The following is a 144,179-nucleotide window of genomic DNA, read 5'->3' as shown; positions in this document are numbered from 1 at the left end:
TGGGCAGGGGACAGAATCGGACCCTGCATGACTACCCTGGGCTCAAAATCAAAACAATACCCCTCCCAAACGCCCCACCCACAGCAGACCTCCCACAACTCGGCCATGCCGCTCCCTATCTAGGAATTGCCCACCCCTCCCCCAACCCTCCCACAACCCTCCCACAACCAAATAACTCCTGAATACTGTGGTGTTCACTCGCGGGCGGAGGTCGCTCAGCGCTAAGTCTACAAAGGGAATTCACCCTGCACCGCGTCAGAACCTCCGAGCGATAATATCTAGTCCTCACACCACCGCCAGGGCACAAGTTAACTCCACATATGTTATCTGGTGTTTTATTGAGCGCTCAGCTACTCAAGCAGAGTGTCCCGGCGCTGTGTACTGCTGGGGAACCCATCCTGGCTTTCCCTGTGAGATGGTCCCTTACTGGGCATCTCCAAGGTGAAGACCAAGCATCCCCAGCGCTGATGGGGCCGTAAGTGGAGATTAAGCAAGCTATTGCCCAGAGTTGCTGAGTGTGATCCATGATTAGAGTAGGCACCGAGGCGAGAATTATCGAGTCCGCTGACCTTGGCCCAAGACCCTGCCGCGTCGGGAATCGAACCCTGGTCCCTGACCGACCTCTGCTTCCGGGTCTGCCGCCTCTAACCAGTGAGCCACACCACTCCACACCAGTGAGCCACACCACTCCACATATAGCAATGCCGGGCCCAAGCCCCGATGCCAGGCACGTTTCTAGTGAACCAGCCACGCTCCGTGCGCTGCAGACACCCACCCAAGGTCCTGCAAGCTAGCACCCTTATCCGCCTCGAACTCACGCAACCTTAGCAGGCCGTCAGTCACTGCCCGTACCTCGGGCTTTCATAATATTGTGCACCCCACAGATCGCCACAAAGATCACATAATCCCCTACAGCCGTCCCACCACCCCTGAAACCCAACAACCCGAGGGGACCACCGCATATATCTCTCATTTACAAACATTAGTCCTGGCGATCAAGTGAGCTCTCCGCCTCGTCCCCCTGCAGCTGCTTCTCTGGGCTGCGCCGCCTCACCTTGCTCCAGTCATTTAGCGCCTTTTGCAGTGTCTTGGGATCGAGAAAAATATGAGTTTTCCCTTGCCTATTAACTCTCAACTTGGCTGGGTAAAGCATCGCATAGTCCAGTCCCATATCCCGCATTTGCTTTTTGGCCGGGATGAACTGCCGCCTAGCCTCCTGGACACGAGCCGTAAAATCCGGGTAGAGTGCAATGGTCGACCCCTCGTAAGACAGCGTCTTTTTGTCTCTGGCCGCGCGCAGGGCCATATCCCTGTCGCGATAGTTCAGTAGTTTCGCTATAATCGGTTGCGGTGGTGCACCCGGAGGGGGCCTCGGCCCCAAGGACCTGTGCGCTCGTTCTACCACAAACATAGTAGAAAATATTCCCTGACCAAGCAGCTCAACTAATAATTTCTCCACGTAGCACTCCATCCGTCCAGTGGGCGTCGTCTCTGGGTCTTGGGGCGCTTCTGCTCAAAGGAGAGCTTCGGCTGCGTCTTATCCGTTTTGCCCATCTTGCGCTGCGCCGCGGCTCCTCTAATCGCAGCTGCCGCTGTATACCAGAGAATTATGCGTCGCAGCAGACCGGTAGCAGTAGACAGATCGACACCTCTGAACGGCCAGGCCCCCTCCTCTGCGACCCAACCCGACACCGATGGCAGACCGCAGAGCGGCACAACACTCACTCCTGCAGGCTGGCGTTCACCTTCTCACTGGCGGGAGCTAAAATGGATTCCACGAGGCCGCAACCCCCAAGCACCTCGTCAGCGCAAACTGTGGCGTGCTCCGTACCGACCCCAGGGTGCTCCGCCTGTACTGTGAATGTCACCGCCTGAGTCCGCCACGCATCAGTACTTGTCTGCACCGGGGGGGGGGGGTTGGGGGGGGATTCCCACCACCCAGCTAGTTAGTGCACCAACGAGGTCACCACGCCACCAAGGCAGCGAGCGCAGCCACTTATCTTGTTGCTGCAATGTGGTCCTTAGCACCCCTCCAGCGTTGCGTTGATATGGCGGGCCCATGCTCGGACCGGCAGCTGCGCCATACGTCGTTCCAGTGCCTCTTCTCCGCTGCTCACAATTACGTCGCAGTAGCCCCAACTGTGCCTCCGCCGCGTCGCCGCCAGCAGGCCACCCTCTTCGAGGCCTTTTTAGCGAGGGCTATGCGGAGGGCCGGGGCTCAGCACACAGTCCAGCCGCACGCACGGCTACGTCACCCAGCCGCTGCAGTCACCAGAGCCCGGGGATTGGCGGCCCGCCTCAGCTCACCGCCCTCTCAGCCGGCAAACAGTGGTCACAGCGTCCATCGGAGTCCCGCTTTTGCGCCTCGTTGCTCGTACTGGCATCAGCTCTCGGGCCGCAGCATTTACATCAGAATCCCAGCGGTAGAGGGGCAGGATAATTGCCGGATAGTTACGCTGCGCAGCGGAGCTCAAGGCTCAGGCAGCCATTCTCTATGCGAGCGAAGCTCCGCCCCCCGGCAAATCAGTCTTGACCCTGTGTCTCATGGTAATAGTCCAGCCCGAACTGCCAAGCCAGGTCATCCCTGGACCGTAAACAAGCATCCTAGGACCGGTTTCGGGGTTTTGGCCAATGGAAAAAGCAGCATTTTACCGTGATTGATATACATTCCAGAGGCCTCCCCAGCCTTCTGAAGTTTCTCTAGCAATCCCAAAACTGAGTTATGTGGCTTTTGCAAGTAGTAATATAACTTATAACAGAGGTCTTCGAACTGAGGGGTGGGCCCCCTGAGGATCAATCCTAATTGATCCCAGGGGCGCCAGGCACTGTCCAAGAGAATGTCAGTGTTTATAGGTTTACTGAAGAATCGTGATTTTATTACAGACAAGGAGGCTAGCATTATGCATTTAACTTTTATTGATCACTCTCTGAGCAGCATCCATTAAAACAATAGAACCCCAACTACATCTCAAATAAACAGAACACTCAAGTCCATATAAGTCATCCAGGATTCCATTTTCTCTTTCTTTTGTTTGTCTTCTTCAAATTAACCTCTTCTTCTTATTTCTCGTAACTTGATCCTTCTACTGATCTGAAAAAAATACCAAACCAGTATATCCTTAATCCCAACATATAATTTCAAAACAAAAACAATACAGTAATTCAACATTTCCCATTTCATATAGTTCTCCATTGAAGCTGAACTCACCTTTTCATACTGACCTGGGTGGGTTAATGCTAGCCTCCATGTCTTTAATAAAATCATGATTCTTTACTCAGTAAGTGTTAGAATCCGGGTTCTCTGGTTGGCACAGGTAGGTACTTGTGACAAGCAGGGAACCTTTCCTCTAGTCAGGGTAAGGGGTTACACTCCTAAAATAACCCCTGCTCACCCGCTAGGTAGCTTGGCGCGAGCAGACAAGGCTTATCTCAGAGCGTTATAGGTTAAGCCTTTGTGAACACATACAGTAACCAAGTGACAACACTACAAATGGACACCACACAGGTTTTATATTAAAAAATAAGGATTCTTTATATAGAGTTACCACAAGACCATTAAATGACAAAAATACACAATACTGTTACTTTAGATGGTAGAAGTTTGCTTAGTTCTCTTAAGTTCTTAAATGCGACACTTTAAGTCAATGTACCTTTTAGATGCGACACACAGGGCAACAAAAGTGTTGCAACGTTGTTGATGCGATGAAGTTTTTGGTGCAAAGAAATAAAGACGTGAAGATCTTCCATATGCGTTACGCTTCTGCGATGTTGCGAGAAGACTCGACGCGTCAGCTACAGCGGCATCACCCTTTACGCGATGCGACGACAGCGGCCTTGGCAGCGGCACTCTTCTCTGACATTTGCGAGACGCTTCCGCTCGATGCGATGTTGCAGTGGTGACACCCCTTTACGCGATGCGACGACAGCAGCTCTGACAGCGGCACACTTCTCCATGGATGCGAGGCGCTTTTCTTGATGCGGTGCAATGTGACAGCTACGATGGCGACACGCTTCTTCCTCGATGCAAAACTCTTCTCTTGATGCAGTGCGAGGAGTCAGCTACAAGGGCTGCGATGGCGACACGCTTCTTCGGCGTTGCGAGACACTTCTTGGATGATGCGAGATGCTTCCGCTCGATGCGATGCTGCAGCGGCGACACCCTTTACGTGATGCGACGACAGCAGTTCCGACGGCGGCACGCTTCTCCTTCCTCAGTCGCGCTTCCAGCTCCTTGCGACACGCAGTCCCTCAGAAGGCCCAACAACAGCAGCAGGCACTTCCAAAGAACTTTGGGGAGCTGAGGGGTGAAGTCTGTTGTTCCTGAGACTTCAGCCGGAGGCAAGCTCTATTCCAAGCCCTTGGAGATCTTTTGAAGCCCAAGTTGAAATAAAGTCTTTGTAGTCTTTCTCCTCTCCTTCAGCAGCAAGGCAACCACTGCAGGCCAATCCCCCAGGTCAGGGACAGGACTCCTCCTTACAGCTTTCCCAGTTCCTTCTCCTCAGGCAGAGGTTCTTCTTGTCAAGCAGGATATAATTTCTTGGGAGCAGGGTCCCAATACTAATACCCCTAATTTCTTTGTTCCTCTGGGGTAGAGGGGTCTTTGCCCAGTCCAAACCAGTTCCTGAGCACTTTGTTGACATGACTGACTTTCTATTCAGGGTGCAGGGCAGAGACATCAGCCGCTCCACAGGAGGTGGAGCCAACATTGTGGTGGCAGAGCACAGCCCTATTCAGAGTCCAGGTGCACTCCTCCCACCCATCTGGATGTCAATCTCTCTATTCAACACCAGTCTACCTAGCCCTGCCCCTCTGGGTTTCCCCATCCCTGTCACTCACACAAACCAGACAGGCAGATACACATCATAGCACAGGCGGGCTGAAATGGTTAGGCAAGCAAATACCAACTTTCTAAAAGTGGTATTTGCAAACACAGACTATTAAAATAACCTTTACTAAAAGATGTATTTTATTATTCTGAGTTCAGGCATACTAAGCTCGAATTTCTACCATGTTCCCTGGGTCTGTTAGGATCATAGGATGTAACAATTCTAACAGCCCATTCTGGACTATGGGAACAGGTAGCCTTGCAATAGTGAAAAACGAAAATGCCTGTAATTCACTATTGGGACATGCCACACACATCAGGACTTGTCCTACCTTATGCTTACAATGCACCCTGCCCTTGGGCCTACCATAGGGGTGACTAAAATGAAGTTAAGGGAAGGATTTAGGGACTGGGAAGTGGGTGCACTTGCCCAGTCAGCATGACAGTACCAGACTGCACGCAGGTTCTGCAATGGCAGACCTTAGACACATTTTCCTAGGCCGCTTCTGTGGGTGGCACAACCAGTGCTGCAAGCCCACCAGCAGCATTTGTATTTACAAGCCCTGGGCACTCCTGGTGCACTTTACTGGGGTCTGACAGTAAACCAAATAAGCCAATCATGGAATCCAACCAACATATACATTTTAAATAGGGAGCACTTGCACTGTGGCACTGGTTGGCAGTGGCACAGTGCTCTGAGCAGCTAACACCAGCAAAACACATGAGGCACAGCGACAAAAAGAGGAAGGGAGACTCACGCCAAGGTGCCAGGTCTAACACGTGTCCCCTCCAGCTGAAAAGTGGGGAGAACTACCCTACCCCAGGGAGTTCCTCATCACTAAGGCGGAAAAATCTGGACAGACCGTCAGCATTGGCGTGATCTGTACCAGGGCGATGTTCCACGGTGAAATCCATACCCTGTAGGGAAGTGGACCACCTCAACAGCTTTGGATTCTCACCCCTCATATGCATCAACCATCTGAGGGGCCTGTGGTCTGTCTGAACCCGGAAGTGAGACCCAAACAGGTAGTGTCTTAGCTTCTTCAGCGCCTAGACCACAGCAAATGCCTCACGCTCAATAGCACTCCATCTCTGTTCCCGTGGCAGTAACCTCCTGCTAAGGAAGGCTACAGGTTGATCTAGGCCCTCTTCATTAATCTGTGATAGAACAGCCCCCACACCATGCTCTGAAGCGTCTGTCTGAACGATAAACTCTTTGGAGAAGTTGGGAGCCAAGAGCACGGGCGCCGTGCACATAGCAGCTTTCAGGGCCTCAAAAGCTTTGACAGGTGTCAGTCCAAATCACTTTCCTGGGCTGCTTCCTAGAAGTCAGCGCTGTCAAGGGGGCAACAATGTTGCCATACCCCTTGACAAACCTCCTGTAGTACCCGGTGAGACCTAGGAAGGCTCTCACCTCGGTCTGGGTTTTGGGCGACTCCCAATTCAGGATGGTTTCTATATTGGGTTGAAGGGGTGCCACCTGGCCGCTCCCAACCTGGTGCCCCAAGTACACCACGGAACCCTGACCGATCTGGCACTTAGTTGCCTTGATCGTGAGGCCTGCCCTCCGCAGCGCCATCAACACTTCCCAGAGGTGGCGCAGGTGTTCATCCCAAGTGGAGCTGAACACTGTGATGTCATCCAGGTAGGCGGCACTGAACGAGTCCAGTCCAACCAACACCTGGTTGACCAACCTCTGGAAGGTGGCAGGGGCATTCTTCATCCCAAAGGGCATAACCCGTAACTGGTAGTGCCCATCTGGGGTAGAAAATTATGACCTCCCTTTGGCCTCCTCGGTCAAGGCGATCTGGCAGTACCCAGACGTTAAATCAAACGTGCTCAGGTAGTTGGCAGCCCCTAACCGATCTATGAGATCATCAGCTCTGGGGATGGGGTGTGCGTCAGTCCTGGTGACTGAATTGAGTCCTCTGTAGTCCACACAGAACCGGAGTTTGGGTGTGGCTCCCGGCGCTGCAGCCTTTGAGACCAAGACCACTGGGCTGGCCCAAGGACTGCTGGAGGACTCAATTACCCCGAGTGCAAACATCTTGGAGACCTCCTCCTTGATGCAGGCCCTCACCCTGTCAGTCGCCCTGTAGGCCTTGTGCCTCACAGGTGTACTATCCCCAGTGTCCACATCATGGGCCCACCAATCAGTGACACCGGGAACCAGGGAAAACAGATCAGAAAATTGTCCCAGCAGCTGGCGACAATCATTCTGTTGCTCAGGGGTCAGGGCGGAAGAGAGGATGACACCATCCACTGACCCATCTTGCTCCTGGGCTGACAGGAGGTCAGGAAGAGGCTCGGTCTCCTCTTCCATCCCAGCATCTGTTGCCAAGAGCATGCCCACTTGGGACCTCTCTAAGTGGGGCTTGAGGCGGTTGACATGAAGGACCCTTAAGGGGTTCCTTGGAGACCGCAAGTCCACCAAATAGGTAACAGGACTCTTGCGCTCCACAACCTCAAAAGGACCGGTCCACTTATCCTGGAGCGCACAAAGCTCCACGGGGGCCAAGACCCACACCTTTTGTCCAGGCTGAAGCTCTACCAGAGTGGCATTCTGGTCGTACCACCGCTTCATCCCCTCCTGGCTGGCTTCCAGATTTGCCTCAGCAAGTTGCCCGAATCGCCTAGTCTGATTTCTGAAGGCCAGCATGTAGCTATATACATTCTGGGGAGGTTTCCTGGGAGATTGCTCCCAGCCTTCCTTGACCAGACTTAGAGGTCCTCTCACTGGGTGGCCATTCAGGAGCTCAAAGGGGCTGAACCCTAGAGACTTCTGTGGCACCTCACGGTACGCAAAGAGAAGGCATGGCAAGAGGACGTCCCACTTACGCCTCATGGGTTCTTCCAGACCCATTATGCCCTTGAGGGTACGGTTGAATCTCTCAACCAACCCGTTTCCTTGGGGGTGGTAAGGTGTGGTGAACTTGTAGGTTACACCACACTCTTGCCAAAGGGATTTCATATACTTGGATATGAAATTGGTACCCCGGTCAGACACCACCTCTAGAGGGAATCCCACTCTGGAGAAAATTCCCATCAGTGCACGTCCCACCACGGGCGCCGTCACTGTCCTCAGAGGGATGGCTTCCGGGTGGCATGGTCCACCAGGGCCAGGATAAACCTGTTGCCCATGGCTGTCCTGGGGTCCAGTGGCCCCACAATGTCAATCCCCACTCGCTGGAATGGGGTACCGACCACAGGGAATGGCTGGAGTGGAGCCTTCTTCTTCCTTCCACTCTTTCCACTTGCCTGGCAAGTCAGACAGGTCCTGCAGTGAGTGTCTGAACTCCTGCGCATTTGAGGCCAATAAAAGTAGGTGACAAGCCTTTCAAAGGTCTTGTGCCATTGGCAGGACATTTGGGGCAGGACATCGTGAGCCAGCCCCAGTAGGAAGGCTCTGAAGTCCTGGGGTACCACCAGCGCAAGGGCTGACCCAGGCTCAGCAACCTTAGGCTCTGTATATAGGAGGTCGTTCTCCCAGTAAATGAAATGTGACCCAGACTGATCACCTGCGGCCTGGTCTGCAGCCTGCTGCCGCATACCCACGAGAGAAGGGCATTCTTTCTGTGCCTTACAAAAGGCCTCCCTGGAGGGCCCTCCTTCCTGCTGCCAATGGGTCAGCTCTGGCAGGTCCCCCAGTTCAGCCATCTGTTCCCCGGTAGGCTCCAGGGCCTCCCCCTCAAGGTCTGCTCCCTCCTGGGCTGTGGGAACTTCAGGGGCCGGTTTCCCGTGCCCCCTGCCTCTTCTCTCTAAGGCCGGTCCCTGGGCCTCCCTCTCGGGCTCCAGGACCTCTTGAGCACCTCTACTTGCTGCCATGGACCGTGTGGTGACACACGCCCAATCCGGCACACCCAACATCTCCAGGTGAGCACTCCGCTCCACCTTAGCCCAAGGTGAGCTCTCCAAGTCGTTCCCTAACAGACAGTCTACAGGCATGGCGGGCCTCACAGCTACCTGAAGAGTACCAGAGACCCCCCCCCCCTCAAAGGGAACCTGAGCCACCTTGCAGTGACTCTGTGTTGTCAGCGGCAACAACTGGATAGAATGCTCCTGGGACAACCTGCTCTTGAGACACCAGGTGACACTTGACAGCTGTCACACTGGCTCATGCATCTCTGAGAGCTTCCACCGTACGGCCATTGATAGTCACCCACTGCCTGTATTTCTTAGTGTTATCAGGCAGCTGGGTTTGGGGGACCATCTCACAGTCTCCTAATGAGACAAGGGACATCTCTGCGGGACCCCACCCACCTTGGACAGCCATCTCCTCCCCCAAGGCTACACTAGCCACCTGCCGGGGTGGAGCACCAGTGGGTGCTGGTTTACCATACAAAGGACACTTTAAATCAGAGGCAAAATGCCCCATGTTACCACACTTGTAACATTTTATGGGCCCCTTTTGAACAGGTGGACCTGTCGGGGCCCAGGTCGGTTTCTGTGGTGGGGGAGGCTGAGAACCTTTCCCTTGGTTCCCTTGGGGATTATTTTGGGGCCTATTTGGGAACTCCCTCTGTTTACCCTTGTCCCCCCCTCTCCTCTGCTGGGGACCCTGCCCACCTTTAGCGGAGTCTCCCACTGGGCCCTTGTGGACCCTGGTACTGACCCAGCAGTCCTCCTCCTCAGCAAGCTTCCTAGGGTTAGTCAGCCTACTATCAATCAGGTGCAGGCGTAGCTCAGGAAAACAATTACTGGACAAGTGCTCCCATGCCATTAAATCAAGAAGCCCTTGAAAATCATTAACCTTACTACCCTTCACCCAACCCTCCAGTGCTCTGCAAAAAAAAAGTTACATACTCAACATACGTACTGTTTGGAATCTTGGTGCAACCCCTGAACCTTTGCCTATACAACTCAGGGGTCAACCCATACCTAGCCATCAAAGCTGCCTTCATATGGGGATAAGAATTATAATCATCTGAAGGCAAGTCTAGCAGTGTGTCCCTGTTAGACCTGTCAGCCCTTTGGGTGGTCCCTCCTCATCATTATTTATTTTGTCCCACTTTTGCCTCAAACCCTGTTTGAATTTTTTCCTTTTTGGGAACCACCAGACTTTTTCGTGTTGCTGCAGATTCAGGGAGCCATTTTAGCTACCCCTGAAACTTCTGTCTGAGGGCCTGGAGCACAAAATGGTGGCCACCTGTGACATCACCAGCATCCACTGGAACCTACCAGCACCTTCCAGAACATTCCAGGAGATTCCAGAACTCTGTGACAGTTGGAGACCGTTTAGAATGTTGGGAGGATAAGAGAGGCAGTTGGCAGTTGGAGCTGGCAGTTGGCACCTGACTGGTGAAGAGAGAGGAGCACAACAGTGAAGGAGGAAGGAGTGAAGCAGCAGGGGTGGAAACTTGTGCCTGGAGTGGGGTCCATAAACCCACCCTTGATACTTGTCCCTACTGATGGATCCCAGCCTATAGCCCTGTGTGGGAAGAAGACAGAAAAACTCATCCTAAGGACCTGGACAGCAGGAACAGGCCTTAGAACCAAGAAAACAGCAAGATTCTGACCTGAGAACTGGTTTCCCTGGAGTCCGGCGTCGAGTAGCCTGAAGACCTGGAGCCCGAGGTGGAGAAGCGGCGCTGACTGAAGTAGCAGACGTCGTACCCGGAGCCGCCTGAGGTCGTGAGAGGGCGCCGACGGGGGTCGAGAGGAATACCAGAGGTCGAGGAGGAAGTGAACCGAGGTCGAGCGAGCGGCGTCATCGGAGGAGTGAAGTCCGCCCTCCGGAGTCGTCGGAGACCGAGGTAGAGGTGAACCGGAGGTCGGGAGTGAGGATCGCACTCCGGAGTCGCCCGGAACCTGTGAGGAGGAGCACCGGAGGTCGGGGGTGAGGATCGCACCCCGGAGTCGCCGGAAGTCGACATCGAGGCCAGGCCGGCCGACGTCATCGGAGCCGAGAGCGCCATCGGACCGGAGCCGCCCGAAGTCGACATCGTGAAGAGACTGCCCGACGCCGTCAAATCGGAGGTAGAGATCGAACCGAGGCCGCCGACATCGGACCGGAACCGCCTTCCGGCGTCGACAAAGAACTGACATTGTGCCGAGGCCGCCGAGACCGAACCGGAACCGCCTCACGGCGTTGACACGACTCCAGCGGCGTCGGAACATCAGAAAAAGGGCAGTAAGTGGAGTAGAGGGCGCCTAAGGCCCTGTGGAGACCTGAGAGACTGCTCTAAGGGGCTAGGGAGGTGCTGAAACCAACCTGACTGTGCCTGGGGTGAACTGGGACTAACCTAGAGAGGTTGTGTGGAGAGAGAAAGCCAGGGCACTGGTATTCCCCCCTTTGATCTACCTCAGCTTAGGCCTCAGCCTTGTCCCCGCCAGGGAGTAGCCCCCCTCAAGCCTTCCACAACCCTACAAGCTGTGCCTGGGCCAAATCAGCCCTTAAGAATTGAAGTGTCATCTGATTACATGAGTGTTGCTGTATACTTTTAATTATTTATTGGGGGTACTGTATTTATTGAATTTTTACCTATTTATTGCTGCACTATATTTATAGGACCACAGGACTTGTTGGTGTACAATATTTATTGGTACAGTATTTATTGCCTCAAAGTATTTAATTGTCTGTATATATTGCACTTGTATTTATGCCCTGTTATTTATGATCACCCCTATTTATTTCATCAAACAGCCAATATTTATTTGACCTGCACTAATTGAAACTTGTATATTGTGATTGACCTATTTATTATTTTTCCAATCAGCAACTAAGAGAAAAAGATAAAGAATATTTTCATAATTTTTACGGTGTAGAGTCGTTTTTGGAACGGATGCACGCATGGTTATTGTATGGGTATATTGTATGCTTAGCACTGTGCCTGTTTCCTGACCACTCGAGCCAAGCTACCACAGTGTGTTCGGGGAGTCCACCACCACCCTGCGGAGTGGGAGTGGGCTGTTTCCAACATAAATTGGTGTTCAGTGGTGGGATAGAGCTGTGCCTACATATACTCAACAATAACTGTGGGTAGTCCATAGGCCTACACCGGGAGTTTTCTCAAAGCGGCCTTCCTAATTGTGGGTTTTTGTTTTTTCCAAATTTACTCTGGTGGTGGGAGGAGGTATTACTAAAGGTACCCCCCTGCATTGTTACTGCACAAAACCTGACCTCTAACCTGAGTGGGCAAGATGGAGTTTGTACTGGAAGATTTAGAAACGTACACTGTGGCCCAACTCAGGGAGTTTTGCCAGCGGGAGGGGGTGTACTGTCCCCCAGGAGCAAAGAAGGGTGCACTCCAAACCAGCTTAAGGGCTTGGGGGGAGGCACGCCGAGAAAGCAAGGCTGAGGAGGAAGACAGGGATGGAGAGCCTAACCCCGAGGGGGCTGAGATGTACCAACCTGAGGTGGGGAACCTGTCAGCAGGGCCCAGGACACTTTCTAGGAAGGGCAGCACTGTCTCTAGCGGGGGCTTATCCAGCGTGGAGTTAGCAGATCGGAGAGAGAAAAGACAGCTCACATGGGATTTAGCAAAGCTGGAGAAGGAGAAGGAGGAACAGAGGTTGGCTCATGAGACGGAGAAAGAGAGGATGGCTCATGAGATAAGACTGAAAGAGATAGAGCTTCAGATCTTAAGAATTGGGGCACCAACTGTTCCTAATGGTGGCAGCAAAGACCAAGAAATCACCAGGGAATCCAAACCTTACCTGCCAAAGGACATAGTAGCTAGCTATGGGGCGGGTGATGACATCGCCAAGTGGCTAGCAGCCTATGAGGTCTCGTTGAGGGCCCATGGGGTTCCAGTGAAGTATTGGGGAGGAGGATTGTATAGGTACATGCCTCCAGCTGGTAGGGATGCTTTATTGGCCCTCGAAGAGGATGAGCAGACCCACTACCCCACCATGAAACTGGCGCTCATCAGAAAGTTTGGACTAACACCTGAAAAGTACAGACAGAAGTTCAGGGGTAGTCACAAGCTGGGCACACAGAATTGGGTGGACTTCCTGGACTATGCAAAGAAGGCACTGGAAGGTTGGATTCAGGGCAGTGAAGTAAGGAACTACGAGGAGCTGTTTGACCTAGTACTGAAGGAACACCTACTCGAGAAATGTTTCCCTGAACTGCGGCAACACCTGGTGGATAGCAAGCTGACCAGTCCCCGGAAGCTTGCTGAGGAGGCGGACATTTGGGCTAGTACCCGGGTGTCCACAAGGGGGACTGGAGGGGATACTCAAAAGGCCGGACAGGGCGCCCCCCAGAAGAAAGAAGGAGGGGAAAAGAAAAAGGAGTTCTCCAAAGGCCCCCAAAATAACTTCCAAGGGAAGGGAACAGGATTCACCTCTAAGGCTAACCCACCCAGAAACCCTAATCCTGGCCAGAGTCAGCAGCCAAGGGTTGTCCATTGCTACGAGTGCGGTGGCGTTGGACACTATAAAGGAGATCCGAAGTGTCAGAAACGATCACCCCCTCCCACTGGAGGAAAGCCCCCCGGAGTAGCTAGTGTAGTGCTCGGGGAGGAGATGCCCTTAACTAAGGGAAGGGAGTGGGCGGGTGTCACTCTAGTGTCCCTGGGAGAACGGGAGATGGTTCCCAAGATCCAGGTGCCCGCAAATACCGCAAAGTATGGGCAGTGGATCACCATCAACGGCCAAAGAGGGGAGGCTCTGAGAGACACAGGAGCCAGTATGACTATGGTGCGTAGCCAACTGGTGTCTCCAGAGCAGGTAATTCCCGATGTACTCCACCCAGCCGCGATGGCTGACGGCAGAACAGGTCACTATCCAGTGGCCGAGGTTCCCTTTGAATGGGGGGGGGGTTGCAGGTTCACTTCGAGTTGCCGTAAGCCCTGCCGTGCCAGTCGATTGTCTGCTGGGCAATGACATGGAGCACAACGCTTGGAAGGAGGTGGAATACCGGACTCACACCGAGATGCTGGGTACACCTGACTGGGCCTGTGTTAGCACAAGGTCCGAGACTACCCGAAGAGGGAGTTCATTCCGGCTGGAGCCTGGAACAAAGGCCCAGCCAGCTGCCAGTCAAGGGAAGAACCGAGGACAGGAGGAGCCTGCCTCGGCGTCTCCACCCCGTAGGACGGATAGGCCACCGGAGGTGGTGGGCCAGGAGTCTGCGGAGGGGGACGTTACCAACCTGGAGGACTTACCCATCCCGGCCGAGTGGCACGTGGAGGGAGGCCCGTCCAGGGAGGAGTTCTGCCAGGGCCAGAGGGAGTGCCCTACCCTTGAGGGGCTGAGGCGACAGGCCGAAGCCCAGGCAGCAGGGAACGTTGAAGGGAACTACAGTGTTTACTGGGAGGATGGCCTCCTCTACAGTGAACCCAAGGCACCCCTACATGGATCGTCACGAGCCTTGGTAGTTCCTCAACGTTATCGAGCCTTCCTTTTGGAGTTGGCTCACGAGATACCATTGGCAGGACACCTGGGGCAAGACAAGACCTTCGCCCGTCTTGTCCCACACTTTTATTGGCCTCAGATGAAAGTGTCGTCCGATACCTACTGCCGGACATGTGTGTCTTGCCAAGCCAGTGGGAAAACAGGGGTGAAGCTGAAAGCTCCCCTGGAACCACTTCCTGTCGTTAGCACCCCCTTTGAAAGGGTGGGCATCGACATTGTGGGTCCATTAGATCCACCAACTACAGCTGGTCACAGGTTTATCCTGGTTCTGGTGGATCATGCCACACGGTACCCAGAGGCAATACCTCTGAGGACCATAACAGCACCTGTTGTGGCTAGGGCCCTGATGGGAATCTTTACCCGAGTGGGTTTTCCCAAGGAAGTTGTGTCCGACAGGGGGACCAACTTCATGTCAGCATATATGCGGGCAATGTGGAAGGAGTGTGGAGTGACATACCGGTTCACCACTCCTTACCACCCCCAGACCAATGGTCTGGTGGAGAGGTTTAACAAAACCTTAAAAGGCATGATCAGAAGTCTGCCTGAAAGCCTGCGGAGGAAATGGGACGTCCTCCTACCCTGTTTACTTTTTTCCTACAGGGAAGTGCCACAGAAGGGAGTGGGCTTCAGCCCCTTCGAGCTTCTGTATGGGCACCCTGTACGTGGACCTCTTAACCTGGTGAGAGACGGATGGGAAAGAACTCCCAGAAAGCTCCCCCAGGATGTGGTGAGCTACATGCTGGCCTTCCGGAGCCAAATGGCTAAGTTGTGGAAGCAAGCTTCTGACAACTTGGAAGCCAGCCAAGCAGTAATGAAGGCGTGGTATGACCACAACGCTCACCCGGTGGAGTTGGAGCCTGGCCAGAAGGTGTGGGTGATCGAACCAGGAGAGCTTAGTGCCCTCCAGGATCGCTGGTCAGGACCCTTTGAGGTGTTGGAGAAGAAGGGTAAGGCTACCTACTTGGTGGACCTGAAGACCCCTCGTCAGCCCCTGCGGGTGCTGCATGCCAACCGCCTCAAACCCCACCACGAGAGGCCCGAAGTCATCTTGATGATGGTGACTGACGGAGGAGAGGACGTGGAAAGCGAGCCTCTCCCTGATCTGTTTGCGTCTCAAGAAAAGGATGGGTCGGTGGAGGGAGTGATTCTCTCCCCATCTCTAACTCCTGAACAGCAGGAGGACTGTCGCCAGGTCCTGGGGCAGTACTCTTCGTTGTTCTCCCTTGTCCCGGGTAGGACTCACCTGTGCGTCCATGACGTGGACACAGGAGACAGCCCACCTGTGAAGTCCAAGATCTACCGGATGTCAGACAAGGTGAAGGCCAGCATTCATAGTGAGGTCACTAAGATGCTGGAGCTAGGAGTGATTGAACCTTCTAGCAGCCCCTGGTCCAGTCCGGTGGTGTTAGTACCAAAAGCTGCACCACCGGGTGCCCAACCAGAACTGAGGTTCTGTGTGGACTACCGGGGACTGAATTCAGTGACAAAAACTGATGCTCATCCGATCCCTAGGGCGGATGAATTGATTGACCGGCTGGGAGCTGCCCAATATCTAAGTACCTTTGACCTTACTTCGGGGTACTGGCAGATCTCTTTGACTGATGGAGCAAGGGAAAGGTCAGCCTTCTCCACGCCCAATGGCCACTACCAGTTCTGTGTGATGCCCTTTGGGCTCAAGAACGCACCTGCCACGTTTCAGCGCCTGGTAAACCAGATCCTCACCGGAATGGAGAGTTTCTCTGCTGCTTATCTGGATGACATAGCCGTCTTCAGTAACAGCTGGGAGGATCACTTGCGTCACCTGCAAGCTGTTCTCCAGGCCCTGAGACAAGCTGGATTGACGATCAAGGCCAGCAAGTGCCAGATCGGGCAAGGGTCGGTAGTGTACCTTGGACACTTGGTGGGTAGGGGAACGGTGCAACCCCTCCAGGCGAAGATCGAGGCCATCATGGCCTGGGAACCCCCCAAGACACAGACTGAGGTCCGAGCATTTTTGGGCCTCACGGGATATTACCGCCGCTTCGTGAAGGGGTACAGTACCATCGTAGCCCCTCTCACGGAGCTCACGTCCAAGAAACAACCTCGACGGGTAGTCTGGACGGAGGCTTGTCAGCAAGCCTTTGAGAGATTGAAGAAAGCCATGTGCGAGGCCCCGGTCTTAAGGGCCCCAGACTTTTCCAAGAAGTTCATTGTCCAGACAGATGCATCAGAACATGGCATTGGGGCAGTGTTATCGCAACTCAACGAAGAGGGTCTGGATCAACCCGTGGTCTTCCTATCCCGGAGACTACTTCCCAGGGAACAGAAGTGGAGTGCAATAGAGCGTGAAGCCTTTGCAGTGGTATGGGCTCTGAAGAAGTTGCGGCCATACCTGTTTGGCTCGCACTTCCTAGTTCAGACCGACCACAGACCCCTTCGTTGGCTGATGCAAATGAAGGGGGAGAATCCCAAGTTGTTGAGGTGGTCTATTTCCCTACAGGGGATGGACTTTCAGGTGGAACATCGGCCTGGAGTGGACCACGCCAATGCAGACGGTCTCTCAAGGTATTTCCGCCTTAGTGATGAGAACTCCCAAGGGGTTGGGTAGCTCTCCCCACTTTCAGCTGGGGGGGACGCGTGTTAGACCTGTCAGCCCTTTGGGTGGTCCCTCCTCATCATTATTTATTTTGTCCCACTTTTGCCTCAAACCCTGTTTGAATTTTTTCCTTTTTGGGAACCACCAGACTTTTTCGTGTTGCTGCAGATTCAGGGAGCCATTTTAGCTACCCCTGAAACTTCTGTCTGAGGGCCTGGAGCACAAAATGGTGGCCACCTGTGACATCACCAGCATCCACTGGAACCTACCAGCACCTTCCAGAACATTCCAGGAGATTCCAGAACTCTGTGACAGTTGGAGACCGTTTAGAATGTTGGGAGGATAAGAGAGGCAGTTGGCAGTTGGAGCTGGCAGTTGGCACCTGACTGGTGAAGAGAGAGGAGCACGACAGTGAAGGAGGAAGGAGTGAAGCAGCAGGGGTGGAAACTTGTGCCTGGAGTGGGGTCCATAAACCCACCCTTGATACTTGTCCCTACTGATGGATCCCAGCCTATAGCCCTGTGTGGGAAGAAGACAGAAAAACTCATCCTAAGGACCTGGACAGCAGGAACAGGCCTTAGAACCAAGAAAACAGCAAGATTCTGACCTGAGAACTGGTTTCCCTGGAGTCCGGCGTCGAGTAGCCTGAAGACCTGGAGCCCGAGGTGGAGAAGCGGCGCTGACTGAAGTAGCAGACGTCGTACCCGGAGCCGCCTGAGGTCGTGAGAGGGCGCCGACGGGGGTCGAGAGGAATACCAGAGGTCGAGGAGGAAGTGAACCGAGGTCGAGCGAGCGGCGTCATCGGAGGAGTGAAGTCCGCCCTCCGGAGTCGTCGGAGACCGAGGTAGAGGTGAACCGGAGGTCGGGAGTGAGGATCGCACTCCGGAGTCGCCCGGAACCTGTGAGGAGGAGCACCGGAGGTCGGGGGTGAGGATCGCACCCCGGAGTCGCCGGAAGTCGACATCGAGGCCAGGCCGGCCGACGTCATCGGAGCCGAGAGCGCCATCGGACCGGAGCCGCCCGAAGTCGACATCGTGAAGAGACTGCCCGACGCCGTCAAATCGGAGGTAGAGATCGAACCGAGGCCGCCGACATCGGACCGGAACCGCCTTCCGGCGTCGACAAAGAACTGACATTGTGCCGAGACCGAACCGGAACCGCCTCACGGCGTCGACACGACTCCAGCGGCGTCGGAACATCAGAAAAAGGGCAGTAAGTGGAGTAGAGGGCGCCTAAGGCCCTGTGGAGACCTGAGAGACTGCTCTAAGGGGCTAGGGAGGTGCTGAAACCAACCTGACTGTGCCTGGGGTGAACTGGGACTAACCTAGAGAGGTTGTGTGGAGAGAGAAAGCCAGGGCACTGGTATTCCCCCCTTTGATCTACCTCAGCTTAGGCCTCAGCCTTGTCCCCGCCAGGGAGTAGCCCCCCTCAAGCCTTCCACAACCCTACAAGCTGTGCCTGGGCCAAATCAGCCCTTAAGAATTGAAGTGTCATCTGATTACATGAGTGTTGCTGTATACTTTTAATTATTTATTGGGGGTACTGTATTTATTGAATTTTTACCTATTTATTGCTGCACTATATTTATAGGACCACAGGACTTGTTGGTGTACAATATTTATTGGTACAGTATTTATTGCCTCAAAGTATTTAATTGTCTGTATATATTGCACTTGTATTTATGCCCTGTTATTTATGATCACCCCTATTTATTTCATCAAACAGCCAATATTTATTTGACCTGCACTAATTGAAACTTGTATATTGTGATTGACCTATTTATTATTTTTCCAATCAGCAACTAAGAGAAAAAGATAAAGAAAGAATATTTTCATAATTTTTACGGTGTAGAGTCGTTTTTGGAACGGATGCACGCATGGTTATTGTATGGGTATATTGTATGCTTAGCACTGTGCCTGTTTCCTGACCACTCGAGCCAAGCTACCACAGTGTGTTCGGGGAGTCCACCACCACCCTGCGGAGTGGGAGTGGGCTGTTTCCAACAGTCCCGCCCCCCCTCACTAAGGAACAGTCCCCACAACCCCGCTCCCCAATCCTTCTCAGGGACCCGGTGGGAAGACATGGCTACTTCATAGGCTTTGAACCACTGCCCTATGTCATCATTTTTTTAAAATTCTTTTACCACATCTTTGGGTATGTACACCCTTGATTCTACTTGCACTGACGGTGTGCTGCCACCAGAGGGAGCAATTTCTAAACTCTGGGCCTTCAGCTCCAACTCCCTCAAAACCTTTTCATGTTCATACTGTAGCTTTTTTTCTTCTAGGGCTAATTTTCTACTTTGCATTTCAAATTCTAACTGCCCACTTAACTTTAGCTTGGTCAGCTTCAATTCATGCATCCTACACTCTTTTCTATCTGCCAGCTCCTCTGGAGATAGACTTTTACTGGAAACACTGCTACCGGCAGGGGAAGGGGTTCTCCTTCTTTTTGGACCCACTGGCCCATCCAGCTGCTCCTCTGCATTATCATTATCAGTGGCATTCCTTGCTTCTACCCAGGCCCTCAGCGCCTTGTAGAACTCTGCCTTGTTTTTACATCCAGTAGTAGAAACCTTGGATTTCTTGCAAAATAACTTTAGCTGTCTTACTGGGTAGCTGTCCAGTTTTTCTTCTTCCCATTCCCATTCAGTATCAACAGAGACTATGGATGCTGCTTTCTCCACCATGGTTAAGCTTGGCAGTACTCAAAAATAGAAAGTCCCAAAAGAAATCTACCAACAAGTATTGGTTGTGTTAAGGTCTGCACTCACTAAGTCGTGTTCACCAATTACTGTACATGAGTCACAAATGCAAGTTCAGAATCCTCACCGCTGACCACCAATGTTAGAATCCGGGTTCTCTGGTTGGCACAGGTAGGTACTTGTGACAAGCAGGGAACCTTTCCTCTAGTCAGGGTAAGGGGTTACACTCCTAAAATAACCCCTGCTCACCGTCTAGGTGGCTTGGCGCGAGCAGACAAGGCTTATCTCAGAGCGTTATAGGTTAAGCCTTTGTGAACACATACAGTAACCAAGTGACAACACTACAAATGGACACCACACAGGTTTTATATTAAAAAATAAGGATTCTTTATATAGAGTTACCACAAGACCATTAAACGACAAAAATACACAATACTGTTACTTTAGATGGTAGATGTTTGCTTAGTTCTCTTAAGTTGTTAAATGCGACACTTTAAGTCAATGTACCTATCAGATGCGACACGCAGGGCAACAAAAGTGTTGCAACGTTGTTGATGCGATGAAGTTTTTGGTGCAAAGAAATAAAGACGTGAAGATCTTCCAGATGCGTTACGCTTCTCCGATGTTGCGAGAAGACTCGACTCGATGCGTCAGCAACAGCGGCGTCACCCTTTACGCGATGCGACGGCAGCGGCCTTGGCAGCGACACTTCTCCGACGTTTGCAAGACGCTCCCGCTCGATGCGATGTTGCAGCGGCGACACCCCTTTGCGTGATGCGACGACAGCAGCTCAGACGGCGGCACGCTTCTCTGTGGATGCGAGGCACTTTTGATGCGGTGCAATGTGACAGCTACGATGGCTGCGATGGCGACACGCTTCTTCCTAGATGCGAGACACTTCTTGGATGATGCGAGACACTTCCGCTCGATGCGATGCTGCAGCGGCGACACCCTTTACGTGATGCAACGACAGCAGTTACGACGGCGGCACGCTTCTCCTTCTTGAGTTGCGCTTCCAGCTCCTTGCGACACGCAGTCCCTCAGAATGCCCAACAGCAGCAGGCACTTCCAAAGAACTTTGGGGAGCTGGGGGGTGAAGTCTGTTGTTCCTGAGACTTCAGCAGGCGGGAAGCTCTATTCCAAGCCCTTGGAGATCTTTTGAAGCACAAGTTGAAATAAAGTCTTTGTAGTCTTTCTCCTCTCCTTCAGCAGCAAGGCAACCACTGCAGGCCAATCCCCCAGGTCAGGGACAGTACTCCTCCTTACAGCTTTCCCAGTTCCTTCTCCTCAGGCAGAGGTTCTTCTAGTCAAGCAGGATCTAATTTCTTGGGAGCAGGGTCCCAATACTTATACCCCTAATTCCTTTGTTCCTCTGGGGTAGAGGTTCCTGAGCACTTTATTGACATGACTCTGACTTTCTATTCAGGGTGCAGGGCAGAGACATCAGCCGCTCCACAGGAGGTGGAGGCAGCATTGTGGTGGCAGAGCACAGCCCTATTCAGAGGCCAGGTGCACTCCTCCCACCCATCTGGATGTCAATCTCTCTATTCACCACCAGGTTACCTAGCCCTGCCCCTATGGGTTTCCCCAGCCCTGTCACTCACACAAACCAGACAGGTAGATACACATAGCACAGGCGGGCTGAAATGGTTAGGCAAGCAAATACCAACTTTCTAAAAGTGGTATTTGCAAACACAGAATATTAAAACAACCTTTACTAAAAGATGTATTTTATTATTCTGAGTTCAGGCATACTAAACTCAAATTTCTACCATGTTCTCTGGGTCTGTTAGGATCATAGGATGTAACAATTCTAACAGCCCATTCTGGTCTATGGGAACAGGTAGCCTTGCAATAGTGAAAAACGAAAATGGCTGTAATTCACTATTAGGACATGCCACACACATCAGGGCTTGTCCTACCTTATGCTTACAATGCACCCTGCCCTTGGGCCTACCATAGGGGTGACTAATATGAAGTTAAGGGAAGGTTTAGGGACTGGGAAGTGGGTGCACTTGCTCAGTCAGCATGACAGTACCAGACTGCACGCAGGTTCTGCAATGGCAGACCTTAGACACATTTTCCTAGACCGATTCTGTGGGTGGCACAACCAGTGCTGCAAGCCCACCAGCAGCATTTGTATTTATAAGCCCTGGGCACTCCTGGTGCACTTTACTGGGGTCTGACAGTAAACCAAATAAGCCAATCATGGAATCCAACCAACATATACATTTTAAATAGGGAGCACTTGCACTGTGGCACTGGTTGGCAGTGGCACAGTGCTCTGAGCAGCTAACACCAGCAAAACACATGAGGCACAGCGACAAAAAGTGGAAGGGAGACTCACGCCAAGGTGCCAGGTCTAACAGTAAGCCTATAAGATTCAACATTTTATGGCAAGACAGGAGGCCAGCATTATGCAGTGGAAGAGGTGTGGCGCCGCGGCCAGGGCGACTGACTCCGGAATCTGGGGATCACGGTCCGACTCTGAGCAATAGCTTGCTTAATCTTCCCGACGGCCCCCAGCGCCTAGAGACCCTTACGGGTGAGTGTTCCCGCTTTACAAATGTGGAATTTATTTATTTATGCATGTTCAAAGTTTCTCGAAGTGCAGCGTGCAACATGATCTATTGGTCTAAAATATAATTTTCTAAAAGTATCAGCATTAGACCAATCTGCTGCTTTCAAAATATCATCTAACTTTCCACCTGACATGAAGGTCTTACTTGCCATAGCACCTCTTACCGAATGTGCTATATATTTAGACATATTTATACCTGCTTCCTTCATAACAGACCTCACCCATTTTGCAATGGTTGCATTCGTAACTGCATGGTAAAGTTTAACATACAAAATCAGCAATTGATCTACTTCATCACTCCTTTTCTCCAATATATGACACTCATGCATCTAACCACATATAACTTTGGCAAATCATCTAAACGTGGATAAAAAAAAAAATAGATGTAGGCATGTTCTTTTTAAAATTTTGAAGAGAACTCCCATAGGTTGATAATACCTGTTTTTTACTTCCAACGCTCCTACATCTGACACCCTATGAAAAGATACCAAACACAACAAAGTCGCTAACTTCCATGACAACACTCATGTACCTAGATTTTTATTACTAGACCAATCCTGAAATAATTTTAAAACTAAATCTCGGTCCTCTCTTCAAGCTTATCCCTTTTATCACCCTTCAAATTAAAGGGCTTCTACCCACAGATACACCATTAATCAAAGAATGACCTGTAGCAACAGCTGGCCGATAACAATTTACCATCCTGTTAGCTAGCCCCTTATCACACAAATCTGCTAAAAAACTAGCTACTTCTATCTCATCAACCTTCACAGGATCTAAATTCCTTGCCATGCACCAATGTAACCAAACTCTCTACGCACCTCTTTATCTTTTCTTACTGCCTGGAGCCCAGGATTCAAAAAGGAACCCTGAAGCTGATTTCGAAAACCCTGTGAATCTTACAGATTCCCTTAGATGCTCCAAACTAGAAGATTGAGCAAACCCGAAAGAACTAATGGATGCTCATTTCCTTCTATACTTCTCAACAATTCCTTCCTACACCTTATTAAATAAGAACTCTCTACCGATAACTCCAAAGCTGTTGGGAACCAAGCCTGCATCTACCAATAAGGCATCACTAAGACCATCTGATATCCCAGCCCCAAGCATTGTAGCACCTCCCGTTGAATCATTGAGAAAGGAGGGAACACATACACTCCAATTCCTGATCAATCTTGCATAAACGCATCCACCACCATAGCTCCTAAATCTGGTCTCCAACTGACATAGTTTGTTAACTGATCGGTCAATCTGGATGTGAATAGGTCCACATCCAGAGGGCCTAGAAGGTCCTAGATTCTCTGGAAAAGACAACTGTCCAATTTCCAATAGCTGAAATTCATCTGATTCTTTGAATACCAACCTGCCACCACATTGTGCAACCCCCATTAAACATTCTGCTCTTAAACAAATCTTGTACTCTAGGCAAAAATCCCACAATTCTCCTTCTAAATCTGCCAGTCTCTTTGATCTGAAGCCTCAAAGCTTGTCGAAGTATGCCACCACTGTCCTATTGTCCTTTTTCAAAAAGACTGAGGTCCCTTGCAACTGTTTGAAGCTGTGCAGGGCAAAGAACCCTGCTTTCATCCCTAGACAATTGATATGATCTTTCCTTCATAAGATTCCAGATGCCACCTACCGCATACTGTACTTTATGCCATAATTGCTGGAAAGTTGTGAATGATGTACGGTATATTAAATCTGAAAATGTCAATAAAAATAGGTTACAAAAAAAAAAAAAAAGATTCCAGATGCCACCTGTCCAACCGGACAAACTGGCATCTGTTTCAAGAAGGAAATCAATCTTATACCAAAAAGCGCACGCCCATTTCATGCCTCCACATTTTCCATCCTCTTTCTCAATTCCTCCTTTGTCTCCATATACTGTTGTGTAGTTCCTATAAACCTATACAGGATCTGCGTGTTTAGACAACATACAGCGTAGGATTGTGCCAGACTTTTTCTGAGCACCCCACTGGGTATGTTAGCCTGTGTACCAGCTAGCTCACAGTGCCACTAGAAAATCCTCTTACCAAGGAGAGAATAATTCTTGGCAACTGTCGAACATGACAACCCTGATCCCTCAGGAATGTGGAAAAAGTGTACTACTTTTCGCTCAGTCACCCGTGCTCACTTAGTCTCAGAGAGATGCACAGAATAAACAGTAGGGACGTTTTCAATATGTATTTATTGAACAGTCATTATTCTAGTGTAAAATATGTGTGCTGAAACAATCATTAGACAGTAACAGATATAGATGATTAGAAGCACTAGGAAAGTAAAAGAGTGGTAGAGTTCTACCATTTTGCTATAATCATGAATACAGGTAAGTACATAAAATACATGATAATAAAATGCGTACTCCTACGATGCTACCCTAACTAGATGTACCTAAGTGTACCTAGCATGTATGTAGGTGTTAAGCCAAGAATCCCTCTAGGATAAAGTAAACCCCATTACCTGAAGTTAGAAACTGTGGGACCCCATCCTGGTTTTGGGTTGGACCTCCCGCAAGGGATGTCAGACCACTGCGAGTTGGAGTATCTGCATGCAGTGTCTTCAGCGTCTCGCATCAGTGTGTCGTCATGGAAGTCCTGAGCTCCTCTGTCTATCTCAGCAAGATGTAATGTTTATAAACCCGAAGGTATTCCCAGGGGTTCTCCCTTGCTGTGCAACTGTCAGACTTAGGATGACGTCGGGAATGAACCTTGTACATAGTTATTATACAGGAGATGGTTGTCCCGCTGAGTTTCTAAGAATCCACGGATCCTCATGCATAATGTGTGAGGCTATTTGTTCAGGGAAAACCCCATGTTCTATGTGCAGTACTGTAACTAGGTAAAGGGTCAGTCCTAGCAGCCCATTATGTATGTTATGTAGGGATGAATATAGGTGAAAGGTTGGGATGTTACCCGAGTCTATTTTGGGGTACCTATATGGAATATAACACCCACTCCTCATACGACTGGACAACATAATCTGATTCTAACGTACTATCTGTCTAGGTACCGGTACGCAAACATATGTAGTAAAACCAAAAGTTCTGCTAAAAAAAATCTATTTTTTTTAAACTCTAAAAAAAAAAGTGCTAAACAGAAAACTTGTCACTCAAGCCATAGCTCTAATATGTCCATATATATAGTTTGAACAACTATAAGCATCGGAAAGCCATGCAGGTCATAAAAAGTGTCAATTTGTTTTTGGAGTCCCAAATTTAGTTCTTATTTTCTAAAAAAACTATTTATTTCCCAGCACCCAATGAGCCTAATGTTTATGTGTCCTGGCTGCTAGAAGCAACATTGCTGGTGCCTGCCTCTGCAGATGAAGGTCCCTGTAACAATCGAGCACAGATTATCTTCCGTACTGCCTGCAGCCGATGCTGGGGCAGCCTGTGCTCCATCCAAGGCCTTGTTGTCTGTGGAGGAGCTGGTATCCATTCCTACAGGAGCAGAAACGTCCTGTAGAGGCTCTAAGAATGCCACCATCAATTTTATACTCTGGGGACACTGCAGAACATGGGGCGTTATCGGGTCCAGTAGTGCATCAACGTCCAGTTGCGCAATGGATGGAAGTGTCAGACAGAGAGCTAACACTCATTCTTCTCCGCAGAACAGGCATCGGAGAACAGGTAAGATGCAGTCCATCCAGACTGGTCTAAATGACAGGAACCAAGATGCTCTTAGTTCCCGTAGGCGAGGTGTGCCCATATGTTGTACCATGCGATCATGGTATTTACGATCCAGGAACACTGTCTCCATCTCCTTGGTGACTGGGACGTCCATTGCGTAGCAGAAAAATTACAATCAGGATACCTGCTTTTAGAAACAAGATCAGCGGAAGTCCTCCAAAAATGCTTCTGAATTCGGAGTGTATAAAGTTTGGCATAATTCCGAGGACCGTCTCAAAGGTACTTAACAGTCCCAAACGTATGTTCTTAAATAGGTGTACTATACCCGTCGTATCAGCCATGTTGAATATACGATTTACCATTTCTGTGAAATGGAAGGGGCAGTTTGTACGTATGAGTGCCTGTATATCTTTGGCGATCATTACCTGTTCTTTATTTGTTGGCCTGTAGAGCATGCCGTGTGACTGAGGGTACTGTCTGGTGCATCTTGGGTCCATCTCACACTATGGTTCTTGCTGGGGAAGGGAAGAGGCGGTTTCTTGGAATTCAGCAACATCTTACCGGGACGCCCGGGGGTTGAGGATATAAAGGCTAATTTTGAGTTGCAGTTGTTTTATTTATTGTTTTTTTTTTCTTTCTGTTGTGGTTGCGGTTTCCATTTTATTTTTTTCCTCGTTTGTGTTATGGATTCTTTATTGGCACCTTATAAGGTATGTGCATATAGTTTCACGACGAGTTGGTACAACTCAATACCAGCATCCACAAATGTTACCCACCACTGAGGTTCTGTCCACTATACTAATCATCGATGTTTAACTCCCCTCATGTGCAAGGCGGTAGGTGATATGTCGGCTTTGGCATCCCATGTGGCCATGCTGAACATGGTGGACTAGGACATAAGAGGTGATCTGTCATCAATTCCTTTACATCGCCATTACATGGTAATTCGCGGGCATGTATTGCAATGGACACTTGGTCAATCGCTGGGTATACCTGTTAAACTTACATCTGGCAATATTTGGCGTAAGCCCTGTACGGTCTGACATACTAGCCAAAAATGCTGTTGTACCATACCATGTACTTATTCATTTGCTTGTTACTGAGTATGCTGTTTCTCTTTATTGACATTTTTTCCATTTTTCAATATTTAAAAAAAAAAAAATGAGTGCCTGTATCTCGGCTAGGACCTTGCAATCTTGAGATCAAATATGTCCCGGGCGAAGGTTAAGGACACTGTTTTCTGTAGAAGCATGGCTTTCATTCTGCTCAGAGTATCAAACCGTATAAGAGAAACATTTAGTGAAGGCCATAACGGTGCCTCCCTGACTGCGCCTCCCTGACTGCATGTGTTGGTGAAAACAATACTTGCATACAGCAAGAAACCCTGGAGCTCACGGTTACCAGATATGCAATGCCCGGAAGTATGCCACAGCAACCTTGATCGCACAGCATCAAGTAACTCCCATTCAAACGTAGCTTTAATACTGGAGTAATCACAGCTGCAGGGGTACCCCTCAAGTGGCAGGATAGGTTTGCTACCGAACCATTGCAGGCCCCGTGCAACATAATATCCTGGCATATGAGAGATCCACTCATAGCGCTCTCGCAGTTTGTACCGCATAGAAACACTTCTCGATCCCCACTCCTGCATCGAAATCTGTATGGTAATTCCCAAGATTCCTTGATGTATTCCGTACCCATTTCTTCTTATCTGCCTGCTTGTTGTTCTAGGCAGTACTGAAACTGGAAAGTTGTGACCGCTAAACTTAAATGGCCATGGATCAACCATTCTGGGGACGGTGATTCTGCCACAGTAAAAGGCAATCTCTAAAGTTTTTCAATAGGCAGCATTGTATATTTCGGTCCTCGCTGTGCCATTTTCATCTGTTTTGCTGTTAGATTTTATGAAGAAAATAGTGACGAACTATTGATAAAACGCCAAGGCACATAACCTGCAAGCAATGATTGCAGCGTCCAGCTCAATAACATGATAGAACGTAATTGTGACTGTCCGTGCTGTAGTATGGACAAATCTTGTTCTAGTACATCGATAGCGTAAGATACAATGTTGCCCAGTGAAGAAATCCTGGATGTTAACATAGTCATACCATTGTCAACTACGGCTAACACCTTTTTCTAAATTGATCCTATCTATTTCTCGCAGTCTCTAAGCTCCTTCTTGTTGGGAGATTTTCAAAATTTCATTATTGACAGCATAATAGAAACGTTTGACGTGGCTTTCTGGGACCTAGTAAAAACATCCCTTAGGTCCACATCGTCCGTTAGTAAGGATAAGTGTTTTACCTGTGTTAGTGTTGCGGTTGTTAGCCAATTGAGGCATAACTTCCCAACATTGTATGATGTCACCACCCCCGGCTGCTCTCTTTGTACTAAGCGTGGGTCTGGCCCATGGGTACTGAACCCTTCGGTGGTACCTCTGTATCTTTCCTGACATTGATTAGTGTCTGTGGGCCAAACCAACCATCCCTTCCAATTGGGGCCTGATCTATTGTATTGTAAGATGTCATCTAATGTAACCCCTTTTAATGGTGGAAAATTGCCCTTGGTCTGTGATGGTGTTGGTATTTGAGGTGTATTTAAATCCTTGTTCTTGGCTATACCAAGGCATGAAGTCTGTTGCACAGTCTCATTTAGAAATATCATCTGCTGAGGAATGAGGCATGCTCTGTTCTGTGGACTTGCCAGTCTCTAGAACCCCAGACTGATTTTAAGTCTATAGTGTCTTTCCATGAGTCGAAACCCTGTTCATAAAATTGGGAAATAAAGGAAGCAGAGTAAATCTGTTTTGTGTTAGTCAACATATTTTTCTGTGCAGGTGTAGGTGAGGTTGGGTCTGAAATACTAAACCCTGAAAAATATGAACATTTTTGTGCAGAAGTTTTCGAACTACTTCCCTGCGGTGTTGGGCAATGTTCCCATTGATGATATGTGAAAACATTTCTAGGGTTACTGGATTTGTGTAAAAAAATGATGACCATAATGTTGATAACAATACATTGTGTTAAAGTCTGATGTGTCTTCTAACATTTCATCGCTAGAAAATGCAGCAGATTGTTCTAATTCAGACAACATATTATACACAGTTTCGAAATCCCAATTATCTGAAAATGGACTGGAGGTGATGATATCATTCAATGATATTTTAAATAAATGTGGTATTTTTAAAAGTTCTGTCGGTCCGAATATATCATAATCAACTTTGTCCCATACTATACCATCGGGTATAGGAACTGCTGTAATGTTCACGGATGACAAGTCTCTTTGTTCACGATGTGAGGAAACATGAGGTTTCAGGAGTAAGTTCACTTTTAATGCTGCAGAGCTTTGGTGAAGGTAAGTTCCATTAGCAAGTAAGCAGAAGACAGCCACTAAGCCTAACCGGAAGAGAAAGAAAAGTATCCTGGTGCTTATCCAAAATTCTATCCAAGGTGACACCAGGTAAGTCTTTTTAAGAAAAATGTAGTCTTTGATTTGTTGTTTATGAGAAATTGGGGCTGGCGTTGTTTCAGGTTCACTTGGATACAATAAAAAGGTATCAAAGTCGATGAAATAGCCAGATGCAGTTCGATCTATTTTAGGTAGCTCAGCAGGTTTTGTTGAACTTGTAGATGGTGCTGGTTGAGGCATATTTATGTAGACATCAGTGTTAGGTCGAATTTAAATTTGTCTTTCTTCTTGATTTTGTATTCCTTATTCAAGGGGAACGAGTTCCATGACATTTTTTGCTGAGTCCATCATTCCGTTTGGGTGGCTCTTCGAAGGTGACAAGCCTTTCTGTTTGAACTTCCTGTATGGTAACGGCGAGAGTAGTACGTCGGCTACCCAGGAGCCCAAGAGGCTATTCAGTATCGGCCACATAGTGTGGTTTTATTAGATCAATGGAGACCAATCTTTTTTTCATTTTTCCGGCAAGAGGCGGCAGAAGTACAGTTCTTGTTCCTTCAACGGCCAGGATAGGTACAGGCTTTCTGTATGGTGGCCCAATATATTTTTGGTCCGTTATTTTCTCTCTGACCAGATCCCCAACCTTAGGGACCCCAACAGGTTTTGCCGTGACTGACTTGACTTCTCCAGTGGCAAACCTTTTCACTTGGATATTGCTTTGTAGTGCCTGTGATTCCTTCAGATCCTGTAAAACAGCCAAACGTTTATGGAGGTCTAAAGGTTTTTCGGCCGCCACTGTGCCTTCACAATCAAGATCAGGTACCCACATTCTCATCCCAAATAGGACCTTATAAGGAGTGACCCCCCTGGACAGCTTCTTGGCATGTTGTTTAAGGCCCTTTGAACCCCATATAAGGGATTGACCCAGCTACCACCCAAACCTAATACTCTAGCTGTTAATGATTGCTTTAAGTCCTGTTTTTTCCTCTCCACAATCAAATTTCCCTTGGGATGGTATGGAGAGGAGTACCGCAGTGCTACACCCAAACATCCCATGGCCTCCTTGTAAGCCCTAGAGCTATACGCGGGGCCACGGTCAGAATGTAATGTGCCAACTGCGTATGTCCCTATAAAGACTTGCAAATCTTTGATAACAGTTCGAGCATCAGCCGAGCGCTGAGGACATACCCATTGGAAACTTGAGCAGGAATCCACTGCAATCATTATGTACTTGTAGGCCCCATCAGATTGTAAGGAGCCGCAGTGGTTCAAATAGACACACGTGAGAGGTCTGTCTGATATTAACAATGGTGTCTGCACTGGACTTGTTATGGTGGAGCCTTTCATCTGTTGACAGATGTCGCACTTCAAGACATAGTCTTTGGTCTGCTTTGTTAACCTTGGCCACCAATAGTGTTTTTTCAATAAAGAAACAGTCGCCGTAACTCCTGCGTGCGCAGAACCCAAACCCTTGTGTGCAGCTAATATTAAGACTAATCTGCGATCCATATTTGGTATTACTCTTTCCCCCACCACAGGAATGGAATTTTGTTTGCATCTATTTTGTAGGAGTACTTGAGTGGAAAACCTTTCAGAAGTGATTTGTTGTCTTTGTGTGAAGCAATGACAGCTACCATTATCTGTCTGTCTATTCTCGTTTTTGAACGAGTGATTGATTGCAGCTATGGACGCAGTTCGTTTTGCCTCTTTCTCGGCTTCATTAGCCAATGAATTCCCTTCAACGTAAAGGCCATCACATTGATGACTCAGAGTGTGTATCACGTGAGCTCTTGGTAGTTTGTTTTTTAACTCAGCTACCTGTTCCCATAGCATTTTGTGCTTAATTGTGCAACCTTTTGAGTCTTTAAACCCATTTTGTCCCCAACAATGAAGATATTCCTTCTATGACTGGACACAGTAAAAAGAATAGCACACTATTAGTTTGGGGAATCCTCTATCCGTATTTATCAGTGCCAGTAAAAGAGCTTTTACTTCTGCTAACTGAGCCGTGCAGTCTTCCAGAGACTGAGTCTTTGTACAGGGTGGATGGAATTTACCATCTCGCATACGACCTTTAACAATCGCACACGTGGCGCTGTTTTGTTGTTTACTTACTATGGCCGGTTGTGCAGATCCGTAAGTGTAAATTATGTAGCCATACTGTTCTAAAGGCTTTATTTAATTCGGGAGAGGACATTTTTGTTCATATTGCAGAAATGCTTGTGTTTTCAGATTTGGATCATATCTGTATTCTACTTCTGATGCAGCGAGAGGATTAGCCCATTGTATCCATCTTGGATGTAATGCTTTAGCGTTAGGAACGCCTGCCTTTGTCGCAGCCTCTAAGGCTGGTACTGGAGTCACGACAATTATTTGTTTCCCCTGAGCCTGTGCTCTCTCACTACAGCAGTCTGTACTGCTGTCAGAATTGTTTCTGTGGCTGCGAAACGCATCTCAGCATTTATGTACAGGTGTGATTTGTAAGCAATGGGTACTGTTCTGCCTTCATTATATATGAGGTATGTGTACCCAGATTGACTCCCAACTATATGAATCACCAGATTGAGGACATTTATGCGTTTCTGTAGGTGTTTAGATGCTAACATGTCAGCCTGGAGTGAACGAAGTGTATCTGTATGTTCTTGTGTCCACTGCCTAACTGAAAAGTCAAGTCTTATGAGGTCGTAGAAAGGTTTAACCCTTTCTGCGTAATCCAAAATGTATGTTCTCCCAAAATTTAGGAATCCCAGTATGGACTGTAAATTTTTCAATGACTTTGGAGCACACTTTTCTAAAAGGTTGGCTGCCAAGCTTTTCCCTTCACTTGAAACCTCAAATCCCAAAATTAGGAGGCTGAGGTGGGCTATTTTGAATTTTTTGTAGTTAAATTTGTAACCCTCTGAGTCGAGTCCCCAAATTATGGTGCTCACCCTAGTCAAGCGTTCCTCCAGGTCATCATCCATCAGATAAATATCATCTACATAGGACAATGCGTATTCATCCAGATTCTGAAGTAACTCAGTTGCCCTGGCGGAAAACAACCCTGGTCTGTTTTTATATCCCTGGGCTAGTCTACAAAATTGATGCTCGGACCTTAGCGCTGAGAATGCTGTCAAGTATCTGCTCTCAGGCGCTATATTCTGGCAGAAAAATCCATTTGAGATATCTAGTGTTTTGTATTTTTTTCGCACAATGTTATTCATTAATGCGGCACTGTAAGACCTGGGGTCTCCAGGCCCTATGGGGCGGTAACGTGACACGAGCGGTCGGGCCACCAGAGGACTGTGTGTAAAGCAACCATACAACACGCACCTCACATGCGACGAGGAACACACACAATAAGTGACGCCACACTGTAGGAGTTATGTAAATACTCAAGTTTATCTAAGTAGATCACGTTAGATGCAGTTCATGAGGTAGCAGTACATTTCATAAGCTGATAATACAATAGCTAGCGATGTACATATCAGTCAGGAGCTATAAAGGCTGTTCGTACCACATATGCAATTCATGAAATAACAGTACTGCCTGGGGCACAACTACCACTCACGTAGCTGTACACGCGCGTTGGGTGCGCTAACCGGTGACGACCTCAGAACGGGGCACCTAGCATGGAGAACTAATCGTAATCTCTGGCACATAGCACTGTAATAGGGAATATAAATAACAGAGCGCTACTCGTAATCAATAGCGTTCAACACTTCAATATGGCACATGAATAATAGCGCGCTACTCGGAATCAATAGCACGTAACACTTCAACCTGGCATATGAATAACAACGCGCTACTCGGAATCAATAGCACGTAACACTTTAAAGCAGGGCCTGTAAAAACAAAGCGCCACTCGTAATCAATGACTCTCAGTACTTTGGAGCGGAGCGTATAACACAAGGCGCCACTCGTACTCAATGACTCTCAGTACTTTGGAGCGGAGCATATAACAAAGCGCCACTCGTAATCAATGCCTCTCAGTACTTTGGAGCGGAGCATATAACCCAAAGCGCCACTCGTAATCAATGACTCTCAGTACTTTGGAGCGGAGCTTCCAGCGGGGAGCGCCACGGGACTTGAGGAGCAAGTCTCTGGGCTCCGGTGCAGTTCGTCGGGCACCGCGCTTCAGTACCGCTCGAGGGGGCACACGGAAAGGATCCCTCGGCGGGGTCTCTTCCGTCACGAAGTCAGGGGGGGCGAAATCCCACGGAGAGGAAACCCGGCTAAGGGTGCGGTGTGGCTCCCAACCCGCAGGGGGCGCACCGGGGGCGATCTCAGCCTCCGGGCTTACCTCGATCTCGGCGTCAGCAGGCGTCCGCTCCCACGATGATGGGGGAACTCGGCCCCGGCCTCGCACACCTCCTCCCGCAGCTGCGACGGCAGCGACGGGGCCCCGGGCTTCTCCGTGGGCCTCGTGACACGGCAGGGCACTTCTCCAGGCCTCCAGGCCACGGCAGTGAGCGCGCTGGCTTCGTCGTCACCGGGGGGGGGCTCAAATTAAGGATGGGGTTCTGTGCTCAGCGGAGCACGCTGCCTGGGGTCCCAGACCAGGGCAGGGAGCTTTGCATCAGGGTTCAGGGGTCAGTCTGGACACGCAGTCTCAGTGCTTGGTGGATAGGTTTTAGAGTTCAGTCTGGACACGCAGTCTCAGTGCTTGGTGAATAGGTTTTAGAGTTCAGTCTGGACACGCAGTCTCAGTATTCAGTCTTGGTTCTCAGTTGTTAGATGAAGTCTTATTGGCGCAGATGTATCTGGCGCCCTTAAGGGGTTCTGTTACAGGGGGATAGGAATGGAGAGGGCGACTAGATCCTTCCTAGTCAGGCTGGGCAGAGAGTCTCTGGGTCCTCCTACTCTGGGTCCTCCTACTGCTGGGCAAGATCAGTGGGTTTCACAGGGTCCCTCACTCACTTAAGAGGCAGCACCTAGATCCTGTCACTCTCAGAGGCATAAGTCCCTGGCTAGGCCCTACCGCCTACACTCCTGGTGGATTCTTCCAGCTCTGCTTCACCCCAATGGCCAACTCACCACAAAAGTTTCCCTCCCTCTCTTAAGTAGCCCTAGGTCAGGTGACCTCTAGCCAAGGCAGCAAAAGAAAAACCACACCTCCCTTCTAGAAGGTTCCAGCACATTCCAGGAGCTTCCCCACTCTACCTATGGGACAAAAAGGCGGGCTGGAGTAGCAACATTGTTGTGGGGTTCCAGCCAGCTCCTGGCAGCTAGGGTGCTACTAGAACAGGCCACTCTGCAGTAGCAGGGGCCTGTGGCAGCCATCTTGGGTGAAGGGAGCACCTGCACCTTAACACTACAAAAACGAAAAAATTCAGGGAAAAAGGGCCAAGTCCAACAGGCACTGTGTGCATTTTGTACTGCAAATGTTTTTGTGCATGAATTTAGATGTCTGCAATCCAAAACTAGATGATATGTATTGTCAGGTTTCATTACTGGAAACAAAGGATTGTTCATTGAGGAGGTGCAGGTTTCAATCACCCCCTGGTATTCAAGTTGATCTAGGATCTCCCTGACCTGTTTTTTAGCTTCTTGCTTTATGGGATACTGTCTCTGTGGAGTCGGAGTAGATTTTAGTGGTATCACATGGTGGGTTGACTCTTCATCCCATCCAAAATGGTTTCGATATAGTGCTGGAGCAAGGGCTACGGCCCACTCCCGTGCATATGTATGTTTTAAATATTGGGGCACGAGTTCGGAAAAAGCTGGCATAATTACCGTTTTTCCCTTTTGGGCAATCCATAATATTAGCAGGCAGCCAATCTTTTTCAGCTAATGAAATGTCTGGCGAGCTATGGTTACTTCAGCTGCGCTCTCTAGCATCGTCCGAGCCCGTTCAGTAGTTGAGTCCTCAGAATTCTGGGAATGTCTGATCTTGAGACCAGCTACTTTCCTCTTTTTGAATTGACATTTAGGTTTTTGTTTGTCTTCTTTCTTAGGTGGGTAGTCAGCAGCGCGTTGCGTGCCTCTGGACTTTGTACGCTCCTCCTGTCGGTGTTCCGACCTTCCTTTTCTTAGTTTTTCGAAGAGCCCTGAAAGGAACGAGAGGAACGTGTATCAGTGTCCTGATACCTGTCAGGTTTTCTAATGTTGTCTCTACTCCTAAGGTTATACCGCCTTTTGGAGGTCTCCTGTTGACGAGACCCACCTCTGGATTGAGATCTATTGTCTTTATTCTTTTGTTGTTTGTTATTGTCCCATTTCTTCTTTGAAGAAACAGGTGCTTGCTTAAAGGTATCCTTTTCAGGACTCCCCATTAGTTGAAGTTGTACTGGCCTAGCTCCCAAACTATCTCTACCTAATTCTGCAGAAGCAGTTTAAATTATTTTAGGTAATTCAGTCTCCTGTTGTAAAGGAGTGAAATCTTTCAGGCATTGGCGTATCGCCATTGATGTTGCTTCCCCTTTAATGTTTGCTAATATTACAGCGGATACCCGGGTGAAGTAATTTAATAACTTCATCCCTAAGTTCAGAGCAGGTTCTGCTCCATACTCGTTCTGTATCTGTCTCAATAAGTCTGGTATTACTGCTAATAGAGAGATACCAGAAGTCCAGGTATATATTGCGACGAAGACAGTACCCCAAGAATTACAATCCTCTATCGGGGGAGCTATCCCGATTGGCAAGCAAACTGTTAGCATAGTGCTTTCGTGTGGACCAGTGTGTGGAAATACTGCCTCTAGCTGTTTTATTATTTTGACCTATCCAGAAAGGCATTTGCTCACGTTTAGTGGGCATTTTACTCAATACTGTGTGTAATGTTTGTGGTGTGATTTTAGTTGTAGAAGTTTGGACTGGTCCTGCTTGTGTAGCCGGTGTTGGCTGAAGTGTGAGTTTTCTCATCACAAACTGTGACACGTTTCTGTAACGTTTTATTAATTCTTTATGCTGTGTAAGTAAGTCTCCTCCTGGCATTGTGTCAATGTCAGGGTGTAGTCTGTAGGCCGCTAGTACTGGCCATGTTGCACCGTCTCTTACGAGTGGGCTGATTCTTACTCTATTTCTTGTATGGGGTAGGGCGCCTTTAAACCAGTATAAATGTTTATGGTAAGTGAGTGGAATTTCAATGTCCTCATATGGACAATATTTGTTTGGTATTTCATCTTCTGTGTAGTAATTTAATGTCTTTGTTAATGCATTTGCCTGTGGTAATGTAACCCATGAATAGAATACCTCTGTTCTAAATGATTCGTGTGCCTCAATCACAAATGTTACCTGCCCACCCCTATATGTTAAACTGTATGCTGCGAATTTAAGGGTGATGGCAGTTCTAACATTTTCTGAAATGTGAATTGCATCTACATCTTCTTCTTCTCCTGAGAGGTTTAATTGAACCACAGGATCTTCCTGTACAGTCATTGTTTTTAGTAAGAAGAGCCTTTCAAGGGAACTTTGATAGGGTTTTAAGCACAATAGGAACAATGTGTCCTTCAAGCTTGATTAACCAACAGCCAATACATAGGATTTTGCCTACTCTGAGTTTTCACCCTCCCATTCCTGATGCCTCTGGGGAAATGTGAGTAGGGGTCTCTGACAAAATTACGACTGAACTACTCAGATTTGACAGTTAAATAAGTAGCCAACCAACGTTGGCAGCACCATTTCGTGTAGTTCCTATAAAACCTATACAGGATCTGCGCATTTACACAACATACACTATAGGATTGGTGCCAGAGTTATTCTGAGCACACCCGCCAGGTATGTTAGCCTGTGTACGAGCTAGCTCACAGTGCCACTGGAAACTCCTCCTACCAAGGAGAGAATAGTTCTTGGCAACTATCAAACATGACAACCCTGATCCCTCAGGACTGTGGAAACAGTTTACTACCTTTTGCTCAGTCACTCGTGCTCACTTAATCTCAAACAGATACACAGAATACACAGTAGGGAGTTTTCAATAAGTATTTATTGAACAGTTTTTATTCTAGTGTAAAATATCTGTGCTGCGAAAATCATTAGACAGTAACAAATATAGATGATTAGAAGCACTAGGAAAGTAAAAGGGTGGTAGAGTTCACGCTTCCTCAATTGTCTCTTTCGTTCCCTTTGCAGTTCCTGTGAAACTATATTATGAATCATCTCTTCCTAAGAAGACTGCACAGTCTCCTTTACAGACATATTGAAAAACACACTTGACCCCCTTTGTCTATAAAAAGGTAAATCATCTTTTCTTTTTCCTTTTATTTATCCTTTTGATATAATTCCCCAAACATTTTCCGAAAATGCGGGATCTACCTCAGAATTACTTTTATAAGACAAATGATTATGGAATAATCATGGAACAACCATCCTCCAACCTCTAAATTGGATTAAGAACACAAGAAACAAATCTAATTAACTATCAAAAGATAATCTACACAAAACGAATGTCAATAACATAAAATACAATTAGCCCTTGAGTAATACGTATCTGCTCTGAAGCAGCAAACAAAAGAGGGAGAACATGGAATCCTTTGATACTTATATGGACTTGAGTGTTCTGTATATTTGTGATGTAGTTGGGGTGCTATTGTTGGAACTTTTAAAGGATACTAATCAGAAAGTGGTGAATAAAAGTTAAATACATATTGCTAGTTTCCTGTCTTGCCATAAAATCATCATGATGACATCAGTGCTTTATTTTTACTGAAAGAAAACAGAGGGTCAGATGACCACTTTGTATTGGTCCATTACTAACGTCTTTTGTCATTCATATGATGGCTGAGAGTAGGCATCAAAGGGAGAGGACCACTGAATGATACTATCACACTTCAGTAAGACCTGGCTGACCAGAACTGTATGTTGGCAATCATGTATTTAATTGCAGTTTTAAAACCGATATTTTCAATGTTTAAAGATTGTCAATGTTACAGAATAATTGAGAAAAATATGTTCATTCTTTTTCATTTTTTTAAAACAAATTTTACACTGGAGGGGCCGCGGCATTAAAAAGTTTGAAGACCACTGCCTTATGAGGACACAATGTGGTGGTTTATGCTCCAATTACTCACAACACATTATAGGTGAGCTGCCAGTGGCACCATGGCCAGAGAAACCAGGAGAGGGGACATGGGATACCCCTGTCTGGTCTCTGTCTCCACATCTCCGTACCGTGGGGTTGGATTACAATAGGGAATCTCAACTAATGAAGTTGGGGCCATACCCCAGCTTGTGCCTAACCTCCTCTATGTACCCCCACTCCAGCACGTTAAATGCCTTTTCTATATCTAAGACAACTAAAATCGCATCTGTATTGGAGGTTTAAACTGCATGCATAAAGTGGGTCAATCATCTAACATTTATGAGAGTGCATAGTACATAGAGTAGGCACCTGGGTACCTAGCCTGCCACTTGCTTGTGGTCTCAAGTTCCTGCTTGTTCGAGCCTAATCCAGTGGCCGTGCCGCTGCCCGGGTTTTTCCGCTCACCGTTCTTCCCGCCAACAGCAGCACTGCCAACGCCAGGACCTACTTAATGCAGGCCGCAGAGCGACCGCACTAGTAGACACCTTGCCTGCAACTTGCCTGTGGCCTCCAGTTCCTTTGCTCCAACCTGATCCAGTGACACTGCCACTGGTGGGGTTTCCTGCCTAGGTTTCCCCACTCACTCACCATTCTTCCCACCAACAGAAACCCCACCCACAGGACCTACATAAAGCAGGCCGCAGCACGGCTGCACAGCAGGTGTGCTGGAAAAGCAACAAGGGCAAGTCCATCCACACTTGGACTGCGTCCTGTACCATGACCCCTGGCCCTCCCCCGCAGATACACCATTGCTGGTTTCTACACCCTCGACCCCAGGCATCACAACAAAGACTGTCACCTTGCTGACCCCTGCACCACAGTAGGACCCTTTCACCTGCACCCACTGCCACTTCATCTGCCACAGCACACACACCAGTCGCACCCCAAACACACCACAGACAGCACCGGAACAAAAATTGCAACTCACATGCGCCCTTCTCAACACATTCTCACTATGCAAACACTACAACCAAAGAGGGGGGTCACTGTTCCATCGGTGTGGGTGCTGCAGAGTCACAATCACATCAAGAAGTTAGTTAGTAGAAACAATAGGGGGTTTAAGAAAGATAGAGCTAGGTCTAGGACCCTCTTTGTGAGGGGGGAAAAGACATTTGTCTCTTGTTGCCCTCACACACCCCGAAGGATGTCATGCTTCATCATCGGGCGGTTGCTCCTCGTCGGACCAGCGCTGCAATGCCCCACGGGTCCCCCGAAGGGTCACTTTGGCAGAGATCTTTTTAAGAGAACAGCCGTAAGATGATTGCGGGTATGTGGAGAGGGTCCTATGTGTACCTCTATGGGTAGTACCTTCGCGCCCAGTCTGGCGGGGCTGAACATGTCACACTTTGAGTCTGCCCACATCTTCACGGACGAAAACCTGTTCCAGGAAAATCTCATCACGTGGAAGAGATACATAGATGTCGTGCTCATCTTATGGAATGGCACCAAAGAAACCTGCGCCAAGTTCCATGACTGGATCAACCGTCTCAACCCCCACCTACACTTCACGATGACATCAGAAAAAGAAATTCCCTTCTTGGACTTACTCATTTCTGTTGAGAATGGCCAAATACATACCAAGACATTTAAGAAGCCCACAGATTGCAATATCCTGTTGAGCTTCAAGAGTTACCATCCCAAGGCACTCCAGGAGAATCTACCATACGGCCAGTTTCTCAGGATCAGGAGAAACTGCAGCGAAGTTCGGGATTGTGACGAACATGCCGAATGCCTTAGCAAGAACTTACACGAAAGAGACTATCCAACGGAGATTGTACGCAAGGCCAGAAAACGCGCCAGGAATAACAACCGCCAGGGCCTTCTAGAAACCAGACCACACCAAACAAACAAAGCCATCACCTGTGTAACAACCTTCACGCCTCTGTCAAACAAGATTAAACAGATCATCAAACGTAATTGGAGAATCCTCAACACAGGCTCTATGGACATTGAGCAACCATGTTTTGCATTCAAACGGTCCGCCAACTTGCGTGACCAACTGGTCCACACCCGACCACAGCATAAGAATAAACCCAATGACAATACACTATGGAATCTACCGCCGGTGTTAGGTCACTATCCATGTGGGTCATGTAACGCCTGCACCACCACAAAGCACACTAAGACACTCCAGAATGGGGATTTCTCGTGGGAACAACGTGTACACACCAATTGCAATACCAAGAACTGTGTATGCATAATCAGGTGCCCATGCCAGTTGAGATATGTTGGCATGACCACAAGACCAATCAAGGTCAGGATGAGTGAACATAGGAGCATGATCCGCAGGGGTCGCGCATCGACGAACATGACAAACCATTTGATTGAAACAGGACACTCTTGTGACAAAATGGAATGGACCATTCTGGAGGCAAACAAGGCATGGAACAATACCACACTCCTGAGACGTGAGCAACGCTGGGTCCACCGCGTACGCACCCACTTACACAGTCTAAATGACAAGATACCGTGGGTGGAGCTGTAATTTTGTCTAAAAACTGAGATAGTGTATAAACATTATGTAACATCTTAACATGTTGGAATGCCGCTGCCCGCGTCCCACGCAGTGGGACATCAGCAGGGCAGCGTTCTAGTGGCCGCCCGTCGCAGCCTCCCCCCCCCCCCCTTGTTCCGCCTCGTGAGCGAGGCCGCGCCCAGGGTGGGGAGCGCCCAATGAGTGTGCCGGTGGGAGGCGGGCCGTCAGGGGGGCGAGGCTAGCCCCCCCCTACTTAGGCGTCCCTCTCTCTCAGTTCCTCCTCTGCTTCCTGCGCGCCGCTCCGGCCTGGACATGCGTATTCCCACCCTTTCCGCTTACCCTGCGTGGCGGAGACAGCGCGTTATTGGAATGTTTTAATGTTTCTCTTTTGCGTTGCAGGCGGAGTTACAGGGCGATCTGGAGGCAGAAGAGTACAGTAAGGGTACCTCTGCGACAGGCGGTACAGTAAGGGTACCCCTGTCCGGCACAGTAAGGGTGCCCGAGCCAAGGTCCAGGAGCCGAAGGGGGTTCTCGGAAGACCGCGACGGCGCCCCGTTAGTCCTTCGGGCGGTTGGGGGGCCTGACCAACCGGGGGTGTGCCACAACACGCTCCGCCCCTGTCAGAAGGGGCGGGAGTAGGAGACAGATCACGTGACCCAGCGGATGATCTGAAAATAAATATGTGCCGCGCTGCCGGGCATCGACCCACCGTGCGTGCTGGCTCACCAGGCGGGCGGAGCAGCGAGGGGCTGCTTGCCCTGGATCGCCCGTAAGATAACCCATTTATCGTCATACTTATGTTGTATGAAATAAACCTGCAGCAGTTCTTCACCCACAATGAAAGTGTCAGTGTAATCCTTGGGTGACGTCTGTGCATGCGTGTTGTGTGGAGCGGATGACGGTGTGGTCACTATAGACTGTCCCTGTCTGTATAGACTGTCACTGCTTAAATAATATATGCCACAGCCATTACCTAAGAAACGTTTTTATTTACACTGTACAGTTCCCAATCTCTGGGACTGCTCATACCCCTTTTCTGTCACATAACTAATAGTACCTGTGTCTTAGTCCTAGTTGTCATTACCTCATACTGAGAACGCCCTCTCTGTTGGAGGGATTCCATCAGTCAAATGCCACCTATAAACAAGTATAACGGCAAGCTTACTCACCATAACCTCTATTAACACATGAGTAGATAGTACACAACATATGGCACACTTTTTGATTATACGCAAGTGAGGAACATGCGCGACGCGCGTTTCACTAATGCTGTAAAAATCTCTGACATCGCGTGTATGCGCTAGCGAATCGCGCGCATGCGCGAATACCATCACTACACTCCGGCACCTGCGCATTGCCGTGTACAATTGCACAGCACCCGGAAGTGGAAACCGCCCGCAGCACTGCACAGAGCAGTATTTCTAGACCTGCTCCTCGCTGGCCTCACAAGATCCGGGCCGGAGCAAGGTGGAGTAGGTGTTGAGAAGCAACTGGTTACCAGTAAACTGTGAGTAATCCTGAGCAGCTTACCTGCACAATGTTATGAGAGGCACTGAGGCATATACCTTTTTAGACTTTGTAAATCATTGCTTATATTGACGAACCTGTGCCCTCTGTCTAATTTTAGCCCGTGAAGGAACGGGGATACCAACGCCGAAGCCCATTGAATAATTATCGATGCCACTTTAGGTGAGGGTTGTGTTTATTTATTTATTTTATTTAATTCGTTTTTATATAGCGCGGACTTTACCCGAAGGTGTCAGAGCGCTTCACAATAGGAGCAGTAATGATACATAAGGAGAAAAATTACAAGTGAGCATGTTACAAAATCAAACGTTAAGTTCCATGAGGCAATAGTGGCATTTGTGCAAGTATCAGGAGCAAATAAAATACAAGAGGGAGCAAACGATACGTTACAAAAGGAAAAAAGTGACGTGTGCAGGTTACAAGAGCATACAAAGTACACAGAGGTCAATAAATGGCAGACACTCAACACACTAAAATAAAAGTTACGTTACATGAGGCAGTGGTGGCCGTTGTGCAAGTATCAAAAGCAAACAAAATACAAGAGGTAGCAAACAATACGTTACAAAGGAAAGGAGACGTCTGCATGTTATACAAGAGTACAAAGTACAAGTAGAGGTATACTACTGCACTAAATGGCAGACACACAAAAACACACTGGGAAGGCACTTCTATAGGCATGGAGAACAGAATTTCCTATAACGGCAGGACTTCCTTCAGAAAATAGAGGGCGTAAATTAAATTTGGAAGTGTCTTTGAAGGAGGAGAGCTTTGAGGTCAGATTTGAAGGCCTGAGAAGAGGTGGTGGTCCGGAGATGAGGCGGAAGTGAGTTCCAGATTCTCACCGCATTGCCTGAAAAGGATTGGGCCATCGATCTTTCCTTCTTGAAAGTGGGAGGTTCAAGCAATACATTTTCTGCATTACGTGAAGGTCTGGAGCCTCCGGAGAGTTTCAGTTTATTCGCCAGGTGGGGAGGAGGAGTGCAAGGCTTTGTGGGTGATCCAGGCAGTCTTGTAGATAGATCTTGCCTCTATGGGAAGCCAACGGAGGGTGGATAAAATGGGTGTGATGTGGTCGCTTCTTTTGGCCCCATAAATGAAACGAGCTGCTGAATGGAGAACGGACTTTAGGGGGGGACATGTGGGTTTTGGGGAGGCCAGTAAGAAGAGAATTGCAGTAGTCCAATCTGGAGAGAACCGGCGATTGGACCAGGGTTTTAAGGTCGTGCTCCGGGAAGAAGCGACGAATCCCCCAAAGAAGTCGCAGTTGGTATCGAGCAGACTTTGCAATGGAATCGATGTGGGAGTGTAGATTGAATTTTTTGTCGAGTATGACACCAAGGGATTTTGCGCTCTCGACAATGATGGGTTTATTGTTCAGTAGATTAGTCTGATCCATCCATGATTGCACTGGGGGAGGAGAAAGTGATGAGGAGAGGAGGAGGAATTCAGTTTTGGAGGGATTCAGGATCAGTTGATGAGTTAACATCCAGTTTTGAATGGAGTCGAGAGTAGAGCTTAGGAAGGAGAGATCGTGAGTGGAGGCCACCTTAAGATAGATTTGAGTGTCCGCATATAGATGATAATGGATCCCGGATTTACTCAGGAGATTTCCCAAAGGTTCTAAATAGAGATTGAATAGTGTAGGTGCAAGTATAGAGCCTTGAGGGACACCTTGGCTGACCGCTAAAGGAGATGAAAGGCTGTTCACTATTTTGATCATTTGGGATCTATCCGAGAGGAAGGAGGCAAACCATTTGAGCACAGTGCCCTCTATGCCCATTCTCTGTTGAAGAGTGTTAAGGAAAGTGTTGTGATTGACTGTGTCAAAGGCTGCAGAAAGGTCAAGAAGAATTAGAAGACAAGACTCCCCTGAATCGAGTATCCGCAGCGCGTCATCAATCACTAGCAGCAGGGTTGTTTCAGTGCTGCAGTTTTGAATGAAGCCGGACTGGAAAGTGTCAAGAAGATCATTGTCCTTGATATGGCGAGAGAGTTGTTTCGCTACACATTTTTCTGTGATTTTCGCAAGAAAGGGTAGGTTAGTGATGGGACGGTAGTTGTTGAGGTCGTTCGCATCAGCGGTGGGTTTTTTAAGCAGAGGGGTGACCTGTCCATTTTTGAAGGAAACGGGAAGGGAGCCTTGACTGAGGGAGAGGTTGACCAGAGTGGTCCAATGGGAAAGAGAATGGCTATAGAAGTCCATGGCAATGGCACTAGGGATGGGGTCAAGAAAGTGGTTAGAGGGCTTTGTATCAAGGATGCATTTAAGGAGGGTGTCAGAGATGGGGTCAAAGTTTTGCCAAATGGTTAAGGATTTGCGCTCCTCTGTAGGGGTAGGATGAATGACCTGATCTACAAGTGATTTCACCTTTTTGTCAAAGAATATAGCGGAATCCGCAGCTTTCTTTGTGGAGTCCTCCAATTTGGAGGTTGGGGGAGAGCTGTTAGGGTTCTTGAGGAGGTCGAATAGTTTTTTGGGTCTATTTTTGGCTGAGTCAAGGAGGGATTTGAAGTGCGACGCTTTTCCAAGGAAAATGTGCTTGTGGTACTTGGATCTTGCTGAACGCAGCGTGGCCAAGTTTTCGGTGGAGGGCGCTTGTCTCCATTGTTTCTCAAGGACTCTTAGGTACTTCCTTTCTTCATAGAGGGATTTGTTGAACCAAGGTGCTGAGGGAGTGGGTCTTTTCTTTTTGCTTTGGAGAGGAGCGACATTATTGATTTCGACTGCAAGGACTGTAAGGCATTGGGAGGTGAGTTCGTTAACATCTAGGTCCGGGTCAAGCCTTGGAAGTGATAGCAAGGCAGACTCACAGAGGGTACTGATGTCAATATTTTTAGTGTCACGGAACCAGGAAGTAGCCCTCTTAGGCTGGCCAAGAGTTATAGAGTGTGATAGGTGAAGAGAGAATGGGATGAGGAAGTGGTCAGACCAGTCTACATGAATAGGGGAAGCGATGGTCAGCAATCCTGCTTTAGAGATAACAAGGTCCAGGGTTGAACCCTTAGAGTGTGTTGTTTCAGTGCAGTGTTGGATAAGATCGTTTGCAGAGAGGAAAGTGGCCAGCGCATTCGCATAGGTGTCTTGAGGCGAGCCCCAGTGGACATTGAAGTCACCCACGAAGATCTGATTGTCACTTTGCGAGTATTGGTCACTGATTCAGTCCGTGAGTTCCTCCATAAACGAAGGGCTGCTACCAGGTGGGTGGTAGATAACATGGAATCTGAGAGGTGAGCGGTGGAGCAATTGAAGCTCAAGAGATAGGCATTCAAAAGTGTGGAAGGAGCTGTTGGGAAGAGCCTTAAGTTGAAGGGAGTTTCTAAAGATGCATGCAACACCTCCCCCAACTTTGTCAAGTCTGTCATTTCTAAGTATAGAATAGCCTGTTGGTACAAGGAGATCAAACATAGAATGAGAGGTATCATTGAACCAGGTCTCTGTGAGGAAGAGCATGTCAATATTGTGCAAGTTGATGGTATCGGAGATTTCAAGTTTGTGTTTTATTGCAGATCTGCAGTTGTGGAGCATACAGTGCAGCTCTGTCAAGACTGTTTTGGTGACGGGGCACTTGGGCTATGAGGGGTGATGGGGATATTGAACTTGTATGAGGGCGCTCGGGAGGGTTTAGGTGGATGAGTGTTTCTGACAGAGGAGATGGTCGGAATATTGAAGATAGCAGGGTTATTGGGAAGTGAAAGTGGAGGAAGGGAGGCGTTCGAATGCTTGTGTGAATTTGCAGACGCCAGGCTATGCTTAGCTATTATGGGTTGTGGGGGCGAGGTGCATCTCGTGGGAGGGTGAGTGTTTTCCAAAGGAATTGAAGTGTATGGAAAAGTCGAGATCTTGGAGCTTAAAAGTGAAATGGTAGCTTCAAGTTGGGAGATGGAGGTGATTAGAGAGCCTAGCTTATTTCCAGGCAAATTGATACGACCATTCCATGATGGGGATTGCCTTAACAGCCAGTCCAGGATGCGTGTGCGCATGTCGTGCATCTCGACCACGCACTACACGACAGCGCGCCGCATCGCCACACTGGATATGGGCGATTCCAACATGCGCTTGGCGACTGGTGACAACTAGGCGCATACAAACCTGGGCACCTCTTTCTAGGCACAACCCGGTATCATGAGGCGCTCCAGAGTACCAAGAGTACCCTCATTTTCACACACGGAAGGGTACCATCTTGTGGGCTCTCGGTTTGGCCCTTACTACCGAGGACTGCCCGAGTGGTAGCCGGTTTCAACCCTATGTCGCCCATGAAAATGCCTGCAGCAGTTGCTCCTATATGCAGGCATTGACCATATCTTACAATCAGAATTAATGTATGTCTTCTCTCTTTTGCATTTATCTTTTACTTCTAGGTCTCCTTTATGAGTAGATCAACTAACTAGTTGGAGCGGAGCTGTAGTATCCACAGCCCGCGCTTGCTCCACTTAAACTGGGGGCTAGTATACCCCTAGCACTAGCACTTGGACTTCTTCACTTCACTATTCACTGGTCCTGATAAAGTGCAAAGGATCGCTATGACGGTTTGAGCGCGAAACATGTCGACCTGACCATTTTAGTTACCAGGGGTTCATTACTACCCATAGATGTAACCTTTTGGTTTTTTAGCATGACAAGGGTACCTACACCATTAAAGACTTCCTTTCCCGGTATCCCTTAGCCATTTTTATCTCACTACTCACATACACCTTCATTGTGCACACAGGACCCTCTCCACATACCCGCATTCATCTTACGGCTGTTCTCTTAAAAAGATCTCCGCCAAAGTGACCATTCGGGGGACCCATGGGGCATTGCAGCGCCGGCCCGACGAGGAGCAACCACCCGATGATGAAGCATGACATCCTTCGGGGTGTGTGAGGGCAACAAGTGACAAGAAGTGTCTTTCCCCCCCTCACAAAGAGGGTCCTAGACATAGCTCTATCTTTCTTAAACTCCCTATTTTTCCTACTAACTCAATTCTCGATGTGATTGTGACTCTGCAGCACCCTGAGCGACGGAACAGTGACCCCCCTCTTTGATTGTACTATTTGACATCGGAGCACGGGCACTGGACCATAATTAGCTCCTGTCCCCCTTCTCCCTTTTGATATACACTATGCAAACACCACCAAGGTTTGCGACCTCACCCCCAACCTCACACCCGACGGCCTCTTCCTCACTGAAACCTGCCTGGACCTTACTTCTGCTCCCAACATCACCACTGCAATCCCCGAAGGATGCAAGATCATCCACTGCGACCGCATCAACAAGCCTGGCAGAAGAATTGCTGTCATGCACAAGGAATCCAAACAGTACACCACCACAAATGAGGACATCACCTCAGCCTTCTGTAACTTCATCACCGACTATATCGCCCTTTTGCCATAGACTTCAACAACTACATGTTCCTCGGTGACCTCCGTTTCAAGACAACCACAATGACAACATTACAGCAGTGCTACAGGCATTTATATAGATTGTGACATCATGTGTTGACCATTGACTCCATGTTGCTTTAACTACATTTTGTGAGTAGGGTTTCATCTTATGTCTGTCTGACCCTGCATTTCAGCTGCAAACGCAGGCAGGCCCCAGGTTACTCACTCACACACAGAAATGTTTGTTTTTCACTTCACCGAGCGTGAGATATAAGCTGCTAGAACAGACAAGTATGGGCTGCGTACAAGGCCCAAGGATGAGAAAGTGACGAAATCTGCCACAGCTCTCATCGAAGCCTGGCCAGCTGCGTCGAGTGCCCCTGACGCAGAGAGTGCAGTCAGCACCTATAGTGCAGATGAAGAGGGGGAACTTCAAGAAGCCTCTTTCTGTGTTAGTAAGAGTAGAAAGATGGAGACCTCTTGGCGTTTTGACAGTAACTTTCCTGTGGAGTGGACGCACTGCCCAGGGCGACTGCCTGGTTTGAGATCTCCCTGCCTGAGACTGTCAATGGGTCCCCAGTCGTGCTGGCAGAGATGTTGCTAAACAAACATCAAGTGAAGTATTCCATGTTGACATACTCATTCTTGTGTACATGCATTTATCTTTCTCTGCCTGTATTCTTGTGTATACACATTTATTATATGCATTTATTTTACATGTTCATTATTGCTATTTAATATATGGGAACTTGCTGCAATAAATATTTCCCTTTACTTGGTAAATGAGTGTTGAGCTCTGTTTATGTTTTACCTTGGTATTCTGAAGGGGTGTAGAGTCCTATTTTTGAAGAGTGTTCACGTTTTATCCTGGTGTGTTGAAGTCTTCCTCAGGTGTTCTGAAGAGAAAGAAAGACCTTTTGGGGTAGTCGGCAGGATTCGAAGTGGAAGGGGCAGAATGTTTGGCGTAAAACTAAAATGAATAAAGCAGGTTTGCAGATATCATATGTAATACCAGGATTGGAATTTGTTCCATATAGTCAGCTTACTCATGAGTGGTCGCATTTTGCTGGGTTGAGTGAGAACTGGAGCGCGTGTATGTCTGATGTGCAGCCCGAAGATGTATTAATTTGCTTGCAAAAAATGGCAATTGAAAAAAAGGAAAGTGTTGTACATTGGGTTGAAAAGGCTGGATCCTAATAAATGCTTATAGGAAAATGCATGAAAAATGTATTCAATTAGGAAAAGTGTGAAGCAATCGAAAAACAGTGGAAGCAAAGAATACTTCTGTAATGCTGTCATGTCAGAATAAATTATTGCAAGATAAGTTGGAAACTTATCAGCTTGTGGCTGAAAGGGCAGCAGTTTGTGTAGCCCAATATAAATGGAAAAAGCGAAAAGGAAGGGTTAACGAAAGGAAGAGGCATTTTGTTATTGCTAAGGCTAATTTAGACTTGAACCCAGGGGAGTGGGATGGTGACATATGGGATTCATCATAATTTTCATCAGATTCTGGGGGAGTGCGTGCAGAATATTAGTCAGAATGAGAGAGGTGGGAGCACATTCAATATACCAGTGAAAGTTACACCCACAAAATCCACAGGGGCTTGTGTTAAACTTTGGAGGATTTCATGCAGCAGGAGATTAGCGATATCATAGACAGATTCCGACAGAGATTATGTGAAACACGGATTGCATGGATGGTGCGCTTGTTTGATTTAGGTGCACAGGGAGGGCATTTAGATCATGGATATATGGAAAAGTTTTGTATAATAAGCAATGATCCTATTGTGCAAGATGAGTTTAGGAATTATTAGGGAACTGCACAGACTAATTTACTGCAGTTAGCGGCAGATGGATGTTTACACAAATACCCAACTGGTTCACATTGGCCACCAACTGAGAAGCCCTGGTGGCCTAACGCTAATGGAGTGAGCAGCTCCATTCGGGGATCCTCAGGGCCGGGCCCAATCACCCCATCATACTGGCCCCTGCGAGAGCCCGACTATTTAGCTGGACACTGTTGGGGGAGAATTTAACTGTGTGGTGGCCTTCTGGCTGCACGCCCCTGAAGGCAAGTCTGGACGGTGGCCTCGTCTCAAGATGGGGGCTAATACGCTGAAATGGCAGAGATTCAGTGGAACCTGTGGTGTGACGGGGCACCTGGGAAGACAGTGCGACCTGCCCCAGAGATCGCTGCCCAACAGGTGGCTGCGATGAACGCTGAGGAGGGCCAGGCCTGCCCTAGCAAATAGTGGTGACTGGAGCAGATAGTGAGGCCCCGTGCCCTGGGGGTGGGGGTGCCGAGATCCAGAAGGAGCCTGATCGAGCCGGACACCGGGTGGCTGTTGCCTTATCCCCGAAGGCTGCGACTTGCTTGGAAAAGAGCCCGAAACTCGCTCCAAGCCCTGAAAAAGGTCCTGGGCGGTGATCGGTAGCACAGGAAAAGGACGAGCGCTGGAAACCGCTGACAGACCTGAGTGGAGAGGCAGCAATGCGGAGCCCTGCACTGGGCCTACAAGAACGTAGGAACGGAAGCTATGATAGTGGGGCTTGGACAGCGAGATCTGTGACGGAGACTCCCGCCATTGAGAAGGAATTGGCGCAGCCCCATCCACTCATACTATAAACAGCAGCCTCACTGAGCAAGGAGACCAGCTTCACATCGGCCCGGCACCTACTGTGGACAGTGACAATTACTACATGAATTCACATGATACCCCACGGGAGAAGGGCCTGTGGCCTTGGGCACACTTGCTGCGAGGTCAGGAGGGGGAGATCCCTGCCAGGAAAGAGGAATCGAATGTTCGCTGTCCCTGGGAGCCACACTGAGCGACTATACCCATCTGCCACACACCGCCTCTAGAGTCCCTTTCTTGCCCTACAGCCATTTTGAAGGGGGGCATTGGGGCCCCTGTTCCCCACTTCCTCCCTGAACTGCAATACTGAAATAGGGCAGCGACTCAACAGTGAACTCATTGCTCCCTCCGCTATCTGCCTACTGGGAGTGCCTACAGAACCCAGGGAATATTGCACCTGCCCATGAAGGGCCACAAATCTGGCACCATGCAGGTGGACATTACGGAGGGTTACAGGATATACTGCAAGCCATTACTGCCTGTAGAGAAGCCTTGGAACGCAAAATTAACGCCATTGGCACTAATCTTAGCTTGCTCAAGGATGATCACAGGAAACTAGCGGAGAAAGTATCCAACAATGAACGAGCGTTGGCAGAGCTCCCCCGGCCATGGTCAAAATCAAGACACGTCTAAGAGTTATGGAAGTCAAAGTACGGATGCTGGAGAAAGGAGCAGAAATGCTGAAAATTGCTAAAAGATGAAATAACATTTGAGCCGTGGGCTTTCTCAAAAACCTTGAAGGCATCAATGCAGTACAGTATGTGGAACAATGGCTGAGAACGATTGTAGCCCTCGAGGGCCTCTCTGCATTTTTTGCCCTAACGCTCCCCACAACCAATAATAGCACCACTCCTTCACTTCAGGGATCGAGATTATATCCTGGCCCAGGCATGTAAGAAAAAAGAACCGAGAGTTGATAATGTAACTGCGCATCTTCCCCGATTTCTCCAGGGAGGTCCAGAGAAGAAGAGCATCCTATCAAGAGGTCAAGCAGAATCTACGACAGCTGGAACTCCAATATTCAATGCTCTCCCCAGCAAGATTGCGGGTAGTAACTCCAGATGGAACGCAGTTTTTTCAATCCCCACAAGAAGCATTGGATTGGCCGGAAGCTCGAAATTAATCAAAATCGGATGCAGAAGGTGGAGAATGGAAACAGCAGCGCCAGAAACGCAGAGGGACACGGGCCCGACGAAGTCTGGCTGCGCCTTCCCAGGCTGAGGCTAAGCTGGGATGCCGAAGAGCGATTGAGGTTGTAGCACAAATAAGTGGGGGTCAGGCAGATCAGGAGACACTGGAGCGGGGATCCCTTCCCCTGGAATCTGAATCAGACCCAGAATCAAATGCCTCTGAGAGCTAAAGCCTAGAGATGCCCAAGGTCACACTGGGCACAGTGGGCGATATCATATAGGGCATCGGGTCTCCCGTCTGAGAATAATGAAGAGCTTTGATTCTACATGCTGACACTCTGCTGGCCCATGAGAACTAAAGAAGTGTCTTGAGCACCCACCCCGAACACTATCCCACACTAATGAATAAACAAGCCGGATGAGTGCCTGGCCGCCGAGGGACTGCGCGGGGCACCCGTCTACACTGCAGAGCACTATGGAAGCTCTTCCACAAACTTTATTGAACATTAACATGGTTTGGGCGAGTAGCATGCTGCTGCTTGTCCTGGGGATGGGGAATTGGGGAAGTTGGTTCTCTATCTTGGGGACGGGAAATAGCAAGACATACAGCAGCATACATGATCCTTTCTGGAACACTGTAAGAAGGGCGAGCGTGCCTATATACCAAGGATGAGGGTGTTGCAGGGATTCTGCTCATGCACAGAACTATGCGCAGGAAACCAGGACCTCAGTGAATTGCGGTGTACCAAAAACTCACCTCAGTACCCAGAACCCCAATCCGACTAGCATCAGTGTCCCATTCGTTATCTGTATTCTCTCGGAGCTCCCAATGTATAGACAACCCAGAACAAGAGTACTCTCAGGAATGGTGGGAATCAGAAACACCTGTTAGTTATTATTCTCATAACAGTCCACAACAAGAGTAATCAGAGACACGGTAAAGTTTAAAATGTTTATTTTATAAACTACGTGTCCTAAGATGCAGTACTTTAGCTAACATAAGCAGACAAATGATTAAAATCAAAACCATCAGCATTGTTACAATACCATAGAAAATGAAGGGAGAAATCATATTACAAATGACAGTGGAATACAACCACCCTCCCTTCACTAGTGAGCTAGTATTATTATTGTACTAATAGAAGGTCTCTAGGTTTGAATGGGGAACCCCATACCGTAAAGATCAGCTTAGGTGAATCACATCACAGGATCAGCTTTGCTCTGCACCCGGAAAAGTTCTTCTCCAGAATGTGTCTAATGCATGCAAACTGCAATATTAAAGGCTCTCGACTTTCAGGTATTTCAGCTGTGTGCGTGTTATGGCTAGAGCGTGGGCCGATCAACCTGAACTCAAAAACATATATTGTTTGGTGGCTCCGACTGTTTCTGCACAGAATGTTCAGACCAAGGTCGCAGTGCACGTCTAGGGATGTGAACAACAGACAGTTCTCATGTGAAGAAAAGGCAAGCAAGCAGTTTTCAAATAATAACATGTACCTGCAGTGTCGTGTGCTAAAGCAGCAGAAGTGGCAAGATGGCGTTTCTAACGTCTAAGGCGCTTATGCAGCAATGTATGTATCTAAAACGCTGCCTTCACTACAAGGGGAACCCTTTCCCAACACCCAGCATATGCATGACTGGTAATCAGGTTTATAAATGCCTGACATGGAATGTTACGGGTATGCATACCATGGTGAAATAATACAAGGTTTTTTCTTATCTACAAAGGAGAGGGGCACATATTGCACTATTGGAAGAAACACATCTCACTGATAGATAAGGTCAGGCATTAAGGCGACGATGGAGGGGTCAGGTGTACTTCACCACATACTCGGCGTATGCTAGGGTAGTGCTTGTGGGGATTCGAGCATGGGTCCCTTTCCAACTTATAGATAGCGTAATAGATAAAGAGGGCAGATATGTAGCAGTGAGAGTTCGACTGGAAGGTAAGGAGATAACTTTGATGAACATATACGCCCCAAATACTGACAAAGCATATCCTTTGGGACATTATCGCGTTGTCTAGCCCCACTACTGACAGAAACTATGTTAATCAGGGAAGGCTTTAAATTGCATTGCCGACACCCTGGTAGATCGCTCACACCCTCCCCTGCGGGACTCCCAGAGGACCCGCACGGCCAACTGGCCACGGCAATAGGGTTTGATAGACTCCTGGAGACGCCTGAATCCACAGGACCCAGATTACTACTTTTTTTTCGAGCCTAAACGAAGTTCATGTCAGGCTAGACCAGTTCCTCTCCTCCTAGGACGTGAACGGCCTGATCGGTACAATTGAATATTTGTCTCGGACCACAACCCAGTGCTCTACAGTTGCGATGGGCTCATCCTAGACCTTCAATACTGACATGGAGACTCAAGCCCGAAGCATTAGAGGACCAGGTCTTCCGCTAAACAATTAGAATCAAAATTTGCAGGCAATGCCGTCATATAGAATGGGACGCCTTCAATCTGTGGCATGGATATATTGTATTGCTGAGTCCAAAGGAAATAGTGAAACTCTACTGACTGACGTAGAAAAGGTAGAGGAATGCCTACAGGACATAGAACTAAGATGACCAGGTCATCCCAAGATCCAGCCGGTACTTTTGGCGGCCAAGGAAGAGTTGGTAACACAAGTGGAGAGATTACAATGTTTTGATTATAAGAACTATATAGACAGAACGCATGCCGAAAGAGATAAGTCGGGATCTTTATTAGCATGGCTGGCTAATCCAGCCAAAAGAGGCTCCCCATCCTAGAACTGGAGAGTGAAGAAGGCAACAAAGTATATACACAAGAAGGGATTAATGAGCTATTCGCAGGCTATTGTTCAGCCTTATACACTAGCGCACCCCCTAGCGAGCCACAAGAAATACGAACATACCTGCAGGCCTCCAGATACCGCGGGTCACGGAGGAAGATGGAGACATACTGGAAGGGGACATAACAAACCCATGAGATAGCTGCCGCTATCAAGCATATGATGCACAATAAGACCGCGGGGAACCAATGGTTTCCCAATAGAGATTTATTCCATATATTCTGCTGAATTCCTCACCTCACGAGGCTGTATGAGACGGCTGGCGATACAGGCTCCCTCCCAGTCACTACACTACAAGAGAGGCTGTTACAGTCCCCATTCTGAAGCCTAATAAAGATGCTCATGACAAGACGGCCTACCGTCTGTGTTGAACATCGATTACAAAATTCTGAGCCGGATCCTTGCCACCCGCCTACTGCCCTTCATGACCACACTGGTACACGAGGACCAGACTGGATTAATTCCAACTCGCAGCACAGCTGGAAATTTCAGACGCCTGCTCACTGTCCGAGGCGAACAGGGAGGACCAGGAGACCGCAGCGATTTTTGCAATCGACATAGAAAAAGCATTTTTTTTTTGTTTTGTTACATTGTATTTTATTGATTTTATAGTAAGGTGGACAAACAAAAGTGAAAGACAATGTATACAATCGGATAGTTTCTTCAAACCTGCAACTCTCCTCCCCCACACCCACTCTCAGGCAGAACAATAGCAGAATTACAGTACAGGTCTGATTACAAGACATCCATTTATGCAAAGTGATACCAAGAACAAATCCAAATAGAGCTTTTACCCCCAAGTAATCCAGAGGCAAGTACAAAATCCAACTCCTGGCCCATCTGGAATCCATAGGTGACCTAAGGGCAGGCCAACCCCTCCCTGCATCGTATGTGGTATAAAAATAAAAAAATAGAAGCAAGAGCCGTTAGAGGGCACAGCCCATAATGCTCATAGTAGGTCTGGGTGGGACACCAGATATTCCGTCAAGGGGCCCCAAAAATCCTTAGGGCGAGAGGATTCAGGCAGTTCCTCCTCATAGGCCAGAAGCTGGTTCCTACAGTACACCAAATCACACAGCCACTTTTTTATAGTAGGCAACGTTTTTGCCCCCCAGCACTGTGCCAACGCCCTTTTTGCAAGAAGAGTGGAAACTGCAACGATACGCCTATTGCAGGGCTTAAGGCGCTGAACATAACCCAACAAGCATACCTCAGGAGTGCAACACACAGTTTCCAGCACCACAACCGACAGAATAGACACCACCGCAGTCCAAAAAGCATACACCCTCGCACAGAGCCAGGCAACATGAAAAAAATCTGCATCCGCAGCACCGCATCGCACAGTTAGCGGTATCTCGGAGACCATATCTATAGAGCTGTAGTGGGGAGTAGTATACCTGATGCAGGAACTTAAAATGGATAATTCGAAGATTACAATTAGCCGTAAGGCGGCCTGTCAGTTGACAGCACGCTTTCCAGACCTCTGGGGTAATAGGAGTGCCCAGCGCCAACGCACACAGGAGGGATGTTCCTCCAAATCTCGTTCATGCAAGGAGGCATTATAGAGTCTTGTGATTAGCTTTTTTCGGCTCTCTCCCGTCAGCAGCACCTGCAGTTCTCGTAGAACAGTGGGCTCAGAAGGATAAGCCGGATACGCCGCACGAACAGCTTGACGAACCTGAACATATGTGAAGTTGAACATAAAACCGCGCTCTGTGCCGTTCTGTGCCTCTTGTAGTGTTTTAAAGTGTCCCCCTGCGTATAAATCACCCACGCGAGTGACGCCAGCTGCAGCCAACGCCCGTAGAGCAGACACCTCCCTTGCAGCAGAGATTTCAGGGTGTGATGCCAGAGGTAGTGATGGCGCATATAGATAGGGTAGCCGCGCCTTCATAGCAAGCATGCGCCAGGCCCATGCCGTGGACTGCGTGGGGTTGATCTCGGACCGTGGACCACCCGACCCCAGCCCCATCCCCACCCCCCCCGAGAGAGTCACCGCCTGCAGTGGAACAGGAGGTACTGCATCTGCCTCAATAGCCACAGGGGGCTGAAACTTCAGCGGAAAATACCAATAGTGCGCGAATTGCACTTAGGCACATAAATAATAGAGGCGAAGATCAGGAGCCTCAAAGCCTCCCCGATCAAAAGGCTGCACTAACATATCGCATCGACACCTGGGCTTCCTACCTCCCCACACAAATGTTAACAGCGTAGATTGATGAGTGTGGAAAAACGTGCTATTCAATTTTATAGGGATGTTGACGAACAAATACAATAACTTGGGCAAAAGCACCATCTCTACAACCTCAATCCTATCTACCAGGGAGAGGGGCAAATGCGCCCATCTCGCAGCCAATTCAGAAATACGGATAACCGTGCGGCCGTAGTTCTCAGTAACAACTATCTCCGGATCCCTGTGGACCCAGACCCCCAGATATTTCACAGGGTCAGATGTCCACAACAAAGGGAAGTCCAGCTCCACTTCTATAGTAAATGCAGTTAGTGGAAACACCACAGATTTGGCCCGGTTTATTCCTAGGCCAGAAAAGCACTCAAACCGTACATACTCCCCGAGTAGCGCAGATAAATGGACCGCTGGTTCACGAACATAAAGGAGCATGTCGTCCGCATACAGGGAGACAATCAAAGGTCATTGCCAGAACCGTAAAGCAGCTGCAGCGTGTTTTTGGCGCAGCTTACAGGCGAGGGGTTCCAGTGCTAAGGCAAAAAGCATAGGCGACAACGGGCACCCCTGCCATGTGCCTCTCCTGATGGGAAATAATGATGACACCCACCCGTTAACCCGCACTCGGGCAACCAGGTCACTATACAGTACTCTCAGCCACTGCAAAAAAAAAAAGGGGGAAAGCCCATTCTACTCAATACTGTAAACCTAAAAGGCCATTGCAAAGAGTCAAAGGCCTTAGCTGCATCCAGCAGCACAGCCACCGCTTGAAAGTCCGACTCAAAGTAATGTAGAGTAGAAAAAAGCGTGAGCAGTTTATGCGCGGTGGAGCGCTCCATGACAAACCCAGACTGATCCGGCAATACCAATAAGGGAACCAGAGGTTGGATTCTGAGAGCTATCATCTTCGCCAAAATCTTTGCATCTATATTTATAATTGAAAGTGGCCGATACGATGCGCACTGATTTGCCGGCTTATGTAGTGTGACCAATAGAGCCTTCCGGAGAGAAGGCGGCAGGGTCCCAGTCTCATAGGCCTCAGCATAAACCGCCAGGAGCCGAGGGGCAAGGTCCGCTGCATATGCCTTATACAATTTGCTGGGTAGTCCATCCGGACCTGCAGCTTTGCAAGTTGGTAGAGCCATAATGGCCTCCTTAACATCATCCTCGTCGAACGGCCGCACTAGATACTCACGATGTCGAACGGACAACCACCCAAGCGCTACATCATCAAGGTATTCATGTATCTCTTCTACCGGCGGAGACTCTCCAGCGGCGTATAGGCGAGTATAGAATTGCAGTACAATATCACAGAGATCAGCGGTCGAATGCCGGGCCTCTACTGCCTCAGTCAGGTGCTCAGTTATGTTTTCCTGGCTGCGCGGTTCAGCCAGCTTCTGCGCCAGCGACCGGCCAGGGCGGCCACCCTCACCATAGTACCGCGCTGTGCTGCGCCGGGAGCGATGTAAAAGCTCCTGGTCAACAGACTCATTATGGTCCGTGACCAGTCCCCGTATGACGGCCAGTTTAGCAGAGGTTGGGTTTGAGTCATAATCCCACTCCAACCTGGAGATGTCGGATTCTAACTTCTTTATCCGACGCCGGATATCCCGCAATACACCGGACTGGACACTTATGCAGGCCCCCCGTACGGTAACTTTAAATGCTTCCCAGAACACTCCCGCGCTTTCTACTGTCCCCTCATTTTCGCTAAAAAAGTGTTTGATGGCGTCCGCTATAGTCTGCTTAAATACTGGATCCTTGAGCTCGGAAGGCTGCAGACGCCAAGCAAAAGGTGGTCTCTGGTACCTAGGGAACTGTAACGCAAGGAGTACCGGGGAGTGGTCTGATAGAGTGCGAGCCTCATGCGATACCGCTGTCGTCCAGGTACAAACCGTCTCGGAGACCAACCAAAAATCAATGCGGGACCACGACCCATGCACGGAGGAGGCGAACGTGCTCTCCCGGCCTGTGGGATGATGCTTACGCCAGACATCCTGTAAATGACCGGTATCCAGAGGCTCCAGCAGTACCTCCGCCGCTCGTTTGGGTCGGGCCATACCACAGAGTTCTATCCATGGTTGCATCTAAACACAGATTAAAATCCCCCCCCCCCCCCCCCCCCCCCTATAACCGATGCCGGAGGGAACGACGATATGCGACGCCACACATAAAACGCAGGGTCATCCACGTTCGGTCCGTAAACATTCACAAGCAACACTCTCTCCAGACAAGCGACCATGCACTATCGCAACTCGACCACCATCATCCGTCTCAGATCCAAGCACAGTGAAGGGTACCCCTTTCTTCACCAGGGTCAGCACACCCCTAGAGTAGGTTGAGAAGGAGGAGAGCCGCACACCCGCCCGACGAGCGCCCACCTTAATTGCCGATTCCCTAGTCAGGTGAGTTTCCTGTAGAAGGGCAACCTGCACTCCCAAACGGTCTAAATGTGCAAATACCGCTCTGATTTTGTAGGCGTATTTAGGCCGCGAACATTCCAAGTAAGGAACTTGAGCCCACTAGTCATCCTGGAGGACCTGAAGTATATGGACACATGGATATAAATCCGACAGATGATATCCAGACTTCGCATGGAAACACTCTTGGAGTCGTTCCGACAAAAAACAAACTACATTCTGCCTTTCCAAAAATGAACCTCCCCACCCCCCACCCACTTCAGCCGCCCCAACATGCCAAAGCCATCCCAATACCCTACCCAAGCCTCCCCCCCACAACCCAACAACTAGAGAGTCCCATTTGGGGTACACCCATTATCAGGGGGCACAGAGTGCTACTAGCCTCCCATATGTGGGAGTGGGAGGTGGCCAAGCTTGTCCAATGCATTAATCTGCATGCATAAATCAACTGTGACAAACAGTCTTAAGCTGAATTCCAAAACTCCTGGATGGCAGGGGTTATAAAGATGAGCAGGCACACCGCCCGTAACTAAATCCCGATGGCCATCAACACATATGGGACTCACGCTCCAACCATTGGTAATAAAGCCACCGGACAAGAAGAGGGGCCTACAGGCAATGGGATCCTATAAACAGCAACGTGGAAGTAGCAAAGGCGCAACAGCGCTCGCACCAAGCCATGTGGTACACAAAGGTGAGCAACATTAGGGATTAGAGCACAAGGACCATCGATAACAGTCTCAGCTGGAAATCGCAGAGAACTAAGACGCCCCAAGCCTGGAGATACATCCCACCCCTACCCCTCTGCCACGGGATCAGTAGTAGAGTCCAGTTCCCCGCGCTTCAGCTGCTTGGCATGGTCCATCGCGGCTCTTGGGTTCGAGAATATCTTGCTGTCCCCATCCGACCAGACGCGGAGTCGGGCCGGGTACAACATCGCGTAAGGGACCCCCTCAGCCTGCAAGAATCTTTTCACAGCGCTGAATTGGTGTCTGGCCGCCTAAACAGCCACCGTAAAGTCATGGAAAATGGACAATGAGTTGCCCTGATGGACGATAGAACCTTTCTCTCTTACCATTCTGAGGATAGTATCCCGATCCCTGTAATTCAAAATTCTGGCGATAATGGGGCGAGGAGGCACACCTGGGACCGGGCGAGCAGCTAAGGAACGATGGGCTCGCTCCACTATAAACATGCTGGATAATTGGCCCGTGCCAAAGATATCTGCGATGAGGCGTTCAATATAAGTCTCCATTTTGCCCACATTTGTGGACTCCGGCAGCCCTGTAATGCGGATATTGTTGCGCCGGGACCGCGCTTCTAAATCCTCGTTCTTTGCCTGAATAAGGGCGAGCACTTTCTCCATGTTGGAGGTTTTGTCTGCTACCGAACTGAGGCTGTCTTCCGTCGCCGATACCCTCGGTTACACCTCATCCACTCGGGCATTCTGTTTCTCTAGTTGAGAGGACATGTGATCTAGACGGGTATTCACTGCCGCCATCGTACATTCTATAGATTGCAGGGAGCGCTGCATAGCCACCAACGTGGATTCCAGCATGGGAGCGCCCTCAGCTAAGGAGTCGGCCTCAGAGTCCGACGCAGCCGTCTGCATGGTCTTGTTGGGCTTGCCCGATTCGAAAGTCAGGCGCGGCTGCGACTAGTCAGTTCTCCCCATGGCCCCGGACCAAGCACCCACTGTGTTGGACACCTGATCCAATGATAGAAGCGCAGGCGGTCTTGCACCGTTACACAAGGACTGAGAGTCAGGTAGCCGGGGGGGGCATCGACGTTGCCTCCAACCCCTACAGAGTCCGCTTGCCGGGGGTGCTCCCTCCCCCAAAGCAAGTTCCCAAGTGGTGATCACGAAGGACCCCACGGGCAGGTAAATGCCTGATCCACACAGGCGAGAAAGAAGGCTGATGCAGAACGCCTGCAGTCTCACAGTTCACATGGGGGCCCCCCGACCGTCAGCAGTAGGTAGGAGGCCTATAAGCCAGGCAACAGTGAACCCCCAATAGTTAATCCGGCAGCGTTGCGCTCCGCGACAGCCCCAGCACGCCAGCCAAGGCCCCACAGTGCAGTAGCTATGCCCCCCGGTGCTCCCCGTGAAATGGCGGCATCGTGAAAGGTAGCGGGGCAGGCAATTGTCGGAGCAATGAGGTGGGGGTGGCAAAGCAGATGCAGCACTGTCCGCAGGTTCGGGGGCCGCTCAATAGTCCAAGGAATCAGTGGGAATAAGGCCAAGGGGATCCTCAGTAGGCCTCAGACGTCACACGGGATCCAGGTCGCAGCGTCGTGCCCCGCGTCAGCTGCTGCAAGCAGGCCAGGGTCCCGGGACGAGGCCCGATCCCACCTCCGCAGCCCGTGCCTCAACCGGGCCCCAGCCCCACTCACCGCAGCCGGCGCCGACGGGCGTCCGGAATCGAGATCCGCCTCGCACCAGCAGGAGTCGCCTGAGGAAGATGATCGCAGCTGCAGGGGCCCGCTCCTCACAGCACAGGCAGCCCCCGGCGCCCGCACCAGCAGTTGAATAGCGGCACCTGGGAGCACAGCAAGGCAGGCAATCGGTTGCGCCGCCGCATCAGAGCAAGCAGATCCGGGCCAGGCACTAGATCCCTCAGCAAAGCGCGGCCTATAACATCATGGCGGCTGCCATTTGCAGCGGCGCGCTGGCGAAGCAGCGCGGGTTCGTTGAGCCTCAGGCAGGGAGCTGTCAGAGCCAAATTCACCGCCGATGGATACCGCAGGCCACCAGGAGTTCACACAGGTAATCGACAGTCATTAGACTTAAGAGATGCAGCAGATAATTGGCGGATTGTAGCTCGGCCGGGCAGAGCCTCACAGCAGTGCGGCCATTTTGCCAGACGCCCTCTAGCGCCCCCATAGAAAAAGCATTTGACAGCTTAGAATGGACCTACTTGTACGAAGTAATGGCGAACATGGGCTGGGGAAAGGTTTATAAAATGGGCTAGACTCCCATACACCGAGCCTACGGCCAGAGTACGCACGGGACGGACCATATCAAGGAAATGTCCGGTAGAACGTGGCACCAGACAAGGGTGCCCCTTTTCCCTCTGTTATTCGCCCTGGCCATGGAGCCCCTTGCATTTGCGGCTAGACCAGGGCGCTCCTATAGAGGACTGAAAGTAGGACAAGCCTGCCATCACATAGCACTCAATGCGGACCATCTGCTGCTGTTTTTAGAAAGGTGAGACGAGGACTTGACGGGGACCCGGATCCTGCTAGAGAGATTCAGTGCCAATTCAGGGCTTAATGAGAGCTGGCAGGGTGAACAGGTAAGCTGGGAAAGACCCTCATCTGCTTAAAGTACAAGGCAGGTGTTGGCGTCAGGAGTAACAAAAAATGGGAGTGGGGGTCCCGTACTCACCAGACATTCCATTAGACATGCTACAGGCACTTCCACACGGGGGCAACTGGTGGGCCCTAGCGGCTTGGATGGAAGTTGGGGTGACAAAGATGGGTGACCTCTATAGAGACAATGAGCTCCTACGATTCGAGGGAGCTCCACACTGAGTTTGGGTTACCCCGGGGACCTTTCTAATTGCATAGGGCACTTACAACAGCAATACCTAAACATTGGAAGATGGGTTCTGCACAGCTCCCATTCAAACAGACCTGCTACTACATAGCCCTATCAGCGGGCACCATTAAAGCGGTTTCCTACTTGTATAGAGCGCTTCATGCGGATGGATTGCGCCCACTGGAGGCGTTACGGCTCCAGTGGGAAGAGGAAATGGGCGCCCAGATCTGGACAAAGGACTGGAATAACCTACTAATGGGGATACCTAAAGTGTCTAGAAACGCATGCATTAAGTTGATAAATTATTATGTCCTTCACAGAGCCTACCTGACCCCCGAATACATAAGCAGATACTTTCAGACAGAAGGGACAGCCTGTCCACGCTGTGGTGATGTATAAGTGCATATTTTGACGATGTTTTGGGCCTGTCCACACCTGCGTGAATACTGGGAGGGAGTGGTACGCACAGTAGGAGTGGTCATTGGCAAGGAGGTCCCTTACTCACCAGCTCATTGTCTGCTAGGGTGGTTCCCCCACACAGCAAAATGTGAAATAACCAGGAACTGGTAATCAACAAGGGGCCCGAAGATGACCACCTGGAAAACAAAACTTCTTAAGTGGGCATGGTTCGAAGGAAGAATCCGGATGAGAGGCTAAGAGAGGGTTGCAAAACATAGAAGCAGCCATGTTCTTGGAGACCCTAATACATGAAGTAACACATCCGGATCTGTAGAATCCGTAAGGAGAGGAAGAAGACTTGTGGAGCATGACCTCACAACATAGGCACGTCGATAGATAGTAACTGAGCTACTCGTGTAGCTCCTATATGATCTGGACCCCATAGACACATACTGACCCAGCACCGCATAGCCCTCCATACTACACGCTCTCTGGTTGATGCATATAGGGTTCCATATCATACATATAAACCTTTCTTTTGCTGCTGAGGACTCACGGGGGGGGGGGAGGTTTGATGTTGTAGCTTTGTTGCTTGTTGATTTATTGAATAGCTTTGACGATACTAGCAGCGGACAATCTTACAGAGCTTATACAAGAAGATCTAACTTGTCCTGCTGAAATGTAATATTACTATAAACGATTAATAAAATGTTTTTTGATTTTAAACTGAGAATCCCTGGTTTACACTAAGGGATGCAATGCAGAGAATGAATGAGGATTACATTTTTATAGGTGTTCCTCGTGATTTGATGAATGGATTGCTAAATAAATCAGTGTGAAATAAGATAAAGGCCCCTATGTACAAGGTTACATACAAAAAACATGAGTTTGAGGGGGAAAGCAGCAACAGAATGCATTTGAATCAGCAAAGGAGGCAATACAACATGTCTTGAATTTGTGGTCAGTACACTAGAGGGGGATGTTGAACTAAATGTGACAGATTAAGTGCAGTATGCTAATTGGAGTTTGTGGCAGAAGCAAAGAACAAACAGAGTGCCTTTATGGTTTTGGGCAAAGAAAATTACCAGATGCTGGAGAGCAGTAGACTCCATTTGAAAAGCAGTTGCTTGCATGCATGTTATTGGGCCCTGGTGAACACTGAGCAGTTGACCCTGGGGCACAATGTGTTTTTGAGACCTGAAATTCCTATAATGCAATGGGTTTTGAGTTCCCCCAAGACTCATAGAATAGGGCCTGCACAGGAACCCAGCATAATCAAGTGGAAGTGGTACATACAAGACTGGGCCGAGTATGTCCCAAAGGTACTGCAGTGTTACATGAGCAGGTCGTGCAGGCCCCAGTGAAAGATACAGAGTTGTTACAGGATGTGCCTGAGATACGGGAGTCCCCTGTGAAGTGGGTTAAGAAGTTGTGGCAAGAGAGCTGGGAAATGTTACCACAAAGCACAATTACTGTTTTTTACGTAGATCTCCACTGCCCCAGACTCTTTAGAATGGTGGTGTAATTCCTTTGCATATGAAATAGCCATACTATTGGAGGCTGTGGTGGCAACTCAGGATTCTGATTTGGTGGGAATGGTGAAGTGGGCACACCAAAAATGTGAACACCTGGGAGATAAAGCCACTAAGAAGTGAGCAGAGAATAGAGGGTTGTAAATCTCCTAGATTTGATCAAAACTGCTATTATGCAATGTCCCATTTGTCAGCATACACAACACAGACCAGTCCCACAGGTGGTGAGAGGTCAGTTGGATAGGGGAAAGTTGCAAGGACAGATAAGGCAGATCGACTACATTGGGCCAATGCCAATTAGTCATGGTTGTCAATATGCATGTACAGTGATGGATACTTCCTCTGGCTACTTGATAGCCTTTCCTTGTAAACGTGCCACTCAGCAGAAATACTTTGAAAACTTTGAACGTACTCATTTTGTTTTATGGTATTTCATTGCAAACTCAAAGTGACAGTGCTTCTCATTTTATGGTTTAAATCTTTCATTATTATTTGTAAAGACAAGTATAACAGTAGCTGCCACCTACATCCACCACTCTGTGAGGTGCAATCGCAGTAAATGGAAAAGAAAGAATATAGAGAAAGAAGAGTAGGAAACACAAAGGAGAGCGGAGATAGGCCTACCAGGTTCAGGTATTTTATTGTGGTCGGGCTGGTACCGAGGGGGCATTTGCTGCGGTCAGGATCAACCATCCCCATTCGACTGCATGAGAGGAGCTTTAGTGAGATGGAGCACTCGAAGGTACCTCGGGCAGGTAAGTTCTGTAAATTCTGTGGACAAAAACTCTACAGTGGTGCCCCATGTTTTATCAAACTTAGGGAGAGAGTGAGTTTGGCCAGCTGTCATCTTTTCCATCCCCAGTGTGTCCCATAGCCTATATAGCCAGTTCAGTCGGGAAGGTATATCCACAGTCCCCCACCTCGCCAACAACGCCTGTTTGGCTGTACCCAAAGCCATGGTGATTGCTCTCCCATGACAAGATCTAAGAGGGTAATCTAGATCTAGAGTAATTAAGGCATTGGGGAGTCCTAGCAAAATGAAGGAGGGAAGTTTAGGTACGTCTGTATGGTGTATGCGATCTATCTCTTGAAGGATTGCATCCCAGTAGCTCTGTATCTTTGGACATGACCATGTGTAAGGGTGCCAACCTGGCCACATAGACGCCAACATTGCCCAGTCTCTCCTGGTCTCCATCTGGCTAGCCTTGCTGGTGTATAATGCCAATAATGTGCAATATTTAAAAACATTTCTTTACCCGCAATACTGCAGGAGGATTCCTGGGCCCTGTAGATGTCTTGCCACTCCTTAGGGAAGAACTCTTACTCCAATTCCATCTACGCTGCGCAGGGGACTTACAATGCTGCTTGGGGGCATTTAGGAAAAAGTAGATATCTGACAGTAGTCCCTTATCAGATGTTCATGTAATGGCCAAATTTGGTCAAGGGATGGCCCGCATGGGGGTGCACCTGTGGCTGAGTCACCCAGTAGCGGAGAGCCAAGGATTGCCAGTAAGCGTTCCGAGTGATCCCGAAGCCTGTGATGAGGCTAGCAAAATCCATCACGCCCTTCTCATCGAAGAGATCTCTGATACGTTTGCAGTTGGCCGCCTACCAATGAAGATAACCATTACCCCTACTTGCAGGATGGAAATCCGGGTTTCCTATAAAGGGGGTCAGGGGAGACATAGGGATTGAGAGGCTGCACGACACCTCTATGCTATCCCACAATCCCATAGTGGTTCTCAGGACCGGGGAAATATAGGCCCCACTGGGTCGGTGCCGCCGGGGTAGCCATAGGACTTTTCAGATGGGCATGCCCGCTATTAAACGGTTGATAAAGCACCAGTGCTTCTCCGACTCCAATTTGTACCACTCGAGCATACATCTAAGTTGTGCCGCTTGTAAGTAGCGAACCAAGTGTGGGACTCCCAGTCCCCCGTCCTCCTGCTTCAGATATGTCAAGTGACGGGCCATTTGCGCCTTTTTACCTCCCCAAACGAAGTTGTTAATAAGGCGTTGCAGCAGTGTAAGCATAGTGGGTGGCGGTCATAGTGGCAGTGTCTGCATCACATATAAGATGCATGGAAGTATGGTCATTTTGATAACTGCCAATCTTCCTAGCCAAGACATAGTATGCCTCCTCCAGTTCAAGAGAACACCCCTGACCTCCGACAAGAGGGGAGCGTAATTCACTGGGGCTATCTTGTCTAGAGTGGGATACAACTGCAGTCCCAGGTACTGGACCCCCTCGGTCGCCCACCTGAACGGGAACCGCGCTGCCAGTGCCTGCTGCTCCGTCTTGGGAAGAGTCAAGCTGAGAGCCTGTGTTTTAGTGATATTGACCTTGAAGCCCGAAGCACGACTGAAGCAATCCTAACTCCTCCAGCAAGGGGGGCAGTGAAGTCAACGGCCGAGTTAAAAACAAGACCACGTCGTCAGAGTAAAGCGAAATTTTATTCTCTCTATCGCCCATTCTGATCCTGATGATAGTCGGAGTTTGGCGTACCCTTTCTGCATATTGCTCCATATATAGAGCGAAGAACAAGGGCGATAAAGGGCAGCCCTGTTGCATACCTCTCCTAATGCGAAACGGCCTAGAGGACATACCGCTGACCCTAATCCTCGGCTGTGGATCCCTATACAAGCAATCCACACATCTCAGAAATCTGTCCCCCGCTCCGAATTTACGCAGGATCCATTGCAGGTACGGCCAGTGAACTCAATCGAACGCCTTCTCAGAGTCGATCGAAAGAAGCACAGCGGGTGTCTGCGTGTGCTGGGATTTATCCAACAAATGGCAGACCAGACAAGTCCCATCACTGCAGTTGCGTTCTGGAATGAACCCTGACTGATTGGGGTCGATCAACCCCTGCAGATGTGGCACCAGCCGGGCAGCCAGTATGCTCAAACATTTTCAGGTCATCATTTATAAACGAAATAGGGCGGCAAGCCGCACAGTTTAGTGGATCCTTGCCCGGTTTAGGGATCACAACGACCTCCGCCATAGTCATAGTCGGGGTCAAATTACCGGTATCACTAAAAGTATTAAATAATCGTACCAGAATCTGAGCCAACTTAGTGGCAATGTCTTATAAAAATCAGTCAAGAATCCGTCCTCTCCAGGGCCCTTCCCTTGCGCAAGATCTCGGATGGCCTTAAGGACCTCGCCTATGCGGACATCTGCATCCAGACTCGTCGCCTCTAGTGGGGGAAAAGATGCCACCGGGACATCACGCACATATGATTCGGCTGCTCCCGTGTCTAAATTGTCAGCGCTATATAGATCAGTGTAAAAGGACTCAAATCTGCCTGTGATATCACTGTCTACACACAAGATTTCTCCCTGGGTGTCTCTAATTTCTATAATACACCGTTTGTAAGGAGTTTTCCGGCTTTATTACTCCCGGCGTAATACCTCTGTTTGGTCCGCAGGAGAGAGTATTCCGCCCGATCGAAGTCAAGGGCTTTCAACTGTTGTCTGGCGGCATTAAGCTGTCTCCTAACTTGTACGGCTCCCGTCCTGCGGTGCACACACTCCTGCTCTTTCTCTTGCGATTCGAGCTGTTCCCGTTTTTCTTTTCTGTTTTTATTGATTCCTGCCGCTATTGCAATAAATCGTCCTCGAACGACCACCTTGAAGGCGTCCCTCAAAAGAGCGACCGAGGATGCTCCGTCCTCGTTAATCTCAAAATATGACTTGATTGTTGCATGTATTTCTTGAAAGTTAGCCTCATAAGTGAGTAGTTTATGGTTGAGTCTCCACCGTCCACGTCCCGGGGAGCCCCCCTGGATGTGCAACTCTAAGCTAATTGGCGAATGGTCTGAGAGGGCAGCGGTTCCTATCGTGAACCCCCCTCCGGCTTTCGTGACTATTGGGGATGTTAAAATCCAATCTATGCGAGCATACGTTTGGTGAGCCGCTGAAAAACATGTGTACTCCCTAGTGTTAGGGTAACTCTGTCTCCACACATCTGTCAAACCCAGGTCCTTCAGCTTTTGCCACATAGCATCATATAGCACCCCGTGTGCCCCTGTCTTTGTACGGAGCGATCTAGCATTGCAGCGGTTACTATATTAAAATCCCCCCCCCCCCCCATGATGAGCTCTTTGTCTGGTGACTCCAGGATAGCATCCAAGGTGTCACTGAGAAATGCCTCCTGGCGTTCGTTTGGGCCATATATGGCTGCAATGGTGTAAATGTGGTTCCCCCATGCCCACCCTCAAGGCCAGAGCTCTGCCTGGTACCTCTACCTGTATGCCCAAATCCTTGCCCGGGAAGTGAGTGGCAAACACCGCTACTCCCGCCTTCTTGTCCCCAGATGATGAGAAGTATTGCCTGTCGAACCATCTGGAGCGGAGGCGTTTCCACTCTGCTCTCAATAAGTGGGTCTCCTGTAGAAGGCAGACATCGCATTTCAACTCTCTCAAGAGAGCCAATAGCGCACGTCTCTTAACCGGGGAGTTAAGTCCCCTGACATTAAAACTTCACTCCAACCTGACGTCTCATGTTCCCCAACTAAAGGCCTACCTCTAACCCTAACGAGAGTAGTGAGAATGGGGCAGAAAAAGGGTTTAGAAAGAAAAAGTAAAGTAGAACAATAATCCCATAAGTCGAGAGCCCTCCAACAAGATCTAGGCACAACAATGTGCATGGGTCCGTGAATCTGATGATCGGTCTTCCTCTCCTGAACATGGGGTGCCAGGCTGAGGCCAATTTCTTTGTGGTTGGGACCCCTCCGGTGGCTAACAAAGCTTCAGCCGAGTCATCTGCAGGACATCGATATTCAGTCGCTTTTAGGGTCTCCAGAGTCCACCCACACCACGCAATTTACGGATCAAAGCCTCTCTCTCCTGCTGCTTTCAGAGTTCCGTGGGTTGTGTGGACTTCCCCCCCTCCCAGTCCTCCCTGTCCTCCCCATCCTCAATGTGTTAGCCGGCTTTGAGGGCATCGCCGTTGACCGCCCTCCGTCTCCTCTTCAACCAGATTGTCGCCAATAATATCACTCGCATCTTTCAGGGATTTCACTATACGCAATTCTTTATTCCACGTAAAGGACAGGCTGAAAGGGTGTCCCCTACGGTAGCGGGTTCTTTTGTCCCTCAAGAGAGAAGTAAGCGGTCACAACGCCCTTCAGAGCTGTAGAGTGAGAGGTGAGAGATCTTGGTACACACCAACCTGACACTTCTCATTTTAAAGGCAAGATTATCTTGCACAGCACTACATAGAGTGGATGTTGAGAAAATTGTCAGATGGGTCATTTAAAGGTTGGTGAGAGAGCTTGCATGATGCATTGTTAATTTTGAACAATAAGCTTTTGACAAATGCAGAAACTCCATTAATGCAAATGGTGACACCAGCTTTGCAGATTCAGTCTCACATGGCCACTAACACTATCTTGTACTGGAGACAACTCCCAGATCCTTGGCTCCATATCGGGCTACAGCAGAGGCTGCAGGTCTTGATTTACATGCTTTGCAGATGCATAGACTGAAATCCAGAGATACAGCTTTAATTGAAATCGTGGAGGGAATTTAGATTCCCCCGGAGCATTTTGGATTGATTGCCCCTCGTTCTGGGCTTGCCTTGCAAGGTATCTAAGGGGAGGGGTAATAGACTTGGATTACCAAGGCGAGAAAAAGTGATATTGTTGAACAGTGGAGACACTGCTTTTGTAGTGCATCCTGGAGATCGAGTTGCTCAGATTGTCATCATGCCAGTTTATGGGGGAATTGTTAGGAAGGGGACTGCCCCAGCCCTTCTTAATGTACGAGGAAAAAGATGGTTTGGCTCCACTGATAAGAACACAGGAGCCATAGCATGGATTTAATCCCCCAATTAGACCCCCCTGCACCCGCTGAAATTATAGCTAAAGAAAACAAAAATCCTAGTTGTAGTGAGACCTGGACAAGAGGAGTGGAAACTTGTACCTGCTGATAAATGCCATTTGTGAGAATGAATAATACTTGTTTGTTCTAGGTCCTTCTAGATCACAGCATGGCATGTTTACGTCCTGGTTGTTCTATGTGCACTCTGTTCAGGCATCTCCGGAGGGGACCGGGGGGGGGTCCAGGGATGCCCACAGCCAAGGGACTCAATCGCCAGTATCAAATGACATTACTATAGAGGCTGGAGAACATATGGACCTATTTGCCGCAAAATGTGCTCAACATATCCCATTTCAAAATGCAGAAAATTAAGAGCACCCTCAATGTTATCTCCACGTGTTGGGGTGCTATACCTACTCCTGTTAATGTTCTCTTGCATATCTTTGTTGCTACTAATGCTGATGAGGTGGTGGAGGAGAGAGAGATGTTAGAACCCACCTCTCCTTATATGAATATTGCAAATGTTGCCCTGAGGTAACAGGAAATCTGTGGAAAACATGACATAGGAAATTTCAATATTTCTAGTGGTGACACCTGTTTTATACTTTCTCATGATCCTGCTAAAATAGGCAAGTGTCAGCAGTTAAAGCTTGATGGTTCTCTAAGTAACATCTCTAGAGAGCAGCATACCTTGTGTCAGTTATGGAGCGACAGTTTGTGTCCCACTGTAAATAACAATATATCTTGCAAGTATATAGTGTCTGTTGTTAGTAACTTTAGAAATGTTAAATTACCCAAGGGATTACTTTTTTCATGTGGCAATACATCATACACCTATAATCCAGCGAACCTAACTGATGGACCATGTGTCTTAACACGATTAAGACTTATGATGTTTCCTTTGCATTCAGCTTTACGCTCTCGCTATGCTAAAGACACATTTCAATTCTCTAACGATTGTGATTCTGAAATTACCTTTTTATCCAAAACTGAATATATGTGTATAATATTAGGATAATAAACAAGATTGCATGTTTAATGGTAAAAAGCAAATTAAACTGCTCCTGCTTTAGGTGAATTTCTGTTAGATGTTCAGGGAACGAGAAAAGCCACTTTACAAAATAGGGCTGCTATTGATTATTTGCTTTTAAAACATAACCATGGCTGTGCAGACTTTGAAGGTTTTGCTGTTTCAATTTGTCGGACCATTACACACCCATCCATTTGCGAAAATAATGCATTGCATTAATTATTCAAAGGGTGGTGAGATTGGTTATTTGGATGGTTGCCTAATTTTGGGCAACTTCGTTATATTTTAAATATCATTTTCATTATACTTTGTATCTTGATATCTATTTGTTGCTGTACGCAATGTGTGCCTAAGTTAATATCTTTGTTTCATCCTAGAACTATGGCTTTTATACCTATGAATTATGCTCATTATTAGTCAGTGGTCAAGGAGTGGAGCGTAATGCTACAGGCATTTATTTATATTGTAAGAACATGTGTAGACCATTGACTTCATGTTGCTTTAACTACATTTTGTGAGTTCAGTTTCATCTTATATCTGTCTGACCCTGCCTTTCAGCTGCAAACGCAGGCAGGCCCCAGGTTACTTGCGGACACACAGAAAGGTTTGTTTTTCACTTCACCGAGTGGGAGAGATAAGCTGCTAGAACAGACAAGTGCGGGCCACGTCCAAGGCCCAAGAATGAGAAAGTGAAGAAATCTGCCTCAACTCTTATCTGAGCCTTGCCAGCTCAGTTGAGTGACCTCGACGCAGAGAGTGTAGCCAGCACCTACGGTGAGGAAAAGGTTATATGATATAAACAGGAGTGCAGACATTTTTTGTATCTACCCGACTATGTGCATCGTTGTTGGAGACGTTTTTCCATGTACATGCCGAATTGTACATTTGTTTGTTCTACATGCCCTCGGAAAGTACCAAATGGCTGCTAGAATTATTGAACAAGTTACTTACCTTCTATAACGATATATCTGTAAGAAACATTAGTTAGTTATAGATTCCTTACCTTAGAATTACCCCCAGGCGTCAGACTGGATCCGGAAGGTTTTTTCGTCAGCAATACCGCTGCGTGTTGGAAGGTGGCGTCGGTCGGCTTCGCGTCAATCGTTGGCGTTGTGGCGCTGGGATCACGTCGTGGTAGCTACTTAGACACCGCCCTCACGCGCTGACGTCAGTTCTGTACACGACTTTCTGCTCCAGAAACGCAGAGCCATGCAAGACGCTGACCACTTGTGCACAAATCTAGGGCCCTGAAAGGATATCCTTAACCCTAGAAATCAGTTCGCAGAGGGGGGAGGACTGGTGGGGAGGTAGGGAATCTATAACTAACTAATGTTTCTTACAGATATATTGTTACCGAAGGTAAGTAACTTGTTCATCTGAAAGAAACACGTTCGTTATAGATTCCTTACTATAGAATAGATACCCCAGCAATACCAACACCGGTGGTGGGTCTGCGAACCAAGATCACACCAGAAAGTCCTGGAGAACAGAACTGCCAAAGAAGCAGTCTCCCCGCACGTAGCTGTCCAGACAGTAGTGTTTCGTAAACGTGTGCAGTGATGCCCACGTAGCTGCCTGACAGATGTCATGTAGAGGAGCTCCTCTTCCCAAGGCAGTAGTGGCTGCAGCCCTGGTGGAATGGGCGCGTAGCCCCACTGGAGGCTCCTTTTTAGCCAGATACTAGCATGCTTTTATACACTAAACGACCCATCGAGAGATGGTTCGCTTGTGTACGGCCCAAACATTCTTGGCAACCACTTAGCCAACAAAGAGTTGGTCATCCACCGGGAACTGTTTTGTGCGATCCAGATAGAAAAAAAGCGCACGTTTTGGGTCCAGACAGTGGAGCTTCTCTTCCTCTTTCAAAGGATGCGGAGGCGGAAAGAAGGTGGGCACAATGATAGTCTGCCCGATGTGGAAGGCAGTAACAACCTTGGGCAGGAAGGATGGAAGAGTCCTAAGGACAACTTTGTCCGGATGCACAGAGAGAAAAGGAGGATTAGAAGAAAGCACCTGGAGCTCACTCACTCATCTGGCAGAGGTGATGGCCTCCAGGAATACAGTTTTGAGAGTCAAGAGCCTTAAAGGACAGTTATAAAGCAGCTCAAAGGGAGCACACATTAAATAAGTTAAAACCAGGTTCAAGTCCCACTCAGGCATAACGAAAGGAATGGGAGGAAAGAGATGAGTTAAGCCTTTCAAGAAGCGACTTACAACCGGGGACTTGAAAAGGGAAGGATGATCTGGAAGCCGAAGGAAGGCAGAGATGGCCCAAAGATAGCCCTTGATAATGCCCAGAGCAGAGCACTGCTGGGCTAGAGAAAGAAGAAACGAGAACCTCAGAAAGAGGGGCAAAAAGGGGATACACAGCCTTTGCTGTGCACCATGCCACAAACTTGTTCCACCGGCAGGCGTATAACGTCTTAGTGGAGGGACGCCTGGCTGTGAAGATTATATCACAGACTTCAGGAGGCAGGTTGAAAGACGTCAACTGCCGCCACTCAATCTCCACACAAGGAGGTGGAGGCTGGACAGGTTTGGGTGGAGGACCGTCCCCTGCTGCTGCGATAGAAGATCCTCCCGAAGAGGCAGTCTGATCGGAGGATCGATGGCCATGTTGAGCAGCTCAGGATACCAGACTCTTGGTGCCCAATCCGGAGCCACAAGAATGACTTGGGCAGAAGTGGTATAGGCGGAAAGGTGTACAACAGGCCGCAACTCCACTTGCGACGAAAAGCGTCACCTAGCGAGTGCTGCCTTGGAAATTCCAATGTGCAGAATTGCTGCCATTTTGCGTTCTCTTCGGTGGTGAATAGATCTAACCAAGGCTCTCCCCATTGTTGAAAGAGACCATGCACCACCTCCGAGTGAAGACGCCATTCGTGATCCATCATGCACGTGCTGCTGAGTTTGTCCGCCCTGGCGTTCACAGAACCTGCCAGGTGTTGAACCACTAGGGATATGCCCAGATGTTCCAGCCATGTCCAGAGGCAGAGGGTCTTTTGACACAGGGTCCACGACCCACCCCGCCCTGTTTGTTGCATTACCACTTGGTGGGTTGTGTGGTCCGTGAACACCTGCACTACTCTTCCCGGATTCGTCTTGCTTTCAGTGCAAGACGAATCGCCCAGAGCTCCAGAAGGTTGATGTGGAGCCCGGACTCCGCCGAAGACCAGTGGCCTCTGATCTCCGCCTCTCCCAAATGGCTGCCCCATCCCAGAAGGGGACGCTTCCGTCACCATAGTGTGGTCTGGTTGGAGAAGGGAGAGGGATCTGCCATTAACCCAATCCTGGTTTGTGAGACACCACTGCAGTTGTCGTGCAGTGCCCTCTGAGATCTGGACGCAATCGGACAGATTCCCCTGATGCTGCACACACTGGAAATTCAGGTCCCACTGCAGAGCCCGCATATGCCACCTGGCATGATCGACCAGCAGAATGCAGGAGGCCATGAGGCCCAGCAGCCTCAGAGTCATTCTGACGGAAACCCGGGATAGAGGCTGAAAGATCGGAATCATAGCCTGAATATCCCGGACTCGCTGTTTGGGAGGATAGACCCGAAACCGCGTCATGTCCAGAACCTCTCCGATGAAGAGGAGCTTCTGAGAGGGGATCAGGTGCGACTTAGGCACATTGAAGGAGAACCCCAGCAAATGCTGGACGTCCGCTGTAGTCTGGAGTTAGGAGACGACTGCAAGGGGGGAGCACGCCTGTAACAGCCAGTCGTCGAGATAGGGGAAGACGGAAACCCCTGATCTGCGCAGAGCTGCGACCACTGCTATCACTTTCGTGAACACCCGAGGGGCGCTGTTAAGGCCAAAGGGGAGCACGGTAAATTGAAAATGCTTGTGGCCTTCCGTGAACCGCAGGTAACACCGGTGGGCCGGCAGGACGGGGATGTGAAAATAAGCATCCTGCAAGTCCAACGCTACCATCCAGTCTTCCGGGTCGTGGGCAGACAAGACCTGAAAGCGTCAACATCTTGAACTTCTCCTTCCGGAGGAAGCGGTTGACGTCCCTGAGATCCAAGATAGGGCACAGGCCCTTGGCCTTCTTGGGGACCAGAAAGTAGTGGGAGTAACAACCACAACCTACTTCTGGGACAAGAACGCGCTTGATGGCTCCCCTTGGCCAAGAGAGCCGTAACTTCCTGATGGAGAAGGGCCAGGTAATCCTCCGACATACAGTGGTATCTCGGTGGCATGGCTGGAGGGGTAGTCTCGAAGGGGAGGGAGTAGCCCCTTCGGACTATTTGCAAAACCCACCTGTCTGACGTGATGGTGCGCCAGTGGGGGAGGTGATGGCGAATCCTGCCACCCACTGGCGTTTGATGGGCCTGAAAGGTCGGACTAGGAGGGTTTGGAGGATAATGCAGAGGGAGGTTGGTGGACTGGCCCGCCTGTTGGCCCTCTGAACCACAGAGTTGGATCCCACATCCCCGGCCGAAGGTTGGGCAACCCGCTGTGGACTGTGGCTCTGGGCGGGGGTAGGGGGCACCCCTTCCGTAGCCATGAAAGGGGCGAAAAGCAGACTGCACTGGGCGGCTGGAGAGGCCCAAGGACTTGGCCGTAGCCCGTGAATCCTTGAAACTCTCTAGAGTGTTGTCCTCTTTGTCGCCAAAAAGGCGACAGCCATCAAAGGGCATGTCCATCAAGGTGTTCTGGACATCCCCTGAAAAGCCAGTCGATCTCGTCCATCAAGGTGTTCTGGACATCCCCTGTCGATCTCACCCTGGCGTAGCGACGAAGTGCTACTGACGTTGTAATTGTCCGGCCCAGAGCGTCGGCGGTATCCAGCCCACAACGTATGGTAAACGTGGCCGCATCCTTTCCGGCGGCGACAGCCTGGGAGAGCACTGTCCGGGCCTCCTCCGGACACTGGAGCAGCACCTGCGCAACCGTATCACACACAGAGTGGGAATAACGGCCCAATAGGCATGTGGTGTTTACCGACCGCAGTCCCAAGCTGGCGGAAGAGAACATTTTCTTCCCAATATGGTCAAGCTACTTGGATACCCTTACCGGGGGAGCGGTAGGAAAAGCGCTCTTAGAAATGGAGGCTTGGACCACCAAGCTCTCCCGGGTGGGGGGTTGGAAGAGGAAATTGGGGTCGCCCGGAGCCAGGCTGTGGCATCGGGCAGTCATCCTGTCCACGGTAGCCCCCATGTTGGGCCTGCACCACGTGCCCAAAAGGACGTCTGTAAGGGCCTCATTAAATGGCAGCAGTTGCTCCGAAGAGCTCGCCGCTGGTTGAAGCACCTCTGTAAGGATGTTAGTCCTGACCGCCACTGTAGGAAGCTTGAGCACCTGACCCCTTCCAGTCCTCCTCCTCAGGTTGCTAATCTGGGCGAAAAGGGACCCCAGGAGTGAACAGGGGCACAAAACCCCCACTCGGCGACAGATTCGGCGTCGGGCAACGCCAGTCCGACTCCGGGTCCACTTCGTGATGGAGGCCGAGGTCGACGCTGGCTGGGGACACGACCAGGGTCAGTTGCAGTTGCAGTCCTGGAGGAAGCGGCGCCGGTGGAGGTGTGAGCTGGTCAACCGGCGCTGATCCGGATCCATGCCTGGATCCACGGGGGCCCGGGGGCGCCGGGGCCGGAGTCGACAGCGGAGAAGGCCTTGGTCCCCCAACCGAGTCCGCGGGGCCCTACGACGCGCCGGCGAGTTTGGGTCGCCCAAAGATGGCATTCATTGCTTCGTAGAACATACGAAGTTGGGCGGGAGTCCCTCCGGGTCCCGGGAAGGGAGGGAAGCCCAGAGTCGACTCCTTGGGCTCCACGTGCAAAGCCACGGAAGGGGCACCACCCACATCCCTCATCGCATCAGCCGACCGACGGGGAGAAGTCGAAGAGCGATGGTGCTTCTTCGACTTCTTTTTGTGCTTCGACTTACCCGACCCGAGTGCGAAGACTTTGATGACTTGGACGAGTGGTGATGGCTCGCGACCAGGACCTCGTACTGGGCGGAGCTGACTGCCGGTGCTCAAGCAACTTTCGGGACCGCTCCCGCAAAGCCTTGGGTGCCATCGACCGGCAGTCAGAGAACAACTTGGGTCGTGGTCGCGCTCCAGGCAAAAGAGACACACGCGGTGAGGGTCCGTAAACGACATCAGTAGGGTACAGGAACCGCAGGCCTTGAAACCGGGCATCCCTAGTGCACCAGGAGTCAATGGACTCAGAAAAGAAGTTGACAAAAGTCGAGAAAAAAGTAAGTCTAAAAGTGACTGGAGGTACCACTCTCTCCGGATCTGTGCTGGCTGACGCAGAAAAAGAAAGAACCGACGTCAGCGCGCAAGGACAGCATCAAAGTAGCGCCGCGACGGCATGCCGGTGACAAAGCCAATGGCGGAGCCGACCGACGTCACCTTCCGACACGCAGAGGTACTGCTGATGAAAAATCTTTCTGGATCCAGTCTGACGCCTGGGGGTAATTCTAAGGTAAGAAATCTATAACTAAGGTGTTTCTTTCAGATACATCTTGTTAATCATTTGGGCTTCTGTGGGATGGAAAGCCACACTTTTTCCATCCAATTTGTAGTTAGTCAAGCCCTGAGAGTCTCTCTCACATTACTTACCTGGAAAAGGTAGTGTGGTTAGCCATTTTATTTTTGCATGTATAATTGGAAGGATATTTCCAATGGACATGGGGTGGGGAGTGGAGTCTGCATGTGGAAGGAGAATTATTTTCAATTGTTCATTCCCTTCACTGACATGTTTTTCCCGTGTTGGTTTGCACACACTTAAGCTTGATTGAACTGTGCTGTTTTACTTCTGACTACCTGTACCATCTTTTGATTTAAGTGGACAAGAGTGGAATTATCCAGGGCGCAAGGGTGCGCTTTCAACAAATGGCACCCGAACAGAGACCTCTACGTGGGCAATCCAACAGCTTTTGTGTCTGGCTGATGTGACACGACCCAAGACTAAGAGATTGTGGGGGCCCCTGCCAGAAGAGACTAGTTTCACGCAGCTGCCATCGGAAGTCCTGGACTGCTGTTCCTTGGCAACAGGATCTCCTCGGCAGAGGTTCCAAAGTGGTAAAGTGAAAAGTGGCTGAATTGCAAAGTACAGAGAGTCGGATGTCTTCATTAAACACCTGGTGAGATTGTTCAGAGTTACTTTGTAATAAGCGTATTGAAGTATTGATTTTTTGGTATTGAGAAATGTATTTCATTACATTGGTTGGGTTTCATGTTGGACCTGATAAATAGGCCTGTATTGATTGTCTTGGAAAGTTCTCATTTAAATGGTCTTTGACTTTAAGACACAATGAGTAAACTAATCAAATATATTTCACGGTGTCGTTGTTGCCGTTTCAGGAGTCCATGCCTGGATGAAACCCAACTTGTCCCGGTTGAGAGTAGTCCTGCTTGGAGGTTGATGACAAAATATGGGATAGGTATGAACTTGTGGCACAGTTTGTGGCATTGATATACTAAGGGAAATGAGGATTTGAGATGGCCGCTGGACGGTTCATTTGATTTAGATAAAATTCTATATTTGCAGCAAAGTTTGTTTGAGAAAAAGGTCAGACAAGTGATGTGGGACAGTTTCGATAAGTGGGAAAAACATGCTACAATGTTGGTAATAAAGGAAAAAAAAAAGAGAAGGAACGAGAACAGAAAAAGGAAGTGTTGCAGAAAGCCAAAGCATATGATCAATTAAAACAACTGAAAGTATTTAATGTATCGACCGAGAGTTTAGAATGACCACTAACAACATATGTGACACAAGAAAAACAACATGAGGACAGGGATGAGGTATGAGAGAGACTATTGGATAATCTCCCACCATATGTCCCACAGGTTCCCATACCTGCCCCACAGCTACAAAATGTACCACTGCAAATGGGTCAGCAGGGAAATGCACCTCTAGTACCCATTCCAAATGTACCAATTCTTCCTGCTCAATTACCAGGTCAATTGAATATAATGGGAAACCCAATCTACCCTTGAGGGCTTGGGCAAACCAACTGAACGGGTAAAAAGCGCCTTCAAGGGATTTATTTGGAATACTCTGTTCTATTGCTGTTGATATATATTTTTAACTGCAAGAATTATTGTAGGAAGGTGGAATCTGACTACATGGTTGCCCCCACTTTTTTTCTGGTGTTTTGATGGTTTTTTACTAGTCTGGCTGGGATCCTGCTATCCAGGACCCCAGCCTATCTGCTTACTCCCTTAAGCGACATGGTGTGCACATTTGGTGCACTAGTGATTGGATACTGTGGTCCCTTGTGAGCCCCTAGTATATGGTACCTTAGGTACCAAGGGCATAGGTACTTCACAGGCCTACCAGGGGCTGAAGCATGTATTATGCCACCCCTGGGAAGCAGACTAAATCCGACACCACAGGCCTGCTACTGCAGCCTGGGTGAGGTAGTGTTAGCACTCCTCACTGAGATATAGGTTCACTATATCTCTCCCTGCACACACATATAAACCTATCAGTCACCCCTAAGGCAGGCCCTATCGATCCTGGGGGCAGGGTGCTTGGTTTCCATGGGAGGGGGTGCCTCTGCCTGAGCAGGGCCCCTCTGCAGCTCACAGAGTCCATTCTCTGGGGCTGTTTGTGGATGCGGTTAAACCATATACTCTTAAGTGCATTATTAACTTTGCGGTAAATGCTAACTCTGGGATGACTGCATCAAAACATGTCGTTTTTGCTGTCAAACGCTTTGGAATCATACCCCCACACCAGTAACTGGCGTGGGAGTATGATCCCCACCCTTCTAGAGGGATAGACATGTACCCACTGTGGAAACACGGTAGAATCCTGAAGAGCCCTAGCATCACAAAATGGATGCCACCAGTCACAGACACTGGGCTGCCCTCCTGCTGCTGACCGAAACACGCAGTGGAGGAGGCCCAACAATAGGCATCCTGTCACAGGGAGCTGTAACCACCTCCCAGACAGGGTTTAGTGTATTGGGGCTGGGTAGGTGCACTCCTAGAGTGCTTTGAAGTCCAGCACTGGGGGAGCAGTAGGCTCCTCTGTGCATACACCAGTTCAAACTAGCTCAGGGGCTACCTGCCCCTGCTCTGGCGTGAAACTGGACAAAAGGAAGTGGGTGTAGCCACCCACTCCCCTGACCCTCCCATAGGTGGGGTCATAGAGCTAGCCCCTCCCTTCCTTCTAGTATAAGTTAGGGAACCCTTGCCATTGCAAACTAGATATCCCTGGACGACGCTCTGAAGAAAAATCCTGGACCTTCAATGTTCCACTGATAGAGATCAGGGTGTATATAATATCCCTACTTCCACGGATAGAGTAATCTCACAGTTACACACACATACATTCTTCATGCACTAGGGCCCATTTCACTAACATACGCTCAAATACTCTACCAGCAATAACCTGTGGAAAGAAAAACTCCTAAACACCCTGCATCTATATCGGGGTCGATAAGATCTAGTTATTGAGACTGCCCTTAAACATAATCTAAACAATCTATACAATAATAATCAAAATAAGATACTCAATAATTGACAAGAAATAATAACCAACACCATATTCAAAATTATATTGCTTTATCTAAAATTAGTCAAAGAAAATCAATCAGAATAAATCATTTTTCTCATAGTTGCCTATTCTAGCTAAACGTCAGAACGGGTCAGGACAAGTCTCTCGGTAAAGTCTCTTAAGACGAAGTCCTCTCAGCAACGATCCTCACCAACGCAGATTCGGAACGCGGCAAAAGGCAAATGGCAAGTGGCAAGAACCCTCTCTAGGCTAGCAATTCTTATAGTAAGTCAAACAAAGGAAAATATAATTTGTATTAACTTCTTCCGTCAAACCTCTGAGCAAAGCGAGAAGGAAAGGATGTAGCATCGCTACATTTGAAAATCTCCGCTCAGGAAAAATCACAAAATAAACATAACGGAACAGGAACCAAAAAATACATTTGTATCTTGTAGTTTCCACGTCTCCTCGGCAATGAGATCATAGTTCAGAGTCTTTCTTTAAAGCTCCTTTGTTTCCCAAAGCTGCCAAGGACGCTTCATTTCATTTGGAGATCGCCCAAAACTGCTGCTGTCCTCACGGAAAGTTTTAACCAGGCAAAGCAAGGACTGTGGTCAGCTGACTTCAGGACCATATTCAGCAAGGCTCTCTCTTGTCACAAATTTCTACTCGAGGCCAGGCTTACATGTCAGCCATCTTTGTTTAGGCCACAATAGGCCACAATAGACCATCTTAATTAAAAGAGACAAAAACAACGTTACCACAGCATAGTGATTGAACAGTGTTAACCCCACTAATACCCTTATGTGTATGCAATTATCTAGCTCTTGCAACATAGAAAAGCATTAATTCGAAAAGCGTTTTATGCTTAAAAATAAACAACACACAGCAATCTTTAAACATGTAAACACGCACATTATTATTAAACAGCACACTTATGCATTCCCACGTGTAATTCTCTCTTGTTAAAACAAACGAGTTGATTAGTATAAACACTTACACAAGACAAATAATTAATAATTAATAATTAATAAATTAATATAACAAATAGACATGCCAGAGCTTCAAAACCCAGTTAATTTTCAAACTGAAAACTCTGCTCTAGCAATCCCCCCTTTGGTGATTTTACCACCAAATAAACCCAAAAAAGAAATTTGTGAAAATTTAGTCCCATTTTAGGAGAAATCGGAAATGTCTTTTCCTCCTTACACAACACTACACACCAGTCACCCTTTCATCATCCCTCTTTGTTTCTAAATAAACACTCTCCCTCAATTCTTCTAATTCAATTTCTTGTGGTTCTCTTTTCAACCTTTTGTTTTTCTTCTCTTTATTCAATTTCTTCTTCCCTCCCCTGTTTTTACAACACACACACACTAATCTCAGTATCAATAAAGCAATAATTATGCAAGTTAAAGGAAACAATATTCTACCTATAATAGTACTACCTATTTTTGCAATAAAATCTTTAACAGCTATCACCTTATTAGCTATTTTAGTCCATAAACTCTCAGCTTCAAGTGGTACTAATTCTTCATGCAAATCAGTAATATTTTTGATATAGACCTTCAGGTCTTTGCTTTCATCTGGAATGTAAGTGCAACAATGTTGAACTTTCAGCATTCCACAAACTCCACCCTCCTTGGCCAATAAAATATCAAGGGCAAGTCGATTTTGCATTGACATGGCACGTACGGCACTTAATTCCGTATTCACTAAAAGAAACCCTCCAGCGGTATTTGTCGATAAGCGATCCACCACTGTTGACAGTTTCCGAATTCCATAAGCATTTAAAGAAATTCCCACTGCTGGAATTAAAACCCCAAAAATATCACCCACTATTTCAGACCAGGTTTCTCTCTTGAAACGCATTAGTAAATTAATATGTTCTACATCTCTTATTTTATCTATATGAAAAATCTTTGGAAAGACCAGACCCACATAACACGTGCCATACCAATGGTCAGGCAACTTGTAATAAGCCTTGTTCCCACAAACATAATACACTCCTGGGAAAACTGTATCTTCTCCACCTCTGAAACCCCAACCTGTTGCAATGAAGTATGTATCATGGCACTCACTAGTCCCAACAAAATATGTATCATATTGGGATTTCCTTCTTGTAATGCATAGCTTACCCTTCTGTGGTACATCTAGAGCTAAAGTTGGACTAGCCCCATTTCTCAATTCTTTCCCCATCTCAATGTCCCAAATTGTCTCACTCACTTCATATTTCCCTGCTTTCTCATGCATGTTCAATCTCCTTTCCTCTACCATATCCAGGAAAGCTTTTTCCTCTTCTTTCAGACTGCAAGTTAAATTATTCTTAAAAATGTAATCTAATGTTAATCCTTTCTCTTCAATAAAAATTTCACCAAAAGTGTTAGCTTCTTTAGCTGGATTCAGCTCTTTGTTCATTGGCAAATGCCCAAAAATACTATCTCTGTTAGACATCTTATAATCTATTTTCCCTAACAAATAAAAAACACTACTTAATATACTACATGAAATACCATATGTAGCTGGCAAATGATGATAAGTAACACCCTCTGAAACGGATGCAGGTAATTGCATACAAACGTAGCAATCCCTAACTTCCATTGTTTTCACATATTCATACAACAACTTCGAAAAAACATTACTAGAAAAATTATTAATTGACCTATCTTTGTGTATGTAACTATTACTAATTCTAGTCAAAACTACTTTTTGCGAATTCTTCTCTATATCTGTCATATTTTATGTATGCATCTCAAATGTAACTTTAAAAGTAACTAATAAAACTAAAACTCCCCACAGTAGCATTAATAATCCAGTACAGCAGCAGCACATTCTACACCATCTTTTAAAGAAGGCACATCTACTTTGATTATCCTCTATGTTAGCCATTTTATTACTTTGACCTTGTCTTTTGACTTAGCCTCTACTACTCCACTACTAATATACTTTGGATTACTTCAGACAACTGAATTTCAGACTTTCTCTTGTCACTTTTCCTCCAAGTAATTTTTCAGTTCACTCAATTTGGATATTCATCAGTTTTCACTCCTTCTTCTTCAGTAACATCAAATTGTATCAGATCATCAACAACATCTTGTGCATCTGACTCTTCTCCAATGTCAGTCAGGATAACTTTTAAGATTCCTTTTTTTCCTCAACCACTTTTCTCAAGATCCCCTCCGAATTATCTCGAGTCACTGTTTCTTCTTCTCCTTCTTCAGACAGTGCCACATAAGACCATTCCAGTGATCTGTACTTTTGGTTGGGTCTTTTTATTTCCTCAGGTTCTCTTGATTCTTCTTGCTCCTTTCTTTTTACTTCATTTTTACTCGATACTTCATTCACTTGTTCAGCTTTTGATGTATTTGTTCTTATTACTCTGTATCTCAATCTCTTTACTCTGTTGTTAGGCCAACGATCTCCTTTTATCACCTTTTTCGGCCTAATTTCTTTATTATTTCTTTCTCCAATCCAAGTTCTCTTTCTTAGAACTCGACCCTCTGTTTGTTCATTCTCACTCTCATCCAATTCTGTTTCAAGTGCCTTCTGTTTTCTTTTTCTAGCAGTTTTCTTTTCCTCCACAGTTTCTTTCACCACTATTTGAGACTTCCCTACTCCTGTCCCTCCTCGGGTCTCCGACACACAATCTTGCTGCTGTCTACTTGTCCCTTCACCTAGCTTGTCAAGAATGTTCCCTACACCTCCTCGGGGGTCTTCCGCAATCTGTCCCTCTCTATCTTTTTCTGACCCTGTTTCTTCAGGTATAATCTCAAGTGGTTCTTCAGTCTCCTCCTCTTCCGATTCAGGAGTAATCTCTGTGGAATTGCTCTTTTCTTTTCTTTTTTCTTCACTGCTTTTTGAAATTTCAGGCTCTCTTACAGAATCTGATCTCCTTTCTGAGACTCTCAATGGTTCTCTTGGAGTTTTTTCTACTTCTTTTCTCACTGGTTCTGGGTCTTCATCATCACTGGAATCTGATTCTTCAAAGTACTCTTTACCAGTTCCCTCTTTTGGGTTTGGAACTCTCAGAGTATGACTCGCATGCACCCAGTTTTTCACACCAGCACACTTCACTGCAGTTGTCGTTGTTAGAATGACTTGTCTCGGCCTTCCCCACCTTGGAACTAAGCAATTTCTTCTTCTGTGCACCTTAATCCTCACCCAGTCTCCTGGACTCAGATCATGAGCTTGCTTCTTCTCAAGTGTGGTAGCTTCTTCTCCAACCTGGTGAAACACAGAATGAACTGCGTCAGCCAGGCCTTTACAGTAATCCAAAATCATGTCATCAGTTATTGTCATCAACTTATTGACAGGTACAAATGCATGGCGCATTGCACGTCCCATGATTATTTCGTGCGGACTTAAACCAGTAGTTCTATCTGGAGTAGATCTAATAGTCATTAGCACTAGAGGCAAGACGTCCGGCCATTTCATGCCAGTGGCTAAGCACATTTTACCAATCCTGTTTTTAATTGTGCCATTTATCTGCTCAACCACACCAGAAGCCTCTGGTCTGTATGCACACCTCTGGAAGACTGAAGAATCTCCCTTGGAGTCAAGGAGTGACTCCCCTGCTTGGCAGGCACCAAAACTTTGAATCAACGGTCGCAAACTCTTCCGCTCCCGCCAGAGTCCGAAGTCCCTGCAGCCCCGGAAGTGGATTTCCTGACTTCCCCAAGGCCATCGTGAGTCCCCAGCGACGCTGAGGCAAGTGGACCTCACGAGTGATGAGGAACCACAATACCTGGGTACCGGGCACTATTTTCGAGTGCAACCCCTTCACGACGTGCTACGAACTTATGCTTTGGGCCACGTGTGGTCCAAGCCTTCAGCAGGATTCCCTCCAAAGATCAGAGGCCTACCTTGTCCCGAGTGACCGTGGGCTCCTGGTGAGTGAATCCTCCCGAGGCATATTTGCGATCCCTTGCCGGCTGGCTTGTGGGTCCCCAGAACCAAAGGACTCCCCTGGTTGCTCCAGGCCTGCCCCGACTTACCCTCGCTGGGTGAGTCCCTCAGACCTTGCTGGTCTGCACCGCTGACTTTCCACAAGACTTCCTGTTGCCAAGGCTTCTTGGCTCCAATCCAGCTCCTGGCTGTCGTCGACGCCTCCTGGACCTCATGTCTGAAGAGTCAAGACACCCGTGATCACCTGAAATCACCCGACAACTGTGGGCATCCATCTTCCTTGCCCCGGGTCACTGCCAAGTGACTTTGAACACTGTCCCCTCTGCTTTCAGGTCTTCCTTCTTCTGAATCCAGCCTTGGATTCCACCGGACACTTCTGTCTTCACAAGCAGCAAGTCTTCTTTGGCTCCCATTAAAAATGACGCCGCAACCCGACACCAAAGACACCTATGCACCCGGTTTCCCTGGGTGAGGTAACTCCAGCACTACGGTGCTCCTGTGTGTGTTGGCTCTAGAACAACTTACCCTGTAAGTGACTTGCTTGTAGACTCTCCCGAAGTATCCTAAAACTTTAAAATTCCAACCGCGACTTGCTCCATTGAAGTCAATTGGGATCCGCGGCTATGTTCTCACACTGCATGCGTCTCCCGTGGGTCCTTTACTTACCTGCCTTGAGTGGATTTGTGAGGCCCCAGCGCTTCTAAAGGCCCTAGGCCTTGTCCCCTCGCAAGTCGATATTCCTAAATCTCTATTTAGTATATGGTCTGGTATGCCCCTAGGGCCCCAGCCATATTTGTGCTTAACTTGTTGTGAAATGTTGATTTGTGCATATGTCATTGACTTCTAATCTCATAAAGAGATTGGTAGAGTGTGTCTAGTGATAAATACATATATATTTTATATATATACCTGTGTGGTGTCCTTTCATTTAGTAATTCAAGAGATTATAAGGTAAAACAAGCTGCTTTACATTCCTTTAACGACTTAGCCTGAAGGCTGCTCTCCACAGCTACCACTAGGATAGCTTTCTTTAAAAAGGTTGTCTTAAACCTATCTACCATAAGAGTCGAATTGTACTGGTGCAAGGTGGCCACTTTAACTAGTGACCAGCATATACCAGGCCAACTTCTCACAATTATTGATAAACTCGCCACAGAGATATTATTCAAATGTCTTTTATCTAAGAAATATTTTTGTTCCTTGTGAGGACATAAGAGCCAATGAACCAATCACAAAACAATAAATATTCAAAACACGGGTATATATAGAAAAGAGTTTTATCTTTTGAAATGTATCAAGGGTACTACACAGTTATACAAACAATGTAACGAGGAAATTAAATATAATTGTATAATCCTTCAATGTCACTATTGTAAACACTTCTTCTCATTATACATTATTTTCCAGAAGAGAGTGCGAGTGTCGACGTTTCGGTCTCTATGCATTTGTCCATGAGACCATCTTCAGGACTATCATAAATTTAACAGTTGACCCCTGAATGGTGTTTCCAAAGATTCAAGAATTATAGAATACAATTGATACGCATATGTCAAATTGATCGTCGTTCTGTAACTTTTGTTTAAGGTGAATAATCGTCAAAAGATACAGGTAAGTGAACTCTGGTGCTTTTTGGACGGTGTACTTAAATTTCCAGTCACCAGCAACTTCTCAATTGAAGGAGTTTATTCTGTTAGGTTTTGTAGCACAGCGAATAGTCGGCAGTCTGCAGTCGGATTAGGATACTAATTTTGTTTCAATTGAGAAGTTGCTGGTGACTGGAAATTGTATTACACCGTCCAAAAAACACCAGAGTTCACTTACCTGTATCTTTTGACGATTATTCACCTTAATCATATCAATAAAAGAGTGTGCCTTATGTTTGTTAGTGGAGCACAACGGTAGAATCCAACTGGGTTCTTAATAAAGCCCTCACTCACCAACCTGGTTGGTGACATGCTTCATCATCGGGCCCCACCGGGAGAGGCTGAATGCCACCCTGGTGTGATTCAAAGCCAGAATTACTGCGGAGCTGGTAGTGTGTGTGTACAGTGTGTAGTGAAAGTGATTTAAAAATGTCTTGGTTGTGTCAAAAAATAGATTTGTTTAGAAGCCAATCAGACGTATAAAAACAAAGTGTAGGACATTAAAGCTGAATAAATTGTTCAGCCAAGTCCACTAGGATGTGGTCAACATGTTTCTGCCTATGTGTTGTAGTTAAACAGGCATTCTTCAGGACCAGGAAGGACGTGAAAACCTCGGCGGTATGAGCACGCTAAGGCCCACCCTAACCAGAGGTCGTAAATGTGAAAATTTAAAAATGTAAAATTAAGAACAATATAGTTCTGATGTCCCTCATGTTGAAGAGGAACTGAGTTTATTCTGGATAAGAAAAACATACTCAGACAAACATAAAAAGAGACAAGCATATAATGATTAGGCATGGTTATATAGGTTTGTCATCGTTGGACATACAGATACTGGTGCTCAGCGTGGTGCACTTAGTCTGTAACACTGACCATACGTGCTACTGTGAGGAAATAAGTGCACTCAACACGATTAATCAATCTCTATAAATGTGGAAATGACTACCAAACAATAAAAGGTATGAAAAGCCCTACACAGGCACTATCATGAAGCAAGAACTTGTGTGATAAAACACTCTGCGTGATAAACTTTGGACACAGTGTTGCTGGGCATTAGGTATTCATAAGATCAAAGGAAAAGTATCGCACATGAGGTGTAATCACTAATTACACCATGGGTCTCGGGAGGGGGGTGGTAGCTACAATGGCACACCCTAAGGATAGGAGATAGAGAGGGAAAAAGTGATCAGTTGAGTCAGGAACAACAGAAAACCCGCCAGCACTTATCTAATTTCCATGGTTGAAGAACTCACGCCCGCTCAGCTAGGCACCCGCTTGGCACCTACACAATCCCTCAATAACCGGACCCCAATGGTAATGAAAGGGGAAAACCGGCTTGTTTTTAAAGAAAGGACAGTGTCCTCGAGCTCGAGAGGCGAGGCGTCAGAAGGCGCGTCATCGCGTGGCGTAATGACGTCAACGCTATCAGCCAATCGGAGTTGATGAGGCTCCGTGATCGTTCCGCTTAGCCAGTCCTATGCGGAGTACTGGAAGAGTGCTGGTTGTCATGGAGACAAGCAACAAAAGAGGAAAACCACGTAAGCGGTTCAGAACACGTTAGAAATTGACAGCGCGCCGGTTCATGTCGGGTGCAAATAGAGACGGTAGTGTTACCGCTCACAAGTGGGCGTTTTGATAAAAGGTTGTAGAGCCCAGCACTTCAGTGAAAATGGTGCTGTTATAAATTAATACTGTTGTGAAGGTAAAAGTTAGTAAACCAACTAAAAAAGATAGTAAACCAACAAAAAAAGGGGAGCAGGGGCATATAGTCCGTGGCCAAGGACCTCACATTAGGAGATGTTAAATATGCCCAAGCTTGTTTAGGTGTTAAATACTGGAAGAGAAACAAGATATATATCAAATCGTTTGCGTTTGAACACGAGGTACTAGATATCGCATTAAGCTGGTAAAAGGGAATTAAGGGTAAGAAAATGCTTACATGATGCAAGTGGTCTCACTCGAATAGTAGTACCACTGTCGTACATGGAGCCGGTCAGGGGGTGTAAAGGTGGATAATACACTTTATGAAAAAGTCAGAGTAGAGGGGTAATCAGAATCAGGGTTTCAGAACTGTTGCCCAAGGAATATTATTTAATCCATGGTTGTTCCTTCTCAAAAAGGATTTTTTGAGTGTTGCGTTGTGATTGTACTTGTTCAATTACTGTCCACCCAAGATCGTTTGCGGTGTGATTGTGCTGTATGAAATGTTCACTTAGTTTGGTAGTGATCCGACCACAGCGGATGTTACTCCGATGCTCGCCCACGCGCAATTTCACTTTGCGTGTGGTCATGCCCACATAACGTAACCCGCACGGGCAAGTGATCAAATAAACCACATTTGTGGAATTACAATTAGTGTGGGCTCGCTGCGTCCAAATTTTTCCTTGTTCAAGATCTAGCACTTTAGTGTGTTTAGTGAGGTGACAGATACTGCAGGAGGTACAGGGAAAATGACCCGTGACCTTAGGTAGGCCCCATGCCTCTGTGATAGTTTGATCTCTCACAGGGTTTTCTCTTGGGCTTGTGTGAACTAGGGTATCCTTGGGACTGCGTCCCTTTTTAAAAGAAAAGAGAGGTTTTTCCCAATGTCGGTTGTTGCTGGTAAGTATACTCCAGTGTTTGTTAACCACTTTCTTCACAGTGTTAGATGCACTGCTGAAAGTTGTTACACACGTCAAGGGTAGTTCTTTCTTTTCTTTGGGGTTCTCTTCGAGTAACGCCTCTCTGGGCTGGTTGCGCGCCCTTTTGTAGCCTTTGTTGAGAATTCTGTCTGGATAACCCCTATGTTTCAGTTTGGTGGTTAAATCAGATGCCTGTTTTCGGAAATCATCCAGATTGCTACAATTCCTTCTCACCCGAAGGTATTGCCCATAGGGTAAATTTTCCCTTAGGGACCTCGGGGGAAAGCTTGAGAATTCGGGAAGGTTGTTTCTAGCCGTGGGTTTATAATAAGTTTTGGTTGTGAGACACCAATTGGATTTTGAGATGACTACATCCAGGAACACTACCGATTGTGAACTACAGGTGTGGGTGAATTTCACATTCAGATCAAAAGTATTGATCCATTGTAAGAAAGTCATTAGATCATTCACCTTAAACAAAAGTTACAGAACGACGATCGATTTGACATATACGTATCAATTGTATTCTATAATTCTTGAATCTTTGGAAACACCATTCATGGGTCAAGTGTTAAATTTATGATAGTCCTGAAGATGGTCTCCTGGACAAATGCATAGAGACCGAAACGTCGACACTCACACTCTCTTCTGGAAAATAATGTATAATGAGAAGAAGTGTTTACAATAGTGACATTGAAGGATTATACAATTGTATTTATTTTCCTCTTGTTACATTGTTTGTATAACTGTGTAGTACCCTTGATAAATTTCAAAAGATAAAACTTTTTTCTATATATACCCGTGTTTTGATTATTTATTGTTTTGTGATTGGTTCATTGGTTCTTATGTCGTCACAAGGAACACAAATATTTCTTAGATAAAAGACATTTGAATAATATCTCTGTGGCGAGTTTATCAATAATTCTTGCAGTTAAAAATATATATCAAAAGCAATAGAACAGAGCATTCCAATTACCCGGTCAGCAACTCCCTGTCCCACTCAGTCCAATACTCAATCCGCCTACTGTTCAACAGCAGTCACATGCATGACACGCGATACCTGCACCAAATGTACTGACTACCCCTCAGGTATATTTTCTACCAAGGCTAGTGACTGGAGAAACCCCCTCTGCATCCCAATCTGCTGGAAACACGCCTGCCGGTACCCCACCTTTGATTCACAAGCATAGTGGAAATTTGAGCGATAGGAGTGGGAGTTGGAGGGAGAGATCTAATACTAGATATGGATCACAGAGAGCTGACCCCAAAGAACTAAAACGGATAGCCCATAGGTGGATGGATGACATAATTAACGCTACCATAAATACTGTTATGCCAACTGTAAATAGGTTTGATGTTTTTCAGCAGAACTTACTCATTCAATATATGACTGAAAGGATAAAGGACTGGTGGACATGGTGTAATGAAAATACCCCACAAGAAGTGTTACAATTGTGACATGATGCGCAAGGTCTCATAATCCCCTCACCAGATGTCCCCTGGGCTGTTGAAAATTGTTTCCATTGGGGTGTTGAGGTTAGAAGAAAATATCAAAAAATGAATGGGACATATCCCAGGAGGGAAATACACCCACTTACTGCACTCCCTGCTGCTGCTGGTGTTCTTGTTCAGAACCCCTTTCCCCAATTTGTCCATACTCCGTGAAGTAGGGATGAGGGGTTTTATGAAGCCCTAGAGTCAGCCACTAAATTATGTGTAATGACATTCAAGGACTTGGATCTATGTTTTGATGCCCTACTCCCCAAAGAAATATGGAATAGAATACGAAAACATGATGAAGTAGCACACTTTGGGCATGCCTGGGGACATTTTGAAAATCTAGACACTCAGAGAAGGCCAGGAGACAGACTAGATCAATTTATACTTGATTTACCTGAGCGTATTATTGCTAAATTTGCTACTAATAATACCAAGGGAAGACATACATTGGAATAAAATAACAGCTTGTAAACAAAAGCCTACAGAAGAAGTCTCAAACTATTTCACTAGGATGGAGGAAATATTCAGGGTTCACAGTGGTCAGGATTTGGCAAACATCACAGGGAAAAGAATGTTTGCTGACATATTTGTAAATATTTTGATCAAAGACTTAGGAGAGTTGATTAAAGTATCGGAGAGCACCTGGTCAACTAAAGAACCTGTAGATCTTTTGGTAATGGCTACATATTATGAGAATTACCAGAAAATAAAGAAAGAAAAGAATGATAAAAAAATGAAAGAATTGAAAACAAAGGTTTTGCTACAGCAAGCCTTCCCAGACAGGGGAAGACAAAGGGGTATGGGAAATGTAAGGAGAGGTGGACGTTGAAGAGGGGCCAGCAGAGCCTCATCAGCTCCTGCGCAGCATCACAGTGCACGATTAGGCTACAGTCAGTGTGCCTATTGCTTCCAGGAGGGTCATTGGAAGAATGAATGCCCTAGTCTACAGGGCCAAGCAATTGCGGCGAGAGGAAGAGGTAGTTCGGTGCCACGGGTTACAGGGAGAGGTGGCTCAAATAGGCAAGATTTCGCCCAGAGTCAGAAGGAAAATAGACGTCAATTATTTTGATGGCCAACAAGTGGATAGAAGTTTCTATAATTAAGACTATATTGAGATTGATTATAATACCTTTGAGTATTCACAATAGGACAGCAATGGAAAGGGGGTCATGATTCCAGAAAATCAAGCACGTCCGTATGTCAGCATGGGTATAGAAGCGGAAGTACACGACTTCCTTGTTGATATGAGTGCCACTCACATCTCTGTGGCTCATGACCAATTTCCTGGGGTTCCCCTCTCCGGCAGAATGAATACATCAGTAGGATTCTCAGGTATCTCCATCCATAGCCCCATCTCCAAACCCCTAGATGTTACTATAAGTGCCTTCACCAACTCTACCCCATTTGTGCTCACTAACCACTGTGCTGAGAACGTATTAAGTCTGGACCTACTGAAAAAACTGAATGCTAACATTTATTGTTCTCCTGATGATGTTTTTATCTCAATGGCTTCTGAGAACTTTAGTAAAATGTTTTACACTGATAGATATTACTCACACACCACCTGAATTACAGGCAAATGATAAAATGGTCAGGGCATCAGGAGATGATATTGGTAAAATGGACATAGATCCCATAGTAATCATTGTTAGACAAGGTGTTCCCTTACCCCACATTCATCAATACAAAATATCTCAAAGATTTTATATCTGACTTAATATAGAAGGGTATAATAAAAGAAACAGTAGGCAGCCCAATTAATAGTCTTATACTTCTGGTTCTGAAAAAAACGCGAGAGGGAATCCCTGATATATATAGATTAGTGATTGATCTTCGAGCCATTAACAAAGTTGTAGTACCCTAATATCCTGTTCCTGAGATGAATTCTATTTTCACCATGATTCCGTCTTCAGACAAATATTTTACTGTGCTTGATTAAAAAAAAATCATATTTTAGTGTGCCCATGCTAAAGGAAGTCAATACATTTACAAGGGCGTTCCTTTCAATTTACTCTAGCTCCTTAGGGGTACACAGAAAGCCCTAGTATATACACTCAAAAGGCTCTTTATTACTCCAATACATTGATGATCTATTAACTGCCTCAGATACAGAGGAAGGTTGTAAGGAGATAAAAGTTAATTTGTTACATCATTTAGTACTCTTAAGACTTAATGTGCCCTTATCTAAAATGCAATATTGTCAACAGGAGGTAGCCTTTTTAGGTCACATCCTGTCAATGGGTAGAACACTGCACTGACAAAGAAGTCATTTGGTACAGAAAATGAAACGTCCTCAGACCCAATCTGATGTTCGCACCTTTATACGTATGACTTCCTTTTGCAGACAATGGATACCTAACTTCTCTTTAATTGCAAAACCTTTGCTTGCTCTAGCATCTAAGAATATTTGTAACCCACTCCCTTGGATAGATGAGTGTGAGCATGCTTTTCAACAACTAAAGAATGCTTTATGCAATGCACCTGCTTTGGGTAACGCTGATTATGCTAAGGAATTCTGCTTGTTTTTCCATGAGAAAGATAGCTGTATTTAATCTGTTTTGACACAATCCCATGGGTGAGGAATAGACCAGACCTTGTGCCTATTTTTCCTCCACATTGGATCCAGTAGCTAAGGCTTTGCTAAATTGTTTGCGATCAGTAGCTGTGGTCAGACAATCTGAAATATGTGTTCTTGATCACAATTTGACAGTTATGGTACTGAATGCCTTGGATGTGTTACTGAACAAAACTCAGACCCAGCACCTGACCAGTGCATGCTTAACAGGGTACGAGTTAAAGTTTTTTGCTCCAAATATCATTCTGAAACGTTGCAATGTTTTGAACCCTCTCCAGTGATTCAGGGGAAGAACACCATGATTGTGTGTTCGCCACTGAAGAAGAGACCATGGGATGGCTAGACCCTACAGATACTTCCATATCTGACTGAGATGGGCAGGGCCCCGCTCCCTGTAAATAACCGATCACCCCTAATTAGCCCCGACTATATATTCCGAAACGCCCCTCACTTATCTCTTTCGTCACAGTGCGTCGAACGGCCCCAGCTTCTCTGTCCCGGGAAGGAAGGGTTAACAACCCCAGTCAGTAACCACTGACGACAGAAGGAGGTGGGACTGTAGAGGGTCAGTGACGAATCAGAGGGGAGGACAGGGAGTCAAAAAGGGACAAGCGGATTGGAGAAGAGGATCCTGGAAGATGCGGAGAGGAAGAGTGCGAAGCCAGCAGTGTTCACGAGGAAGAAGGCGAGTCCGGATCCACCGAAACCGAAGGAGAAAGAATCACTCCAGAAGGAGCCGAGCCTTGCAGAATGCTGGAGTGAGGAGTGGTGGTCGCCCTGGGATGCGTGATTTTCCTACCGCAACTCTGGAGAGTTACTGCTCACCAGGTACAGACGTAAGGAAGGAAGTGGGGGTGGGAGACGTGGAAGACGGTTGGGATAAGAGACATACATGAGCCAGAAAGAGGGGGGGGTTACTCAAAAGTAAAGCGTACATTGCAGTGTCAGCCAAGAGGTCAGGTCGGACATACAACTTGGCGTGCGCATTTCTGTACAGGATTGTTCATTTTATTTCCTTATCTTCTTGTCCACTCTTGGGCAATTTCCTATTTGTGTTTTTTTGGTATTATTATGCACCCGTCCACTACATAGAGGGGATCATAGCATAGGGAACCCTATTGAAGAGAATTGGGTTTGAAGGAGAGCCTAACCAGGCTTGTAATCGAAGGGGAAAGTAATAGGGGGTAGACAGAGAATATATTCACCTAACCTATTGGGCACTACCCCTTCCCAAGACCCATAACACAAACCTGGAGGTTCCACCTGAATAAACGTCAAAATAGAAAAGCACATTCGTTCTCTTCGATTTGTCTTTCGCCTGTCCCTCCGACACTGACCCACAGGGAGAGTTGTTTGTGGATGGTTCTTGTTTCAAATTACCAGATGGTACAAGCACTGCTGCGTATGTCATAACCACTTTAAAAACAGTGTAGAGTCTTGTAAAATACCTCAAATGTCAGCACAAGCAGCAGAAGTAATTGTCCTTATATGGGCATGTGAATTGAGTAAAGATCTGACACACCAACAGCCAGTACGCCTTTGGCGGTGCACACTCAGTTGGGTGATTATGGAAAGAAAGAGACCTCTTGACTTCACATGCTACTAAGATTGAATTAATAGTACATTTATTGGATGCTCTGATGTTACCCAAAAAAGTTGCCATTGTTAAATGCAGTGCCCATAAAAAGTTTATGGATGAGAAAGGTCAGGAAAATTCTTTTGCAGATGAAACAGCCAAGCAAACAGCCAGATCTGAATATAGTTTAATGTATGTTACAGGACCAGCTAAAGGGGTCCCTGAAGTACCAAAGTTTAACAATACATTTGAATATTTTATGGTTTAAATCTGTTTATTGATTTTCTCAAACATATCAAACAAAGCCCACAACTCCGTAGGCACAATACCAATGAGACAACCAGGTTGCCTGTCATATCGTTACTAAGGGCAATAAGCGTGGAGCGGGCCCTCAAAAATAAAAAAAAGGAAGAAACCACATAAAAAAAACATACAAACACCCAACAGTACCCCCCCTCCCTCCTCCCTTTCCCTCGTCCACTTTAACAGAAAGAATAAAGATATCATCTAGGGGTCAACGCCGTCGTTTGCGGCGGTTCTGGGGAGTGGCATCTGGAATTTGTGTGTCTGCTAGGCGCAACAGTCGAAGGTAACGGGGGCAGGTCAACTCACGAAATTCGGACACCAGTAGGGTTAGAAAGGGCCTCCATAACTCTGGGAATTCGGACCCTCTACCAGCTAAAGTGAGAGTGAGTTTCTCCATGCCTAGCACTAACCAGAGTCTCTGGAGCCATCCAGAGAATGTTGGGAGCTGAGCAGAACGCCAGTGTATCAGTATGTTTTGTGTCGCTGCGTCCTAAGGCAATAGCAATCAACCGGCCCCTCCGAGACTTGAGTGGGTATGTCAGCGAATTGGGCAAGCCCAGGAGGACACAAGCGGGAAATCGCGGGAGCTGCGTCTCCAGGTGGAGGTCTATTTCGTCCAAGACTTGGGACCAATATGGTTGTATGCAAGTACAACTCCAGAGAACATGCTCCAGAGTGCCCACCTCTCCGCACCCCCTCCAACACAACGCACTCCGGCGAGAGTCAAAGCGATGCAAGCGCTCCGGCGTGTAGTACCAATAAGTGACGATTTTATTCATGGTCTCTGTAAGTCCCATGTGGTATGCCGAGTGCCGTGCTCTATGATAGATGCCTTCCCACTCTTTATGGCTTAGGGATCTGCCCCGGTCCCTCTCCCAATGAGCCCTGTCTGCATTGTATGTGTGTGCGGCAGTGTCTAAAAGCATTTTGTAGAGGTCAGAGATTATTTTCTTATCGGACGTGCGTGTTACCAGCCATTTTTCATAAGGGGTCAGCAGGCGCTGTGCCTGGGGTCTAACATAAGGATGGAGTGCCCAATGTCTGACTTGCAAATAGGCCAAGCGCTCTGATTCCCGGAGGCCATAGTGGTCCTTGAGCTGCGGGAATGTAATTATGCCATCAAAATCGAAAAGATGACCCAATGACCTACAGGAGGAGGAACGCCAGGCACGAAAGGTCCGAGCATCCGCACCGGGATGAAACTCTGGGTTATCAAATATTGGAGTAAGAGGTGACGGAAAGGAAGTCAATCGGTGGGTAATACAAGTGCGATCCCAGGATTCCAAAACAGTGCTTGTGATGTAAGAGGCATAGAGATTGGGGGGTCTATGCCGTTTACGAAGAAAGGGAATGCCTTGTAGCGGCCTGGCTGCTACCGCTTGGTCCTGGAACAACCAGTGCTTCTCCGATTCCAGTTGGTGCCATTCCACTAAATACCTAAGCTGAGAGGCATGGAAGTATAGCTGAAGGTCAGGGGGCCCTACCCCACCCCTTTCCGGCGGGAGAACTGCTACCGCGTGTCGGAATCGGGGTTTGCGGACATGCCAGATAAAACGCCCTAGATCCGCCTGAGTCTGTTGGATCCAACCCGACGGGGGGCGATGGGGGAGGGTCTGGAAGAGGTACAAAATCTGCAGAAGCACGGTCATTTTGGTGGCCGCAATCCTACCTAGCCAGGAGATTGTGCAAGTTTTCCATCTGTTCAATTCTTTGCGTATGTGGGAGCGAAGGCTAGAGTAGTTAATGTCTGCAGTGGCCTGGAGGGTTGGGGCTAGTTGAATACCTAAGTAGGGGATCGAGGCAGATGCCCAGCTCATGGTATGTTCCTCCTGAATATGGGCCAGAGTGGGCAGGGAGAGTGAGATGTTAAGCGCTATGGATGTGTCCAGATTGATTTTAAACCCCGACCCTCGCGCAAAGCCATAGAGCTTGATAAAGAGAGCGCGTAGAGCCGGTATTGGATCGGATAGGGAGAGCAGAATATCATCCGCATAAAGACTAATGGTGTGAATGTCCCCTCCAAATGTAATCCCGGTGATAAGGGGATGTCGTCGGACTCGAATGGCCAAGGGCTCCATGTAAAGCGCAAATAGGAGGGGCGACAGGGGGCACCCCTGCCTAGTGCCCCTCCCTATGGGGAATCGGGAGGAGGTATAGCCATTAACTCAGACTGTCGCCTTGGGGGAGCGATAACAATTTAGGATTCTGGTGCGTAATTTATCCCCAAAACCTGCACTTACCAGGACCATCTCCAGATACGGCCAGTGCACTCTGTCAAAGGCCTTTTCCGCGTCAATGGCCAGAAGCATGTATTCCCCTTGTGTGCGGGATGCCTTTTCAATCAGATGTAGAATGCGCTTTAGTATTGTCACTTGTTTGCCTCTGAGGGATGAAGCCCGCTTGATCCGGGTCAACCAGGTGGGCCATATGCGGTGCTAATCAAGTTGCTATAATGCTAGTGTATAATTTAATGTCTATATTCAGCAGAGATATGGGCCTGTAGGCGCCGCAAGCTGTCTTGTCCTTCCCAGGCTTTGGAATAACCACTATCGTGGCCTCTAACAGTTCCCCTGGGATAGCTCCCACTTGGTCAAAGGTATTGAACAAGCCCGTCAGGAGTGGGAACACTTGGCTGCAAAATGTCTTATAAAAGGCAGCCGTGTAGCCATCCGTGCCAGGCGATTTACCCAGTTTGAGGCGTGAGATTGCAGAGATGACTTCCTCTATCTGAATAGCCCTATCCAGATGATCTGCTTGCGCTGTGGTTAAAGAAGGCATATGGGCCGCGTCTATGTAATCAGCACCGATCTGGGCTTCCAGGCGTTTCCCCGTGTAGAGGTCCGCATAAAAGTCTCGGAATACTTCCGCTATAGCTGCGTCGTCCGTTGTTGCCTCCCCCCCTGGGGTCCGGTTTGTATGAACCCCCTTGCCTCTGTCTAGCCTCCCGCAGCTTGTTTGCCAGGAGGCGGCTGCATCTATCCCCTCCCGTATAATACGAGTGTCGGAGCCTAATAGCCGCAAACTCAGCCCTGTCCTGGTCTAAGGCTGCAAGCTGCTTTTTTTCTATGCATAGCTGTCGCCAAGCACGGGAGGTGCCAGTTCTCTGATGCAGCTTTTCGAGCTCCGAAACGCGCTGGGAAAGTTCCGCCCGCTTGCGGCTTCGCTCGCTTGCGGTTGTGGGCAGAGGATATAACTATAAATTCTCCCCTCATGACTGCTTTCAGCGCGAACCACTGCGTCGCTAGCGTCGTGTCTGAGTTAGCATAGTGAGTGAGGAAATTTGTGATGGCCTTCTGGAGCTGTTCGATGACAGAGGGGTGGTGCAGCAGTGTGTCACGCAAGCGCCAGTGTCGGAGAGGCTGCAAAGAGGGTGGGAGCTGGAAGGTGGCCAAAACCGGGGAGTGACCTGAGAGGGAGGCCGTTAAAATTTCAGTGCTCAAGGCGTGGGCTTGGAGTGGTAGGGAGCTGAGAAAAAATTCTAAGCGTGCGTACGTTTGTGTGCCCCTGAGTAAAAGGTATAACCTCGACTGGTCGGGTGAAAGTGGCGCCATAGATCCGACAGCCCCACATCCCAAAGTCGAGCCCGCCCAATAGCCGCAAGAACCCCCTTTTGACCGGTTCTCTGACAGGAACGATCTAAGGTGTTGTCAAAGACAATGTTGAGATCGCCGCCTAGCAGCAGACGGCGGTCCGCGGCTGCTGCGGCTTCATCGAGGGCATTGAGGAGGAATGCGATATGTCCTTCATTGGGTGCATATATGGAACCACCCCCAAAGGTAACCCCCCCCCCGATAGGAACTGATAGGTGAGTAAGCAGCCCTTAATCTCCGCCCCTTTTTGTAAGACCCTGCCAGTGAAAGATCGGGATACCAATATAGCTACCCCAGCTGAATTGGAGATGGCAGAGGAAAACAGCTGCTTAGGAAAGGCCCAGGATTGCAATCTATGTTGGTCCTTAGCCAGAAGGTGGGACTCCTGTAGGAGGCATATGTCTACTTTCGAGTGTTCCAAGTAGCTAAGGATTGCTCTTCGTTTGACGGGGTTATTCAATCCCCGTACATTTAGCGTAAGGACTTTAAGAGGGGTGTGTGGCATCTAGGGACCAGAGGTAGAGCAGGTGGCGATGTAGGCTGCTGGCCATATAAAACACATGGGAGCGATAACCCAGACTGTCAAATCGATTGTGCGATAGCTTTCGAGATGCAACAGAGGAAAGTGGACGAGGGAATCCATACCCCAAAAAACGCCCAAAACCTCCTGCTAAACAGCTGTTCCAACGATAAAAAACACAGGCAGAAACAAACAAAAAAGTCAATATCCAGAGAAATTGTCAGTCTCCTTGGGTAGACCAGGAGAGCGTCTGTGTGGGGACCATAATGTGACAAAAGGAGGGAGTCTCGGCCCCCCGCCGCCCACCGGGATTTCTTGGACCAGTTGCGGTAGAATGTGTGCCAGCCGCTCACTCGCCACCGGGGCCCGCCCCGGACAGGGCGTCCGTTGCGGAGGCCAACGCATCCCGCTGGCTCTTTGCTATGTCTGTTTTGTTGGGCCTCCAGGCTCGTCGGCGCCCACCCTGGCACCGCCAGCCCGTGCTTTGACAGTCGTCGTCCCCGTTTGGCAGTGACAGGTCCAGCAATCGGCAAGATTCAGAGAGTGAGCGTAGCTGGTGGAGCTTGCCGTTGAGTCTAAAGATGAGACGAAATGGGTGACCCCACGAGTACGGAATACCCCGCTGCCGAAGATGTGCAGTCACGGGGTGGAATTGCCAGCGGCGCTGCAGGGTAATCAGGGCCAGGTCTTGATAGAGTGCCCCTGATAGGAGATAGGGTGGAGGGCTCTCGCCTTCGTGAGGATCGCCTCTTTGGTTTTGAAGTCCTAGACACACACCAGTATGTCTTCTGGGGGGGCGTTGGGCCCCCGAGGCGGGCCAACTCTGTGCGCCCTATCCAAGACTATCTCAGCGCCATCCGGAGCGGCCAGGATATGGCAGAATAGGCCCATGGCGAATGCAAAGAGGTCTTTGGTGTCGTCCGATGTCTTCACTCCCCGGATACGCATGTTGTGCCTGCGGGATCTGTTTTCCAAATCCTCCAGGTGAGTTTGGACATCCAGATGCTGATCCTGCAATCGGAGAATCTCCTGTTGGAGCGTATTCATGTCTGACACTGTAGCATCGCTCTTTTCCTCCAAAGTTGCTACCCGCTCCCCAACGTCATCAATATCACGGCGGATCTGCTTTATCTCAGCCGTGAGGTCAGCCTTCACCGTCTGCAGATCCACCCTGAGAGTTTGGAAGAGGGATTCCATTAACGCTTTGGTGATCGGTTCATCCCCGGCGCTGGGAGGCTGCTGAGGAGTCGCCATCGTGGGGGTCACGCCTGCAGGGCTGGAGACAGAGTGAGCGCGCCCGAAGATGTCCTTCAGAGGTTTCGGTTTCCTCGTCCTAGATGAGGGCATAGTCATGAGGTCTCCGCTAAAGGACCCGCACCAGGAGACGCGTCAGATCCGCTGCCGGGTGTCGAGGGACACCAGGATGTGAACCCCAGTAGTGCGGAGTCAGGTTCTTGGACCGTCCCTCAACTACCAGCCCCTGCAGCCAGGCAGGGCCAAGGTGAATGCCTCGTGGGGGTGCCGATTAGTGACTCACGCCGTCCATTCGAGTTTGTAGAGGGGAGGGGTCCATGCACACCCAGGGGCCAGTGTCCAACTGCGACATACCCTCTATCCCGCGGGTTCTTCCACAGGTCCTCCCCTCGGCCCCCGCTATCCGTTCCAGGCAGGTGCAGGCCTTGTCGCCCTTCAGGCCGGCAATCTTCTGCTTTACAGGGCTAGGGGCGGCAACCCGGGTCCTCCCCCGCCGGTGCACTGGAGGGCCGGGCCCCCCGGGTCCCCCGGCCAACGTGAGTGCCCCCTACCTGGTCCTGGCCACCACGCTCTGTCTGGCCTCCGATGTGCCTCAGTCCCACCGCCTCCGGGCCCAGCCAGGCTATGCGGCGGGCCGCCCCCTCAACTCCAGGCCGGGGATCCGGCCGGGCCTCGACCCCATGTGGCGGGGGAGCTGCCGGGCAGGATGAGCCCTCATCGCAGCGCCGCGGCTCACCTCTCCGCCCCAGTCCAAGAGGTAGACTAGGTCTCCGCCGCCTCCGCAGCTGGGCACTGGGTTACTCCGAAAGCAGGAGGAAGGCAGCCCGCCGGGGCACAGATGCGTGGGGAGGTCACCTGGACCAGGCCCCCGCGGTGCGGCATTCCGCTCGTCCCAGGGCCCTGTCCGGTCTTCGCCGCCAAACAAACCCCTCCTTCTGGGCCGACCCCAGGGGGCAGCCTCCAGCGCCGACTCAGGCGCCACCAACGCGGGGAAGGAACGGTTCCCGCTCCGGGTCCGCTGAGGTCCAGGATTCCGTCCGCCTCGAGACGTCCGGCGGGCCCCAGGAGTCTCGCACCCAGCCCGCCTCGCTCCACCTCCTAAGCCGCCGTGGCCCCCAGGATCCAGCGGGCCGCCCCGCGGGCGGGACTGCGAGTCTCCAGGTAGAGGCCGGGATTAGAGTAGCTGGCCCCGGCGGTCCCTGTGTAGGGCCGCCGCTCCGGTGAAGCCTCGGCAAAGCGACCTCCGGTGAAGGCCTCGTCGCCTCTGCCGTCCAGCACCCGGCTGCTCGGAGCTCCCGATCGTCACCGAGCCCCGCTGCAGTCGAGGTCAGCACATCCCGGGGCGGCCCCCCGCCAGCACCAGCAGCCGTCTGCGGGTCTCGCAGGAGCCGTACGAAGCTAATTTCGGTGGACGGCGGGCAGGAGCTCCAGAAAGCGCGTCCTACCTCGCCGCCATCTTGGCCACGCCCCACATTTGAATATTTTAGAGAAATACAACAGGAAGCTAACATGGAAGAGAATGTTGGGTAGTTCTGTCAGAGAAACCAAGATGGATCCTCTAATTGTTACGTTAACGCTATTGTTACTATGGCACACAACCCGGCTCACATTAGTGCCAAAGGAATAGTGGCTACATTAGATCAAGTATGGTTCAATGAACTGATTCCTAGAGTGGCAGAGTCACATTTTAAAATATGCATGATGTGTAGGAGAGTAGGGTCTGCTTCCTATGGTCACCCCCACTTTTTGCTTTAGCTTCACTGGTTTTCGACTTAGATGTGGCTGTGGGCCTGCTTATCAGACCCACAGCCCAGCTGCTCTCTCTAAATTCATACTATGTACTTTAGGTACATAACCCAATTGGTAAGGATCACCCTGTAGGGCCCTGTACAGTGTACCTTAGGTACCAAGGGCATGGGTGTACCCTAGGCCTACCAGGGGCTGCAGCATGTATTATGCCACCCCTGGCTGGCCTCCCATCATGACACAACTGGCTGATCACTCAGCTGGGGCAAGGTCGTGTAATCACCCCTTGCTTAGGTATAGTATTCCTATACCTACCTTATATATAGACACATGGGTAACCTTTCAGTCACTCCTATGGCAGGCCTTAACAATCCTAAAGGCAGAGAGCTTGGTAACATGTGAGATGGTGCTCTAGCATGAGCTGAGCCTGTCTGCAGCTTTCGGAACCATGTCCTTATAGCTGTTCTATGATATCGCCTACCATATCTTAAAGTGCCTTATAATCCTCGCGGTTAAGGTAACTATGGTTTGGCTTTATCAAAACATGTTGTGTAAGGTGTCTAACACTTTGGAATACTACCCCGACACCATTTCTGGTGATGAGGATAGTATTCCCCCCTTCTAGAGGGAGAAGACATGTTGAAGACCTACTACCCAGTTAAAGTTAACCAGAGCCCCAGCATCACAAAATGGATGCTGCTGCCACAGACACAAGTCTGACCTCCTGCTGCTGGGAGTCCTTCCAGCGAGGGAGGCTTGGACAATAGGTTTCCTGCCTTGGGAGGTGCTAGCACCACCCTAGACAGGGCTTAGTGTATTGGAGCAGGGAGGGATGAAAGAAACGAGACACTGCCTGAGGCACACAAGGTGTCCCATGCATAGTCTGGTTCAAACCGGTGCTGGGGCACTCCAGCCCCAGTCCTGGCGCGAAGCTGGACAAAGGGAAGGGGGTGTAACCACCCCCCTCCCTGGTCCCATCCATAGGAAGGACCTAGCAGGTAACCCATCCCCCCAGATTAGTATAAGAGTGGGAGCTCTGGCTCCCACTCTTATACTAATCTGGGGGGCTGGGTCTGGGTCTCTAGGACTTTGGATTATCCTGAATTGAAACTAGACACCGAAACTCTGGACCTTCGACAAGAAGACTGAAGAATCTCCCTTGTGGCCAAGGAGTGGCCACCCTGTGCAAACAGGCACCAACAAGCGACCTGCCGTTTGCTATGCCCAAGTTCTCCAAGGAACCGACTGCTGAGCTCGACCAGCGCCTTGGCCTCCAGACTTCTGACCCTGATCCACATCCACAGCCAAGCTGAGATCCGTGGAGGCGACGAGAGACGTGGGACCGGCTACCTGGGAAAATTGGCGAGTAGCTTCCAGCGCAGCTTCTGAGGCATCCTCGAAGTTGTGCTCTGGGGATTGAGAAGCCCCAACCCCAAGCACCATCTGCACCGAAGATCAGCCCTCCACACTCCACGAGTTCTGCGTGGGGCCCTTCTGCATTTTCCTGGTCGACGCGTCTGTCCGGTTGCTTGCCCATTGGCTAGTAGCCTCAGTGACGACGAACCCTTGACTTTCCACCGCTGGTTTGACTCCTCCAGACTGGCCCTTGCTTCCCTGTGAAAGAGAAGCACCTCAGACCTTCCTGGTCTGCACCTGAAGTGAATTTCCCATTCCGCATGGTTGCCTTTACCAAGGCTTGTTGACTCCAATCGGGATGTCGATTCCGCCATCAGCAAGATCCTTCGTGGGACAGCTCGTACCCTGGTTCTGGTCATCCTAGACGCCTCCTGGTCCACGCAGTTGCAGAGACAAGCTTCAAGCCATCACCTGTGTTCTGCACGACATCGCCTGGTTCCTTCCTGGTTCCACACGGTCACTGGCTAGTGACCCAGACTTTGTCCCCTCTGCTTGCAGGTGTTCTCCCTTCAAGATCCACCCTTGGATCCACCGGACATCTTCCTCCTGGCCGCCTGCCAGCATCTGTTCTTCAGGCATCCATAGGATCCAGCGACGACACCCGACACATCTTCACACCTATGCACCCGTCTCCTGTGGGTGAGGTAATGCGAGTACTCCAGTGCTCCAGTGGATATGGACTATCCAAGTGTCTAAGTCTCCAGTTGCTTCCTCCTAGTTACTTCGGCAGTGTCCTTATTCTTCCTATTTCTAATTACTACATTCCCATTGACTTTAATGTAACCCGCGTGTGTGTTTCCACACTGCACACGCTTCCCGTGGGCCTCCCACTTCCTAACTATTGATAGGGTAGTGTAGCCCCAGCGATTCCCTAGGCCCTAGGCCTACTCCCTGTTCGTGACGTGGTACTTATACCACTTTCTTAGTATATGGTTTGCGTGGCACCTGGGCCTAACTGTATTTTTCCTGTGTAACTTAACGTATGCTACTTAAGAAATTGTTGTGCTTAGACCTCTGAACTCATAAAGAGTGCTGAGGGTATATGTTAGAATAAATACATTCTAATTTTATATATATCTGGTGTGGTGTCCTTTCATTTGGTATTCAAGGGATTATAATGGTATAACAGCTGGCTTCACATGCCATACAGAGTTTAGCCTAAGACTGCTCTTGTCCATGCTACCACTAGGATAGCTGGTCTATAAGGTTGACTTTACAACCAATCACCATAAGGGTTGTTTGGACTGATACAAGGTGTACACTAGAACTAGTGACATCATACATCAGGCCAACTTCTCACATTGGTGAGCAGCGGTTGGGATCTGAGCTTGCTGTTGTAATACCATTGTAATCTTGAGATATCAAATTGAAAGATCACATTAGGTACTGTAAGGTACATATAAAACAAAATCTTAGAATACTTAAGTTCTACTGAACTTAGTTGATGTAGGTTGAAGGGCCTAGCACACCCTGACTACAACTACTAGAGAGGTTTTAGTAGATACAACTAGTGTAGGTAGGTGCACACACCACACCCTCACTAGATCATGTCTCTGAGAGGAGATCAAGAGGATTCTCTCTCAGGAGGGGGATATCCTAGAAAGATACCCTCTAGATATGATACCCTAACTTTTCAGGAGATGAGACAATTGTGTACCTCCAGAAAGTTAAAACAGGGTTCCAACCCTACCCTCATCTATCTAGTGGAGATCTTAGAAGAGTATGATGCTCAGAGAGCCTCCCAGGATTGTACCTTATGTACCAATGAGGGTCTGCCCTCTACAGAAGACTCCCCTCACAACACTGATCTAGATGAGTCAGGACTTCAGGAGATGAGGTAGACTGCCAGGTCCAAGTTATGAGACTTAGCCAGGCTAACTTAAGCCTACATGGGAGTCAGAATGGGGTCCCCCCATTCAGACCCTCAAGTGGACTTAACCAGGGAAGCAGGAGAGGAAGATCCCCTTCCAGGGAATCTATCCACTCCCATGTCTCTAATAGCTCCAATTCCTCTTCTCACAGGGGAATGACTTCTCCACAGAGTGAGGGAAGTCAATCTGAGGATTGAAAGGGAAGAACTTGCCCTTGCCAAAGAGAGACTTGCTCTGGCCAGAGAGCAAAAGTTAAGTGGGTTAGGACCCACTGGTGGCAGCACTATCCCTAAGTATAGAGACAGGACCTATGACAATAGAAACCTGAGGAAGATTGTCCCTCCCTACAAGTGTGGGGATGACATCCACAAATGGATAACTGCTTTGGAGAGGGCTTGCAAAGTACAGCAGGTACCCCAAAGTCAGTGGGCAGCTATCTTGTGGCTCTCCTTCTCTGAGAAAGGTAGAGACAAGCTCCTCACAGTTAGTGATGAGGATGCTGACAATTACACTGTCCTGAAGAGTGCTCTGATTGATGGGTTTGGCCTAACCACTGAACAATACAGGTTGTTGTTCAGGGATACCCAGAAGACACAGACTCAGGACTGGACTAACTTTGTAGATTGTGCCACTAAGGCTTTGGAAGGCTGGTTATTGGGTAGTAAGGTTAAGGACTATACAGGATTGTATAATTTGATCATGAGAGAGCAAATCCTTAACAACTGTCAAAACCAGCTGCTGCATCAACACTTGATTGACTCTGACCTAACTTCTCCAAGAATTGGGAAAGAAGGCAGATAGGTGGGTCAGGACTAGAGTTAAGCAGAAAAAACAGAACCAGGGCGGTGATCAGAAAAAGGCAGACCAGAAGGGTAATGAGCAGAAAGCAAAAGACCAGAAGTCTTCACCAGGCCCCCAAAAGGCTCAGGGGGAGGGTGGTCCCAAAAAGGATAAAAAGAAAGATGGCCAAAAGAAACCTTGGTGTAACTATTGTAAGTCCAATTCCCATTGGTATAGTGAATGCACCAAAAAGGACAAGCCCCCAACCACCATTGCCCCTAAGGCAACTGTACCCCCTAGTCCAGCTGTATGTGGTGGTTCTCAGCAAAAGGGTGTAATAGGGTTAACCCTGGGAACTGAAGTGGATTCTGACCTAGTCAGAATACCCACTCAGGCTGTTCTGATCCGTGATGGGGACATAGCTTTGTCCTCTACTGTGAGCCCCAGTAACCTGGGCAAGTGCAGACAGACTCCTTTAATCAACCAGAGAATGGCTCAAGCCTACAGGGACACAGGGGCTAGTGTCACAATGGTGACTCCTGCCTTTGTGGACCCTGGACAGATCATGCTAGGTGAGAATTACCTAGTGACCAACGCTAGCAATGCCACTACCTCCCATAGTGTGGCTATTGTTAACTTCTCCTGGGGAGGGGTAACTGGCCCCAAGAAAGTTGTGGTGAGTTCAGACCTTCCTGTAGAGTGTCTGTTGGGAAATGACCTTGAAACTTCAGTTTGGGCTGAAGTGGAGTATAGGACCCATGCAGAAATGCTGGGAATAGATGCACATGTCCTTGCTGCGACCAGGTCACAGGCAATAAAATGCAACACTGAACAAGTGCTGGATCCTGGGGCAATGGACCAGACACAACCCAAGAGAAAGAGCAGTAGGGTTAAGGCTGTGCCTTCCCCCCTGCCTCAGGTAGAGAATCAGCCCTCACAGGAGGATGATTCTGAGAGCCCTGAAGGAACTGTCCTAGAAGAACTGGAACCTGACCAGGTTGAGTTTCTTGGGACAGGGGGACCTTCAAGGGCAGATCTGAGGCCGGCACAATTAGACTGTCCTTCTCTTGAACCCCTCAGACAGCAGGCTGCTGCTGATACTGCAGGGAATGCTCAAGGTACCCATAAAGTGTATTGGGATGAAGGGCTGCTGTACTCAGAGGCTAGAGACCCCAAGCCTGGTGCGTCCAGGAGGTTGGTCATACCACTGAGTTTCAGAGGCTTCCTTCTTACCTTGGCCCATGATATTCCCCTTGCAGGACACTTAGGCCAGAATAAGACCTGGGACAGACTTGGCCCTCACTTTCACTGGCCTCACATGTCAGAAGATACCAAGGAGTTTTGTCGCTCCTGTGTCACCTGCCAAGCCAGTGGCAAATCAGGTGGCACCACAAAGGCCCCCCTGATATCACTACCAGTGGTGGGGGTTCCCTTTGAGAGAGTGGAGATAGACATTGTTGAACCAATGGACCCCCAAACAGCATCTGGGCACAGATTCATTTATTTAGAAATCTGTTTCTTAAGTTTGCAATTAGAATCATACAGTACATCTCATATTGGCAGAGAGCATAGTTACATCTATTGTATGGTAAAGTCTCAGGACACATCGCATACAATCTGAACATGTTATACCAAATGAGTGGCATGTAGCATTGTCCAAAGTTGCAACCTGTGAGGCTATGAGTAAATCTATCACCACGCTTGGTTTTGCGATCTCAGCACTTGTGGAGATCATCATACCGCCGTCTGTCGCCAAATGCGTACGTTTCCCAGTGTACCCCCAAACAGATATTCAAACAGTGCTAAACTCCCCATTCTGCAACTGGGTAGCTGTCCCCTCCACAGCGTAGCAACTAAAACATCCAACAACAGCTCTCAGTTTTTATTCCAGATGCCCCTCCCCTCATACCCCTCTCCCGTCAGGTTCCTCCCCCCGGCCCCCGCCTCCAGGAGTACCTCGTTTACTATTATCAGAGCCGCGGCATGCACTGTCATCGGTGTCAAAGTAGCTATACCCAGCGTCGTGACACCCCGTCAGGTCAGACAGCCCCCTAGCGTCTAGCGTAACTCCTGCAGCTCACCACTGTCCCCTGCCAAGGTCCCCCCCTCCGATTGTAGCAGGACCTGCAGCATCTCCCCCCATTGGGATGCAATCGGCGTCACCCTAAGGCCCAGTGTTTCCTCCCGCCGAAGTGCCACTTCCTCCGCCTTTGCCCAGACCAGAAAAGAGCCGCGCCATGCCCGCACATGCGGCGCAGCGTCTGCCTTCCAGCTCATAGTGATAAGTCGCTTCGCCACTATGATCCCCAGGTCTATAAAACGAGAAGCAACCTTAGCCGGGGGTGGCCTATGAAAGAAGTGCAACAAGTAAGTAGTCCACTCAGAGGGAAGCTCCCGCCCCGTGCACCTGCGGAGCACCCCGTGTATTGTCTGCCAGTATGTGTTCAGTTCCGGGCAACCCCACAGCATGTGAAGCAGGTCAGCATCAACCTCCGTACAACGGGGGCAGCATGCATCCACGCGATGGAAATATCTATTAATGGCAGCCGGCGTAAGGTAGGCCCTATGCAGGACGAAGAACTGTATTTGGCGGAATCTCATATTTCTAGGCACCCTCCTCGGCCCCTGTAGCACCCTCTCCCATTCTTTATCCGCCATAGGGCGGGCAAGGTCCACCTCCCATTTCTCGCGCAATGCCCCTAGGCTCGGCGCCGCATGCGCTCGCAAGGCCGCGGCGAACCATTTAATCAGGTGCCCCCCTCGGCCCATGACATGAAGATATTGCACTACTAAGTGCTGTTCCGGCTCCTCCCGTAAGTCTCCCCAGTGACCTGCCAGCGTCTCTATCAGTGCCCGATGGCGGAGGAATTGGCCCTGCGCCAGCCCCGTCTCCTCCGCAAGGGTCGTGAATGGCAGAAGGCCTCCCTCGTGGTATAGGCTGGGCACAGATTCATACTGGTGATAGTGGACCATGCCACAAGGTACCCAGAATCTATACCCCTGAGGACCACAACAGCTCCTGTTGTGGCAAGGGCCCTACTTGGAGTATTCTCCAGAGTGGGGTTTCCAAAGGAGGTTGTCTCTGACAGAGGTGCCAACTTCATGTCAGGATATTTGACTGCAATGTGGAAGGAGTGTGGTGTGAACTACAAATTCACTACCCCCTATCACCCACAATGCAATGGGCTTGTGGAAAGGTTCAACAAGACCCTAAAAAGGGATGATAAAAGGTTTACCAGACAAGCTTAGGCGAAGATGGGACATCCTTTTACCCTGCCTTCTGTTTGCTTACAGAGAGGTCCCACAAAAGGGGGTTGGCTACAGCCCTTTTGAACTTTTGTTTGGGCATCCCATGAGGGGACCCCTATGTCTAGTAAGGGAAGGATGGGAGAGACCTCTCAGACAACCCAAGCTTGATATAGTGGATTATGTGCTTGGCCTCCGCTCAAGGATGGCAGAGTACATGAAGAAGGCTTCTAAAAATCTTGAGGCAAGCCGAGAACTCCAAAAAGCTTGCCATGACCAAAAGGCTGTGCTGACTGTGTACCAGCCAGGACAGAAAGTGTGGGTGTTGGAGCCAGTGGCCCCAGCAGCACTCCAGGACAAATGGTCTGGACCCCACACTATTGTTGCACAGAAGGGAGAAGTCACCTACTTGGTGGATCTTGGGACTCCCAGAAGCCCCCAAAGGGTGCTTCATGTCAACAGGTTAAAGGCATTTGTTGACGGGGCAGACATGGGCTTACTCATGGCTACAGATGAGGGGCAGGAGGAAGAGAGTGACCCTCTCCCAGACCTGCTGACTCAGAACCCTGATGATGGTTCAGTTGATGGTGTGGTCTTTTCTGACAGCCTCACTAACCATCAGCAACAGGACTGCAGACAAGTTCTACAGGCCTATAGACATATGTTCTCTCTGACCCCAAGTCAGACAAACTGGTGCACCCATGAGGTGGACACTGGTGACAGTCTGCCTGTGAAGAGTAAAATCTACAGGCAACCTGACCATGTCAGGGACTGCATAAAGATTGAGGTACAAAAGATGTTGGAGCTGGGAGTCATTGAACCTTCAGAGAGCCCTTGGGCTAGTCCTGTAGTTCTTGTGCCAAAACCTCACACCCAAGATGGTAAGAGAGAGATTAGGTTTTGCATGGATTACAGAGGTCTCAATGCTGTCACTAGGACAGATGCCCACCCAATACCTAGGGCAGATAGGCACATTGACAGATTGGCAGCTGCCAAGTTTTTGAGTACATTTGACCTGACAGCAGGCTACTGGCAAATCAGACTAGCTGAGAGTGCAAAGGCCAAAACTGCTTTCTCAACCCCAGGAGGACATTATCAATTTGTGGTAATGCCCTTTGGCTTGAAGAATGCACCTGCCACTTTCCAAAGGTTGGTGAATCAAGTCCTTACAGGCCTGGATGACTACTGTGCAGCTTATCTTGATGATATTGCTGTCTTTAGCTCCACCTGGGAGGATCACCTGGTCGACCGGAGGAATGTTTTAGAGGCCCTGCAAAAGGCAGGCCTCACTATCAAGGCCACCAAGTGCCAGATAGGGCAGAGCAAGGTTGTGTACCTGGGCCACCTAGTAGGTGGGGGTCAGGTTCAACCACTGCAGAGCAAGATCCAGACCATCAAGGACTGGACTCCTCCAACTACCCAGACACAGGTCAGAGCTTTTTGGGCCTGTCTGGGTACTACAGAAAGTTTGTTAAGAACTATGGGTCCATTGTGACACCACTTAATGACTTGACCTCCAAGAAAATGCCAAAGAAAGTTCAGTGGACAGTAAGCTGTCAGAAGGCATTTGATGACCTGAAGCAGGCCATGTGCACTGCACCTATTCTGAAAAGTCCAGATTACGCCAAAGAATTCATTGTCCAAACAGATGCTTCTGAGTTGGGTGTGGGAGCTGTTCTTTCACAACTTAATATAGATGGTCAAGACCAGCCCATTGCTTTTATTAGTAGAAGGCTGACCCCTAGAGAGAAACGTTGGTCAGCTATTGAGAGGGAGGCCTTTGCTGTGGTTTGGGCCCTGAAAAAGCTGAGGCCATACCTGTTTGGCACTCACTTCAAGATTCAGACAGACCATAAGCCCCTCTTGTGGCTAAATCAGATGAAGGGTGAAAATCCCAAACTTCTTAGGTGGTCCATTTCCCTACAGGGGATGGACTTCACAGTGGAACATAGACCTGGGACTGACCATGCAAATGCAGATGGACGCTCCAGATATTTCCACTTAGAACATGAAGACTCAACTGGTCAAGGTTAGTTTAATGTCCCTAAGTTTTGGGGGGGGGGGTTGTGTAGGAGAGTAGGGTCTGCTTCGGTCACCCCCACTTTTTGCTTTTGCTTCACTGGTTTTCGACTTAGATGTGGCTGTGGGCCTGCTAATCAGACCCACAGCCCAGCTGCTCTCTCTCTAAGTTCATACTATGTACTTTAGGTACATAACCCAATTGGTAAGGATCACCCTGTAGGGCCCTGTACAGTGTACCTTAGGTACCCAGGGCAAGGGTGTACCCTAGGCCTACCAGGGGCTGCAGCATGTATTATGCCACCCGTGGCTGGCCTCCCATCATGACACAACTGGCTGATCACTCAGCTGGGGCAAGGTCGTGTAATCACCCCTTGCTTAGGTATAGTATTCCTATACCTACCTTATATATAGACACATGGGTAACCTTTCAGTCACTCCTATGGCAGGCCTTAACAATCCTAAAGGCAGAGAGCTTGGTAACATGTGAGATGGTGCTCTAGCATGAGCTGAGCCTGTCTGCAGCTTTCGGAACCATGTCCTTATAGCTGTTCTATGATATCGCCTACCATATCTTAAAGTGCCTTATAATCCTCGCGGTTAAGGTAACTATGGTTTGGCTTTATCAAAACATGTTGTGTAAGGTGTCTAACACTTTGGAATACTACCCCAACACCATTTCTGGCGATGAGGATAGTATTCCCCCCTTCTAGAGGGAGAAGACATGTTGAAGACCTACTACCCGGTTAAAGTTAACCAGAGCCCCAGCATCACAAAATGGATGCTGCTGCCACAGACACAAGTCTGACCTCCTGCTGCTGGGAGTCCTTCCAGCGAGGGAGGCTTGGACAATAGGTTTCCTGCCTTGGGAGGTGCTAGCACCACCCTAGACAGGGCTTAGTGTATTGGAGCAGGGAGGGATGAAAGAAACGAGACACTGCCTGGGGCACACAAGGTGTCCCATGCATAGTCTGGTTCAAACCGGTGCTGGGGCACTCCAGCCCCAGTCCTGGCGCGAAGCTGGACAAAGGGAAGGGGGTGTAACCACCCCCCTCCCTGGTCCCATCCATAGGAGGGACCTAGCAGGTAACCCAGCCCCCCAGATTAGTATAAGAGTGGGAGCTCTGGCTCCCACTCTTATACTAATCCGGGGGGCTGGGTCTGGGTCTGGGTCTCTAGGACTTTGGATTATCCTGAATTGAAACTAGACACGAAACTCTGGACCTTCGACAAGAAGACTGAAGAATCTCCCTTGTGGCCAAGGAGTGGCCACCCTGTGCAAACAGGCACCAACAAGCGACCTGCCGTTTGCTATGCCCAAGTTCTCCAAGGAACAGACTGCTGAGCTCGACCAGCGCCTTGACCTCCAGACTTCTGACCCTGATCCACATCCACAGCCAAGCTGAGATCCGTGGAGGCGACGAGAGACGTGGGACCGGCTACCTGGGAAAATTGGCGAGTAGCTTCCAGCGCAGCTTCTGAGGCATCCTCGAAGTTGTGCTCTGGGGATTGAGAAGCCCCAACCCCGAGCACCATCTGCACTGAAGATCAGCCCTCCACGAGTTCTGCGTGGGGCCCTTCTGCATTTTCCTGCTCGACGCGTCTGTCCGGTTGCTTGCCCGTTGGCTAGTAGCCTCAGTGACGACGAACCCTTGACTTTCCACCGCTGGTTTGGCTCCTCCAGACTGGCCCTTGCTTCCCTGTGAAAGAGAAGCACCTCAGACCTTCCTGGTCTGCATCTGAAGTGAATTTCCCATTCCGCGTGGGTTGCCTTTGCCAAGGATTGTTGACTCCAATCGGGACATCGACTCCGCCATCGGCAAGATCCTTCGTGGGACAGCTCGTACCCTGGTTCTGGTCGTCCTCGACGCCTCCTGGTCCACGCAGCTGCAGAGACAAGCTTCAAGCCATCACCTGTGTTCTGCACGACATCCCCTGGTTCCTTCCTGGTTCCACACGGTCCCTGGCTAGTGACCCAGACTTTGTCCCCTCTGCTTGAAGGTGTTCTCCCTTCAAGATCCACCCTTGGATCCACCGGACATCTTCCTCCTGGCCGCCTGCCAGCATCTGTTCTTCAGGCATCCATAGGATCCAGCGACGACACCCGACACATCTTCACACCTATGCACCCGTCTCCTGTGGGTGAGGTAATGCGAGTACTCCAGTGCTCCAGTGGATATGGACTATCCAAGTGTCTAAGTCTCCAGTTGCTTCCTCCTAGTTACTTCGGCAGTGTCCTTATTCTTCCTATTTCTAATTACTACATTCCCATTGACTTTAATGTAACCCGCGTGTGTGTTTCCACACTGCACACGCTTCCTAACTATTGATAGGGTAGTTTAGCCCCAGCGATGCCCTAGGCCTACTCTCTGTTCGTGACGTGGTACTTATACCACTTTTAGTATATGGTTTGCGTGGCCCCTGGGCCTAACTGTATTTTCCTGTGTAACTTAACGTATGCTACTTAAGAAATTGTTGTGCTTAGACCTCTGAACTCATAAAGAGTGCTGAGGGTATATGTTAGAATAAATACATTCTAATTTTATACATATCTGGTGTGGTGTCCTTTCATTTGGTATTCAAGGGATTATAATGGTATAACAGCTGGCTTCACATGCCATACAGAGTTTAGCCTAAGACTGCTCTTGTCCATGCTACCACTAGGATAGCTGGTCTATAAGGTTGACTTTACAACCAATCACCATAAGGGTTGTTTGGGCTGATACAAGGTGTACACTAGAACTAGTGACATCATATATCAGGCCAACTTCTCACAATATGTGCTACTGATAACACAGGAAAAGGTACCCCTGTCCCAATAGGCCATTTCGCGCCACCAGATTTGCCCTCCGAAGTCTTACAGATCAATTTCATACGTGGAACAAGTGTGCAAGGTTAAGTATGTCTTAGTGGTTGTTTGCGCCTTTAGTAGGTGGGTGGTGGCCTACCCTCTAAGGGATAACACAGCCTTGAGTACTGCAAAAGTGAAGGAGTACTTCCCAAGATATAGCTTGCCCCGAGTTCTTTGGAGCGACAATGGGGCACTCTTCATTGGCCAAGTGATGGACTTGGTCTGCAAAGACTTGCAGATAAGGCAAAAGTTTAATGCTGCCCACCATCCACAGGCTGCGGGCCTAGTGGAAAGATACAAAGGTATCTTGAAAAGAAAACTGGGAAAGGTACGCGCTGAAACAAAATTGAAAAGGCCTGACGCCTTACCAATAGCATTGCTTTCTATTCGCACCACTACACACTCGAAAATGGGTTTATCTCTCTAGGAAATTGCCATGGGGAGGCCTGCAAATGTATGGGGTGTACCTAGACCAAATACATTTTCTGAAATTGTATATGCCTTGCTGGTTCACTATTGTGAACAATTGACTAAAGATGTATATTTGATTCATTCACAGGTGAAGGCCAGTCTCCCTCTTCGTCTTGAAGGTCCAAGTTATAGGCTGAGACCTGGAGTCTGGGTCTTCACACGAACCTTTCAAAGAAAATACAGTCTTGAGCCACGCTGGAAAGGACCGGTGCATGAGCTACTAGTTGCCATTCAGACTGCTGTCAAGTGCATGGGACACAAACACGGGCTACATGCTAGCCACGTCAAGAAAGCTCCATTTCCTTTGCCCTATGAGCAATGCATGAAGCAAGGGATTCCTGATTTGGAAAGAGAACAAATTCCACAGCAAGTATCTTTTAATGAAGGTGAACTGGTTGAAGAAGAAGTAGCGCATCCATTTATCAACTTCACTCCTGTGGAGCCCGAAATGATACCAATACTTCTATTTGAGCATCCTGATTGTGATTCACCTAGGTATAATTTGGGACCTAGGACTGTCAAAAACTATAAACTTAAAAAAAAAAAAACTATCTTTGGAGAGATAGCAACCCATGCCAGTAGTCAAGACAACCAACGTCTGGACCTGCACATAAGCTTGCCAGTGAGGCTTTGAAGTAAAGGAGAGTGGGAACTCTTGATGTTCTTTGGTAGAGTAGATAGACATTTTTAGGAGCCTTGTTACTTTGCTTTTGGTTGGTTGGTGTTTTTGATTTGTTTCTCTTTTGGAAAAAAAAGTAACAGGCCTGTAGAAACAAGGTTATCTATCCAAGGAAGGGAACGGTTGAAAAGAGGAAAAAAAGAATGGTCTGAGCATAAAGACAAATATAAGGAGAAGCATCAAACACTCATCAAGAACATGTATTTGTATATTATACACTATAAATACATTATGGGTAAGACGAGGAGTATTGAACTGAGACCGTTTGGGAAGTCATACTCTGATCTGTAGCAGGAGGGTAAGACTCCAGTCTCTGGTGTACAACAATTTTGGATCAAGAAAGTGAGAATTGTTGTGCTTGTGTCTTCTGATAATATTAGGAATGCTAGGGATGTTCTGGTGGTTAGAAGAAAACCACCCAATCACCAAGTCAGTGACATCAGTCACCACACAAATACCACAGCATCATTACATAACCCTTGCCCCTCATAAGCAAGCACACCTCTTGCAATATGTGAATAATACACTCATTCAGGATTTACATAATGCCTATATTGGCTATAATGCTACAGATTGTTGGATATGTGGCTTCCTGCCATCTTCAGTCAAAAGGAAGGCACCTCTTATTCCCCTACAATGGGTCTTGCAGTGCCCGGTGGGAACTGAGTTATGCTTCCTATATTGAAGTTACTAATAGGACTGTACAGAGCCAGTTTAGGGATTACCTCTATTATCTATGCTGGCCAAATACCGTTAGGATCTATGAGTCCATGGAGGAGAGGGAGGAATTCACTGGCTATAACAACTTCTCTATGCTATTATCCTTTAATGAGAGAAAGCTGTCCAAGGTGGCTATGATACTCATACCTGTGCATGCCCATAGTGCCCCCTTTTGTGTTCAAGGTGAAGGGCCCCTTGCTGTTGGGAATAGTAGTTAGTTGCTCCCATACAGTGATATTAAATTGCCCTAGTTCCCCATCAATTGTGGTCTCGCAAAACACCCGTTTTGTTTGTGGTTATTAGGCTTATGTCTGGCTCTCTAGAGGATGGTCAGGCAGATGCTATATCGCATTTATTCTCCCTCCCACTTACTTTGCACCCTCTGATTATCACAAGACATATTTACTTAATAAGCTGGAAGTACAGGTTGACCAGACAGATCCCACACTGCAGCAATTTAATCGATGCAATGAAAGACCTGGTGCCTTTCTGGAGTCCCATGGCCAATAGTGTTCAGGTTCACCGATTGATCAGGGTAGTGGAAGCTGTTATCAATGAGACTGCTTGTGCACTTAGTAACATTACTGTAGAAATGCAAGCTACCCGTCTTGTTTTCCTTCAAAATTGTATTGTTTTAGACATTCTTTTTTTTTTTGATAATCAAATTTTTATTTGATTGTGGAAGGACAAAAAACTCAGACATCATATACAACAATCCGATTGAACTGGCATCAAAATGACATATCATGGATTCAATGACAATCAATAGCAAAACCCCCATCCCCCTTAGCCTCCCATTCCCCCTACCCATACTCCCCCCCCCTAGAATAAGCCCCCTAACCATTTCCCCCACACCCTGCGAAACTTTTTGGGGCATCCCCGTGCAGCATACGTCTGTTCTTGTGCGGCACACCAGTCCACGCCCTCTCCATTTAGCACATTTGGGTGGATCGATCTGCTTCCAGGAAGCTGCGATATCCCTTTTAGCCACTACCAGAGCAGTAGTTAGAAAATATTTTTCATTGCGGGAGCCATCCAAACCATCCGTTATCCCCAGCAAAGCCATTTTGGGGTCATGGGGGACCTCCCACCCCAGGACCTCTGTTAATTCAAGTTCAATCTCACCCCAGTAACTCCCCAAGCACGGGCAATTCCAGACCATATGGAAGAAGTCCGCCGGGTCAACCCCACAGCGGGCGCATGAAGCATCCGGGGAAAGGCCTGCACGATAGAGGCACGTCGGGGTCAGGTAGGCGGCATGCAGGTAATAAAGCTGGATGAGCCGCAGTCTAGCCGATGCGGTGATCGTCCTTGGGGCCATAAGGGCGTCCCTCCAGTCAGCTTCATCCAATGGGCCCACCCAGGTCTCCCAGCGCTGCCTCAGTCCATCCCAGTCCACCGGGGTGTTATTAACCAGTGAGCGATGGATACGGGATATTCCTCCTTTCCCAAGGCACCCCAGCATCGCCTGAGCCTCAGGCGGGCTGTGGTCGGGAATCCAGAGGGACGCGAGTCTGGACCGCATGGCGCAGCTGGAGGTATTTATAGAATTGCGAAGGGTGCAAGAGAATCGACCCTGAAGCTCCTGAAAGGAACACATGCGGCTCCCCCGCCACAAGTCACCCAACCGAGAGATCCCAAGAAGGTCCCATGCTCGAAACCCCTCTAGCCCTGCTACCTCCCGCAGCCAAGTACCATGCCAAAGTGGTGTGACTAGGGTCAATGTCCTCGACCAGCAGGTATGCCGTAGGGCGGCACGCCATGCCAGGAAGGGGGCCCGCGTAACGTCCGAGAGCGACAAAGGGATCACCGCACCGTAGAGCATGTTTTGAATGGAGGAGAACCCCACGATCTGAACCTCTAACCTATAGGCCGGATCGTCCCACCCGCCGGAGAACCAATCATGAATCACCAGAAGCAGAGTTGCAAGATAGTACTGTGAGATGGACTAAGCCACGCCCTATTTACAACACTAAGTTAGCATAACCGAGATCATAGTTAACAAGCTAGCTTGTTGTTTCTGCTGCGCTGCACACGACACTGTTATGTGTTATTCATTTTGTAAAATGCTGACTCGACTTTGCCTTACAGAATAACAAACGGTTGTTATACATTCTTAACCGTGAAATGTGCCCTTGGTCTGTACATCATGCAAAGAACGCATCTGGGTCACTAGAAGGTACAGAGTGTTGTGTTTAGATTGATCGTAGACACTTGTTAGACATATCATGCGTACAGCTGCCAATGTTTGAAGGACAAGCGTCTTTAATATTGCAGAACAGTTTGGTTTTACATTCATTCGAACAAGAAGAGCTGATGCATGCTGTGAGAGCTGATCCTTTGATGTGATTCTACTAAGCTGATCTATACGGTATGGGGTCCCCCCTGATAGCCTAAGAGACCTTCTAATAGTCTAATAATAATAATGAATTAGATTATAGTGAAAGGAGTGTGGCCGTATACCACTGTCATTAATAGTATGATTGCTCCTTTCATTCTATATGGTATTGTAATAATGCTCATGATTCTGATCTGTACTGTTAGTCTGCTAGTGTTAGCCAAAGTACTGCATCTTAGGACGCGAGGTTTATAAAATAAACTCTTTAAACTTTACCGTGTCTGTATCATTATGTTGTGGACTAACAAATAAGTACGAACAGGTATTTCGGATTCCCACCACGCCTGAGAAATATCTAAGTCGCTTGTTCTGGTTTGTCTATACATTGGGACCACCTAGCTAGATCTAGGTTAACGAATGAGATACTAAGCTAGTCGGTTAAGGGGTTCTGGGTTCTGAGGGGAGTTTTCTGGTACACCACAATTCTCTGAGGTCGTGGTCTCCTGCGCATAGTTCTGTGCAAAAGTAGAATCCCTGCAACAGTACAAATAAAGGTTGGTCATTCTCAGGCCTCCGTCATATGAGGGAATCCGGTAACGGTCCAGGGCCAGATGTGGCCTACTGCCACCCCAGAGAAACTTAGTCGCAATCTTGTCCATATCCCAGAACCAGGAGCGGGAGAAGTAGCAAGGCGTGTTCTGCAGCATGTATAGGAACTTAGGGAGAATCATCATCTTGTAGAGTACTATCCTCCCCAGTGGGTTCAGTGGGAGCGACTGCCACTTCACCAGGTCCGATCTGGTCCTATTAACCACAGGAGCCACGTTGAGGGCCCAGCAGAGCTCCGGAAGAAGGGTGATCCAGATCCCCAAATATTTAAATGAGTCTCCGGAGGGGAATATCAGACTGCCAATCGAAACATTCCCTAGACGGGTGCAACGGGACCAGGACAGATTTTTTGGGTTTCAGGTGAAGACCGGATACCTGACCGAAACGGCGAACATGAGGGCACGAAACAGCCGGATCTGAGATATAAAGAAGGACGCCGTCCGCATACAGGGCGATCTTATCAGGGACCATACCCGGCCAATCCCACCCACGGAGAACAGGGTCCGATCGGACCAAAACGGCCAGAGGCTACATCGCAGGGCGAAGAGGAGGGGCGAGAGCTGGCAGCCCTGCCGCGTTCCCCGCCCTATGGAAAATGCGTGAGAGAGAGCTCCGTTCACCAACATTCGGGCTCGCGGCGCCCCGTATAGGACACGGACCATGGCACAAAACTGGGGACCGAAACCCATGCGCTCCAAGACCTCTCCGAGATAGACCCACCCCACCGAGCCAAAGGCCTTTTCAAAGTCGACCAGTAGAAGAGCCAGATATGGAGATAGGCGCTCCCGGTGGGCCAGGGCCAGATGTAGGCGCCGCAAGCAGTGCCTAGTCCCCCGGCATAAATCCACATTGGTCCGGGTGGACCAGCGAGACAAGATGCGGGTGAAGCCGTTGCGCCAGGATGGTAGCGTATATCTTAAGTTCGGTATTAATGAGAGATATCGGCCGGTAATGCGAGCAAGATTGTGATGGGGGTTGTGTTTTGGGAAGGACTACTATCGTGGCCGTGTCCGTTTCCAGCGGGAACGAGCCCTTCCCCACCACTTCAGCATAGAGATCCAGAAGCCTCGGGGCGAGGGTCTCACGGTAATGGGCGTAATATTCCTGCGGGAATTCGTCCGGCCCCGGGGTCTTCCCGGATGCCAAGTGACTGATCACTTCACCGATTTCCTGCAGCATGATGGGCAGGTCTAAAGTCTCACCAGCCTCCCGTCCCAACCGCCCAAGACTGACCCCGTTCGCCCCCATCATCTCCTCAAGAGAGATCCCCCGGTGCCCGAGCCCGATACAGTTGGGAGTAATAATCTGCCACGGAGACTGTGTGGGTCACGCCAGTGGAGTCCACAATGGCAGGAATAATCCGGTTTGCCTGAGGGTAAGTAGCCAGCCAATGGAGGAGCGTACCGTTCTTGTCCCCCCCCACCCGTACACCCGGGCCACCGAGGAGCGCCAAAGAGTCTTAGCCGCCTCCATAGATTGCATACGTATCTCCTCCCTCAGAAAGGCCAGCCGTCGCGCCCGCGCGGTGTCACCCAAAGCCTCCTGGTCCCGTTCAAGTTCCAAGGCCTGTGCTTCGCAAGCCGTGAGTCGCTGGAGCTGTACCCAGTTTTCTGTTGCACGTGCCCCCTGGCAGCCCCCCTATTAGTCGCCTTGCCGGCCTCCCAGAGGATGGCCGAGGAGGAGACAGAGCCAACATTATGAAGATAATAATTGGTAATCTCGTCTCCCACTGTCCTCCGGAATTCTTTGTCCTGAAGGAACCAGGCATTCAGGCGCCACATCGGGTGGGCGGAGAAAGGAGGCGGGCCGAGAGCAATAAGCATCGGTGAGTGGTCCGAAAGGCCCCGTGGAAGAATGCGGGTGTCCTGAACACCCACACATTCCGTAGATGGGACAAAAATTAAGTCGATCCGGGCGTGCGAATGGTGCGCCGCCGAGGTGCGAGTGTACTGTCGAGCATGTGGATGTCAAACCCTCCAGACGTCGCACAGGCCCTGGGCTTCAGCCCAACTCAACAACTGCTTCGCGCGAGCGGCTCTGGTGACGGAGATCGGGCCTGTCGAGCCCATACGGGGCGTGTAGACGGCATTGAAGTCCCCCCTAGAATAAGCGAGCCCGCCGGAAGCGTGGGCAACAAATCTGCGGCGTAGGAAAGGGCAGCCTGCAACAGGGACGGCACCGCGTACAGGGACAGCAAGGTGAGTGGTCGGCCCTTGAGAGTGCCACAAACTGCAACAGCCATACCCTGGGGATCTAAGTGCACCTGGGCCAGTACAAAGGGAAGAGACCGTCTGATCAGGATAGCCACCCCCCGGGAGCCCCTAGCAAAGCCTGAGTGCCAAACCCTATCATACCCGTAGCGGGCGAGAAAGGGACATTTATTACAGAGAAGATGGGTCTCCTGAAGGAGAAGCACGTCGATCCCCATACGCTGTGCATATTTGAGGACTGCCATGCGAAACAGTCCAAAAGACCATTTACGTTCCAGGATAGTATGCGCAGTGCGGCCCTGGGAATGGGTGTGTCAGCCATAACTATAGTCGGGTGCAGGCCTAACAAGACTTCTCGCCTTCCGGAGTGGAGGGGACGCATCCCTCAGTCCGTAGGGAACTCCACAAGCTAAGGGGAGTAAGCCCGGAGCAGGGAGCAGAATACAACGCCACCCCTGCATGAGGTGTGAGCGGGCGCCACTGTAAGAAGCACATCCCTAGTGAGGAGCAGGCGACCCCGGAGTCGATCGCAAGGAGGGCCGGGGAGTGCGCAGAAAAGGGCCCCCCGTTGGGCACGACAACCACACCATGACTGAAGGGGGCGCAGGCGCATGGCCTCCCCGGAGGGAGAGACATCGGGGGAGCGGACAGGAGACCAGGTCAACAGTGTCATGATGCCATAGAACAACAACAGCGAGGAGATCATCCCCCACCAACAAAATCCCCCCTAGGAGGAACAAACAACCCCAAACCAACCCCAGCCCCCAGCCCCCACCCCCCACCCTATACTTCGAAAACAGAAGCATCTGTCGCCCTAACGGTATATAACAATAACCAAGCTAAAACGCTCGGGCTTGAGCACATAGTGGACCCCTCAGTAGAGCGGAACAAGACAAATTCTCCTGTCCTGGCCGAGAGCTGAGATTATAGTGGAACACTGAAGACCAGCCCCTCGCATCGTCAGCCTGGTAAAGCAGATCCCCCTCCCCCTCCCCCCCCCCCCCCCCCACACACAAATCTACATGCAGTAAAAAGATATCAAATGACTGGACTGCGGGAAAGATCCGCAAGGTCCATTTGTGTGTCCGGCTGGGCTGCAGAGCCCGCCCGCGGGGGGAATTCAGTGTGCCGCCCAGTATCAGCGGGACTAGTAGGTGCAGCCAAAGAGGCAGATGAGTACCCAGACGCCCGGCGCGGCCGGCTCATGGAGTGTGTGACTACCGTCTCTCCTTCTGCTCGCCTTTGGGGCTGCGTGTGTCTACGTCGACGGGTTCTTGACGGCCGGGGTGCTTCCTGTCCCCGATGCCCAGCCGCCGGTGATCCCTGGCCGGATCGGTGCAGAGGACGCTCCTCCGTCAGCCAGGTCCAGGCTGCTCTCGGCGTGTCAAAAAATATTGTTTTGCTTTGAAAAATGACCCGGAGGCGGGCCGGGAACTGAAGCTGGTACTGGAGGCCCATAGCCCACATCTTCTGCTTCACCTCCATGTAGGATCGCCTTTGCTCTTGGACGTCCCGGGTGTAGTCCGGGAAGATCATTATAGTGTGGTTTTGGTATGTGAGAGTCCCTTTGCGCCTGGCCTCACGTAGAATCGCGTCCCTGTCTCTGAAGTTGAGGATCTTTAAGATGAAAGGACGGGGGGGCGCTCCCGGAGGCCTGGGAGCCAGCGAGCGGTGGGCCCTCTCCACTACAAACCAGGTTGACAGGCTGTCTGCCGGCATCCAGGACTTAAACCAGCGTTCCAGGAAATCATCCGCATGGCCCGATTCAGCCCCCTCCGGAAATCCCACCAGGCGAAGGTTACTACGCCGGGCTCGGTTTCTGCATCTTCGGCCCGGCGGTGCAGTTCCTTGGATTGGGTGGTCAGTTCTCGCACTTGGTCCTGTAACTAATGGATGTCGTCCTCGGCCGTCGAGATTCTTGATTCGGTTTCGGTGATGCGGGCGGTGGCGTTACGCAGGTCCTGCCGGAGAAGGGCAACATCGACCTTGACCTCCCCAACCATACCCTCCAGGGAGGAGCGGGATGCGTTGATGGCCTGCAGAATGGCTGCAAGATCCGTGTTGGGGGCCGAAGCCACCTTCCCGGTCGGTCCCGTCCCCCTCTCGGAGGTTGTGAACTGGTCCATCCTGGTTTGGGTGGCTGCGGGCGTCGGCTTGGGAGCCCTGTCCTTACCCATGATGGCCTCACCACGGTCAACGGGGGACGTCAAAGCCAGGAAGTGAGCAACGTGGGTACCCTCTGGAGACCCCACAGGGACCAGGGAGGTGAACGGGAGGGGGGAGGGGCACGGCCGGGACACTCCACCCGTCCGGGAGGCCAAAGGCAACAGGCACCGTCAGATCACGGCCCCGTGCGCCGCCCGATGAGGCAGCAGAGTGTCCCTCAAGGCCCGCCACCGACCTGTATCCGCAGACCCGTGGCCAACCGGTACCCAGGGCAGTGAGGGTCTCCCACGGCAGCCACAGCTGAATTCTCCTTCCCCGAACACCGTCCAGTGCGGCGCGCACGGCGGCGACACCGAGGCCACCGCCCGTGTCCACCCCAGGGTCTCCGGGGCACAGATGTTCACAAGCACTCCCGTAGGGCCGGGTAGGCACGCAGTTTCCGTATCCCCCAATCGACCCCGACCCCGGGTGGCCCGACCAGGAACCGTAACTCCTCTCCAAAGGGCTCCCAGTTCAGGCGGCACAGGGCAGAACCACTGTCCAGCCGCCCATTGCCATCCGCCTCCGCCGCCTCCTACCGCACAGCACAGCCAAGGCTAGATCCACGCTGCCACCAGCGAACTCACAGAACCCGGGCACTCCGTACAGACGACGTCCAAGCACATCAAGGTGGTCTCCGTTACACAGGCAGGAAGGACCGCCCCCACTCTAGGCGCCTCGTGGTGGATCTCCAGCCACTGATGTCAGCACTCAGCCCAGGCCGCGGGTGCAAAAATCAGGTCGCCCCCCAGGATCTTAATGCCTTCACAGCAGACAGCGTAAGTCCTGTAGCCAAGGGGGGGGTGGGGGGTGGGGGGAGAGCCTCACACACTGACCGCCGGCCCAATCAGCAAAGGCGGATGCCCGCTCCGTGCCACTCAGCAGCCCCCAGTAGGCTGCGAGGGACCAGGTCTGGACCCAGCAGCGAAAGCGGGGGGAGGGGAGAGGGGGGGAAGCCGGTCCCCGGCCGTCGACACCCAGCCTGGAGGGGGGCCCCCACCACTCTCCGGCCACCTCAACAGCCAAGGCAGCCCCAGTTGCACCACGCCTCACTCAGTGCCGCACCCACCGTCCACCACAGCTCGGCCCCCCGGGGCCCGCTCCGCAGCCCCGCACCCACCGCCGGCAGTCCGTTGGTAGGAACACCTCTCCTCTCGTTGGGGGGGGCCGGCAGCAGCAGCCAAAGCGCCTCCGCAAGACCTCAGATGTCCCAGCAAGACCGGGCCTAGATACCTCGTGGGTGCCGCGGGCTCAATTAGCAGCCGGCCCAGTTCCCGGCACCAGGATCGCCACCTCTAGCCGCCGGCCCGCCTCCAAGCCACAGATCTCCGCTCGGGTCGAATCCCTCCAATTTCAGACCCCGAGCAGTGTGGCAGGTCAGCGCTCAGTTGCGCCCAAGAAGAGTCGGCCAGGGCAGCTCATCAAGGATCGGTGAAGAATTTGCGGGGTCAGGCGTCCAGAGCCTCACCGCGGAGCGGCCATGTTGGACCGGCGCCACCTAGCGCTCATGTTTTAGACATTCTTTTAGCAGAGAAAGGAGGGGTATTCCACATAATTGGCAGTTCATGCTGTATTTATATCCCAGATAACACCCCTATTGTAAATTTGGCCATTCAAAAACTTCACAAAATTGCTGCTGAAATACATCAGGATAATGGAGATTCGACTTGGTCAGGATGGTTTAGAGAAGTACTGCTCACATAGGGTTGGAAACTATTAGTGATAGCCTTGGTTATAGGTCGGATTATTTTAGCGTGCTGTCTATGTGTGAATTGTCTTCCCATGTGCTGCACCATGCTCCTTTCAGGCTGCAAGCCCCCTCCAGTTTCTGTTCAACAGAATATGCTTATGAAGCTAGAAGAAGAAATACTGGATTTAATGAACATTAGCGTTACTGCCCTCACAGATTAGCCTTCTTACAAACGTTTATTTGTTTCTGCAATGGAGAATATCTGAAAATTAAGTACTTTCATGATATGAGGGACCTATCCGAATTATCTACTACTGATACTATAAGTTAGTGATAGCAGGTAAGGACAAAATGTTGAACTTATGTTAAAGGACCATTTGAGGAAAAGGTTATATGAAATGAACATGAGTGCAGATTTTTATTGTATCTACCTGACTTTGTCCATCGTTGTCTGAGACGTTTTTCCATGTACGTGTTGAAAGGTGCCTTTTTTTGATCTCCATGCCCTTGGAAAGTACTGAATGGTTGCTAGAGTAATTAAACCTTGTTCATCATTTGTGCTTCTCTGAGATGGAAAGCCACACTTTTTCCATCCAATTTGCAGTTAGTCAAGCACTGTGAGTCTCTCTCACATTACTTACCTTGAAAATGTAGTGTGGTTAGCTTTTTTTTTTTGCATGTATAATTGGAAGGAAATTTCCTATGGACTAGGGGAGGGGAGTGGAGTCTGCACGCAGACTTGTTTGAAATATAGTGTAAATATGAAAGGAGAATTGTTTTCAGTTGTTAATTCCCTTCACAGACATGTTTTTCCCATGTTGGTTTGCACCCGCTTAAGCGTAATTAAACTGCTCTGTTTTCCCTCCAACTACCTGTACTCCTTTGGATTTAAGTGGACGAGAGTGGAATTATCCAGGGAGCAGGGGTGCACTTTCCACAACAGTGCAGATGAAGGGAAGGGGAGCTTCTAAAGCCTCTCTCTGTGTTAGTAAGAGTATAAAGATGGAGACCTCTTAGCGCTTTGACAGGAACTCTCCTGCGGACACACTGCTGAGGGCTATTGTCCCTGCCTGAAACTGTCAACGGGTTCCCCAGTCGTGCTGCCCGAGATGATGTTAAACAAACAGCCGGTGAAGTATTCCAAGTTTTAATTAATCATTCTTGTGTCCATGCAGTTATCTTTCTGTGAATTTATTCTTTATATATATATATATATATATATATATATATATATATATATATATATATATATATATACATATATATACACACATTTCACTGAAAAAACCATAGGTTTCACACACGTTATAGTTAGCTGGACATTTCTCTCGTAAAAAACCATTGAAATTCCCCCGTTATAGTTAGTTCAGCTAACTATAACTCGCGCACCCGCAATCCACTGCTGATGACGTCACATATTACATCACTCATGACATGGTCAGTGACATCACTGATGACATCTCAAATGACATCACTGATGTCATCATCCATTGAGTATGTGTTTCTGAACAATTTTAATATGTTTAATATATATAGGGAAAGGCCTGTTGAAGAATGAGTGGGTGTACAAGTGTGTAAATGTATGATTTTCTTTGGTGCGTAACTGACTCTATAAGTGAGTCATTAAATGTATCTTACTGCAGACTAGTGACTAAACTGTGTGAATGTTTGTATGTTTCTCTCTGTTGGTGTAGAAGTGGCTGCATGGTTTTGTGAATAGCTATATGAGTGTCTATATGGGTTATCGATTGGTTGTCTCAGTATCTGTATAGGTGCCTGAGTGTTAGTGTGGGTAGGCTGTGTGTGACTCTGTGCATAGATGTGTGAGTGGGTGATTCTATGGGTGCATGGTTTTAAGAGTACATCTGTGATGGACTGTATGGTTGAGCGAGTCTATGTATGGGGGTGTTAGGGATTGAATGTATATCTCAGTGGTACATTTTTGACTAACTACATATGTGAAAGGCAGTATATATGTGTGTAAGAGTATATAAGTGGCTAGATGTGAGAATGTGTGATTGTGACAGTGACTGTATGGATGTGTGCTTTTGTCAATGATTCTAATAGAGCATAAAAATGTGATACTATTTTTGTGAGCAAGGGAACTTGAGTGTGTATAACTGCATAGGTGAGTAAATGGCAGTGTGATTATTTGTATGAATGACTAGGTGTGAGAGTACCTCTATGGATGATTGGTAGTGTGAGTGTCTATATAGGTGTGTGTATAAATTCATATGATACTTTTTTATGGAGTGACTGTAACTATGAGTGACTTTACAGGTGAGTGTGTGGAGGTGTAAGAAGACCTAAAAGTTAATATGTGGGTAATATGTGCAGGTATTGCATTATTTATGGATATGAGAATGGAACTCTAATTTTGAGTTGGTATATCAAAGCTTTTATAAGGGTGTGAGAAGATGTGGTAATTTATCACATTGATGACATCATCAGTGATGTCATCAGTGATGTCATGAGTGATGTCACTGACCATGTCATGAGTGATGCAATATGTGACGTCATCAGCAGTGGATTGTGGGTGCGCGAGTTATAGTTAGCTGAACTAACTATAACGGGGGAATTTCAATGGTTTTTTACGAGAGAAATGTCCAGCTAACTATAACATGTGTGAAACCTATGGTTTTTTCAGTGAATTTGCAAGGTTTTTTAAATGCTAATTCCTAACTATAACGTGTGTGAAACCTATGGTTTTTTCATTGAATTGGTTTGTTTTTTTACATTATTTTTTTTCTTTTTCTTTTTTCCTTTAAACACTATTCTACCTATGTATATATTCATGGTTTTAATGCATTCTTCAATATAGAAAGATTCACCTTTTTTAAATAAATGGTTAGATATAGTTGTATAACATAGTTAATATCTTCAACAAACCTTTATCTTTTTTTATTTTTATTTTTTTACCGTGCACGTACGGTAAGCTTACCGTAAGCGCACGCTTCGCTTTATGTACGGTGAGCGTACGTAATATTTATACTCAGTGTGCGCATGCTTACGCAATTTGCGGACGCGTCCGTACTTCCTACGCGACGCGTAAGCGCATGCTTTATACGCGCACGTTACGCGGAAGTGTACTAGTGTGCCTGTAATGCGCATGTGCGTGTGTCTTTCGTACGCGCATGCGTACTTTTACCGTACGCGCTCGGTAAGCTTAACGTGCGCGTACGGTTGGTCATGTGATCAAGAAACAACACTTTTGATTGGTTTAAACTACTTTCAGTTCCAGAATCTTCCTACACCACACCCATTCCCCTCATTACTGCTTGTGATTTATTAGGAGAAGGAGCTGAATTGTCTTTGGGATACAATGGCAGAGCAGCAGTCCTCTTCGGAGAGTGAGCAGGGCAGCAGCATCATCAGACAGAGAAGGAGGAAACAGAAGAGTTCTTTTATTTGGGAGTATTTTACATTTCCTGAGGGGCAGAAAAAGGTAAATGCTCCTTTAGTTACCTGCTCACTTTGTGAGCGTGTGTTATCTAGAGGTAATCCAAGGAAGAAGTATTCCTTTGGTAATCACACTATGTTGAGACACCTTAGGGATGTTCATCCAAGGACTTTTGCTCGACATACTGAAGCAAACCCTTCAGTAAGTCACCCAAGCACATCCGCAGAAGCTCAGCCGAGTACATCTTCGGCAGCTTAGCCGAGCACTTCCTCTGCGGTGGGAGCATCACCCTCTTCTGCTCCTCTGGAAAGGAACCTTCGATTTCAGAGGGTACAAATGAGGTGCACCAGATGTTATGGTCTAATTGTTCATGGGGAGACCAGTATTTCCCTAATAAACAATAAGATAGACCAGCACATCTGTGGTCCTTGTTAATATTCCCATTCTTTCTTTCCTCTGTCCCTGTTTTAACACAACGGCTCTTTTAAGAGCCAACCTTACCTCACAAATTTTTTTAAAATTTTTAATCAATTTTTTTTTACCGTACGTGCATTTAAACAAAAAAAAAAATGTTTCACCCTACAAGGTCCTTGAGGGAGAACGGAAAAGAGAAAAGCAGAGAGAGGAGAACACAGCAGATTATCAGAGTCAGAATCTCAGAGATGTACACCTCTCTCCTCTCACCAGAACCAGTAAATGGAAATGTTTCCCCCTCTTTTTTCACACATATACATGTTAATTACAAATCTCAGTGCTTCCCACATTTTTTCAAATGAAATCACACATTTCTATTGCTTGAAAACTTCAACCCTTTTCCAAATGAACCCTTCCCCCAACTTGACTTCTGCCTGCTACCATAGCAACAGCTCAGGGAACACTGGTGTGAGCAGAGAGGTCAGAAGTTCAGCACACAATGTTTCTATTTCAAAGAGCAAGATTGCTTCACCTGTCAAACCTAACAGCAAATCCAAATTAATCTTCTGTGGGAACACAATTTTCTGAACCAATACAAAACATGCTTCTAAAAATGTACACATACAGCCTAGTTTTAACTGTAAAATGGTTTGAATCAGCCAATGAGTTCTTTTTATTAAAAAAAATATGTATGCCTCCATTTTACAACTGTCTTTCATTTCATATTGCCATTCTACTGAAAGACACCTCCTGAGGGCATCCAGATCTCCTTGAAAGATGTTCACAGTGTGGATTGTAGGTCACAGCTATGTCTTCTGGAGTGAAAAGTATGCAGAAAAAAGGAGGTATGTTGAGAGACCTTGCTTTGCCAAATGTAGACATTAAATGGATTGGTCAGAGAGGGTTAAAGTGGCACCAATTAATGCCTTTGGTGAAATCTTTTCTACACCTCCAACAGCCTAACCTTATTATTGTGCACTGTGGTGGAAATGACCTAGGCACTTTAACTGGGGTAGGTCTGGAAATGCTTGTTAAGGACACCTTTGTGCAATTAATGTCGCTTTTTCCTCAATCTGCCTTTGTATATTCTAATATATGCCAAAGGCAAAAGTGGAACTGGTCCATCCAATTTTGTCCACAGATTGACAAAGCAAGAAAGCACGTCAACAAATCTATTTCTGCTTTCCTCAGAGACTATGGTATGGGTTCTATATACCACAACAACTTGCGTTACAACATGCAAGGCATTTATAGAGGAGACGGTGTACATTTCACTGATGAAGGCAACAGAGACTTCCTCTTGAACTTTAGACTCTGCATCGGTACTTACTTGTAGGTACCACAAAAAAAAAACACTTCATAAACACAACGGCTCTTTTTAGAGCCCCCTAATATCTAAACACTTAAATTTGATTTTTTCCTTCTATTTTTTTTTTTTTTTTTTCTGCCGTGCGCGTACGGTAAGCTTACCGTACGCGCACCCCGTGATTTAAAAAAAAAAAAAATGTAAATGTATTTTTCATACTTGTGGGACCTTCTTGGACCCCCTGACAAACGCTAGGGGGTCTGCAACTCTTTGTTGCCCCCTTTTCACGTTCTCCACCTTTATCAGTGTGAGACACACAAAATGGCGGCCGACACTTCCTGATTTCGACTGATTCAAATGTTTACAGTCATGTAACCACCAATCAGAATTAAGCTCGCGCACGGCAGCGTGCGCGTACGGTAAGCTTACTGTACGCGCTCGGAGCGTGCTTATAGATATATATATTGATTTAAATGCTATTTTCTCAGGAAATACTGACCAGATTTACACCAGACCTGCAAAAGGCACATCCCTGACCTGAGGACTACCTCTCTGCCAAATTTCAAGTAATTCTGTTCAGCCGTTCGGGCTGTAGCTTGGACTAAAGGTCCTATGGAAAAATGCATGGGGAAAACACGTTTTGGGACCCCCCCCCTTTTTCTCAGCCCCCGCTTGACGAATCCCCCAGAGACTTTCAGGGTAGGCGCGGAGCACCCCACCCATTTTGAAAATTTCACGAGGATTCGTCAACCGGCGCCAAAGTTATTCAAAATAGAATGTTGCGGATTTCCTATGGAAACACGGTCCAACTATAACTATCTACTGGCGACCGCCAGTAGATTATATATATATATATATATATATAATATAGTCCAACAAAGTGCCCTGAAGCATTTGAGAGGCACACAACAGTCCTCCGGGCTTCCAGTAAAACATTCCTTTCCGCTCTACAAAACTCACTCGCCCGACGCGTTTCAGGGAACCACCCCCTTCCTCATGGGCTGCTGTAGGAACCACTTGATGTGCATCATTAGCATTAGATGACCTTATATTGAAACAAGCCTCCGAGTGGGCGTGTGCTGAGTGCACCGTCTCACAGTGATTGCTGGGACTTGTGGTCCAACACAATCCAAATTATTTATTTCCTTAAAGTAAGGTCGAGTGTTCAAACAAAATTAATGCATATATTTGCCTTGAGTAGGCTGAGTTGCGGTCCGGATTGTTAATATTCAAGTATGGAGTCCTGTGCTCCAAGAGTCCCAAACAATTTGGAGCTCAGAGCCTCGTTGCGCTGACAATGCCATCTTCGTGTCAGCCAGCGATGCGGATTAAGCCTGCCTGTACTTTGCCATGACTCACTTAGAGGAATAATAATTGTAAACGAATTGGAAAACCACGCAAGAACTTTATTATACTTGCATCATGAACTCCATTCCCCACAATGCACTGAGGGATAGTGCAACGAAAACACGCCCACGGGAGGCGGGGATGGCACTTACTAAAGTTGGAGAACGATCGATGCAGGTCTCGGGCGTTATTTTTGTTTGCCCAAGAAGAAGGGGTGTGAGCCCTGAAACGCGTCGGCATTGATAAATATAACACGGAGGTAACAAGCAGGTTGCATGGTATAGCCGGAGGGCGGAGCATGGTCGTGTTCTCTCCCAATGCTTCAGGGCAATTTGCCGATGTCTATTTACACACGGCTGCCCGGCCGTGGGGAGGAGAACCATCGTTAGCTGGAGAAGATGCCAATCACCAGCTATCTGAGGCTGTTGTTCGAACTATTCAGGACATATTCAGCACCATGTTCCATATGCGGATTAAGCCTGCCTGTACTTTGCCGTGACTCACTTAGAGGAATAATAATTGTAAACGAATTGGAAAACCACGCAAGAACTTACTTAAAGGGGATTATACTTGCATCATGAACTCCATCCCCCACAATGCACCGAGGGATAGTGCAACGAAAACACGCCCACGGGGGGCGGGGATGGCACTTAATAAAGTTGGAGAACAATCGATGCAGGTCTCAGGCGTCATTTTTGTTTGCCCAAGAAGAAGGGGTGTGAGCCCTGAAACGCGTCGGCATTGATAAATATAACACGGAGGTAACAAGCAGGTTGTATGGTATAGCCGGAGGGCGGAGCATGGTCGTGTTCTCTCCCAGTGCTTCAGGGCAATTTGCGGAGGTCTATGTACACACGGCTGCCCGGCCGTGGGGAGGACAACCATCATTCGCAACTGAGCCGTCAAACCATATCTCCCCAACCCACCATCACCCTTACTAATAACGTGGAACTGATCCAATCTCCCTGCCCTGAAGAACCTCTCTTCAACTCATAGACATCCACCATCACTCACTATAATCACACTACCCCTATCATTACTCTCCGCCACCAAACACCCACAACTATTACATCTACTGAGCACACCAGGAACAACAAACTCACAATTAACAAACACCACAAGACCGATCTAGATCTTGACAGCTCGGACTCTAACCTCTGCCCTCCCGCGGCCGAAATCCCCACAGGCACTCTCCACTCGACCCCATATAATCTGAACCCTCCCTCACAAACTACCTCTTCCTCCAACACAGACCCTTCTCCACCGACCCTTACTTCCCCCATGTCCAACGTCATCTCCAATCCAGTGAGCACTCTCCCCCCTACTACCACTGCACACTCCTCCTCAGATGTCCCACATCCACAGACACAACCAGTCTCCACCGATTACCTCACTGACAACCCCCGTGACATCCCCATGGCCAATGTCATCACCAATCCTATAAACTCATTCCCCCCTATTATCACTACACGCTCCCCCTCTGCTGTCGCACACCCACATACACAACCTGCCTCCACCGTTAATCTCATTGACATTCCTACGGAACTCTGACTTCTTACCTAGAATTTCTCTCCCTCCTCAGTTGGACAGTAGACCCTCGACTCCTCCTTTGAACTCCTTGAATGGGAGCATTACTAATCCGGCTCCCCGCGTCCAACCTCTCCCCTCTCCAAACCCCACTGATTCCGTCCAACCCCCGACCCCTGTTCACTCTCCCTCCAAAGACCAGAGTCATTCTCGGCCCCTGCCTAAAACCTTAAACTTTTTCAGCTCAATAGCACAGCAACTGAACAGAATGGAGCTGAAAATTAACTCCCTTGCTGCTGATTTCCTATACTTACAATAAGATCTTCTCAACAGGACCAAGCCGCCGTGCTCCCTCTCCCTGGGTAGATTTCCTCCCACCCCACTCAATACCGCTCCCTTGGCCCCACAGTGCACCCCTTGTCCCTCCAGTCCGCCAGCGAGTCAGGCACTTCGACCCAACCGGGATCGCCAACCCTTTTTTGATACCGAAACATGATGAGATCATCGACTCTTACCTCGCTTTGAGCCAGAAGTCAGCCCCTTTCCCCATCCCTGTTATTATCGGCACTAACAGAATCCCTAAAAATGTCCACTCGCCTAGATCTCCTGCTCAATACTCCTCTATCCACCTTACTCCCCCCATCACCGAGGCTCCCCGTCCTCTCTCTTGCATGCTCCTCTACTGCAGATCAGCAGTACAACACGCCACAGACATTGCTGAAGCTCTACTCGCTCAAGAAATTGACATCGCTTTCCTCACTGAATCCTGGCTCAATGTCCACTCCACCCCCATTCTTGACATTCTCACCCCTCCAGGGTACACCATCATCAGACAAGACAGACCGATCAAAACGGGGGGAGGACTAGCCATCATCCACAAGGCAGGAATACAGATTACCAAACTTAAACCTGCACAATACCTATTGTTTGAATTCCTGGGTATCGAACTCACTGCCAAGGGCACCTCACCCATCAAATTCCACACCATCTACCATCCTCCTGGAGAGCGTACCCTTTTCCCCGAAGAACTAACAGACCTAATATCACGGTTCTCCATGACAGACACTAAAGACGTGTTCCTGGGTGACCTCAATATCCACTAGAATGACCCAGAAGACTCCACTGCCCAGAACCTATCCAACCTACTTGAAATATATAACCTCAAACAACTCTGCAATAAACCAACTCACATCAAAGGTGCAACACTGGATGCGATCATTACCAACAATGCTCTGGTCTCTCTGAGAGCAATTTCTCCTATTGATTGGTCCGACCACCACCTCATTCTGTTCAAGATTGATGCACTTGTCTTCCACCAAGCTATTCGTTATGACAAATCTAAACACTGGATCAGAAATATCAAAGCAGTCCCTTTATCTGAACTTGAATCCAGGATTCATGCCCATCTCCAACTCCAACCCTCATCATCGACGGCCGATGACCTCACTACACTCTTTAACTCAAAAATGACAGAGGTTCTAGACCAAGTAGCTCCTCTCAAACTCAAACAATTGAGGCGAACCAAATCTTAACCCTGATTTAACGTGGATCTGAATGAGGAAAGGCGTCAACTCAGACAAACGGAAAGGTCTTGGAGACTAAACCCCTCGACCTTACACCTAGTGCAACTTAGATCTGCTCGATAAGCATACAAAAAACAAATTCAGTGAAAAGGCGTCTTTCTTCCGCAGCCAACTAGATCTGGCGAAAAACAGACCGAGAGAACTCCTCAACATTATCAAAAGCCAAACTAACTGCACTCCCTCTCAAGAAATGTAAACCACCAATGAGCGTTATAAAGAAATTGCTACCTTCTTCACTAATAAAGTCTAGAAAATTGATCAATCCTTCATCCAAACCTCTAACCCTCCTTCCCTCTTAACCTGCCCCACTCTAACCACCCCTGATCATTCAGAAAGAGTTCTTACCATGGACAATCAGGTCTGCCTCCAGCTAAAAAACAATGCGCATTGGTCCGACTTTGAGCTAATGTCGGAAAATGAGGTTTTCAGTATAATTTCTAACCTAAAACCTTCCTCGCACACTATGGACCCCATCCCATCCCCAATCATAAAAGAACTTAACCATACCATTTTCCCTTTCTGGACAAAAATCATCAACACCTCTCTCACCTCAGGCTGTGTCCCAGACTCCCTTCAACTTGGACAAATCACACCCATTCTCAAAAAACCAGGGGCCGACCCTAATGATCTCAACAACCTCAGACCTATCTCCAACCTCCCATTCCTTGCAAAAACATTGGAGAAATGTGTTCTCCACCAACTCAAACACATTGATGAGTTCAACCTCCTCGACACCTTTCAATCAGGATTCAGGAAAGGCTGTAGCACGGAAACAGCTATGCTCAACGTCTGACGATATTCACAAGGCTTTAGATGAAGGCGATGCCTGCCTACTCATCCTTATTGACCTATCTGCTGCATTCGACACAGTAAATCATCCAGCGCTTCTGGAGACCTTGTCGAAGCGCTCCGGCATCAATGGCACAGTACTAAAATGGTTCACCTCCTTCCTTCAACACCGCTCGCAACAAATTAAAATCAACTCCTGTCTCTCGAAGCCAACAAAAGTGACACTTGGGGTCCCGCAAGGCTCGATCCTCTCCCCGGCCCTCTTCAATCTTTTCATGGAGCCCCTCACAATCATCTTGAAAAAAGCTGGAGTGAATTACCACCTTTACGCTGATGACACCCAAATCTATTTCAAAATCAAGTCTCCCAGCGACATCCAACACCTCAATGCCACTCTAACCGAGATCCAAACTTGGTTCAACGCTAACCACTTAAAACTCAAGCCAGATAAAACAGAACTAATCCTATTCTCTCCAAAAAGCAACCATCGTCCAATCCAAGAGTGGCTCAAGAATTTGGTCGCCCTAAACTGCCCCATCGTCCTATCCGACTCAGTTAAGTCTCTAGACATCACCCTTGACAAGAACCTATCTTTGAAGGCCCACATCAAAAACTCTGCAAAAAGTGCTCTTTTCTCTCTAAAACACCTCAAGAAATTGAAACCTTTTCTTCCCCATGATGACCTCAAGACAATAGTCCAATCCCTAGTTCTCCCTAAAATCGACTACGGGAACGCCATCCTAACAGGGACTCCAAAAGCTCACCTAGCCCCTCCTAGGGCAGTGTTGAACATGGCCGCTCGACTCGTATCTGGAGTAAAAAGATTTGATCACATCTCTCCAGCTCTCAATTCCCTCATCTGGCTTCCTATGGAAGGGAGGTGTATTCACAAACTGGCCTGCATCACACACAAAACCCTTCACTCTCCGGCCCCTAACTACCTGAACAACAAACTGGTAAGAGCAGGTCAATCCAGAACGCTGAGAAGCTCCAACTCACTCCTTCTTATTCCTCCGAAACTGAAAAAGAAAACCACACAATACCGATCGCTCTCTGGCAACACTCCCAGGATGTGGAACGCTCTCCCTAGAGTCCTCAGATGCAACCCCTCCTTCTCCGGTTTCAAAAGGGACCTGAAAATCCATCTCCTTAACAAATACTTTCCTGACCAACGTCAACTAACCTAGACTTCAATATCCGAGTTTACTCCTCTCTTGACATTCAAGGATAGCTGGTGACCGGACTGTGTTAACCACCGTATCTTCGATGCTGTATTTTTTTATCCCTGGTTTTGCTTCCTTACTGCCTGCCTACTATGTAATGCAATTTCCGTCTGTTTTTCTTTACAGTATGTATGTAAAGCGCTCTGATACCTACGGGTCAAGCTAGCGCTATATAAAACTTTTAAAACAAACAAAAAAAAAATCGTTAGCTGGAGAAGATGCCAATCACCAGCTATCTGAGGCTGTTGTTTGAACTATTCAGGACATATTCAGCACCATGTTCCATATGCGGATTAAGCCTGCCTGCACTTTGCCGTGACTCACTTAGAGGAATAATAATTGTAAACGAATTGGAAAACCACGCAAGAACTTACTTAAAGGGGATTATACTTGCATCATGAACTCCATTTCCCACAATGCACCGAGGGATAGTGCAACGAAAACACGCCCACGGGGGGCGGGGATGGCACTTAATAAAGTTGGAGAACGATCGATGCAGGTCTCGGGCATGATTTTTGTTTGCCCAAGAAGAAGGGGTGTGAGCCCTGAAACGCGTCGGCATTGATAAATATAACACGGAGGTAACAAGCAGGATGCATGGTATAGCCGGAGGGCGGAGCATGGTCGTGGAGAGTACGAGGCGCCCTGGGGAACAGAAATGAGGAGAATGAGGTAGATCAGGTGGCGCGGTGAAAGTAGAGCACCCAATCTCGGCCTGCAATAACACCTGGGCCCTCCCTCTTCCCCCGCTCTGCCCGTGGGCGCAAGACGCACAGTCGGTGGCAGCCCTGGTGAGTGGTGTGTAGTGGGATGGGGTGCCTGGCAGCGGACTCAAACAACAGACACAGGTGCCCCTACCTGGAGTGGTTCTGACGTGGCCTGGGAGCGAAGCCGAGCTCAGGCCCACCCGCCGGCGTCACAGTCCCAGTAACACACAGAGGAGACAAGGCACGCCCCTTGGCCGGGCAGTGAAGTCGGGGAAGAATTGGGCAGTCTGCAGTACAATTGAATGGATGTGTCCGCCACGTGGCTGACGAAGGTGGAGGAGTAACTGCAGGCGGCGGTAAAACCGTCCGATAAGGTGCGGGGGAAAAACACCCGATAATGGCCTGCATCGACCTCTGGGCCTTCCTTCATCTCCTCCTGCCCTCCCTCACTGATGCCATGCACCTATGGCGGCCCCCTCCTGACGGGCAGCGCTGAATGAGGCAGAGTGCCCCGCAAGAAGGTCAAGGCCATAGACACAGGTGCAGTACCTAGAGCAATCTGGATGAGGCCTGGGAGCTGTGTCGAGCCTAGGCCCAGACCCGCTCACTGGTGGCAATATCCCATGGTGACTGAGGGAGTGTAGAGGCACGCCTCCCCAAGGGGACAGTGGTCCCTGGGTGTAGATGAACCGCTGCACGACTGGGCAGACATAGCCACCGTACCGCTGATGTAACCGGTGGGGGTCGGGAGCAATGCGGCAACCGACAAGGTGCCCCTGAGGTCATACTGTGAAGGCAAAGGGGCATCGTGAGGAGCCCTAAGAACTGTGGTCCTTCACTAGAGCAGGGGAAGTCACACACTTGCCCGACCGAGCACGGGGCTGCGCAGAACCCAGGCCTGGTGGCACAGGACAAGTGAACCGCCCCAAGATTGACGTAGGGCGAGAACCTGCGAGACATGACCAGAGGCCACATGAACTAAACAAACTCACTGGTGGCTTCAATACAGAGGTGCCTGGGTGCTGCCCTGCGGGGACTTGAGAAGCCAAGCAGCCTCACCAAACTTAAACACTGCTGGGCTGTAAAGGGCATACAGTTAGCAAGATGGGCAGGCAACGAGCCAAGGCATGTGCAGCAACCATGCCGCCGGCTAACACCTCCATGCAGACTGGCATGGATCGGGGAGGGACGGACCCCGCCGGGTCTCCCACACTGGAGTCCAAACTCAACGCAGTACTCAAAGCGGTTGAGCGAATTGGGATTTCACTATCACAGACCCGATCGTCCCTGGAGAGTCGCATCAACAAGGTAACGTCTAACTTCACGCTGTTGTATGCAGACCACCGCAAGTTAACGGGAAGAGTAGCCGAGGTGGAGGCAGAGATACAGAAGGCCCTTCCAGCCCTTAAAACAGTGTCTGCAGAAGTACATGCACTCACCGAACAGCTATGCTAGCTGGAACACAGAATGGACGATTCCAAGGGCCGCTCCCGGTGCAACAATATTTGTGTCATTGGCCTGCCGGAATGCTCGGAGGGCCGAGACACAGTCACATACACTGAACAATGGCTGAAAACTCAGATGCCGGCGGAAACACTATCTCCCTTCTTTGTAGTAGAACAGGCTCACATGGTGCCGTCGAGTTACCCGCCACCGGGTGCTGGGCCGTGGCCCTTCCTGTTTCGGCTGCTCAATTTCAAAGACCGAGATGCAGTAATGCGGGAGGTGCGCAAGATGGAGACAGTTAAAGTGGGCAATGCATCGGTCTTCTTATTCCCGGACTAAGTGCTGGGGGTACAGAGGCAGTGGAGCACATTTCTAGCAGTAAAGAAACTACTGCCCGAACTTGACATGCAATACTCCCTTCTCTTCCCTGCACGGTTGCAGGTAATCGCAGAAGGCTCCACTCACTTTTTCAACACTGCTGAAGGCGCCTGGAACTTGCTGGAAGCAGCAGGACATCACACTTCCCTGAGTAGGCGTGATGGCGCTCGCTGTGGCGAAAGACGGAGCCACAGAAGGACCAGAAAATCGCCCACACGCTGACACCCTGACCTGGAACAAATGAAACAAGAACGACGGGAGGCAGCCACGATGCGCAGCGTCAAAACCACCGGGGACTCAGATGCTTCCTTGGTGTGCTCCCTCAGTGAGGGCACCTCGTCTGCGGTGTGGCCGACCGGCCAGAGCTCGTAGAGACTTCCAATAGTAACTCCTCAAACTGCTGATGACTTGATGTAGGGTCCATCAGTGGCTCCTGCATGATTCTAGGCCTAGACACATTCACGCATATGTTACTTGCACCCACACACAGCACGCACGCAACAAGTTACTGTCTACACCACTGTGCCCCTTGATCTGCAACTGTAGGCCATGACCACGTTCATATTATCACACTTCACATTAAGAAAAGCCTGCCGCTGTGCAGTTCCACTCACATGCAGAGTTAGGGCCAAAGCATCCGCGAGCCCTGCTATCCTTGACTGCCTTAGCTCACCCCCGATAATAAGCACGGCATACACAGCCGACATCCACCAATCTGCGCAGTTCACAGTTTGGGCAGACACACTTTGTCTCTCTGCTCGGTTTCAGTTACGGAGCAAAATGCTTCTCCCCAGTTGGTTAACTCCCAGAGTGCTATTGTATCGCAACAGCCGCTTAAGTTGTGCCCCCAGCCCAGAATACATGCGTGTTGCCCGTGGTCTGAGCCTCTAGTACTATGCCTCCGGTGTCCGTTTCTACCCCTCATCAATGATCTATGCCGCCTACCACCAAAGTTACCTAGAACGTCAGGGGGATGCATACGCCAGCGCACAGGTATGAAACATATGCTTATATAAAACGTCATGCCCCCCACATATTGCTGCTACAGGAAGCACATCTTGCACAACCAGAGATACGTAAACATCATCAGATGGACAGGCCAAGTGTTGGCCACGGGCTACTCTTCTTACGCTAGAGGTGCCATCATCTGGATCTGCCCGGGCACTCTATACATATCTGAAGAGACTGAGATCGACATTTATGGGCGCTATGTGTTCTCACGGGGTTACCTGGATGGGAGACAGATATCCTAGGGTCCATCTATGCCCCACATACCAATCGGGCAGTGTTCTGGCAGACCTAGACAGATCCTTCCCACCACTACAGAGCACAACCGCTGCATCTCACGCTAGAGGCTTGGGGGAATGGCTACACCACTGGGGTCTCACCGACATGTGGAGGACACTGCACACACGCGATCATCTATATTCGCACTACTCTCACCCACACGGACTCCACGTGCCCATTGACCAATTTGCAGGGAGTGAGACGCTGCTTGCCAGATGCACCTGTGCGGAGTACCTAGGCCGCACACGTTCCGATCGCAATCCACACATGGTTCAGCTTTTAGATGAGCAAGCTGCGCAGATCACCTGTGTGTGGAGACTCCAGCCTGCGGCACTAAAGGATCCCCCCTTCAGGGTTTCAGCAGCAACTACTATCAAACTATTATGAAGCCAACAAAGACTTGGTCCCAGACGCGGGTATGGTATGGGAAGCATGCAAGGCTGTAGCCCGGGGACAATGTATGGGGCTAAGCTGGTGTTTACATCAGCAACTAGACCAGGAAGCCACGCGCATTGAGAATGCCCTTATCCAGCTGGAGTATGACGTAGTGAGTGCCCAACACCCAACGCGCCTTAGATAAGCTGAAGCACGAACAAACACAGGTCATGGAACGTCTACGATGCACATGCAGCGCGCACTGGCGAGGCTGATTAGGCAAGATCAGACGCACCCTCAGGCTCTTGCACTGAGATCGGTGTCGGGTCACTTAATAACTTGCCAGCATAGTGTTCATAAGGAGTTCACAGCCCACTATGCTAGAGTATACAAATCGGCCCTTCAGGTAGCGCTCCTAGAGCTGGACTCGTATCTGTCCCCGCTGCTGCTGCCTGCGGTGTGGGTGGAGCAGCGCGCGGAGCTAGACAAGCCGATCACGCTACAGGAGGGGGCGACTGGTAAGGCCCCCGGCCCAGACGGCTTTCCCACCGAATACTAAAAAGCGTTCCAATCAGTCCTGGCCACATGCCTGCTCGCCATGTACCATAGCGCGCAGGAGTCCTCTATCATGCTGGAGTCGCACCGTGAATCACTGCTGGTCTTGCTTCCCATACCGGGCTGAGACCTGGAGTTGCTGGGCTCCTACCGGCCCCTGGCGTTGCTGAATACAGACTAGAAGGTGATTGCCAAAATATTAGTGTGCAGGCTAGTGCCTCTGGTGCCGCGTTTGGTGCACGCAGATCAGAACGGGTTTGTGCCTGCTCGCTGCACGTCATTGAATATACGCTGATTCTTCAGGGTGGCACACTACTCTGGTGAGAGGTGGACACATTTGGGTTGCCTAGTTCTCGATCTGGAGAAGGCGTTCGACACCCTGGAATGGGACTTTTTATTTGCGGCCCTTGACAGGTATGGGCTGGGGGAACATTTTCTGGGACTCGTCAATTTGCAATACACGCAGCCCACAGCCAAAATCAAAACAGGCCCGTACGTATTGCAAGCGATCTCAATTGAGCGTGGCACCAGGCAGGGATGCCTGCTCCTCCCGCTGCTATTCACGCTCGCCATTGAGCCACTGGCCATGTCTCTTCTCCAGACCGGCACAGAGTGGGGTATCCCTCTGGGCGATGATATGCACTCAGTTTCTCTGTATGCGGACGACCTCCTGATTTATCTTCAAGATGTGCGTGGCCCATACTCGGTGATCGAGAGGGCACTATCAGAGTTTGCCTCATTGTCAGGGCTGAGAGAAGTCGTGCCTGTATCCCTTTGCCGAAACTACCCCGGAACTGGGGGGGCACGCCGGTGCCGTGGCAGAACTCAACCTTCCTTTATCTGGGGATCCGTATCTTCCGCTAGTGGGAAGATCTACTAGAGGGTAACCGTGTACGGGCTGCGACGGCAGCTAGTTCTCAGATGTCCTTCTGGCGCCCTCTCTCTTTAGCCACTATGGGCCGTATAGCACTTCTGAAAATGATGGTGCTACTCCGGCTGCTTTATCACTTTAAAAATTTGCCAGTCTACATCAGACCCTCCTTTTTCCATACACTACAACAATACCCGAGGCAATTCATATGGCATGGGAGCGCAAAAGGGTAGCATTAGCGAAACTTTATCCACCTGTTGACCGCAGCGGATTGGCAGTCCCCTATATGGAGAACTATTATCTGGCATCACAGCTACAGTGGGTGGCCTGCTGGATTGTTGGCCTGCAGTTGGAGGACACTGCCACGCTACAGCCTAGATATATGCAGTCCCAAATTATAGTCTTGTTCCACCCTGGTAGAAGAGGTGCAGCCCCGACACAGCTACTGGCTTCGGTTGCCTATAGATGTTTTCGCCGGACCCTAAAACTCACAAAGGAAGTCGTGCCATATGCCCCTTCCCTGCCCATATTAGGTGCACCAGCTCACCGCAGCTTAATCTCAACAGCAGAACTAGACCCCTGGGAAGTGGCAGGTCTACTGGCCCTGGGAGACCTTTATCGGGACAAGCAACTAGTGCCATTCCACACACAGACCGTGGACAGTGGCCTACCACAAAGCTAATTCCTCTTATATGCCACACTGACACAGGCGCTGCAAACTTTGTGGGGTGACGTAACTCAAGAACCTGTGACCCATCTTACCATTCAATACCTACAAGCTGCGCACAAGCGGACAACATACTAAATGGTTCGCTGAATCCCTACGCACGCATTCGACACAGCCACTGACATCTCTCAGGCAGCGCCGGGACGCAGACTTAGAGGCAATGCACTGATCGTTAATGGTCGGCCATGCTAGAGGGACCTACACCTATTCCCAGAAATGCTCAGTTCCGCTTAATACAGTACTATATACTCCAGAGAGCGTATAGAACACCAGCTAAGATTAATTGGTATTTTAACTGTGTAGATGCTAATTGCCCTAGATGCGGAGATTAGATCCAGACCTACTGCATATGCTGTGGGCATGCACAGCACTCACCTCCTTTTAGAGAGCAGTCACAACACATTTGACCAAATGCACATGCAGCATAGTTGCTGCTCCTGGGAAGCTAGGCCTATACCATAGAACAAAAAAGCATAA

The 144,179-nt window shown here is 48.8% G+C and overlaps 1 long non-coding RNA gene across 1 annotated transcript; it reads left to right on the top strand.

Moving 5' to 3' along the window:
- Positions 1-41,932: 41,932 nt before the first annotated feature.
- Positions 41,933-119,169, top strand: LOC146870939 (uncharacterized). Its single transcript, XR_014979880.1, has 5 exons — positions 41,933-42,059; positions 42,180-42,241; positions 77,766-78,063; positions 78,284-78,363; positions 115,405-119,169. It is a non-coding gene; the product is annotated as an uncharacterized LOC146870939 (long non-coding RNA).
- The last annotated feature ends 25,010 nt before the right edge of the window (positions 119,170-144,179 follow it).

The sequence above is a fragment of the Triturus cristatus genome, chromosome 1_1, assembly GCF_964204655.1.
Source record: "Triturus cristatus chromosome 1_1, aTriCri1.1, whole genome shotgun sequence".
Classification (NCBI taxonomy): domain Eukaryota; kingdom Metazoa; phylum Chordata; class Amphibia; order Caudata; family Salamandridae; genus Triturus; species Triturus cristatus.
This window is presented reverse-complemented; position numbering and strand designations above follow the sequence as displayed.